This window comes from Ranitomeya imitator, chromosome 9 (genome assembly GCF_032444005.1).
Source record: "Ranitomeya imitator isolate aRanImi1 chromosome 9, aRanImi1.pri, whole genome shotgun sequence".
Classification (NCBI taxonomy): Eukaryota; Metazoa; Chordata; class Amphibia; order Anura; family Dendrobatidae; genus Ranitomeya; species Ranitomeya imitator.
This window is the reverse complement of record NC_091290.1, coordinates 29,094,948-29,239,126: the sequence shown is the minus strand read 5'-3', so window position 1 is coordinate 29,239,126 and position 144,179 is coordinate 29,094,948. Positions and strand designations below refer to the sequence as shown.

Genomic DNA, 144,179 nt, shown 5'->3' with positions numbered 1-144,179 from the left:
GAAGAAGTGTTCATCACCTACAAATGCAACTGACATATCATTGTGAAAGTGGATCTCTCATCAGAATTCACAATAGAATTATCAGACTCTTTTTGTTAAGGTATGACATAGATCTCCAAACCCGATGAGGCTGGTGTACTTACTTTGAAAGCACATTCAAGAATGGCGGCATAATCCTTTGTGAAAGTTTTATCCTATTACTTTGCTTTTGGCCATGGACCAATTTCTGTTAGATCATGGTGAGCTGACCGTGTTCCTCCGACATATTGCGCATGTATTTTTTCACATTCATCGAAGAAAGATCTGGTCATTTTTTCACTTGCTAAAATAAAGAATGTTAGATGTGATAAAATGTTCAGTAATACAGAAAAGGCGACAAGGATTCACAGTTTGGGTGGGATGGCTGGGAGACTCCTCATGCTCTTGGTATCATCACGAAGATCTTCTTGATGGCTTTGCTCACTAAGCTCTAAAGCAAAATACTCCTGCCAGTTTTCGGGTATTATCACCAACGCTGTCCCAATGCCAATAGCCGAGATCCCCATCAACTTCCCAGTAGATGGAACTTCCCACTGGTGATCCATAGCTGAGAAAACAAAGGAATAAATCCATATGTGCGTATAAATACAAATATAATGGGAGTCAAATACAACCTCCTGAATTAACAAAAAATAAGAAGGCAAAAAAGCAAAAGAAGCGAAGCAAAGATGGAAGAGGGTGGCACACCAATTTTCAACCATTTCACATTGGACAAGCTGCAAGAGGAATCTTTCATTGGTGGAGGAGGTTTAGTCCCATCATTAATAAAGGCTCCTTTCATTTAGGTAACCTAAAGGATGTCCGTTTGCATATACACGGTAATGTTTTGTACTGTATAGATTGCCATGATGATTTATGTGATGACACCTGTTTTGGGTAATGTTTTTGTGATGCTGAGTCACTTCTCATGGAGAAGCTGTGACATGGGATAGTCAAGAAGTCCGAGTTCAATAGCCATGGGGATACGATATAAACCGAGGGAAGAGACAAAGGTATAGTCAGGTAATGGCCCGAGGTCAAAATACCTGGAGGATTGCAGATCAGAGCAAAAGAATTAGACAAATGGATGGTCAAAACGAGGTCCAAGGGCAGGCAGCAATAGATCAATAAGCAAAGTACTAGGCACAAGGAAAACAATCACAGTTACAGCTGCCAGTTAACTGTGACTGCCAGCACAGTTGGGAACAGGGAGCACCTGGAGAGAACTCAGCACCTACCAGTGTCAGTTTGGACAGCCAAGCTGTCAATAAAGACACAGACAGCTCAGCACGCCACTACACCAGACTGGACGACTGAGCTGTCAATCACTGCATCCTAAGACACACCGAGGAGTGGAATCATTACAGTTTTGACTAATGTGTGTTGCCTAATTAAGCCATATGAATCTGGCAAAGTTTGGCAAATATTCCAGGTACATCTTGGTGGGGAAAGTTGCACTCTTTAACATGCACCCATAGTTATATATGGTAAGGTCCCAATACATGGGATGCACAATAGTTGGATATTTCCTACATGTAATAAAATACAGTATTATTTTGAGCAGAGCTGTCTATAGGAGAGTTAGACCAGGCAAAGCCAAATATTAACTTGATTCGGTGCCATCAGAGACAGGCCATAGCGAGGGGTAGCAGACTGTGATACAGCATTTAGTGGCTAGCATAAGTGGACACTCTAGACTGTAGGCAGTTACTTAGGAGGTTAACTTTGCGTTCTGAAATTGCCATCCGTTTCCAAAGGGCGAACTGTAACCTGCCCAATTTGCCTCGTGGTCAAAACCATATACTGTATTAGAGAGCGGCAAGTAGGCTATGGTTCACATGGTTCTGGTTTGGTGGCCAACATGGACACTGTGCCAGGGTCCCTTGTATCTTTTTGCTGAACTCTAGTGGGAAGTTTACATTAATCCTACATTAACTACGGACAGCCCAATGTTTATATTCATCGAGGACTGTTGTTCCAGTCTGGAATGTTGAAGTTCTCCGCACCGCTGAGTGCGATCTTCAACCACTAAGCGGAACAGAGCCACCTAAAATGAACTGTAACCACCAAGCCTGTGGTGCCTCTTGTGTAATCTCTAACCGTCAAGTGTGGTGTGCCGCTGTTGTGGAAAGAAAAGTCTTCTGCTGGCCAGCAACAAGAGGAACGTTCAACCATCTTGTGCCATCTAAATAGATGTTGCTGAAATCCAGCCGGGTGGTGAAACATTTTTTCTCTCAGTCTCAGAAACTTCTGAAACCAATTTGCCATGTATGAATGTACCCTTATGAAACTCTGAAGATTTAAAGAAACAAAAGGGCCATACAAAGATAAGCGAGAGGAAATGTAATAATGTATAACCGTTACAAGAAATAAACAACTTACCTGCTAGAACTGCCGCACTGAGATAGACTCCTAGAGAAACTCCAGATGTGGGGAAGACTTGACTTCCTACTTTCTGTACGAATTGAAATACTGGAGACAAGAAAATACACGAGAATTCAACATTCTCGGTTGGAAGCTTTTCGGTCAACTAAACTTTTACAAACTTATTTTGATTGGCGCTAGAGTCCTCAATAACATCAGCTTGGAGTTTATATGTTCTCCGGACACTTGTATGGGTTTCTGCCAGATATTTTAGTTTTTCCCAGAAACATTCTGATACTGCAAGTTTTTGTCTTTTGTATTTTTTTTTGTGTGCTATTAATGTATTCATATCTAACTTTCTGGCTATTTCCCCACAAATAGTATGTAATTATTTGTTTTTTAATAAGAAATTAATATGTCAAGAGAAATCGTGTAATAAAATTTATACAGTATTTGTATTGGAACTAAATAAGTGGAACGGTCATTATTAGGTTTTTTAATGTTCTATGATGAGTTTTAGCCAAGAGAGGCGGTGCAATGACGTCACACAGCATCGAGCCGCACAAGCCTACTCCATTCATCATGAGGATGGGGCTTCGCGAGTATGTTTTAGGCCCAACCTGGGTGACATTATACTGTGTGAGGGGCACTGGAGAGGCATCATACTGTGTTAGAAACATTGTGGTGGTATCATAATGTATGAGGGGCACAGTGGGGCATCATACTATGTGGATGGGCATCATGGAGGTGTTAGACTGCAAGGGAAGGCTTCATTCTGTATGGGGGTCACAAGAGGGATATCATAGTGGATGGGAGTGCCAAGGGGCTTTACTACGTCACTATTTCTGCGTTGGGTGCACAAAATGGGTTACAGGTGTGTGCCTCCTGAAGAACGGTCAGTAGTGATGAGCGCAAGTGCTCGTTACTTGAGTTTGCCCAGGGTGCTCGGGTATGCACCGAGTATCATGAGTGCTCAAGTGACATGTTCGAGTCCCGACGGTCGTATGTTTCACGGCTTTTAGAGAGTCACAAAACACGCTGGGATTGCCTGACATACACGGGCAATTCCAGCATGTTTTGTGGCTGTCTAACAGCTGCGAATCATGCGGCCGCTTGGGATTCGAACATGTCACTCAAGCATTCGTGATACTCAGTGCATACCCGAGCACCCTGGGCAAACTCGAGTAACGAGCACTTGTGTTCATCAAAAATGGTCAAGTCACACAACAAGGACACACATATTAAGACATAACATTTACGGATAGGTACTTACAAACGAACATGATTACTGTCACACACAGATATTCCACGGATGGTCCTGCTGACCCCTCAGGGACCGCCTCCACTTTTTGCTGAAGATATACTAGTAGAGGAACCCACCACAGGAAAAGACAGCTGCAAACACTACACAGCCCCAAAAACGTAGCAGCATCCTGGTAGTTCAGTCTACCAATAAGGAGGCGAAGCAGGACCTGTGACCATAAGGAGATTTCCCATTATATTTCTTTACCATCCTACCAAAGTAGGAAATAACTGTTTTTTATAGGTAATGAAGAAGTTTAATTTGATCCTACCAGGTATTTTATATAATTTACCTACTGAAGTAACAAAGGTTTGGAGTATCACTTATACTTGTGGAGGAAACAGGCTTGGACTGGCCCACAGGGGGAACAGGCAAATCCACTGGTGGGCTGCCCGAATTGGCACAATCCACTTAATTCACTATGCACAGACAAAGGCAGCATCTCATCATTCATTTAACAAACTAATCAGTTTATTATTATATAGAAGTACAGGTAAATTTGCGAATGAGGGTAATGTAATATCTTCATGTAGCTGAAGAGTGTGCCCCCGGAGTCAATATTACTGGTGGGTCATTTGCAGTCGAACACTGATAGGAAACATATGTACTATATGGTGAAAAGTAAAGGAAATATGTCTACGTAATTGAATTCCAGTTTATCATTCAATTTGATCGCACCCCGGTGTATAACCTCTAGTCCTATCTTCCTCCAATTTATAACCTCCGGCCCTAGAGCCCCCTAGTGTCTGACCTCCAGTCCCTTGCCTCCGTTGCATAACATCCGGCCCCTCGCCCCCTGTTGTGTAACCTCCAGCCCATAGTATATAACATGCGGCTTCTAACCTCTGGTGTATAACTTCCGGCCCCCCGCCATGCTGTCTGCCTTTACTACCATGTGACAGAACGGCTGGTGGCGAAGTACTCACTGATACCTGCCCGGTCCTGTAATAGGAGCCATTGGGGTAACAAGTCAGTTCATGATCATTCTTAACCCATAAGTCTTCCCCCATCACCTGTGAGTGATATTATTGAGAATTGGAAGGAACGCAGCAACTCAACCAAGAAGTCGAGACCCCGCAACATTACAGAGCGGGGGGCCAAGTGCTGGGAAGTAGAGGGCAGAAAAGTCAGCAACGCTCTGCTCGCCCCATAACTCCAGAGTCCAGACCTCTTCTAGTATTAACATCAAGAAAAACACTGCGCCCCCGCCGGGAGTTTCTTGGCCAAGCAGCCGCATGCAGCCGTACATCACCAAGCACAATGCTGAGCCTCGGATGGAGTGGTGTAAAGCTGCCACCACTGGGCTCCGGAGGAAACATGTTCAGTACAGTGACGGCTCACACTTCTCTATCTGCGTCTGATGGAGGACTCTGGATTTGGTGACTGCATTGTGCCGGGAGGGATAAAGCCCTGGGTGGAGGTGGGCTGCTATTAACTGTAGGTGTAATGTGTAGGTGCCCCACCATACTTTTGTGAATATAGTAATATATCACTGACTGCAGAGGTCACCCATCACAGACTAGCACATGATGACTCTTGTTGTAATCAGCTCTCACTTCATTTTTATGCTGATATCATGAGAATAGACTTGTCCTATCGGGCATGCAATGTAAAGTCATGTCAGTCCCTCGGTAGCATCCAGCAGACGTAGCAGTGGCGACGAGTCGATATTTTGCTGCAGAACATTTGGCTAAAGGTTAAACAATTCAAAAGTAAAGTCCGTAATAATGGCCGTTCACAGTTATATTACTTCATTTGATGCAGTCAGAGCCGCTGCAGAGATTGCCAGAATGTGACCTCTTTGTGCCTCCTCTTCGGGGCTCTCAGCGTAGGACATCATCACCACCCCGGCCATACAACAAATCATAGCGACAACCTGCGAGTGGGAACATTCAGGTAAGCGAGGGCGAAGAGAATGCAGAGATGCAAGTTAATACAGACCATTCAAAAACATAGTGCCCCACTCAGGTACGGATCAGGGCCGAAATTCAGTCCTGGCATTTGAAATCACACAGGCCCATGTTGTCCCCGTCCCCATGAACCAGATGGGATATATTACTAATATTACCCTGAATGGAGGAAAGGAAGATTTTCTACAAGACCAATATACTAATGATACCCGTGTGCTGCTGGGGTAAGTGACGGAGTCAGCAACTTTGTGTTTCATCACAACTCTTAACAGTATTGGTGTCTTGAGAACACTGATTCTGTTAACAACGTAGCAGACAAGGCAGCCCATGACCAGACAGGCCCTTCTGGCATTCTCCAGAGTTGCCAGATGGACAGTCCGGCCCTGTTTTCCACCTCACTTTAGAAATTGAAATCAATGAACAGATTGGTTAGATGTGTTGGGCAGCTATGTCTTTTTTTCCCATCGGTCCTGGGAGTCATATTGATGACTTACCCAGAGGTTAGCACTCAGGCAGCATGACGGCCCAGTGGTTAGCACTGCTGCTCTCCTGGGTTCAACTCTGACTGAGGACAATGAGATTCCTCCACTCAGGTGTATTTTAGAAATTGTAATCAGTGACTGCAAATGGGACCTGCTCTAGTTTTTTCCTGACCTTCCCATAAGTGCTGGGATTCATATTGATGATGGTGGGATTTAAACCCTTGACTCCCACGCTGCAAAGCACACGTGCTTTCCACTGAGCCACCGTGCAGCTCGGAAGATAACCTTTGGCAAAATCATTGATATGACTAGCAGCACCAATGGAAAGATCTGGAAAAACTAGAGCAGGACCATTTGCAATTTCTAAAGTACAACTGAAAGGTAGAATTACTCAGACCTCAGTCAGATTTGAACTAAGGACCCAAGCATTGAAAGGTAATCAAGCTAACCACTGAGCAACCGTGCTGCCTGAGAACTACCTGATGGCTAAGTAATCAATATGTCTATCAGTGCCCACCCACAGGTCATGAAAAACTAGAGCAGGTCCATTTGCCATTTCTAAACTGCAACTGAGAGGTAAAATTACTCCAACCTTAGCCAGAATTGAACTAAGGACCCAAGAGTTGAAAGGTAATCGAGCTAACCACTGAGCCATCATAGAATTACCTGATGGCTAGGTCATCAATATACCTATCACTATCCACCGACAGGTCATGAAAAGAAAGAGCAGGTTCCCTTGTGGTCACTGATTTCATTTTCTGAGATGTCTGAGAGGAGGAATCTCATTAATAATCTCAATAATCTCCATGACACGGTCTCCAGAGCTCAGTGCACAAGGGTCCTAGATCCATCCCATTCTTAAATGAGGCAGAGGTGTGCGGGCTTATCCTCCACTGTATTCATTATCTGTGGGACTGTCTGGAAATGACGGAGCTCTGCGTTCTCAGGTGGTCCCATAATAAATGGAGCAGAGTATGAGCAGTTCCACTTCCAAAAACATACTGATAGGATGTGAGTCCTGACGGGGCAATAATGTCTGCAAAGTGAGACTGTTCTTATGAAGAATCTAATATATAATTGCCTAGAATACTACTTCCTGCAATTTGTGCCAACTTCCTGTCCGGAGCTAATGTCTGGAGATAATGTCCGGAGCTAATGTCCGGAGCTAATGTCCGGAGCTAATGTCCGGAGCTAATGTCCGGAGATAATGTCCGGAGCTAATGTCCGGAGCTAATGTCCGGAGCTAATGTCCGGAGCTAATGTCCGGAGATAATGTCCGGAGATAAGTGACGTCAACAGTGTCCAGTGTCTGATTGGTTGCCGCCTGCTGCGAGCGACCAATCAGAAACGTGCCGTACTGTGACACACTCCGCCCGCCATTTTGGTGTGATTTTTGAATTTTTACCTCACAGCAAGTTTCTACTGCGTGGAGGCGGGCCCAGTGACGTTGCTCTTCAAGCTCCTGCCGAATTTCGTCAAAAAAATGATAATACCATTTACCAAAACTATATATATTTAGTTGTGAAGTGGTTCAGTGACATTTTCACACCAATTTTGAACTTTTGTTTGGTGTTTTCTCCATATACTGCCTATTATTTTTGTTATTTCTTACTATTATTTATTAATTGTATTATTCTTACATTTGAATAAATAAAGTATATATGGATTCTAGACTCCCGATTCTTTAGAATCGGGCTGCCATCTAGCAATAAATAATCAAATTGATTGTACAGCACTTTACAGTCATCACTGCACCCATCAGGGGTCATATCTCCTACAGGTCTGTCTTCAGAACATGGGAGGAAACCCACACAGTCACACAAAACCAGGGCTGTGGAGTCGGTAAGCCAAACCTCTGACTCCTCAATTTCTATGACTCCGACTCCACGACTCAGACTCCCTCATATATGGCTCACGTTTAAGTGATACATTTTCTGTAGTGAAATGGTAACTTCAGGCCTTTAATCATTGTTATGATACAATAATCAAGCCATTTAGATAGATCATAAAATATATTTATTGGAATACAACTTTAGAGCAAATCTGTTTTCTATGGGAGTGGAATCATTTTCCTTGTGGTAACGCTTTGCCTACTTCATGTCGTCCAAATACTTTTCAAAATCAAACTCCTCATCTGATGAGGATGAAGGAACGGCAGCAGCAGCAGCACTGGCAGGACCCGAGCCCTCTTGCTCTTGGCCGTCCCGTAGCCCACTCATCCTAACTGCTCCCTCAATCAGAGCTTCTTTTCCTTTCGTAAGCTGTTGACCATCCAGCAATATACAATGACTCGGGTCCACATAAACAGCTGCCAGAAGAATGTTATTTTCTAATAGTAGTGTCTCTCTCTGTTTAATTGAAACAGCAATGCCATCTGCAATTAAACCTCCTCGTTGGGACAGGCAAAACAACAAGTTCTTCCATTCCTTTATAAAAATGCCAGGAGATAAATCCTCAGCTTGTAACTTTTTAGTCACTGAAAATGGATGATGAAGCAATTCCTTCAATTCAGCCACCTGTGTCCATTGACCTTTATGTAGTGTTACCTGGGAGTTGGCCATGTCTACAAGGAAGGGTTTCAGCTCAAGCAATCATCAACCATTAAATAGGTGCTGCCCCACCGAGTGGCTTGAAACACAATTGCTCTTTTTCCAGCATGTCTCCTCAAGATGGAATCAATTTTAGGGGTTCTGGCAGCAATAGCCAATTTCCTCACTTTGCTAATCAGAGTTCCAGCATGTCCCTCTTGCAGACTATCTCCTATTGCCAGCTGCAGCGTGTGCACAACACAGCGCATGTGATGAACAGGAAAGAGGTGTGGAACAGCTTCTACAAGATCATCTCCATCAGTCGTGTTCATGCCCAGCGGAGCCAAGAGAAGCAAAGAGAAACTGGTATACATGTATGTGGTAGAAAGAGGGATGAAACGGCCCTGAGAGACGACAGTCAGGTCCTCAACAGCCGCACTATGCTCTGTAAGATGGATGGCTGATAGGTGTGTTGATGGGTGATGGAAGCATTATGGATAGATAGGATTGAAGCAGAGATTATTATTATATAAGAAAGCTACAGGACTTTTGATATCACAATAATTAAATTATTAAATGGGTATTCCGTCCCAGTTTACCATTTTTGCCATATTTATGTCAAGCAATCCAGTCCTGCAAATGCATTTGTATGATGCCATATACAAAGCACTATGCCCTGAGGCCACCTGTCACGATATGTAGAGACTCCACAGGGGGTAGCTCGACGGACGGCATGACACACACACAATGGGATGGAAATGGGGAGAGCAAGGCCCTACTGATAAGGAGATGTAGACTCATGCACCAATAAACAGTAGTGCATAGTAGTTGTAATATATGCAATAATAAACATTATTCCGACAGGTTAGCATTGTAGGTTTCCAGTGCTCGGGTTATTGGTTCAAATCTACCCAAGGGCAATCATTCCTCCATTAATTAGGAGGCGTTTACCCTGTTGTGCGCTACCACTAGAAATGTGTTGAAGATTTTTTTCTGGCGCGCTTGGACATATCCCTTCCTGCTCAAGCTTCACCTGCTTTTCAAAAAGTTGTCTGGCACTGATGTAAAAGCATCAGAAGTCACAAAATTTTGGATAAACATTTTACGACATTTCAATCAGTTTTATACATCCTCATAGGGGCTGTGGGGGCATCATGAAGCATGGGGGCCTCACACAGTGGGGTTCCCATACATTGTTGGGGCATCATAAAGTATGGGGGCCCTTCATATAGTAGGGAGGGGTTCCTCAAACATTCATTTTAGGGGCTACTATGGGGGTCCTCAGAGCATAGGGGTCATTATACAGCTTGGAACTAATGTGGGGGCCATCATACACTGTGAGAGCTACTGTGGGGGCCATCATACACTGTGAGAGCTAATGTGGGGGCCATTATACAGTTTGGGGACTATCGTGGGGGTAATCATAAAGTGTTGAGACTACTGTTGGAGACCATTGTTGTGGGCTCGTCATTCTGTGTAATAGAGGAACAGTGGGCCTATTATATCGCATATAGGGGCTCAGTGAGCCCATCAGACTGTGTATGGGGCAGTTGTTTTCCCACCATACTATCTATAGGGGAGCTGTTGGCCGATTATACTATGTAAAAGGAAGTTATGGGCACATTATACTGTGTATAGAGGAGCTGTGTTCCCATCATACTGTGTATAGAGGAGCTGTAGGCCCAAAATACGGTGTATAGAGGAGCTGTGGGCCCAAAATACGGTGTATAGAGGAGCTGTGCTCCCACCATACTGTTTATGGGGGAGCTGTAGGCCCAAAATACGGTGTATAGAGGAGCTGTGGGCCCAAAATACTGTGTATAGAGGAGCTCTATTCCAACCATACTGAGCATAGGGGAGCTGTTGGCCTATTATAATGTGTATAGGGAGCTGTATTCCCATCATACTGTGTATAGGGAGCTGTATTCCCATCATACTGTGTATAGGGAGCTGTGTTCCCACAATACTATGTATAGGGGAACTCTTAGCCCAAAATACTGAGTACAGGGGAGCTGTGGGGGGGCATTATATTGTGTATAGGGGAGCTGTTGGCCTATTATATTGTGCACTGAGAACTTAAGCATTATTGTTATGGGGCACTCACAGTACTGCGACCGTCACATGCACATTGTGCATTATTACTTTCTAGGGGAAAAATGTGGACACTGTTTTCTAGGGCACTTTCTTAGGGCATTTATATTTTCTAGGAGTCGATTTTACCATCTAAAGGGTACACAGGAGGCATTTTACTTGTTCCTTCTGGCTTGAATAGAATGTAAAGGTTGCAGCCAATCCAGGGGTAACTAAACATATCACTGGGACAACCTGGGGCTCAAGAGGTTTGGGGGCCCATTTCCACTAACAAGGCAGGTTCAATTGTGCCTTATGATGAGCTATTGGGCTATAAAGGCCCCAGATATTGTTCTTATACAGAGGTCCTCTCCTGCCTGTGTCTGCCATTCAGCCAATCATTGGCCACTGATTGTCTGCAGTGGTCATGTGATGTCCCCAGGAAGAGGAAGTCAGGTGACCTGCCGTAAAAGCAGGTGGCAGAACAGCAAGAGACCAGTAGGAAATTATCAGATCTTTTTTGGTTTTAATAACCCCATAGAACCATATTTATTATAAAAAGTAGTGGACAATCCCTTTAAGACATTGAAACACACTTTTTCTATTGCACTTTTGGTGGATTTGTATGACATGATTATATTGCATTACTTACTCTCGTCCCCATAAATTGGTCCCTTAGTATGGTCCAAGAGAGAAGATAACAGATAGCCGTGCTGCAGGAATAAAGAGCAGCTACTTCCGAGGTGCACAGGCTGCGTAAAGCAAGAAAGTAAAGGGAGTGGGCGAGGAGAGACAGACTACAGATGGGAAGGATTCTCTTTATCGCCAGCACAGTGGTAACAGAGTGAGGACCAAGTTTCCAGCTACGGGAATTTGGGGTTAGGGGCAAAAAAAAGGGACAGAAGAGAGAAGATAGGTAAGACAATGACTTCTGTACAGTGCACCCTTATGTACATGAGGACCCTAATAAGACGCTGTAAAGTCAGAGCTGTCAATCAAGAAGGAGGTGGGTTGAGATAGATGCAAATCAAACAGCTGGAAATGTGCTTTTTTCATCATCCTTACTCACCCTTCCCAGGTCCGCAGCTGCCCCTGGTGTCTGTTATCGTCTGCAGTGCTTATATGAGGTCAACAGCGCTGCAGCCAATCACTGCCAACCTGAGCGGCCACTGAGCTCACTGATTGGATGCCACAATGCTGATGTGATGTCAGACAACAACAGACACTGGCAGTATCGACAGACTCGTCATTGGACCTGGGATGGATGAACAAGGCGCACTTGTTAGTTTTTGGGGGTTTTTTAAGCTCGTTTAACCCCTTCATGACCCAGCCTATTTTGACCTTAAAGACCTTGCCGTTTTTTGCAATTCTGACCAGTGTCCCTTTATGAGGTAATAACTCAGGAACGCTTCAACGGATCCTAGCGGTTCTGAGATTGTTTTTTCGTGACATATTGGGCTTCATGCTAGTGGTAAATTTAGGTCAATAAATTCTGCGTTTATTTGTGATAAAAATGGAAATTTGGCGAAAATTTTGAAAATTTCGCAATTTTCACATTTTGAATTTTTATTCTGTTAAACCAGAGAGATATGTGACACAAAATAGTTAATAAATAACATTTCCCACACGTCTACTTTACATCAGCACAATTTTGGAAACAAAATTTTTTTTTGTTAGGAAGTTATAAGGGTTAAAATTTGACCAGCGATTTGTCATTTTTACAACGAAATTTACAAAACCATTTTTTTTAGGGACCACCTCACATTTGAAGTCAGTTTGAGGGGTCTATGTGGCTGAAAATACCCAAAAGTGACACCATTCTAAAAACTGCACCCCTCAAGGTACTCAAAACCACATTCAAGAAGTTTATTAACCCTTCAGGTGCTTCACAGCAGCAGAAGCAACATGGAAGGAAAAAATGAACATTTAACTTTTTAGTCACAAAAATTATCTTTTAGCAACAATTTTTTTATTTTCCCAATGGTAAAAGGAGAAACTGAACCACGAAAGTTGTTGTCCAATTTGTCCTGAGTACGCTGATACCTCATATGTGGGGGTAAACCACTGTTTGGGCGCACGGCAGGGCTTGGAAGGGAAGGAGCGCCATTTGACTTTTTGAATCAAAAATTGGCTCCACTCTTTAGCGGACACCATGTCACGTTTGGAGAGCCCCCGTGTGCCTAAAAATTGGAGCTCCCCCACAAGTGACCCCATTTTGGAAACTAGACATCCCAAGGAACTTATCTAGATGCATAGTGAGCACTTTGAACCCCCAGGTGCTTCACAAATTGATCCGTAAAAATGAAAAAGTACTTTTTTTTTCACAAAAAAATTCTTTTAGCCTCAATTTTTTCATTTTCACATGGGCAACAGGATAAAATGGATCCTAAAATGTGTTGGGCAATTTCTCCTGAGTACACCAATACCTCACATGTGGGGGAAAACCACTGTTTGGGCACATGGTAAGGCTCGGAAGGGAAGGAGCGCCATTTGACTTTTTGAATGAAAAATTATTTCCATCGTTAGCGGACACCATGTCGCGTTTGGATAGCTCCTGCGTGCCTAAACATTGGCGCTCCCCCACAAGTGACCCCATTTTGGAAACTAGACCCCCCAAGGAACTTATTTAGATGCCTAGTGAGCACTTTAAACCCTCAGGTGCTTCACAAATTGATCTGTAAAAATGAAAAAGTACTTTTTTTTCACAAAAAAATTCTTTTCGCCTCAATTTTTTCATTTTCACATGGGCAGTAGGATAAATCGGATCATAAAATTTGTTGGGCAATTTCTCCCGAGTACGTCGATACCTCATATGTGGGGGTAAACCACTGTTTGGGCACTCGGCAGGGCTCGGAAGGGAAGGCGCGCCATTTGACTTTTTGAATGGAAAATTAGCTCCAATTGTTAGCGGACACCATGTCGCGTTTGGAGAGCCCCTGTGTGCCTAAACATTGGAGCTCCCCCACAAGTGACCCCATTTTGGAAACTAGACCCCCCAAGGAACTTATCTAGATGCATATTGAGCACTTTAAACCCCCAGGTGCTTCACAGAAGTTTATAACGCAGAGCCATGAAAATAAAAAATAATTTTTCTTTCCTCAAAAATGATTTTTTAGCCTGGAATTTCCTATTTTGCCAAGGATAATAGGAGAAATTGGACCCCAAATATTGTTGTCCAGTTTGTCCTGAGTATGCTGATACCCCATATGTGGGGGTAAACCACTGTTTGGGCGCACGGCAGGGCTCGGAAGGGATGGCACGCCATTTGGCTTTTTAAATGGAAAATTAGCTCCAATCATCAGCGGACACCATGTCACGTTTGGAGAGCCCCTGTGTGCCTAAACATTGGAGATCCCCCAGAAATGACACCATTTTGTAAACTAGACCCCCAAAGGAACTAATCTAGATGTGTGGTGAGGACTTTGAACCCCCAAGTGCTTCACAGAAGTTTATAACGCAGAGCCATGAAAATAAAAAAAAAAAATTATTTTCTCAAAAATGATCTTTTAGCCTGCAATTTTTTATTTTCCCAAGGGTAACAGGAGAAATTTGACCGCAAAAGTTGTTGTCCAGTTTCTCCTGAGTACGCTGATACCCCATATGTGGGGGTAAATCACTGTTTGGGCACGTGCCGGGGCTCGGAAGTGAAGTAGTGACGTTTTGAAATGCAGACTTTGATGGAATGCTCTGTGGGCGTCACGTTGCGTTTGCAGAGCCCCTGATGTGGCTTAACAGTAGAAACCCCCCACAAGTGACCCCATTTTGGAAACTAGACCCCCAAAGGAACTTATCTAGATGTGTGGTGAGCACTTTGAACCCCCAAGTGCTTCATAGAAGTTTATAATGCAGAGCCGTGAAAATAATAAATACGTTTTCTTTTCTCAAAAATAATTATTTAGCCCAGAATTTTTTATTTTCCCAAGGGTTACAGAAGAAATTTGACCCCAAAAGTTGTTGTCCAGTTTCTCCTGAGTACGCTGATACCCTATATGTGGGGGTAAACCACTGTTTGGGCACATGCCGAGGCTCGGAAGTGAAGTAGTGACGTTTGGAAAAGCAGACTTTGATGGAATGCTCTGTGGGCGTCACGTTGCGTTTGCAGAGCCCCTGATGTGGCTTAACAGTAGAAACCCCCCATAAGTGACCCCATTTTGGAAACTAGACCCCGAAAGGAACTTATCTAGATGTGTGGTGAGCACTTTGAACCCCCAAGCGCTTCATAGAAGTTTATAATGCAGAGCCGTGAAAATAATAAATACGTTTTCTTTCCTCAAAAATAATTATTTAGCCCAGAATTTTTTAATTTTCCCAAGGGTAACAGGAGAAATTTGACCCCAATATTTGTTGTCCAGTTTCTCCTGAGTACGGTGATACCCCATATGTGGGGGTAAACTACTGTTTGGGCACATGCCGGGGTTTGGAATTGAAGTAGTGACGTTTTGAAATGCAGACTTTGATGGAATGCTCTGCGGGCGTCACGTTGCGTTTGCAGAGCCCCTGATGTGCCTAAACAGTAGAAACCCCCCACAAGTGACCCCATTTTGGAAACTAGACCCCGAAAGGAACTTATCTAGATGTGTGGTGAGCACTTTGAACCCCCAAGTGCTTCATAGAAGTTTATAATGCAGAGCCGTGAAAATAATAAATACGTTTTCTTTCTCCAAAAATAATTATTTAGCCCAGAATTTTTTATTTTCCCAAGGGTTGCAGGAGAAATTGGACCCCAAAAGTTGTTGTCCAGTTTCTCCTGAGTACGCTGATACCCCATGAGTGGGGGTAAACCACTGTTTGGGCACACGTCGGGGCTCAGAAGGGAAGTAGTGACTTTTGAAATGCAGACTTTGATGGAATGGTCTGCGGGCGTCACGTTGAGTTTGCAGAGCCCCTGGTGTGCCTAAACAGTAGAAACCCCCACAAGTGACCCCATTTTAGAAACTAGACCCCCCAAGGAACTTATCTAGATATGTGTTGAGCACTTTGAACCCCCAAGTGCTTCACAGACGTTTACAACGCAGAGCCGTGAAAATAAAAAATCATTTTTCTTTCCTCAAAAATTATGTTTTAGCAAGCATTTTTTTAGATTCACAAGGGTAACAGGAGAAATTGGACCCCAGTAATTGTTGCGCAGTTTGTCTTGAGTATGCTGGTACCCCATATGTGGGGGTAAACCACTGTTTGGGCACACGTCAGGGCTCGGAAGTGAGGGAGCACCATTTGACTTTTTGAATACGAGATTGGCTGGAATCAATGGTGGCGCCATGTTGCGTTTGGAGACCCCTGATGTGCCTAAACAGTGGTAACCCCTCAATTCTACCTCCAACACTAACCCCAACACACCCCTAACCCTAATCCCAACTGTAGCCGTAACCCTAATCCCAACTGTAGCCATAACCCTAACCACAGCCCTAACCCCAACACACCCCTAACCACAACCCTAATTCCAACCCTAACCCTAAGGCTATGTGCCCACGTTGCGGATTCGTGTGAGATATTTCCGCACCATTTTTGAAAAATCCGCGGGTAAAAGGCACTGCGTTTTACCTGCGGATTTTCAGCGGATTTCCAGTGTTTTTTGTGCGGATTTCACCTGCGGATTCCTATTGAGGAACAGGTGTAAAACGCTGCGGAATCCGCACAAAGAATTGACATGCTGCGGAAAATACAACGCAGCGTTCCCGCGCGGTATTTTCCGCACCATGGGCACAGCGGATTTGGTTTTTCATATGTTTACATGGTACTGTAAACCTGATGGAACACTGCTGCGAATCCGCAGCCAAATCTGCACCGTGTGCACATAGCCTAATTCTAAAGGTATGTGCACACGCTGCGGAAAACGCTGCGGATCCGCAGCAGTTTCCCATGAGTTTACAGTTCAATGTAAACCTATGGGAAACAAAAATCGCTGTACACATGCTGCGGAAAAACTGCACGGAAACGCAGCGGTTTACATTCCGCAGCATGTCACTTCTTTGTGCGGATTCCGCAGCGGTTTTACAACTGCTCCAATATAAAATCGCAGTTGTAAAACCGCAGTGAAATGCGCAGAAAAAAACGCGGTAGAGGACCAGAATACGTGTGCACATACCGAAACCCTAACCCTAGCCCTAACCCTAGCCCTAACCCTAACCCTAACCCTAGCCCTAACCCTAACCCTAGCCCTAACCCTAACCCTACCCCTAGCCCTAACCCTAGCCCTAACCCTAACCCTACCCCTAACCCTAACCCTAGCCCTAACCCTAACCCTAGCCCTAACCCTAGCCCTACCCCTAACCCTAGCCCTAACCCTAGCCCTAACCCTACCCCTAACCCTACCCCTAACCCTACCCCTAACCCTATTCTAACATTAGTGGAAAAAAAATTTTCTTTATTTTTTTATTGTCCCTACCTATTGGGGTGACAAAGGGGGGGGGGGGGTCATTTATTATTTTTTTTATTTTGATCACTGAGATAGATTATATCTCAGTGATCAAAATGCACTTTGGAACGAATCTGCCGGCCGGCAGATTCGGCGGGCGCACTGCGCATGCGCCCGCCATTTTGGAAGATGGCGGCGCCCAGGGAGAAGACGGACGGGACCCCGGCTGGATCGGTAAGTATGATGGGGTGGGGGGGGAGCACGGGGGGGGGGGAATCGGAGCGCGGGAGGGGTGGAACGGAGCATGGGGGGCGTGGAACGGAGCACGGGGGGCGTGGAACGGAGCACGGGGGGGTGGAAAGGAGCACCGGTGGGGGGTGGATCGGAGTGCAGGGGGGGTGATTGGAGCACGGGGGGAGCGGACAAGAGCACGGGGGGGAGCGGAGCACAGGACGGAGGGGAGCCGGAGCAGTGTACCGGCCAGATCGGGGGGCTGGGGGGGCGATCGGTGGGGTGGGGTGGGGACACATTAGTATTTCCAGCCATGGCCGATGATATTTCAGTATCGGCCATGGCTGGATTGTAATATTTCACCAGTTATAATAGGTGAAATATTACAAATCGCTCTGATTGGCAGTTTCACTTTCAACAGCCAATCAGAGCGATCGTAGCCACGAGGGGGTGAAGCCACCCCCCCTGGGCTAAACTACTACTCCCCCTGTCCCTGCAGATCGGGTGAAATGGGAGTTAACCCTTTCACCCCATCTGCAGGGACGCGATCTTTCCATGACGCCGCACAGGCATCATGGGTCGGATTGGCACCGACTTTCATGACGCCTATGTGGCGTCATGGGTCGGGAAGGGGTTAAAATCCAATCACAGGTAAATAGATTCTCTAAGATTTTGAAATGAAAAAAATAAATTACCCGTTTTTTGGCTCACCGCGTCCCCATTTAATGACGCGGCAAAGAATAGCGGCCAAAACGGAGGTCACGCTGCAAATCCAAGCCACGAACGCAGGATCCCAGCCGTGCTCCACGACAAGAGAGGCGGTGTGGCTACCGACACCCCACAACGGGGCAGAGATGAGAACTGAAAGTAGGAAGCGTCCGCAGCCTCGCCACTGAATTACTGGCTGTCCTGGAGAAAGGAGACAGGAAACAGAATATCAGAGAAACTTTACGCCTATTTTTTGTCAATCACCAAATGTTTCTTTTAAATTGCGCTTATTTGGAAGTGAATTTTCTACTTTCTGTCTGTTCACCATGGCGGGGTATCTGTAATCCAGGTGGTTTGGGCCAATTCATTATTTTCAACTTTAAAAAAAAAAATAGCAAATTTTTTTGTACTCCAGTCCTCCCATGGAGTGATATTTTGGTTTGTTAGAATTTTTGTCCAAAACTGTCAGAGGTGCGTGCAACACCTTAAAGGAACCTGCGACTTTTTTGCTCTAAAAAAGGCGAAAAACGCTAAAAGGCAAAATTACCGAGCATTTTTGATTTTGCGTAAAAATTCAATTTTGATGAATTTGGCACAGCAAACGGAAGATGAATAACACTAAAGAAAAAGGAGAAAACATCTTAACCCTTCCCTCCCAAGCAAATGATGATTCAGGCCCTAAAAGTCAACATCGGTTGGGGACTGGAGTAGCACTCCTGGTGTAAAAAACTGCGTCATTTTTGTAGAATCCGCCAGGCGGGCATAACCGCATAGCCCGTTTCGTAAAGCTGTGAAAAACACCAAAATTTGTTAATTTTTTTGTGCAAAAATGTTGGGACTTTGAAAAGTGTTTTACACCAGTTTTCTGGAATGGCCCCCAATAATATAGGGTGCAGGTCACAAAACAGTGTTGGAAAAAGAAGAAATCCTCCAGCGATGAAAAAGGTCACATTTATTCATAGTAGTTAATAATTGTTATAATAGATGGCAGGATCACATGTAAATGCACTAAACCAACGCGTTTCGCCGAAAAGCCTTACTCAAGGGCTCAAGCTGCATCATAATTCCTGAGCATTTAGCTTGATAAAGCGCCATTGTTTTATAGCTCGAATCATCTTTCATCCGACTATCAGACAGAAGTTTCGAACACGGGCGACTTAATTCAACAGATCGACTGTCTGTCACTGATTGGCTAAAATGAACATTCCCGATAAATTCCACCCAATGAACTTTGTGGTTGAAAATTTCAATTTTTAGTGTAGTGTGTACGGGTAACATAAAACATGTTCAGGGCAATTTTGTTTTTGCTTCATGTTAATAAATGGGTTTTTAGCTTCTATGTACATTACTGACTGCCGAAAGAGATCAACTGGAGCCTGTCTCATGCCGATGAGGAGCTTGTAATCCCTGTGTCTTTTACTGATTGCTTGTCAGTTGATTTATGAGCACAGCTAACATTGAAGTTGGGCTAAACTTTCATGTGATTGTAGAGAAAAGTCCAGTAAAAAGCTGATAAAAGAGTTACAAACTCCCTATCAGAATGAGCTCACTGAAGGATTCTTAGTTCACTCAAGCCAGCACGGAGGCTATGGAAGACGAACGGTGCAACATTTTTAATAAGAGCCAATTAAAAAAAAAATTTTCAGCCCAAAATACATGCTTTTAAGTGAATGCATTCTTTAAATCGGTATGTAGTATATCAATGTGTTGTATGCTGTGTATGGGGGTCTTGTGGTACCATTGTGATAATAAAATTGGTTCATAAGGCAGCCACATCTATAAAATATCTACAACCAACCGCTGTATGTAGAAAAATGTGAAATAACAGGGCAGGCGGTTCCAAGGTTGCGTGGCGGGTCTCACCCTGTGTGCGGGTATATGGAGAGACCTGCCACTCAAGGGCAGAGGGCGGGGAGAAGCTGTTAGGGACCCGCCTTTATGACTAGTCTCCCATCCGGCTCGGTTCCCCTCGATTTCTTTAGTTTTTTTTTTTTGCTGCATTTTCCTTGCAAAAAAGATTATGGAACACTCCCTAAAGTTGGTCAGCCACTCAGTCCTGGAGATTCCGTGCAGACAGTATAACGGTACGCAGAAAGCGAGATCATGAGATCGACTGCGGGGAGAAGACAACGTGACCCTGCTGCGAATGAAGCGAGAGAGAGAAGGATTCATTCTGTGATAATTCAAACTGGAAAGTCACGCGCACACCGACACCGCCACCGACAAGGAGATCATCCACATCCCTAGCCAAGAAAACACGAAAGGAAAAAATAGCGGGAAAGTAACAGGTGAATGTCTCAGCAATCCTGTGTTTACAATCTTTGGCCATTTTTCTGGAGTCATTTCCTCCTTTTTTTTTAGTGGCTTTAGCGTTTATGCCTTATTCTCTAAGGGTTTTGTGCCACTTTTTATGTTGCCTTTCTATTTTATTCTATTTTATTCTATTTTCCTCAACCGCTTTGCTTATCCAGATACTTTTACCAAATGTGTCTGACCGGAGTAAGGTTTCTGGATGAGTTTTCAATTTGGCGCATTTTTGCGACTTTTCAAAGGATTTGCAACTTTTGGTGCTGAAACAGTTAAAGATGGAACTAAAGAACATTTTTGATTTTTCGCCAAATTCCTGAACCCCGTGCGCCATTTTGAGAAATGTTGCACAAAAAATGACAGTGAATATCATGCGACAAAGAAAGGACAGTGACTGTAATAAATCATAAAGAATGCATCGGTTCCGGCAGTGTCTGTCACATAAGTAGAAAACATTTCATACAGCAGTGGCCAACTCCGAATTCTAAGCACGGGACAGGAAATCCAAGGACTGCTAATAAATGACTGTCAGACAGCGGCTGGCATAGCGCGCAGCTCACCCCTCCATGGAAACCAGCCCTGGACACATTTGTTCACATTATTATAAATATGGATTCTCTCTTACTCTCTTTCCTGCTTTCTTTCTCTCTCTCCTTTGTTCTTCCTTCCTTCCTTCCTCTTCGTTCTCTTTCCTGCTTTTTTCTCTCTTTTCTTATTTTTCTCTTTCCTGCTTTCTTTCTCTCTTTTCTTATTTTTCTCTTTCCTGCTTTCTTTCTCTCAACTTTTACCTTTCTTTCTTTCTCTTTCTTTCTCTCCTTCCTTTTTCTTTTGTTTCTTCTTTCTCTCTTTACTTCTCTCATTCCTTCTTTGTCTCTCTTCTGTCTCTTTTGTTTCTTCTGTCCCTCTTTCCTTCTGTCTCCTTTTTCCTTCTTTTCTTTCTTGCTTTCTTTCTTTTCTGCTTTCTTTTTCTTTGTTTCCCTCATTCTCTCCTTCTTTCTCTCTTTCCTGCTTTCTTTATCTCCTTTTTCCTTCTTTCTCTGCTTCTTTATTTCTCTTTCTTTCTTTTTCTCTATTTTTCCTGCTTTCTTTCTCTCACTTTCCCGCTCCAGTTTCTTTCTTTCTTTCTTTCTTTCTTTCTTTCTTTCTTTCTCTTTCTTTCTCTCTCTTTCCTTCTGTCTCCCTTTTCCTTCTTTTCTCTCTCTCTTTCTTTCTTTCTTTTTCTCTTTCTTTCTTTCTTTCTTTCTTTCTCTCTCTCTCTTTCCTTCTGTCTCCCTTTTCCTTCTTTTCTCTCTCTCTTTCCTTCTGTCTCCCTTTTCCTTTTCTTTCTTTCTTTCTTTTTCTCTTTCCTTCTTTTCTCTCTCTTTCTTTCTTTCTCTCTCTCTTTCCTTCTGTCTCCCTTTTCCTTCTTTTCTCTCTCTTTCTTTCTCTCTTTCTTAACCCACTAAAAGCACTTTCATTACTCTTCCCATTTATTTAATGGAAAATCCACTCAATATTCATACGGTGATATTTTTTTTCCCCAATGAGTGTCTGACAACCTTACTGTTGATAAAAAGAAGTGACGTCACTTCTTTGAGGTGGATCCATGCAAACCACCATGTGAAAAAATACACACAAAAAAACAAAAACTATAAAAACAAGAAAAAAATGTCGCATTTTCTGGAGTGGAATCCTTTTGAAAAACATGTCAGATTACTGTGTGAACGTAGCCTTAGATGCCTTGGTCGTGCTAGCACTCACCTGTATCTTCAGTCTCATGGATATGAGGAGATGCCGCAGTTGCTGGGGTCACTTTTGCTGTCAGTACCTTCACACTTTCTCTTGCCATATTTTATATGATAAAAATTCTCCCCTTCTTCCTCAGCTGTGCTTGTGCATCAGTGACCAAGACTTCATGACGATTCCTTTCTGTATTCCGCCGCCGCTTTCCATTAATAGCGAAGGATCAGTTACAGATCAGTGGATTAATTCAAAGATCTTCTCCACAAACAACAGGATTTTTGGTTGCTTACCGTAAAATCTGTTTCTCGGAGCCTTCATTGGGGGACACAGAAACCATGGGTGTATGCTGCTGCCACTAGGAGGCTGACACTATGCAAATAAAAAAGTTAGCTCCTCCTCTGCAGTGTACACCCCACCGACAGGAAGCAGGATATTCAGTTAGTGAGAAAGCAGTAGGAGAAGCAACGTGTAAAAGAGAAAGAATAATAATAACATAATAAACTTTATCCACATAGCGCCAACAAATTCCACGGCGCTCCATAGATTAACAGTTTCAAGCACTCAAAGAGTATTCAAAGAACTCAAACGTATACAGTAAACAGAGCTGTTCAACTTGGGAGGGAGCTGTGTCCCCCAATGAAGGCTCCGAGAAACAGATTTTACGGTAAGCAACCAAAAATCCTGTTTTCTCTATCGCCTTTCATTGGGGGACACAGAAACCATGGGACGTCCCAAAGCAGTCCCTGGGGTGGGAAAAACAGACTTCCATCAGGTCCGAGGACTCACCACTGCTGCCTGCAGGATCCTTCTGCCCAGGCTGGAGTCCGCCGTAGTCCGGCGAAACGTGTGGATGGAAGACCAGGTTGCCGCTTTGCAAAGCCGTCGGCGAAAGCCCCTGTGACGTACCACACTGGAAGCGCCGACTGCCCGGGTAGAGTGAGCCTTTATCTCAGGAGGGGCACTCTGTTCTTGACCCGGTAAGCTTCCAAAATTGCCGTTCTGATCGAGCGAACAATAGTCGCCTTGGAAGCCAGCAGGTCTCTACGCACGCCATCAAGGATGACGAAAAGAGAATCCATCTTTCGGAAAGCGGCCGTGCTAGCCAGGGAGATCCTCACTGCCCTGACGGGGTCCAGCCTGTACAACGATCGCTCCAGAGGATGAGTCGGAGCTGGACAAAAGGAAGGCAAAACGATGTCCTCGCTGAGGTGGAAAGATGAAAACTACCTCGTGAAAAGAAGGAAGGCGGAGGCCTGGGACCACCTTGTCCTGGTGGAAAAACCATAAAGGAAAACCAAATGGAAAAACCATAAAGGAGGTCGGCAAGAAATGGCCGCCAACTCAAACACGCGGCGGATCGAAGAGATGGACTTGAGAAAAGCCACCTTCCGAGATAGAACTGACAGGGAAAACTCCCCGAGAGGCTCAAAAGGGGGGAACCCCTGAGAATAACCAGCACAACCTTTAAATCCCATGAATCCACAGAGGCCCTGTACAGAGGGACAGAGTGGGCTACTCCTTGAAGGAAGGTCTTAACCTGTGGCTGAGAAGATAACGTCTTCTTAAAGGGAAGAAGAGCGCAGGAACCTGGCCCTTTATGGAACTGAGAGCGAAGCCCAAATCCAGTCCTGCCTGAAGGAAAACCAAATGGAAGGCAGGGAAAGGACATAGGTGAAAAGCGGTTGGACTCGCATCAACGAAAGTAAGCCTTTCAGGTACGATAGTAGATCCTGAAAGAAGACGAAGGCTTCCTAGCCTGGATTATAGCGTGACCCATCCGGGCCGAAAGACCGGACGCTCTTAGAACTGTGGAGTCCACAGCCACGCCGTTAAACTGAGCGATCGATAATTCGGGTGGCAGATCGGACCCTGAGACAGCAGATCGGGTCTGTTTGGAAGGCACCAGGGGTGACCGGGAGAAGATTGATGATGTCCGCAAACCAAGACCTCCTGGGCCAATCCGGGACGATCAGAATGACCGACACTCATCCCGCCTTGATCTTTTCGACAGCTTGGAAAGCAAGGGAAAGGGGTGGGAACCGATAGGGGAGCGCGAACTGCAACCAAGGAATGGCCAGAGTGTTAACACCACTGTGAGAGGATCGCGGGACCTTGGACCGACCCAAGGGACCTTCCTATTCAATCGGGACGCCATGAGGTGCACATCTGGAGTCCCCCAATCGAAGAGCAATCCGATAGGAAACCTCCTGAAGTACCAGTCCCCTGCCACAAGGCCCTCGCGGCCGAGGAAGTCGGCGGCCTAAATGTCCACGCTGGGGACATGCACTGCGGAGCTCACCAGGACCGTTACCTTTATCCAAAGGAGGATCCTGGAAACTCGGCCGAGGCCAGAGACCGCCGAGTCCACCCCTGGTGGTAGATATATGCCACTGCTGTGTCATTGTCTGTCTAGGCTGCTGAGAATCCTTACCCAGTGAAGGAAAGACAGAAAGATGATCCGGAACTCGAGGACATTGATCGGCAAGGAGGACTCCTGCACCGACCAACAACCCTGAAAAGAACAGGTGACAAAGCCCCGCGCCTCCACCGAGCGGGCTGACGTCCGTCGTCACCACCTGCCAGGGAACTGAAAGGAAAGATATGCTGTGAAGGATCTACTCTGGGATAAGAGAAGTGACCTCGGCCACCAGTCGAGGAACCGTTTGACCCGGGGGGAAAGCCGGATCGGACGATGCAGGGAGAAGACATACCTGTCCCCCTGTGATAGAATAGCCTGCTGAAGAAGTCTTGAATGAAACGGGCGAAGGGAAAATTGCTCCCGATGTTGCAACCAACCTCCTTAGGACCTTTAAGGCCCATCGGAAAGGAGGGGAGCCGAAAACCCTGGAGCAAGCAAACTTCCTGACAAAGGAGGGATATCCTGTGTTCGGGAAGGAAGACTCTGGTCCGACAAGTGTCGAAGAACATGCCCGGAGATACGAGGCGCTGAACAAGATGGAACTTCTTCCTGTTGACGAGCCACCCGCAACGGCTAGAGTGTCGGGAAGATGGATAGACTTTCGGGAGCCTGAAACCGAAATTCCTGAGCCTCCATGGAAGCGATTACTGAACGAGGGAATATCATCCTGAAGTGTCTCCGACGAAACCTCCTGTTCAGCAAATTGAGATCCGGACTGGGACGAACCTTGTCGTCCTCTGATTCGAAGAGAAGCCTGTGAACCGTTGAACCGTTCCTGTTCTGGGACGGGAACGATTACCCCGGATCTAAGGAGGGAAACAATGGCTGTAAAGAAACCCGGGACTAGAGCGGGGTCTCTTGGAGGTTGGGATTCGAAGAAAACGATCCCAGGGCCGTGAAATGAAGATTTTGTATCTAGAGGATACAAGTGCCCTGGCCCATGCATCCTCTACTGAGGAGACCCAGACGTCCCTGAGGAACAGGAGAAACGGGCTAGAGTCTAGTCGTGGGTCATGCCTAGGTGGAACTTCCAGTCCTGGACCTGGAGAATCCACCTTAGGAGTAGCGGGGACGCCAGGAAGGAGTGAGTCGAAGAATACCTTATTTTCTTAATACCGGGTGTCTGAGCGGCAGAAGACGCAACGTCCAGAGAACACATTATTCCCCGGCATGAGTAATCTGGGTGGTAACTTCCGCCAGCCAGTCTGGTGGAGCTCCGGCTAGAATGCCCCAATGGAGTTGTTTTAGCCCCTTCGGATACCGACTTCGAAACCCAAGTGCAAGCGGGCATAGGGATGATGCGGCAGGTTCGAGAGCCGAATTCACAAAGGATTCCATGATCCTATCGATGGAACCTGTCAGAGTCGCCCCACCGGACAGCGTGAGGACTGTGTTGGTGGCAAGTCTAGCGGCCGGCGGATCCACAGGGGGAGAGGTCGTTCTCCATCACCTCTCATTCCAGTTGGCGATGAGATCCGGAGGAAAGAGATATGAGACTCCAAGACGCTTTCCTCTTTGAGAACGTCTGGTCGAATTCGCTCTTTCTCTGGCCAGAAGCTCCTCGATTCAGGATGAGGAGCGAATCCCTTGGGAGGTAGTTTAGACCGTCTAAATGAAACCGCCTGATCTGCAGGTTTCGTAGAGGAATCTTTGTAGCCACAAGTCAGATTGGACGCTCCAATGAGGCTTTGAACCATATCCCTCATGATAAGATATGGTTCGACTCCGGCCCCAAATTATCCTCCGAAGGCACATCAGAGAAAGCCTCGCCTGACTCCGGGGGGGGGGGGGAGGATAAGGGGAAACTCGACCGCAGAGAAAGACCGTGGGGCGAGATGGACCGAGAAGATAACTCAGACTGGCGTTCCCGACTGAATCTTTCGCGGCCTGTATTGGAAAACTCGGACAGAGCTTCCTGCGACCCGCTGGCTACTACGGAAGGCTGCAGGGGCAACCGATCGAGCACGGACACAAGGGTCTGGGACACCCGTGTGAGATCCGCTACTGATAGAGACAGAGGGGAGGCCCAACCTGGGGTGGGGACTTCGCTCTGAGGCGGAGCAGCGGGAACAAAATGTGGGTTGCTGCAGGCCTGCCTGAAGGGAGCTTGTGGTTACAAGGCGAACCCTGAAAGTGTTTCACTAAGACACAGGAAAAGGTAGGAGGCCGGGAGCGACCTCCCTTAAAATTAGACCGAACGGGCCCATAAGGGAAATGTCAGAAGATTAGGGGTTTGAGTCAAACTGCGGTGCAGAGGTACTCACGGCAGGCGCTGCGGTGTCCAGATGGAAGGCTGCAGGGCTTGGAAGATGCTCCTCAGGAACAATAGCCCCTAGGAGAGCAGGTAGACACATCTGGGGCACTCTTGTCCGGAACTTACTGCAGGCCTGAAGAACAGCAGTGGAACAGAAAGATGGAGCTGCTGCCCTGCAGCCTCTGGTGTGATCCGCGCAGATGATGTGCTGTGCCCCCAGGAGAAAATGCGAGCACGTTGGAATCTCCTGCCCTGGCTCAGCAGCGGCGTGGGGGAAGGGGCGAAGACAGCCCACATGGCGCCGGTAGGCGGAGATTGCAGGGCACAGTTTGTCGGGCGGGAAAAAGCCCGCCCGAAGAAAGCGGAAGTGAAGGAGCGCGGTACCGGAAGTAGGCCCCGGCGGGAGCCGGGACCTAAATTAGAGGCCGGTGCCGCTGGAAAAGAGACCGCGGCCCCGGAACAGTGCACCGCAGAGCAGCGCGGCAGCCTGCCAGGACCGCAGGGACGGGACGTGGCGCCGAAGTAGGCCCCAGCTGAAGCCGGGACCTAAAGAAGAGGCCGGCGCCGCTGGAAAAGAAACCGCGGCCCCGGAACAGTGCACCGCAGAGCAGCGCGGCAGCCTGCCAGAGCCGCAGGGAGGACGGGACGCGGCGCCGAAGTAGGCCCCGGCAGAAGCTGGGACCTAAATTAGAGGCCGGCGCCGCCGGAAAGGGGATCGCGGCGCCGAAGCCCGCAGGGCGGCCGCAGGGGGGAGCGGTGCCGGCGTCGCCAGAAAAGTGACATTGCGGCCGCTGCGCAGTGTGGCCGCAGGGAGGGCACTGCGGCCCCGATGAAGGGGATAGCCCGTAGTGCAGAGCCACTGCTCGTCTTGGTGCCCCTAGGATCCCTTTTAAAATAAAATCAGCGCCGCCATAGAAGATAGTGCAGCGTATTTAGGGCCAACTACTCCCCCACACCGTGAGAGAGTAAGGGGAAGATCTGGAAATTTAGGGGAAATACTCACCTAAACATCCCACGCAGTTACTAACCTGAAGGTATCAGACGTCCACGGAGCTGTGATGGACGTCCTCGTCTCCTCCAACCGACAGGCTCTGGTGGGCGAGTGGGTGGGGGACGGAGCCAGGACCGGACTTCTGAGCACGCTTGTGTGCTAGGATCTTGGTCCTGGAGAGGGATCTATGAGGATACGGGGTGGCAGTACACGCCGTACTCATAGTCCGCATAGTGGGACTACAGGTGTGACTGTTCACCCTGTATCCCTCTGTAAAAATCTGCAAAGAAACGACGCACATTGAGGTAGATAAGGGTCTAATGAAAGACCCGTGTCCACCTCCTACTGACACTAAGCTAAACTGAATATCCTACTTCCTGTCGGTAGGGTGTACACTGCAGAGGAGGAGCTAACTTTTTTATTTGCATAGTGTCAGCCTCCTAGTGGCAGCAGCATACACCCATGGTTTCTGTGTCCCCCAATGAAAGGCGATAGAGAAAAATGGATTCTCTAAGCTGTAGGTAAGGGTGAGCAGCACGGAGCGGAGGCGATGATACAACAGAATTGGACTTGTGAGGCCCATGTAGTATTCATATGGTATGGCATTTTACCATCTGGATTGTGCCTTCACTTTTGTGACTTGCACCCCACATGTCACCACCTTCTATATGGCAGATTTACTTCAGTACATGTGTGGCGGGGTTCATCACACCATGTTGTTGATTCTGTCTCATCATCCACTGTGACCTTGTTTTTAATCTACATTTCTGCCATGCTGTGATTAATGAAGATTTATGAACCTTTTTAATATTGGTGCTTTTGACTCTATTTACAGGTGATACCTCAATACTCAGGCAGCGTAGAGATACCCGAGCCTGACTTAAAAAGGCGACCGTGGAGGATGATATCAGAAGTGTTTGCCTGGTAACTGTAGTAATCTGGTGCTGACTTGGGAGCAAAGTCTGACACTGGAGCTGGGACAGGTGAGTTACACTGGTTTTTACCAACTTATAGATTGTCTACAATAAAATAGAAGGCGAGATAACAGAATAACACCAGAATGCGACAAATAAGTGAGTGGCATTGTACTTTGAGGGTGGAGTTTTGGGGCATCATATCATGGACAGTGGCTGTGGGGACAGCACTCTGCGGGGGGCATCATACTGTATGGGAGCATCATGCTTTATGGGGGCTGTGAGGTCATCATAGTCTATGTGAAGAGCTGTGGGAGCATTATACTATGTGGGGCATTATAACGTGTGGGCATCATACTGCGAGGGTGGCTTTAGGGGCATCATACTATGTGGGGAAACTTTGGAGGCATCATATAATATGTGGGAAAACATGCGATAGGGACAATATACTGTGTTTGAGGTTGTAGAGGGATCATACTGTGTGCGGACTAGAGGTGGGTTGTGGAGGCACAGTACTGTGTGGGGGGCTATAGAAGCATTATACCATGTGAGGATCTATAGGGGCACCACATTTTATCAGAGGCATCATATCTTGTGGAAGGCTATAGGGGCATCCTACAGTGTGTGGGGGCATCATACTGTGTTGGGGGGCTGTAGAGGCATCATGCTGTTTGGGGGCTATGGGTGGATTGTGGAGGCACCATACTGTGTGTGTGGGAATTGTGGGGGAATCATACTGTATGGTGAGCTATGTTGGCATCATACTGTATGGGGGAGCTATGAGGGGCTCTCCAGCTTAAAAATTACACAACTGTCCTGTCCTGGCTCCCAGCCCTTACTGACTCCAAGAAGCTCCCCAACTACTCCCAGTTGGCCCCTCCTAACTCACTAAATCCTATTGGTCTAACCTATTCCTATCTTACTCTATTGTGCCCCCCGCCCCGGGCTAAATCTAAATCCTACACTTTCCCTATGTCTGTTTAACGCAGGAATATATATATTTATACAATACATGGAATACATGACAATATTATAAGACATATAAAATATATATCAGCTTCTCAGGAACGTAATCAAGGAGTGTGAGGCATGAACTAGCCTCTGTACCCCCTTACAGCTATATGGGTGTCATACTGTGTGGGGAGCTGTGTGAGGCATCATACTGTGTATTAGAGGGGGCTTTGCGGCCCCATACTGTGTGGGAGGACTGTGAGGAACTTCATAATGCAATGGGGAGAAATCTAGGGGCAATTATATTAGTGTGTGGGTGGCTATACGGCTGTCACAGTGTGTGTTGAGCTGTCGGGGCATCATACTGTGTGTAAGATGCTAGGAAAATTGTGTATGGGAGGTCTTGGAGGCATCATAATATGTGACTAATAAAAAAAACTAATATATACAATAACTTTATTTCAAAACCAAAAAATGGGATTAAAAACTTAGCACAACGCCCAAAATCCCTATCGTTAGGGATTGGGTAGATAAAAAATCTGGCCTAATGGTTAAAGGGCAGACGGGTGGGAGCAGGATAGAAAACCCTATATGTCCCTGATTACTCCCTGCCTGTCAGCGGAGGTTGGCACCCTCTTGGACGCAATATGGCGCCCCCGCTCCTCGACGGCTAAACCTAAAAGCCCTACAAATCCCTATAGTAATGTGGGGATGCTAAATACCTATAGATACCTCCTAACTAGCACCCAGACACACCAAACCACATATACCACCAAAAACACCAGACGGTGAATCACCAATAATAAATTAAGTTAGGAAAGCTCGATCTGACCGTATCATGCCCTACAGATATGTTGATATATGGCTATCCTACTTAGTGGCTATTGCACCCTCCAAAAACCCTACCTGGTAATACCTGCCTGACGGCGGAGGTTGGCACCCTCTTGGACGCAAATTGGCGCCCCCGCTCCTCGGCGGCTGTCCCTACTGACCCTCGGACGATCCCTATAAAACAGGAAACCTGTAAATAGGTGTCTAAGGGGCTACACTAGTGTGCCTTACCAAATTACCCCTATTGCTCGGTCAGACCAAAATCAAATACCCACTGACACAAGCACACGGTGGTCTAGAACGCTATCCTTGTTAAAGCCCACCAGAGTATTAAACCGATATTAGCACATATTAAATGGATATAACAATAACCTCCCCCAGGTAAAGTTTTATAAATCTTAGATGCTCATAGCCACAACACTAACTCAGATATGGAGATCTCATGTTACCAAGGGCACAAAACAACTGATATATAAACATTCATATGGTGCCCCAATTGTAAACGTACAAATGGTGAAATACCAAAAAGAATACCAATAAAAGACCAGATACACTTATCTGTGTTCAGGTCTCGCCTCTACGCGTTTCCCCCCCATGATATGGTTCCTCAGGAGGCGTATGGGTAAGTCAAAATCCGTGTGCTGAAGACACATCAGAGATAGGTGCTGTGCCTGGTTGTAGGCATCATGTGGGGGCATCATATTATATGTGGGTGAACATACGGCAGTGGAATTATACTGTGTTTGGGGCATCATACTTTGTAGTGGGACAGTTGGAACGTTATACTGTGTGGAGGGCTATAGTGGTATCATTCTAGGTAGGGTGGCTGTGGAGTCATCATACTTTGTGGAAGAAACTGTGGTTGCTATACTGTGAGCTGTGGGGTATTTTACTGTGTGAGGGCATCATACCATTTTGGGGTTGTGGGGAGAACTGAGCGGGGCATCATATGATGAGGGTGACTGTGAGGGCATCATACTGTTTGAGGGACTGTGGCGGCAGCAGACTGGTTGTGGGAACATCATACTGTGTGCAGACTATAGTGGCATTATACTGTGTATAGGGCTGTAGGGGCATTATTCTGTTTAGGCGTCTATAGGACCATTATACTGTGTGGAGGGCTATAAGGGCATCATACTATGCTGGGGGGCCGTGGGGGGAATCACATTATTTGGGGGGCTGTGGCGCTTTCATACTGTGTGTATGACATTAGGAGCATCCTACCTACAATGTGGGGACATTGGGGGCATCATGCTGTGGGGGAATGTACTGTGGAGGACTGTGGGGGCATCATACTGTGTGTGACTGAGGAGGACTTTGGAGTGCATTTTACTGTTTGTGTCAGGACTGTGGGGGCATCATACTTTGTGTTGGGGAGTAAACTGGAGGGGCATCATACTGTGCACGGGGGGAGGTATGATATAATATTGCAGACCTGACAGTGCCAGTTTTGTTGGTATATTACCAACGTGTCAAATTTCCCACCAAAATATCAATAAATGTTTGAAATGTCATGATTTTATATTTCTCCATATTGAAATTGTCTCTCTTCCATTTTTTAATTAAATGTGTCCCCGACCACCAGAAAGGTCTTCGTTATAGAGCGTTTTAATAAAAGTGTCTGCCCCGGTAACAGATTATTTTTTATAAATCAAGGGGTGCCATCAGGATGATGGACTGCTTCCATCTTGTGGTCCGGTGCCTAATTACAACAGAACTGAAATGGAGGAGAAAAAGGAAGCTCGTATGTAGCATGCTGTACAGTGAGGGATAAAAAAGGGCTGAATGCAATAAATATACAAATAAAGTTCAATTATATACCGGCAATAATAGGATTATAGAGCTGTTATCCATATGTGGATGGTGTAAATTGTATAGATGTTTGGTAGGGGTGGACATCCAACCGGACAGCGATGGTCCATATGTCTGGGACAAATACCCGGTAGAACTTCAGTGAAATACATCCCAGGCAGCTCCCGACCCAGGCATTTTCCTTATGGCGGACTGCATATTTGTCTAAATAGTCAGATTTTTGGGTTATATATACTGTACATATATAAAGGCTTGACATACAGGGAAATGTTAAATAGCCCATGGTCAGACCGACTTCATAGGAGGAAAGAAGCAGGAAATAGTCCTTGAAGTGGAAGAATGAAAACGACCAAAAAAATGGAGAAGAATATAGTTTTTGTTCGAGATGTTATCGAGGGAAGAGATGAAAGGACGGGATCAGACTCGAGTGATATCAGAATTAACAAATGGAATCATTTTCTTAACCGCATTGTGAGAAAGCAAATGATTCTCATGTAGATACAATAACTCTGTACGTTACTGTATGTATAAATCATCACTCTCCTTCTACAACGTGTTCCGGGCTGTGGAAGAGGCAAGAACGCTGCCTGGGTGTCAGGGTGGCGCCATGCAAAATGTGTCCACTCAGGTACCCGGTGGGCAGATTCTGTTGGTTTCCCACCATTTACCGTTTGTAGTGTACCTGGTACTCTTTGTACAACACTATGACATGTGGCAAAGGTACAGTTGTGCTCAAAAGTTTATATATGTACCAAGACAGAATTTCTTCTTTCTTTGCCTTTTTTCAGAGAATATGAATGATAACGTCAAAACTTTTTCTCCACTCGTGGTTAGTGGTTGGGTGAAGCCACTTGTTGTCAAACTACTGTGTTTTCTCTCTTTAAATCATAATGACAACCCAAAACATCCAAATGATCAAAAGTTCACATACCCCATTTCTTAATACCGTGTATTGCCCCCTCTAACATCAATGACAGCCTTTTGTGTTAGCTGTGGATGAGGTTCTTTATTTTCTCAGATGGTAAAGCTGCCCACTCTTCTTGGCAAAAAGCCTCCAGTTCCTGTAAATTCATGGGCTGCCTAGTATCAACTGCTTGCTTGAGATCTCCCCAGAGTGGCTCAATGATATCGAGGTCAGGAGACTGAGATGGCCACTCCAGAACCTTCACTTTGTTCTGCTGTAGCTGATGGCTTCCAGGGGTCTTCCCCATGCTGCTCTCCTTTGATTCAGCACTTTTCCCATCCATTAGTACAGTTCCACTGCCCCCAGACCTCCTTGAAGGGTCTGCTGGAAAAATGCTCAGCTTTCCCATTAACTCCCATTATTACTCCAAATCAGCATGCAAGCATTAGGAATTGCTCGGTTTGAGCAACGTGCGCCCGAGCATTTTAGTTCTTTCTCATCCCTAGTAATAATGATGTAATGTCACAGATGCTTCTACAACAAAACAGGAAATAAGTGAAGGACACTAATTTTGGATAATAACATTCCATACATATCGGTACATAAGCAATTTGGTGCAGCGCCCTGTCTCAAGGACAGGTTAAAAGTGGGGTAGTTTATTTATTTTTCCACACTGCTTCCCTGACTAGCCTGTTTTTATAGGCCTAATAATTCTAAATAATAATAATAATTATTATTAATAATAATACATATTTATAATAATAAATAATAATAATACACTGTGGTAGAGCGGCTCACTTGGCTGCACACGGAGGTAGTCATGGGTACACTGTGGCTTTAAGAACTTCCTTTGGTTTATTGTAGGCAGCATAAACCAATGTGTAGTAAAGAAAATACAGCCCTCTGGGCAAAACAAAACAAAATGGTGGCTGAACAAACACAGTCCTTCTGTGAGCGAGGTTGCTCCTGCTCACGGCTGGCAGAACATACATTGTTCAGGTTTACAAGTACCAGCCATACTTTCCTGGAGTGCTCCCTCTCCACGCACATACTGAACGCTGAAAGCTCTGGCCTTCAGCCATTTAAGCCCAGACCTTGTGACTCTTCCATCACGTAAATGATCATGTGATCTTGATATCACACAGGCCCTGTCAGGACTCTGAATGTATAGATACGGTGGACCCCCTCCCACCCGCTCTATGGAAAGCCACTAAAGCCAACCAATAATAGTACATAAAGATAATGATAAATAATAATGTATAATAAATAATACATAAACAATAACAATAAATAATGCTTATAATAAACAATAATACATATACAATAAATAATAACGACACAAATAAGAAATAAATAATACAAAATAATGGTAGTATATAATGTGTATAATACATAAATAATAATGATAATAATAGCAAACATATAACAAATAAATCAAATTTCTAATATTTAAGATCTTTACAAGGAGGCGTTGGCTAGAGAAAGTTTTACAGATAAGTAATGTACAAATTAATATGATTGTGTAAACTTATGTGACGTTGTCACTTTTTGAAAGTTTCTTAAAGGAGTTGGTCACTTTAATTTGGCTTGTTACTGATATAAAATTCTGTTCTCAGAATAATAATAACAATTAAAAAAATCCTTCTAACTTGCGTACTGAGCAGGGTCTTTCCAGACATAGTTGCATCAATGATGATAAATCTGCAAAATGACTGGACTCAGTGGTCATGCCAAAATAAACAGCACAAGACTACTAAGCTTAGTGATTGGTTGCAGCGGTCACGTGATGTAGTCACGGCAGCAGCCATGTGAACAAAGACTGGTGCGGAACAAGCAATGGATCTTTCGAGCAATTTTCTCCCGCTTTTGGTTTTGAAAGGAAAGCGCATGTCACTGCTGTAAAGGAGCTCTTGACGGAGAACACTCCAAACTAGACAGTATTCAATCAAAAGGCTGAAAAAAAAATGAATCAGGAAAAAAACCTATCCAAAAACTCTTGAAAACCCCTTCAAGACCGCGTCAGGACATAAAAAAAACTCCTCGAAAAGCTCCCCATAGAAAGAGAGTTTCCTGCAGCTGTTTCTACTAACATTCTCATCATTTTTGATCATCTCCATGGAATACTTGTTTTGTAACATGACGTCATTGCTTTAAAGGGTTTTTTTCATCTTTCACTTCTAATTAACGTATAGCAATTGCGAGGTATGAAAAATAAAAATTAGCACCAATTCCCTGCCGCTCCTCAGTCCTGTTGGCCAGGTCCGGGCAAACCAGGCAGGGCGAGAGGGAGAGGATACCAGTGGGGAACCCAGCCAGGAAAATGGAGAAGTGGAGGAAGATCCATGGATAAGGTTTTTGCAACTAAACTTGGGCTATACGTTAATCAAAAGAAAGGAGAGGAAAAACCCTGTACGGTATGTAAACATGGAATCCACCTGAAAAAAAGCCACTAAAGTGCCCCATAAAATGAACATAATGCACAGCAATGTCAAAATCACAATGCTGTGCACTTGTTTGGAATCCACGAAGCAGTTAACAGAAGCAAGATGACCATTCTTTGGGCGGCTTCCATTGGTAAGCTGACCACGCTTTTTACTGTGAGTATAGAGCAAAAGACGCTGCAGGAACGATGACAAAGCCGCCGCCAATGCCGCTTCTGGAAAACGACTGCCAGCATTAAAGTAGAGCCACTTTACCTGGGAAAACTCGACAGCTGCTCCAGTGTCCAAATGATGCCATGTGCACATTTTTTATGGCCTTTAGCTCAATCTTGAGCCATGGTGACTTCATGGATGAAGATCGATCTTGGGAAAGCCTAGAGTCTTCTCCGCTGATATCTTGATACTATCAAGCCATCAGGTCGCTGGTCTTCCCCTTCGCCTTGTTCCTTCTATTCTTCTGACCATGATGTCCTCATCCAGTGATTGTTCTCTTCGCATGATGCGTCCAAAGTAGACAAGTCGCAGGTTGGTGATCCTTGCTTCGGGTGACATGTCTGGCTTGATTTGTTCCAAAATTGATTCATCTGTTCTTCTTGCCATTCACGGTATTGGTGACGTCCTTCTCCAGCGCCATGTTTCAAAGGCGTCGATTCTTCTTCTGTCTTGTTTCTTTATCATCCAGGTTTTGCATCCCTATGTTATCAAAGAAAACACCAGACTAAGTTCAAGCCGTGTCTTCGTCACCAGTGAAATGTTCTTCTCATGCGCATACACCGGCGATTAGACAGAGATGCCATATTTTGCATTTATGAGCAATGAGAGAGATTTTGCATAAAACATACTTTATTATCACATCTATTTACAATACTCACATTTTGACTTTTCGATTAGTGCAAAAAGAAAAAAAAAACAAGTCTACGTTTCACTAGTAGAGCTTAAGGAAACTTTTCTCCAGTAAAAATAAAATGTACGCTATCATTGTTTCCTTGAACAACCCATAAACACTGGTTGACAATACGGCACTGTTCAGGACTATTTACATCTTGGTACATTGTTGCAGGGATCTCACTTGTGCAACTTTACAAAGTATTTTCTGCTGTGTTCCTTCCTATAGATTTGTCTTCCTGCATAAAAAGCTTTTTGAAAAGGTCCCAAGTGATGTCTGTGTTCCTCTGGGCGTGCTCTTTACCCCTTCCTCGCCGATGGGGTATTGTTTAGGGGTTATTGTTCATGATTATCATTTACAAAGCTGTCCTTGTTTTCAAACTATTTCTAGTATTAGCATAAAATTGTGCTGGGCCGTGAAACAGCTGACCCAAGTGCTTCCATGCGTCAGTGTCACCATTCAGTCTGCTGTTATGTCACCTAATTGTTTTTAAATTGTAATAATGTAATATGAATAATGAGATAATGATGTTGCGGATTGAAGGCTTGCCTGCTACTAGTGCAGAAAATATGCATGAAAAAAGCTACCTGCTAAAACACCAGCATTTATTCCACAGTGTATTGAGTGCATATTGTCAGCTCAATATTATCAAAGGATTATTAAAAAACACTTTTGTTGTGGTTAGAACATAGGCTGGTGTCCCTGTATTGTTACCCTACCTACCTGATCTGCAATAAAGGTGTGGCGCCCCTGGTGACAGAAGCAGGGTAAGAAGAAAAAAATTCAGGTATAGCTGTTTGTAGAGTAGGCTACTGTCACACCAGCGTCGGATTCGGCCCGTCGCATTGTGTCGGGCCGAGATTTCGACGCTAGCGTTTGATGCGCCGCACAATGGGTGCAGCGGATGCATTTCTCCGGCGCATCCGCTGCCCCATTGTGAGGTGCGGGGAGGTGGGGGCGGAGTTCTGGCCACGCATGTGCGGTCGGAAAAAGCGGTCCGTCGGCAGCAAAAAACGTTACATTTAACGTTTTATGCTCCCGGCGGTCCGCCACAACACGGCGCAACCGTCGCACGACAGTTGCGACGTGTGTCAATACGTCACAAAGCGTCGGTAATGTAACTCTATGGGGCAAAAACGCATCCTGCAAACAACTTTGCAGGATGCGTTTTTTTCCCCTAAACGACGCATTGCGACGTATTCAAAACAACGCTAGAGTGAAAGTAGCCGTAGCTCAAAGCAAAGCTGCAGTCACATAGGCTTTCCACTTCAGACAAATTCCATATGTCCACCCCAGTGGGGGTCTGACCACCATCAGTAAGGCTTACTGAAGAAGCTTCACAAACAAACAAAGCTTCTTTATTTGTGAATAAATACAAAGTCCACAATAATGGTTAAAAGGTCTCATAAATAGCATAGCTAACAAACAGGCAGCCGCGGTGACTCGGGCATTTTTTTTTTTCGAGCACGCGGAAAATACTCGTTTAGGACACGAGCATGCTCAGATTACACCTCATTCAAGCACGTTCGCTCATCACTAAAGTACAGTAACACTCCAATCATTCCCTATGGGACTGCCGGAGATAGCCAAGCGCAGTGCTCACTTATTTTATGCAGAGATCAAAAAATGATCTAGATGATCTACAAATATATCTAGTGGCTAGAACATAACCATACTATGGAACCAACAAATGGTTATTAATAGCACTGTCAGTGGAGAGATAATGCTTATCCGGCTCGATGAAGCAGTTATTATTAAACCACCATAGAGCAATGTTTCCCTTGGGAGCATCCACTGGGAATTGCGCTGCTGGGAAGAAAGCTCCATTTGGCGCAGCATTAATAATGGCGGTGGGGGGTCGTATTGGGGAGCATGGTAACGGCAGGATGTTTGTGCCGCAGACACACGGTGCTGCTGCTCCCCTCCTTTCTCATTGTTTCACGCTTCCTGACACTCTCAGGATGTCATTGTTGCCGGCACACGGGGGTGGGCTGCCGGTAAGAAATAGAGGAAGCCGTGGTCACTAACAGCGCAAGGCCATGCGAGAGAGACGTGCAAGTGGTGACGAGACCAGACAGAATCAGGGTCTTCAGAAAGGTACATTTGTCGACTGATGGTTTTTTTTTTTAACTTAAAATTTACGAAAAACTCAGCTTCGGTCACAGTTGCTGCCTTCTGCGTCACCGGCGTAACCAGAGGATGAGCTTGTGGCTTCCTGCTGTTCATTTCATTCCGCGGGTGAAAAATTAGCTTCCATTTGTGTCGTTTTCGAAGCGCAGATGGTCAAGCATCTTTCTCCCTGCGCGCGCGACTGCGTCATCGATGCTCAATTATCTCGGCGTCACCTTGCGAGGAGAGAGCGGCCTCTGCGCGACATCGTCTTCTTCTATTTGTCACTGTCGTTAACTGTGGAACAGAACGGAATCCAGAGGCTTTTCTTTCTTTCTTCCTTTTTTTTTTCCTGACATTGTGTAATTCTCAAAGGGAAAGCACGAGCTCACACAGCGTAGATTCTTTGTCCCATCTTGTCACACTAATGGGTAAGAGAGAGACTGATAGCTTCATCGTTAATTATTGCCAGCGGTAAATCCTGGAAGACAGGGATTCTGGACAACAGAAAAGTTTAAGGAGAGCGACAAGCCCTTAATTGTTCATCACGGTGCTTCATCTTCTCTCTGATTAGGCGATGCTTTTAGGTATCTACATACAATGTTCTTTCATAGAGGGGCTGAAGTCACAGCCAAAAGCTCAAAAAAGGGGTTGTCCACGACTAACCCCAACTCAATTACTGTAAAACAGTCTGTATTCGCGTCCGGTGCCACCACCATTCCAGCAATGTTAATGTTGGGTCTACTGGGACGTTCCTAGACTGCAGGAAGTGAGCGTGAAGCCGCCCATTAGTGGTCTCTAATTGACTGCAAGGGTCATGTGAGCCCCAGTAGACCAGGCGCTGACAACGCTGATGAGTATGGGTGTTTTTATTTCACACAAGGGAATATAATAATTGAGAAGCGGTCGTTCAAGTAGCGCGATTATTCTCATCATATTAAATTGGAAAAATTGCAAAGTCCTTGTAAAAACAAGCAAGTTTGCCATTTACTTCCGGTAGATTATTGTTCATTGCCAAGTAGAGCAGCACTTACAAGCTTTATTGGAAATAGCTTGTAAGCACTGCACTCCATGTTTAGGAAGCTGCCAGATTACAGTGGTGGATGCTTTCCAAGGCAAGGAGTGTACTGATTACTAGTAGTGATGAGCGAATATACTCGTTGCTCGGGTGGTCTCCGAGTATTTGTGACTGCTTGGAGATTTCGTTTTTGTTGACTCAACTGCATGATTTACGGCTGCTAGCCAGCCTGAGTACATGTGGGGGTTGCCTGGTTGCTAGGGAATCCCCACATGTAATCAAGCTGGCTAGTAGCCGCAAATCATGCAGTTGAGTCAACAAAAACTAAATCTCCGACCAGTCACAAATACTCGAGACCACCCGAGGGAAAACCCGAGCAACGAGTATATTCTTTCATCACTAATTACAAGCTCTTTCCAATGTAGCTTGGAAGTGCTGCTCTGACGTTAACAAGGTCTCCTATGGTTCTGGCCGCTATGCTCCTCCGATGATGGAGAGGAAAAGTTGCCTTTGCTGGCAGCACCAGTAAGTGCACAGTGTGGGCAAGCCCAACAGTGTCAAAATAAAGGTGAATATCATGCAAAGAGGCAATGCAATAAAACAATGATATAAATCAGATCCTAGTAATCAGGCAATGATCACAAACTCCCCAAGAAAAATTAGCTTGTGCAGATGAGATCAGGCTATGTGCACACGTTGCGGATTCGTGTGCGGATTTTTCCGAGCAGATTCAGAAAAATCCGCAGGTAAAACGTCCTGCGGATTTACCGCGGTTTTTGTGTGGATTTCACCTGTGTTTTTACACCTACGGATTCCTATTAAAGAATAGGTGTAAAATGCATAAACTGCCGCAATTCTACGCGGAATTTTCCGCAGCATGTGCACATCAGATTTGGTTTTCCATAGGTTTACAAGGTACTGTAAACCGCATGGAAAACTGCTGCAAATCCACAGCGTCGAATCCGCAGCCAAATCGTCAACGTGTGCACATACCCTAAAAATCCTGAACTCATGAGTGATCAGATAGTAGTAGTAAAAAAAGTTGCTCGACATATGTCGCCACACACAGTGGCTTCCTCAGAGTCCTGTAATGTGGCTGAATGTGCTGATATATATATATATATATATATATATATATATATAAATCATCAATGATAATACAAAACTATTATGGGGCTTGCAGAGATCGACTCCAGCGGCTACAGCACAGAAATGCGCATGCGTCCTCTGGTGTGTCGAACAGCTAAAACTAGCTGTGCATTGCGCATGTGCGGTGGCAACTCTATTTTGGTTGAACTTTATATGTCATGGTTGACTTTTTAAAAAACTTTTTAAGGCTAATTGTATTCAAATAATGCATTGTTTATTTTCACTGTGATCTCTGTTTCCATGGTGTTTCTTTTTCTTTATTGTCACAGTTTGGGCAAGTGGCACGACAATGCTGCTAATCCAACCTGTCAATCAATCAGGAGTGAAAGAGTAGGAAATGTTTATCATCAACGATGGAGATTATTTACTGTACGAGCAGTGAAACTAGGGATTCTTTACTGTAAGAGCAGTGTGAGGATGGCTTCTTCACAGTAAGAGAAGTGAGACTATGGATTCTTTACTGTACGAGCAGTGAGACTATGGATGTTTTACTTTACGAGCAATGAGACTATGGATATTTTAGTTTACAAGCAGAGTGACCATGGAGTCTTTACTGTAAGAGGAGTGAGACTATGGATTCTTTACTGTACAAGTAGTAAGACTTTGGATTCTTCACTGTAATAGCAGTGAGACTGTATTCTTCACAGTAAGAAAAGTGAGACTATGGATTCTTTAATATACAAGCAGTGAGACTATGGATGTCTTACTTTATGTGCAGTGAGACTCTATGGATTCTTCACTTTACGAGCACTGAGACTATAGATTATTTACTGTACAAGTAGTAAGTGTAATGTGCTGCTGCAGTGCAGTATAGAGCAACCTCCACCAGGGGGTGCTAGTTAAGGAAAAGAGGCTGTACACACAGCGCAGCAACACTGAACAACAACACAGGTGATGAAAGAGACGTCAGACAAGCCAAGGTCATCCACAGAGATAGCAGCGCGGTACAGAAGGGGCGAGCAGAGAATAGTCGGGGACAAGCAAGAAGTCAGAGCCTACCGGGAACGTGGTAACCAAAACGTGAGATGTAAGACGGAGTCGGGGTACAAGCCAGAGGTCAGAACAAGTCATAAACGGGTGCAGGCAGACAGAGGCAAAAGGAACACTAGTACAAGTATCCAAGTCAGGTGCTCAAACCGTGCAGCATGAACTATAGCTGACACTGGCCCACAGGCTGCAGAGGACTTAAATAGCTCAGCCAGCTTCAAAGTGAGGCAGAGGGGATTAACTCCCACATGACCAGTCCAGAGATAAGACAGCTGAACAAAAACTCAGAACTGGATCATGACAGTAAGACTTTGGATTCTTTATTGTAATAGCAGTGAGACTGGATTATTTACTGTAAGAGAAGTGAAACTATGAATTATTTACTGTACAAAAACTGAAACTATGAATTCTTTACTGCGTCTCCAGTGAGACTATGCATTCTTTACTTTACGAACAGTGAGACTATGGATTTTTTTTTATTATAAGAGCAGTGAGACTATAGATTATTTACTGTACAAGCAGTAAGACTTCAGATTCTTTATTCTAATAGCAATGAGAATGGACTATTTACTGTAAGAGAAGTGAAACTATGGATTCATTACTGTAGGGACATTGAACCTATAAATTCTTTACAATATGAGTAGTGAGACTATGGATTCTTTACTGTAAGAGCAGTGAGACTATGGATTCTTTACTGTAAGAGCGGTGAGACTAAGGATTCTTTACTGTATGAGCAGTGACACTAAGGACTGCTTACTCTATGATGTTGATTAAGGAAACTAGTCTGATTGCCATTTATGGAGTGGGGAAACAATTTTTACCATGGCGGTTAGTATCTGCCCCATGGGGTTTTTTCCTTGCTCTGGATCAACACGTTAAGTTTTAGGTAGAACTTGATGGACCTGTGTCTTCTTTCAACATTAAAACTACGAAACACACAATGCTTTTAAGCTGGAAACGTATGGCAGAGTTTCTGCCTGATATATGAGTCACAATTTGGCACTGAATGGGTCATAAAAGTCACTTCTGACAGTTCAAAGGACCTGACAGGGGTGTAGCTACAGAAGGTGTTGAGGTTGCAGTTAGCGAAGTTTCTCCTTAACTATTGCTCTAATACAAATCTAAATTTGAATAATAATCTCCAGAAAAAGGAAATAGTGGATGCGTACTGTGCCAGAATAGACACGTGGGGTTGGATGGGGCTCGGGTGTTTCTCTAGACCTTCTCCCTCCGTATGGCTTGTTGTAGGATGCCATGTGGGTCCTGTGTGCCCAGTGTTCTCCCATCTGCAGATCATATAATTTTATCCCCATATTGGGGCGGTAGACATTTTTTTATTGGGGCAGCTTTCAAGTAAATAACTTCTGATGAACTAGAGTTTCATTGGCATCTTCTCCTCTAAGAGATGTTTTAGGACTCTGCCATGATAATGATAGACGTCCAGTTCCGACCGATTTTCCTGCCTTCTTACAAAATACAAAAACTTTATTTTAGCCATTGCTTTGCCATATTTCACAATGTCCTTGTGCGCGCCACCAGTGTAGACTACAGTTATGATTTATATGTATCATTAGATTTCAACAATTTAATAATTATGAAGATACATGAGAATAAAGCAGGACAAATTGAGGAAGGTACATGGTGTCCTGATGATAATGTATAAAAAAAAAAAGGATAAAAGAGACACGACAGTGCTGTTAGATGATCTTTAGTATCTAAAGTGATGGGAAACGTTTTAGGCAGGTGTGGAAAATGCTTAAAAAATGCTTTATAAAATGGAAATGTTCATAGTTTATTTTTTTATCAATTAATAAAATCAAAGCGAAAGAACAAAAGTGAAATCTAAATCGCATCAATATTTGGTGATTTCCCTTTACCTTCATCTGTTCTTCTAGGTTCTTGTACTTGTCCCCAGATTTTGAAGGAATTCTGCAGAAGATTGTTCTAAACATCTTGGAGAACTGACCACAAATCTTCTGTGAATGTCGCCTGTACAGATCTTCCCATAATCCCAGACATGGATGATGTGATATCAGGGCTCTGCGGGGGCCGGATCATCACTTCCAGGACTCCTTGTTCTTCTTTACACTGAAATCGTTCTTGATAACATTGGCTGGATGTTTGGGGTCGTTGTTCTGCTGCAGAATAAATTTGAAGCTAATCAGACGCCTCCCTGATGATGATACATGGTGGATAAGTATCTGCCTGCATTTCTCAGCATTGAGGACACCATTGATCCTGAATAAATGTCCAACTCCAGTTGCCCCAAACATCAGGACCCTCCACCATGCTTCACTGTTCCTGCAGACTCTCATCATTGTGTCAATCTCCAGCTCTTCAGGAGCAAACTGGCTGAGGTTACAGCTTAATATTTATGCATATTGCCTCTTCAGTGAGAAAGAGGACTAGCATTTTAGTGCCACCTTCTGTAAATCGCAATCCTAAAAGTCAATATTGACCTTTTAACTTGTCACATGACTTAGGATAAAAGCCAAACTAGAATCTCAATTTGCAGACACTGTGTTTCGGGGTGTTGCCCCTCATCAGTGCAAAGTATGAGAACTGATATGGCTAGGTGAGAGGGTTAAGACTGGGATCTAAGGAGTTTCTCCTTGTGGGGAATGACAAGTCAAGTCTGGCATCTCAGAGTGAGGAGACTTAAATGCCGTGCATGCTCCTCTGGCTTGTTAAAGGGTCTATAGTGACTTTAAGTATTGCTACTTCCAATAGGTGGCACTAGAGTTCTAGTGCTCTTTCTTTCTGAAGAGACAATTTACATAGTTAATTTCCCAGAGGAGCATGCATGGCGTTTAAGTCTCCTCACTCTGATATTCCAGGCCTGGCTTGTCTCTCTCCACAAGGAGAAATGTTATCACTTAGATCCCAGCCAAATATTTTACATTGTGATTAATCAGTCCAGACCACCTGCTGCCATTTTTCTTCCCCCAGTTCCCATCTTTTCCTGCATAGTTGAGTCACTTGTCTTTGTTGCCATGTGGAAGGTTTGGTTTTTAGCTGCAGTTCTTCCTTGAAGACCACTTCTGACAAGACATCTCTGAACAGTAGATGGGTGTAGCTGGGTCCCACTAGTTGCTGCTAGTTCTAAGCTGATGGCACTGCTGGACATCTTCCAACTTCAATGGAATGTAAGCGTGATGTGTCATCTGCTGCACTAAGTAAGTGTGATGTGTCATTCATCTGCTGCACTAAGTAAGTGTGATGTGTCATTCATCTGCTGCACTAAGTAAGTGTGATGTGTCATTCATCTGCTGCACTAAGTGTGATGTATCATTCATCTGCTGCACTAAGTAAGTGTGATGTGTCATTCATCTGCTGCACTAAGTAAGTGTGATGTGTCATTCATCTGCTGCACTAAGTGTGATGTATCATTCATCTGCTGCACTAAGTGTGATGTGTCATTCATCTGCTGCACTAAGTGTGATGTGTCATTCATCTGCTGCACTAAGTAAGCGTGATGTGTCATTCATCTGCTGCACTAAGTGTGATGTGTCATTCATCTGCTGCACTAAGTAAGCGTGATGTGTCATTCATCTGCTGCACTAAGTAAGGGTGATGTGTCATTCATCTGCTGCACTAAGTAAGTGTGATGTGTCATTCATCTGCTGCACTAAGTGTGATGTATCATTCATCTGCTGCACTAAGTAAGTGTGATGTGTCATTCATCTGCTGCACTAAGTAAGCGTGATGTGTCATTCATCTGCTGCACTAAGTGTGATGTGTCATTCATCTGCTGCACTAAGTGTGATGTGTCATTCATCTGCTGCACTAAGTAAGCGTGATGTGTCATTCATCTGCTGCACTAAGTAAGGGTGATGTGTCATTCATCTGCTGCACTAAGTAAGTGTGATGTGTCATTCATCTGCTGCACTAAGTGTGATGTGTCATTCATCTGCTGCACTAAGTGTGATGTGTCATTCATCTGCTGCACTAAGTAAGGGTGATGTGTCATTCATCTGCTGCACTAAGTGTGATGTGTCATTCATCTGCTGCACTAAGTAAGTGTGATGTGTCATTCATCTGCTGCACTAAGTGTGATGTGTCATTCATCTGCTGCACTAAGTGTGATGTGTCATTCATCTGCTGCACTAAGTGTGATGTGTCATTCATCTGCTGCACTAAGTAAGGGTGATGTGTCATTCATCTGCTGCACTAAGTAAGGGTGGTGTCATTCATCTGCTGCACTAAGTAAGCGTGATGTGTCATTCATCTGCTGCACTAAGTAAGGGTGATGTGTAATTCATCTGCTGCACTAAGTAAGTGTGATGTGTCATTCATCTGCTGCACTAAGTGTGATGTGTCATTCATCTGCTGCACTAAGTAAGTGTGATGTGTCATTCATCTGCTGCACTAAGTGTGATGTGTCATTCATCTGCTGCACTAAGTGTGATGTGTCATTCATCTGCTGCACTAAGTAAGCGTGATGTGTCATTCATCTGCTGCACTAAGTGTGATGTGTCATTCATCTGCTGCACTAAGTAAGCGTGATGTGTCATTCATCTGCTGCACTAAGTAAGGGTGATGTGTCATTCATCTGCTGCACTAAGTAAGGGTGATGTGTCATTCATCTGCTGCACTAAGTGTGATGTGTCATTCATCTGCTGCACTAAGTAAGTGTGATGTGTCATTCATCTGCTGCACTAAGTGTGATGTGTCATTCATCTGCTGCACTAAGTAAGTGTGATGTGTCATTCATCTGCTGCACTAAGTAAGTGTGATGTGTCATTCATCTGCTGCACTAAGTAAGTGAGATGTGTCATTCATCTGCTGCACTAAGTAAGGGTGATGTGTCATTCATCTGCTGCACTAAGTGTGATGTGTCATTCATCTGCTGCACTAAGTAAGTGAGATGTGTCATTCATCTGCTGCACTAAGTAAGTGTGATGTGTCATTCATCTGCTGCACTAAGTAAGTGTGATGTGTCATTCATCTGCTGCACTAAGTAAGTGAGATGTGTCATTCATCTGCTGCACTAAGTAAGGGTGATGTGTCATTCATCTGCTGCACTAAGTGTGATGTGTCATTCATCTGCTGCACTAAGTAAGTGAGATGTGTCATTCATCTGCTGCACTAAGTAAGTGTGATGTGTCATTCATCTGCTGCACTAAGTAAGTGTGATGTGTCATTCATCTGCTGCACTAAGTAAGTGAGATGTGTCTTTCATCTGCTGCACTAAGTAAGTGAGATGTGTCATTCATCTGCTGCACTAAGTTTACTTCACCTACCAATGTGTTTATGATTCTCGACGCTGCCCATTTCTTATTGTCCTCAAGGCTGAGACAGGCAGATACTTTTCCATCATGTAATATACAATGACCCCAAACATGCAGCCAATGTGATTAAAAAATATTTCAGTGGAAAGAAGAACAAGGAGTCATGGGAGTGATGATCCGGCCCCCGCAGAGCTCTGATCTCAACATCATCCAGTCTGTCTGGGGTAACGTGAAGAAACAGAAGCGACATCCACAGAAGATCTGTGGTCAGTTCTCCAGGATGTTTGGAGCAGCCTCCTGCCGAGTTCAAACTGTGCGAGAACAAGTAATGAGAAGAAGTGATGAGAGGGCGCTCACCGAATATTGATGGGATCTAGATTTCTCTTTTGTTCCTACATTTTGAATTTTTTTCAGTTGAAAAAAATAAACTACTAACACTTCTATTTTTTAAAAGCTTTCTTACTCTGCCCAAAACTATGGCACAACACTCTATATGCAAATAGAAATGAAAGTGAATCTGACACTTTTTTTTACATATGGAAGTCATGTTTTCATATTTCAAAGTGATACCTTTCATGCAATGATTTGATGCGTCAGTCATGAGACGCCTAGTGCAGAAGGCCTATGCAAATCGAACTGGAAGTGCACAGGGGGCGTGTCAGTGCACTTAGACTGCTTGCTCCAGGTGGACACGCCCCTGTGCACTTCCAGTTTGATTTCTATAGGCGTTCTACACTAGATTTCTCTTAATTGACAAATTACATTTCTACAAAAAAGTATTTTTTTTTGGTGGTTGATGAGGGGTGGGGACAAGTGCCCATACAGACATACAGCTACATCCAGATGTCACTTTAGTGAGATTTCCTGACGATAAGCTAATCACATCATACCCAACCAAAAAAAATTGCCGTAATCTGTGGACTATATTGACTGTAAGGATTCAATTGAACTCAGTCTGTCTATGTAAAGCCTAAACATCTGGCATCCCTCAGGTTTTATATACTTGTCTATAAGTATAGAGGTAAGGGAATCGGGACGGCTAACAACAATCATGTCCTGTCTATGTTGGAGCTAGGAATAGAGTTCAGAGAGTCTCGTAAAGGGTTTGTATTACAACATATGATAGATCCGTTTTTTTCCTAATTTGGGCCATTGTCACCGAGTAATGCACAATAATACTGATTAATAGAATACCGATAAAGGAAATTTTTATACCAGTATTTAGCTACTTTTTTAAACTTTTGTTTGAAACTAAAAGCTGCCCATACACTTTCATTTTTAACCCTCCCATAAACATGGATGCTCTGTTTGATCGAGCGTGCACGTGCTGGTGATTGGAAAAGAGGAGTGAGCTTCTTGCTTAGCAGCTTGCTGTAATTTCAATACAATCAGTGTTCTATTAGCTGGAGATTATTACTGCAGGACTAGGTGTCACGTGTAAACCGGTCCCGCTAATCTGTGTAACCACACCCCCACCAATGATTGGAAGCTTGTTGAAACTGTACACAGGAAGGTGCCAATTAGGGGTGTAAGAGGGCTTATGCACAGCTCGGCATTTGAGCACTGCTACTCACTGCTGGGCTGATTACTGTAGGTTTGACACAATCACTGTTTTCTCAGCAGGAGATTATCAGTAGCGGACTAGTAAACTTGCTGCCATATAGTACAACCACACCCACACCACTGATTGGCACAGAGCACACAGAAAGCTGCCAATCAGTGATGTGGGCGGGGTTATACAGAGGTCAACATTCAGAGAACTGCTGGATCTACAACCGAGAAAACAGGAATTCTTTGAAAACTGCAGCAAGTAGCCCAGTAAGTGATACATCCCTGGAATCAGGGTCTCTGCCACTATAGCATGATGTTCTCAGTTACATAGCAAAAACCTCCACATGAACCAAGTATAATGTCCTGGAAGTGGTGGAAATGTGTATTGCTCACTGGCCTTTAGCTGTAATGCACTTTACATTTTACAAGGGAAAATGGCCACTTTCCCACAGTGTTGGAGAAGACAGTCATAGGTAAGTATTTTTTCTCATAGTTATGTGGCATACAGAGAGGACAATGGGGTCGATTTGAGTCCCGTGTGCTTTTCTGTGGATTTTGCAGGGTACTACTATATATCCTCTTACTACCTTTTGAAGATTACGACATCATAGAAAATCCACCTTGTGTGAGCAGGTTACTGAGATGCAACACAGCCGGGTTCACATTGCATTAATGGCAATCCGCTGACAGCATCCGATACATAGCGGCACTAACGCTATGTAACGGATCCGTTAGTGCACCCATTGACTGCCATTATGTAGCGCATCAAGAACGCATGTCATAATCGGCATGCGTTAGTGATGTGCCGTCATTCTGAGGGACCCTCGGACGCAGTCTGCAGCATTTTCGGGTCCGTCACCGCTAGCACAGATAGAGTATCTGCGCTAGCGCGATCGCATAAACGCGATCATTTTCGGCACTTGCGTTAACGCAGTCCGTTAATGTATAGGATCGCCGCCCCTCACTGCAATATGCCCGCCAAGCGTTTTCGATTATTATACTGGCACTAACTGAGGTCACCGATATTTCCTGCTAGGCTGCAAGTAGCGAGTCACTTAGTACTCTATGTGTGCTCCTCATACTAGTCGGCCCCGGCCCCTACTGCAGCACGGTCCCGACCCACACCCTGTACCGTACAACTATGCCGGAAGTACAGGCCTGGTTCTCCTGGTCACCGTCCGGCCACATACAATGCTCCATGTTCAGCCTTCGGTGCTTGACCTCCGGCGTTTCGATATCGGGTCTCGACTGGTGAAGTCTGGACTTTGGGTCCTGACCAACGGAGTCTGGGTACCGGGTCCCAACCGGCATAGTCTGGGCATCTATGTTTGACCCACAATATCCCACCTGTCTTGATCTCCAGCCAGGTCGTTCTGCCTCTGCCTTCCCACTCCGCTCACATGTCCTCCTAGCTTCTCTTCTCGTCGCCAACTGACTTCTGTTCTTGTCACTCCAGCCTTTTATATTTGATAACCGCGACACAGCTACCGCCTCAGCCGCTGCTCCCTTCAAACCCGTCCCTCCCGAAGCGTTTCCTCCATCTCCTGGTTCCACCTTACTCGATTCACTCAGCAAATGGCGACATTTGGTCAAAAGTGCCATAGAACAATGATCGACCACATCTTCGACTCCCCACCACCCTTACACTTTTTTTCCGGTATCGTAATAAAAAGAACAATTAAAATTTTCTTTGTCAGTTCAGTAACAAATGCCTCTGTATATTTTTCTATCATTCTACGACTTTTCCACCCTTGTACTATCGATATCGCTGCTTTGATTTGCGCTTTGTTTTAATCATATAGAAATGAAGATGTCTGCTGTTGTGCAAAGGAAAGTAATAAACAGGCCCCACAAAGGAAAAGTGATGTCCTAGAAATATAGATTCCTCCTTTCTTACTTTTTATTTTTGTTTTCTTTTCTTTTTTTTTTTACTTTTGGGTTATGTGTTTAGCTTAATTTGGACTAATGTCTTTCCCAGATAGGCATAGAATCATTACCTGATGTTGATCTTTCCACCACCCTAGCTGGATGTTTCTTTCTCGGCGCTGATGTTCTTCACCGTCTGTATATTATTCCATCCGTCAGCTTATTTAATGGTTTCACTTACATTTTTCTTCTCCTTTTTTCCCTCTAGGCTGTATATATTACATTTCTCAGGTCTTTCCTGATATACCTTAGGGGATGTTCTCTGCAGCTTTTTCAGGCACATTCCTCCTAGAACCCACCTGAAAAACAGCTAAAAAAATTGATAAAAATAATGAACTTTTGTAACTTCTTTTAACCACTTCATGCTTTGAAAGCAGTGAAGCAGCTAAAATAAAGTGGCCTGTCCATTCTGTTCCTTATAAAATAAAATTTAAAAAAATGCACAAAAATAAGAAAAAAGGCCGATAAAGAAGATGTTTCAGGAAAAAACACTGTCATTTTCAGCTTCAAAAACTATCGTCCAGACCTTTAGGCTATGTGCACACGTTCAGGATTTCTCGCAGAAAATTCCTGAGAAAAACCGGACATTTTCTGCAAGAAATCCACAAGAAAACCACATGCGTTTTTGCCGCGATTTTGCCGCGATTTTGCCACGGTTTTGACACGTTTTTGCCGCGTTTTTTTTTCGGACACTTCCCAATGCATTTTGTAGTGGGAAATCCGCAAAAATACCGCAAAATTAATGAACATGCTGTGGTTTTTACCGCAATGCGTTTTTTTCGTGTAAAAAAACGCATCATGTGCACAAAACATGCGGAATTCATTCTAAATGATGGGATGCTTATTTTATGCGTTTTTTTTGCGGTTTTATAGCGTTTTATTGGGAAAAACCACGAAAAAACCGCAACGCGTGCACACAGCCTTAACGATTTTTGTTGCACATCTTTGTTGTGAGCAAAAATAGAGAATTGAGTCATCCTGAGTGAATGTCTACCTTATTTTTTATTTATTTTTAAATAATTAGTCTGAGTCAGTCTTTTTATTGTTTCTTTGCAAAATCACTTAAAGTGTAACTGTCGCTTTAATTTTCTTCATAAATAGGAAACTATTTAATATATATTATCAGATAAATTTGCTTCTTTCTCCTCCTGGACTGATCTTTCACAAAATTCTCAATTTCCCAGGTAAAATCTGTATTCAGTGAAAATAAATTCTCCAATAATTAAGATAAGAGATGACAGTTGGTGCTCATAAAAGTCTATGCAGAAGAGCATGGGAGGAGCTAAAGTCAGAACTCCTCCCTTTTCCTTTCCCCTGCCTTCTATTTAGAATCTTATTAAAAAAAAAAACATTGTCATCTCCTTCCTCAGCAACTACTGGAGATCTGGCTATCAATCAGCATGACGTGGGCGGTCACGCCTGGTCGACAGGGCAGCCCGGAAGAAAAAGAGCTGCCATGTTGACGTGGTGCAGCTGAATCGCCGGCAGGAGCAGTCGGTGACCGCTTTGAGCTAGTAGACCAGGCAGGTAGATGCTTCTGTTAGCAACTACCTGCCTGTTAGTTTTTAGGCCAGGAGTACAAAAAAAACTAGCCCTGGACAATCCCTTTAACCCTGCTGTTGTCTTCGGTCAAAAACGACCGACCGTGAACTTCAATATCCTTTAAATTTTCAAGATGCGGCTCTGAAATCCGTGGCCGACCGACCCATCCTCATTTAAGTCAATCAACCACAAGTTTCAGAACCGCATCTTGAACACCCCAAAAATACCAAAGTTCAAAATAGGTCTCCCCAGACCGAAGACAACAGCAGGGTTAAGTACTGTGGTAGAAAAACCTTTCCTAACCACGTTCTGCATGAATTCTGTTCTTATGCAACCGGCACATGATCAAGAAGGGGGGAGTTTTAGCCTCCCGACAACATCAATGATGAAATTGTCAAGTGAAAATGTGTAATTCTGTTTTGCGGAAATTGTGGAAAAATGTTTTAAAAACCACAAACTGCACAATATAGTCAGGTTGTGCCTACAGAACTCGTTTTCCAAAATTTTGCACAATTTTTAGGAGTTCTTTAGCCATAACCTTGTTGTAACTCTTATCTTATTCTTTTATATATATATATATATATATATATATATATATATATATATATATATTTAAGGTTAATACTAACCAATTTCACGACATATACATAAATCCTTTATACAACATCTCACTTGTGTCGCTTCATTTTATTTAAATTTTCCCAAAAGAATTTTGGAAAGTTTTAAAGGTGCCGGCAAATTTGTCGTTGAGTTTCCGCAGAGCAGGGAGCTGAACGTGTGTTACGTTATCGGGAAATGATATCCTCACCTCTGCAATCTCCTGGTGCTCCCGGCTGATGATTGATTACACCGTCATCCCGAGGTGTAACTTATCTCTGGTCTCAGTGCAGATGTCCATGAGGGAGAGGCATCACTTCTGCCCCGGTAATTGGATTTCATGGCGCACCACGTAATTGCGGAGGTGGGGGAAGGTTCAGTGCGAGTAGATCGATTATTGTTATTTTTTTAGACATTTAAGCCCCGATTCTTCATTCTCTTTGGAGTAAAAGTTTGGTGTTTAAGCATTTTTATTTTTTGGGGGAAAAATTCATAACAGCTTTGCGTCATTTTTTTTTACACTCGTTCACACATCCAATTTTCAGGGCTCGTTCACAAGTCTGATTGTCCCGTATGAGCGATATCCGTAGTTTTTACAGATAGCACTAGTATCTATTACATTCTATGGGGCTATGCACATGTCCGAGTGGTCAAGTACGAGTGGTCCATGGAAAAATTGGAGACATGTTCAATTTTAGCCTTAGTTCACATCTACGTGTAAATCGGACGAGTGCAATCCAATAAAAAATCGGAGTGCCCTTGTACCAGTGTTATTCAATGAGACAGCGCTGATCTTGATTTTTCTCACATCTGGAATCTGGATGAGAAAAAAATTGCATTATACTACGATATGTCAATGGGTGTGAGAAAAAACAAACGGCACTCGGATCATGTATACGTAATGGGTTTTTTTCTCGCACAACTTTCAAAGGAACCAGGAAATTTCATCAGCCAAGTATAGTAAAGATAGATAGATAATAGATAGATAGATAGATAGATAGATAGATGATAGATAGATAATAGATAGACAGATAGATGATAGATAGATGATAGATAGATAGATAGATAGATAGATAGATAGATAGATAGATAGATAGATAGATAGATAATAGATAGATAGATAGATGATAGATAGATAATAGATAGCTAGATAGATAGATGATAGATAGATAGATAATAGATAGACAGATAGATAGTTGATAGAAAGATAATAGATAGATAGATAGATAGATAGATAGATAGATAGATAGATAGATAGATAGATAGATAGATAGATAGATATGGGATAGATAATAGATAGATGAGGTGGATAGAATAGATAAATAGACACAGAGATAGATGATAGATAGATTTCCTGTAGAAATATGTCACAAGCCCCCTACATATAATAAACTAGCACTCTTTAGTACCCTTCATGTGGCACCAAAGAATGCTTAGCTTTATTTAACCTATTAAATAAATAATTAATTTGAAAAAAAAAAATGACGTGGAAATCCCCCTATTTTTGAAAACCAGTCAAGGTAAAGCAGACAGCTGGTGGCTGATATTATCAGGCTGGGAAGGTCTATAGTTATTTGGCCCTTTCCAGCCTAAAAATACCAGCCCACAAGATTTTGCACATCACATTAGATTGGCCAATTCTGGCACTTTGCCCGCTTTTTCCCGATTGCCCTGGTGCGGTGGCAATCGGGGTAATGGTTTGTGGGGTTGATGTCAGCTGTGTAAACTCCACTGCCATCAACCCCTGGGGTTAGTAATGAAGAGGTGTCTACCAGACACCTCCATTAATAACCCACTAAGTTAAAAGTAAACACACACACACATATTTTAATTTCAAATAACATCCCCTAACCGTAGCTATTTTTCACCAATGTATTAAAAAAAAAATAATAATAATAACGAAAAACCCATGAAGATCCAAAGTAGTCCTGGGAATCCGAAATAGTCCACAAATGGGAACCCGAGAGACACAAAAAGAGAGAATGAAATAAATAAAGACAAGAGACAGTCCTTCGTTCACCATTTCATTTTATTAAAAAATAATCCCAGCAGGTGTGACATAATCTACGGTGTTCCCACGACGTCCACCGGATCTGTACTGCAACCTATGGAGCACCGTCATGGGCATGATGCCTCATCGGTCACTCCCGGTCATGTCTCACGCTGAACCATGTCAGTAGCATTCGCCATTTTTAATCAATTTGCCAACAGTGTAAAGCAGAAAGACATACCTTTTTTTTTTGTTTGTTTTTTTTTAATTCTAAGATTTTTCACTTTTTATTTAAAAATTGCTAAAAAAAAAAATACAAAAGAAAAGCAAATGGTGAACCAGGACGGTTGTGTATCTAATTATTTTGCCGAGTGGATTTGGCCAAACTGCAATACTAGAAATAACCCAAAGACAAGAGTGGCGCTGTTTTGGGAAAATAAAGCCGACTAAAATCACACATCCCTGAGATTGGCGTGGCGGTCTGCGCTCCCTATGTTGCCCTCATCGGCACAACTTAGGGTCCAATTTATCATTTGCATTTTTTTTTTTAAGTAACTTTTCTTTTTTGACTTGTGGTTTTCGCTGCCATTTTTCGCGCCAAATTCATCCACATGGTGTACGCGATTCATACATTTTGTGCAAAGCCCAAAATTGCCTTTAACTGGTCTTGCGACTTTTTTAGCTCAAATTTTGTAAAATGATGCAAATAATTCAACAAAATAACTGATTTACATAAAATCACTCCAGGAGAGGTAGTAGAGTTGCGCCAAATTTAGCAACTTTGCAGCAGATTTTTCTGCACCAAAAAAACATAATGTTGGCAGGAAAAACGCTATTTTTTTAATGCGTTTTATTTGGATTTTCGCTGAATTTTTCCTTGTTTCTATCTCTATTTTTATGGGTGAAAAATGCTGGAAAAATTTAAAAAAAAAAACACGTTAATGATTCAAATCTGCAGGGGAAAAAATAATAAGCAGCCGATTTCAGAAATATCATTCACTTTGCTGGTACTGTTAAATACTTCTCCCTCGAAAAAAAAAGATAGCAAAAAAAAGCAGCGTGTGAACAAGCTCTTAGCCTTCAGCTACATTTTATATTTTTGGACTTGAGAGTTAACATAAAATAAAGCGCTGCGGAATATGTTGGCGCTATATAAATAAAGATTATTATTATTATTATAAAATAGCGAATAAATTGCTAAAACAAGCCTTCGTGACACGTGGGTGTTTATTCTTTCACTTTTTTTTCTTTTGCGACGTGTTGTATTTTGTGATCCGTGACGACTTGTTTGTTTTGTCACAATCGGTTGTCACGATTTTTTTGTTACGTTTTGTCACATCTGTGAGAAGCAAATGACTTTTATTTACCCGTTCAGGGTCTTTTGTCCTGCAGCTGGCATTGTGCAGACAGAAAATGGCTTTATCGGATCGAGAAGGTTTATTGGTCTTCAATTGACTCCAAAATGGTCTACGGCACCATCTGCACTGGCTCGGATTCTGAAAAAAAAAAAAGGGGATAAAAAAAAAAGAGTGATGTGTCCCTCTCAGCAGCCGATGTGAGGAAGGAGAGGTTCATGGCTCCCTATTCACTGTGACACCCATCAGGCAGGGGAGGATGGGTGAAAGGGAGCGAGGAAGTGGAAGGGGGGTGGAGGAAGAGAGAGGTCAGAGGAGGAGATGCTGATGGGAGGAAACTGACAGAGTGGAGCAGCAGCAGCCTGCAGCTGTTTGAGAGAAAGAAGGGATTGGGGGGAGTGGAGAGAAAGAAAGCAGAGGCACAGATCAGAGAGGAAAGCAGATAAAGGAGGTAGGTGACAGTGAGCGCACACAGTCATGTCTGACATATATGTCTGAGTGCATGCATGTAATGAGTGCTGGACATGTGTGTGCATGGTGGACGACCATCACATCTGCCCACAATCTGTCATGACGCTTGTCCACGCAGGCCCCGGAAGATGCGGAGAGTGAGCAGTGACAGGAGTTGTTGTTTTTTTTTTTTGGTTTGTTTGACCTTTTTTTTGCACATCGTCACATCTGCGTTATTACACATGCGATACGTAACCTTTCCCGGCAGCGATTGTATCATCCATACGTGATGAATCTTTTTCCACAATCCACGTGTTACATTACATTACTCCGAAGAGCAGTTCGCCAGTCTCGTAATCTTCCGGACATAAATTCATTAAGTGTTTGTTGCGGTCGTGATGTAGTTTTGTTTTTTTTTGTCTTTTTTTACCATTTATAAAAGTCTTTTTTGTTGTTTTTGTCTCTCTGATTTCCGTTCCGATGACAGAGAGAAAAAAAGGGCATGTGGAGCAGAAACAGACAGAGGAAGTGACAGACATAGACAGGGGGGTGGAAGGATGTGGGGAGAGAGAGAGAGCGAGAAAGAGAAAGAAAGAGGAGGGACGGACGTGTGCGATACATGAATGGGAGCTGTCATTTATAGGGGACGTTATTGCACTAGAATCCGTTACGTTGCATCATGTCCATTCAATGACCCGTTTGGGGGTTTGCAATGCATTGTGGCCTTTGTAGTCCCGAAACCTAATCTGGACCCTGGAGTCCCTAAATAAATCTTCCATAGCAGCTCGTGTATTTTCATGGCGGTGATTTCTTGGAATGGCTTCGCGTTAGTATTCCGTTTTCTGCCCTTACCCAGGAAGGTATCCGGGCAATGCGGCGTGGTGTACATTGCATCGTGGCGGTGGTGTAAACATGTCCTACGTGAGCCCGCACTCGGGCGTTTATTGCTTTTCGGTGTTATTTATATGTGGCTATTTCAATATACAGTACAGGCTGGTTTCCAGGGCCGGATAGTATAGCCCGGTATGTCATGCTAGGAGGCGGTTTCAGGCTACAGAGGGGCCTCTGTTCACTGCTCAATACCAATCATTGTTAACACTTATCTCCCCCCAGTGTATTCCTCTGCTCGCTCTCCTCCATTTCTCTTTCTTCCGTCCTGTAGTATAATCATTTATTCATAAGGTGTACATATGTTCTTGCTCACAATGAACTGGAGACAATGGAATAGCTCAGCGTGGCCACTTGCCCGACTGGGGACGGTGTGGAAACAGAACTGTGAAGGAGACCATGTTCCTTACATTATTCATTTTGTCTCAGGGCCACCTCCAGTCGGTGCGCTCATGCCGCGAAGCTTTCTCATTTTTATCCTTGAAAAAAAACAATAATAACGCCTTATGCTGTAGTGTGCCGTTGGGGACGAGATGACTTGGTGGGTGGTGCTGTCCAAAAGATCGATGTGTCCACAGATGTTATCAGAAAGAAATAAACTCAGCATAAAGGTTTGCATCAAAAAGAATAAAAATGGGGGCTTTGGTTCTGGGTTCCACCAACATCCCGAATTCTACAGTCTGCTCAGTGCCAGCACCAGATAATAGTGGCCCTTGGGTGATGAAGTCCGAATGGGCACCTCTTTACTTTGGATTTTTCCTCCTCGCCTACAAGGAGCTATAACTTTTTTTTATTTTTTTGTAGATAGCATTGTATCAGGGCTTGTTGTTTGCAGAAGATTGTAGGGAGAGGTTCATGGCTCCCTATTCACTGTGACACCATTTTTTTTAATAGCGATTTTGGGGTCTTTACGACTTTTGGATCTTTTTTTATTCCATTTTTCATGTGAGGCAAAGTGACCAAAAAACAGCAATTCTGTCTTTTAGATTAATGTTTTTTGGTCTCGGCGTTCATTGAATAGTATAAATATTTAATTAGTCTGAACTGTTACATTGCAGAAAAGGCCCAATTCTTAGCAATACCTGGTCACAATACCAATATACTGCAGGGTGTAAACATGCCCCCATGATAAAAGGCAGAGGGGGCTGTTTGCATCCGGTTGTATACTAGTACCGTCACTAGGTATTGGTAACTCTGGCAGACAGAGACAGAAGATGGTCCCGGTGCAAGAACAATATATGAGCCCTTTGTAACCCGGTAGGCCATAAATTACACTTTTTTGGAGGTGGTATGAGCCCTTTGTAACCCGGAAGGTATGGCTTCCTTACCTCTTGGACCCCTGATTGCACAAGTGATATTTCGGCCTATGATTATTATATATGGCCTTTTATTCTGGGATGTTTTTTGGATTTGATGTCCTTTTTGGTGAATTATAGTTACACATTCACTGATACCAAACGTGGTAATTATTTACATTTTTTAGAATTTATTTACTCTCCAGGAAAAAGGGGGATGATTGAGCTTTAATGTTATTTTTTTAAACACTATTCATAGCATTTTACATTCTCTATTGGTCCCCCCAGGGGACTTGGAACTGCGATCGCTCGTACAGAACACTGCAATACTGACGCACAGAAGCATTCACAATGACAAGTCATCCTCATACAGGAAAGTTACACTACCACATAATGTAATTTGTTACATGTGATCTCCATTTTGTTCCTGCAAGGATAAAAATGAGACAAGTGACATGATCATGGTCTGGAGGTGTAACATATGACCCCAAGTTAATGTGTAATGTAAGGAACAAGGTACAGTGGGGCAAAAAAGTATTTAGTCAGTCAGCAATAGTGCAAGTTCCACCACTTAAAAAGATGAGAGGCGTCTGTAATTTACATCATAGGTAGACCTCAACTATGGGAGACAAACTGAGAAAAAAAAATCCAGAAAATCACATTGTCTGTTTTTTTAACATTTTATTTGCATATTATGGTGGAAAATAAGTATTTGGTCAGAAACAAACAATCAAGATTTCTGGCTCTCACAGACCTGTAACTTCTTCTTTAAGCGTCTCCTCTTTCCTCCACTCATTACCTGTAGTAATGGCACCTGTTTAAACTTGTTATCAGTATAAAAAGACACCTGTGCACACCCTCAAACAGTCTGACTCCAAACTCCACTATGGTGAAGACCAAAGAGCTGTCAAAGGACACCAGAAACAAAATTGTAGCCCTGCACCAGGCTGGGAAGACTGAACCTGCAATAGCCAACCAGCTTGGAGTGAAGAAATCAACAGTGCGAGCAATAATTAGAAAATGGAAGACATACAAGATCACTGATAATCTCCCTCGATCTGGGGCTCCACGCAAAATCCCACCTCGTGGGGTCAGAATGATCACAAGAACGGTGAGCAAAAATCCCAGAACCATGCGGGGGGACCTAGTGCATGAACTGCAGAGAGCTGGGACCAATGTAACAAGGCCTACCATAAGTAACACACTACGCCACCATGGACTCAGATCCTGCAGTGCCAGACGTGTCCCACTGCTTAAGCCAGTACATGTCCGGGCCCGTCTGAAGTTTGCTAGAGAGCATTTGGATGATCCAGAGGAGTTTTGGGAGAATGTCCTATGGTCTGATGAAACCAAACTGGAACTGTTTGGTAGAAACACAACTTGTCGTGTTTGGAGGAAAAAGAATACTGAGTTGCATCCATCAAACACCATACCTACTGTAAAGCATGGTGGTGGAAACATCATGCTTTGGGGCTGTTTCTCTGCAAAGGGGCCAGGACGACTGATCCGGGTACATGAAAGAATGAATGGGGCCATGTATCGTGAGATTTTGAGTGCAAACCTCCTTCCATCAGCAAGGGCATTGAAGATGAAACGTGGCTGTGTCTTTCAACATGACAATGATCCAAAGCACACCGCCAGGGCAACGAAGGAGTGGCTTCGTAAGAAGCATTTCAAGGTCCTGGAGTGGCCTAGCCAGTCTCCAGATCTCAACCCTATAGAAAACCTTTGGAGGGAGTTGAAAGTCCGTGTTGCCAAGCGAAAAGCCAAAAACATCACTGCTCTAGAGGAGATCTGCATGGAGGAATGGGCCAACATACCAACAACAGTGTGTGGCAACCTTGTGAAGACTTACAGAAAACGTTTGACCTCTGTCATTGCCAACAAAGGATATATTACAAAGTATTGAGATGAAATTTTGTTTCTGACCAAATACTTATTTTCCACCATAATATGCAAATAAAATGATAAAAAAACAGACAATGTGATTTTCTGGATTTTTTTTTCTCAGTTTGTCTCCCATAGTTGAGGTCTACCTATGATGTAAATTACAGACGCCTCTCATCTTTTTAAGTGGTGGAACTTGCACTATTGCTGACTGACTAAATACTTTTTTGCCCCACTGTATCCTTTACAGTTCTGCCTCCACACCTCCCCAGTCGGGCAGGTGTCCACGCTGAGCTTTTCCATTGTCTCCAGTTCATATTGGAATTTTATTGTCAAATTACCAGTCTCCTATGAAGCCCAGTCAAAGGCCGAGCTTCACGTATGCAAACATGGCAAAATCGGTGGCCTTTTTTAGGTCCCTGGCTGCCATAACTGTGCCATCGACAATCTTGCAATTGATTTCCACCCAGTTAAATTCTGCAGAACGCAACTAATCACAGCAGTAAGACTCAGGTACTGGCAGAAAAACACAGCTGGCACTTGCACTATAGCCTGTGCCTATTTCATAGGAGTGCCCAAATACACCGTAAATGTATAGCAGATGTCACCAATGGAAATCTGGGCCCCCCAGGAGCAATGAGCTCCATCACTTGCTTGAGTTTGGCAGGTGATGATACCGACACTGAGCCTGGTGCTTCTTTACTCATCTACACCATGTACCAGTAAAACTTGGATGCTGGCAGTATAACACAGCTGGCACCTGCTTGAAACCAGAAATCCGCCATAAATGTACAGCACGTCACCAATAGAAATCTGCCACCCCCAAGGAACATTGAGCCCCGACACTTGCTTGGATTTTCCAGACACTGATGCCAGCCCTGAGCCTTGTGCTTCTTCAATCCTCATCTAAACTGTGTACCAGTAAAACTCAGAGGTTGGCAGTATAACACGGCTGGCACCTGCCCGAATTCGGGGCCGCTCTAGACATACAATGCACAAATCTGCCATAAATGTACGGCAGATATCACCAATGAAATCTGGGGGCCCCAGGAACATTGTGACCCGACTCTTCCTTGGGTTTTCCAGATTCTGATACCAAACATGATCACCGGTGCTTCTTTGCTCCTCGCCTACTCCATGTACAAATGAAGGATGTCACTCCTGTTGTCTTTTTGTTGTAAACGTTGTGCTTTGGGTACTAATGGGGCCAAGCCGAGCTGGACCGTTTCTTTCTCAGCCCAACGTCATGGTGGTTTTTGTGGGTGCAGAGTAAACAGGAAGACGTCTGAATATTTGTAGATTATAGAGAAATATAGGTAAAATGTTTTGATTGTGTGACAGCCGGATGTCACGGCACAGATGCGAGAAAAAGGCCAATTTGGGCCAGAGTGGCACTTGACCATTGGGAGGTTTCACATTTAGGGCACTCATTACCATTCCTTATTTCAGGCATAGAAGTATTAGTAGATGATGCTCCCATGGCCGGAATGCTGAGCTACACGTAGTATATACATTCCTTATAGAGATTACATATATATAGTATTAGTAGAATTACTCAGCTTCGTAGGGGTCTATTTTGTTTAACTGTTTGCTGTTTGTGTGGTTATAAACTTTGTTTGCTTGTGATATGAAGCCACATATCTCATCATTGAAATTGCATGTACTGAGTTGTTATGTTCAGAAATTTGACGTCTCGTTGGTGGTGTTCCGAAAATATTTTTTTGCAAATATGTTAAGAACAGTAGACCCTATGGAGCTAAGACCTGGTGTAAAAACGTCAAAATCGCCTGGTTTACCTATGTGTCAAATTTGGAGTAAATTAATATTTGCTTTTGTGTTACATCTTTTTGCAAATATCTTGAGAACATAGATCTAATAGAGCTGAATATTTGCCAAATTTGGGGTACATTGGTCCAGGCGTTGGTCTGTGAATTAATATTTGCTTTTGTATTTCCATTTTTGCAAATATTTGGAGAACGACAGGTCCTAGAGAGCTGAAATCTACTGTAAACACTTCCGAAGCATCTGATTTACTTATGTGCCAAATTTGGAGCAAATTAATATTTGCTTTGTGTTCCATCTTGTGCGAATATCTTGAGAACATAGATCTTATAGAACTAATTATTATTATTAACGGCATTGAGCTCCAACTTTAGCCATGGTGACTTGATGGGTGAACGCTCTGTAGGAAGATCGATCTTGTGTGAGCCTAGACAGGTCCACCAGGGTCTTCTCCACCATTATCTTGATAGCATTAAGCCACCAGATTGCTGGTCTTCCTTTTCGCCTTGCTCATTCTATTCTTTCGACCATGATGTCCTTCTCCAGTAATCGCTCTCTCCGTATGATGTGTCCAAAGTAAGAAAGTCATAGCTTGGTGATCCTTGATTCGAGTGACAGGTCTGGCTTGATTTGTTCCTAAATTGATTTGTTTGTCCTTCTTGCTCTCCAAAGTTCTGATAGCATCCTTCTCCAGCATCACATTTTGAAAGCCTTAATTCTTCTGGCAATCTACTTCCGTATTAAGCCAAGAAAACTTGGTGGAGAGTACAACTAATGGAATTCAATATAGAGCTGAAACCTGGTGTAAAACCTTCTGAAATGCCTGATTTATCCATGTGACAAATTTGGGTCAAATTAATATTTGTTTTGTTTTGTGAATATGTGGCGAATTGAAGTGCTGAAAACCAATGTGCCACTTTCGGAAGTGCCTGATCTATCTACCTGACAATTTTTGGTGCGGACTGGTTTAGTCGATTGGCCGTGCCTAAAGAAGAGACTTCGGAAAATAATTTTTTTGTAGATATACATTTACAGGGATAGTCTTACTCTTTCAATGACAATACTCACATACCGAGTCTTTATATTATTATTTAAGCTAAAACTTGCATTTCTTCAGTAGCGAACACTAAATATCAAATTTAAAGGTTTTTTTTTAACCTCCAAAATATATTTACATTGGCCATAAAAAGTGTTTAAGACATTTCGCAGCTACTTAACGGTCTGCACCTTGGTGTGAACAAGCCCTCGCTATCTGAGGCTCCATTATAGTGAGCAAATACCTGCACTGAATGGCCTCTTTGCTATGGAGGAAGTAAGAACAAAAATATAAACTAAGGTCAATTTAGAGCCACAATCGACTATGTAAGTCAGTCGGAGCTCGTTTCCAGGACTGTCCACAATGGCTAATGTAGTGTCAGTGCCGCTGTAATATCCAGCGTTGTTGTGTCACCTGACCGCTGCAGCCAATCACTGGCTTCATTTAGTCTTTACTATTTCATCAGTGTGGACTTCTGCTCTGATAGAATATTGATGAGCTGCAGCCAATCAGCTGGTTGGTTGCTGATTGGATGCAGTGGTAACAATGTCATGTAACCCTCCAGGGACAGCAAGAACGGCGCCACTTTTGGAAGTGAGTACACACTATTTTTATTTTCCATGGGCATTGAATTGATAAATTGTAGATAACCCATTTTAATGTCCTATTGTTTATACATTTCTTCTAAACCAAAGACGATATGGTGACATAAAGTCCTTCATAAGACAAGACCTCACCTTACAGTATTCCATACAATATTCTCCCCGACGGGCAATTAACGGTCTATGAAGTTCTACCAAAAGACCAAAAGTGAAGAAGTCCCATTTTTTTTAGTCAGCTGACTGCAGAGGCCTGATTGGATATTGGATGCAGCTGTCAGGTGACCACATCTGATGTCATCCCGATCCAGTCACCTGACCTCTGCAGCCAATCACATGCCTTAGCGGTCAGGTGAACGAAGAACCTGATGATCCCACAGGCTGTCACGTCGTAAATATATTCAACATATAATAAAATCACCTAATCATTAAAAAAAAATGGTGCAAAGACAGAACAAAAGAAAGTGAAATAACTGGTCGATAACTAATGTTCACATCCAGGCTGATAATAATGGACGCTGACATTCGGGAATGCTCAGAGACTGCGGGCTGTGAACTCGAGCTTACACCAGATCTCTTATTACAAGGGCTCCTTCTGTCGCACACATTCCTGGCACAGTTTAAGATTGGGAAACATAAAGCTTCCCGGCGCCGAGCGAGGGCTATTTCACTTGAAATAAAACAAATATAATTCTTTTATCTGGCATTTTTTCTCTTTACGAAGCAGGAAAAGGCGTCATATTCACCTCTAGTGAAGCTCCTCTTACATACTAGATCAGTAATCATTAATGGTCAGATTATGCAAAAAAAAATCCATTCCCTATAACTGAATGATATGGAATGAATAATATTAAATATATTCATTAATAACTGAATGATTGTCTTTGCACAAAGATTCGTAAAAACCTTGCACCGTGCCTGGTGATATGGGAGTGACCTGTCAATCACCTGCAGTCATGTTGGGAGTAGCCCGCCAATTCTAGGTTCGTCTCCACCTCCGGTACCCGGCTGGATCTTTCAACTTATCTTCTCAGAAATGCTGGACCATAAGACAGATATATCTGTCTGCAATCGTGCAACCGGTCACTGATTACTGATTGTGGTTTCGCCAGCATGAGTGAAGTGACAGGTTCCCTTTAATGTCGATTTCTGGTCCTAAACCGGTGACGATCAACTATGTGCCAATCGAACAACGCTCGTTTAATGGCTCATTCACGAGCCATCCATGTTGATAGATCCATGTTGATAGATCCATGTTTATACTTTGATGTTCTACCCAAGATGATGACTTAATGGCCCACAGGAATGGACCAAACAGTAGAAAAACAAACGCCTTGCTTGATTATCAGCAAGTTTACAAGAGCCGATGAGTATGAACGGGAATTCTCGTGAACGCAAGTTTGTCGATTGTCAGCCGTTGTAAATGGGTCTTTTATATTTCATTGTAACACTCAAGGTCATTAGTCCAGCATATTAAAAAATAATCCACTTTTCATTTGGAAAAAAAAAAATTAAAAAAAATATTTTTTCATCTGTATGACATTCGTGTTAAGCTGGAGCTATACGGCAACCTTGGCCTCGGCACAGGTCGCGCGGTCAAACATTACTCTGTGTAGTTGATACAGTGCAGCGTAATTCAGTGAATGGTGCCAAATTGCAAACCTTAGCTCTCATACACATGACCGTATAAAGCAGACAGGAGATATCCGTCATTTTGACTTTTAGAGATGGAGGTTCCATGACAAGCAAGATGCAAAAAATTGGAACCAGAAAAAAAATGGAAAAAAGAGTAAAAACATCAGAATGATGCCATTGACTTTCACTGGTTTGGCACACGGACAACAGACGGAAAATACTCTCATCTGCACGAGCCCTTACACACAGGCGTTTTCTAAGGGTATGTTTTATTCTACGTGGCTCTTGGCGTGGAATTTAACCAAAATCAACGTAAAAACGGACTCAAATCTCCTTTCAACAAGCTTCCCATTCATTAAAATGCGCCTACAGTGCACGTCGAGGTTTTTTTTTAGCACATGTTAAAAGAAAAAAAAAAGAAAAAGATCAATTTTTTTAATCCCATTTTTTTTTCATGAGGATTTTGCAGTGGAAATGCTGAATACTCTTCACCATTTTGATACTCTCTGTATTTTAATTAAAAATGCATAAAAAAACACATAAAAGCTGTGCCAAGAACCTCGTCTTCTTACAAAACTGCACCATAGGCCAGATGTCTTTTACGCGCTGTTTTTAGATGTGGATTTTTCAGCCAAAAAAATCCACTTAAAGGGAACCTGTCACCCCCAATATCGATGGTGAGGTAAGCCCACCGGCATCAGGGGCTTATCTACAGCATTCTGTAATGCATTCTGTAATGCTGTAGATAAGCCGCCGATGTTACCTGAAAGAGGAGAAAAAGAGGTTAGATTACACTCACCCAGGGGCGGTCCCGCTGCGGTCTGGTCAAATGGGCGTCTCAGGTCCGCTCCGGCGCCTCCCATCTTCATTCCATGACGTCCTCTTCTGGTCTTCACGTCGCGGCTCCGGCGCAGGCGTACTTTGTCTGCCCTGTTGAGGGCAGAGGAAAGTACTGCATTGCGCAGGTGCCTGAAAGGTCAGAGAGGCCCGGCACCTGCGCACTGCAGTACTTTGCTCTGCCCTCAACAGGGCAGACAAAGTACGCCTGCGCTGGAGCCGCGGCGTGAAGACCAGAAGAGGACATCATGGAATGAAGATGGGAGGCGCCGGAGCGGACCTGAGACACCCATCGGAGCAGGACCGCCCCTGGGTGAGTATAATCTAACCTCTTTTTCTCATCTTTCAGGTAACATCGGGGGCTTATCTACAACATTACAGAATGCATTACAGAATGCTGTAGATAAGCTCCTGATGCCGGTGGGCTTAGTTCATCTTCGATTTTGGGGGTGACAGGTTCCCTTTAAAAATAAAAATTTCTATGTGAACATATCCTAATAATAGTATGAGGGAGCCGTGTCGGACTGGGAAGCCAAAGGCCCACCAGTAACCAATTCCAGGGCCCCACTTTCAGCTACACGCAAATGTGACATTATCCTCAATCACCAATTTATATAACAATGAACTGGAGAGATTGCTAAATGAGTAAGATGCCGCCATTGTCTGTACAAAGTGACACAAGTATATAGTGCCAAGTACTGCTCCTATGCGAGGGTGGTGGCCCACCGGAGGATTCTCCTGTTGGCCAGTCCAAGCTTGCTTGGTAGCTCACAATGGATGGCGAATGGCGCTGTTGTGGTTGCTTAGATGGATACAGGAATTGTTAGCCCATTAAGTAAATGCTTAATCTGCCGGCTGAAAAATCTAATAAATGCCATCCCTAGTAAAACATATATGAGTGATAAAACTCTAGCCCAAGTATGAGAAGCGCAGTCCTCCTTCCTGGCAGCTGTTGTGTAGCCCTATTACCAGTTCTTCTCTCTCTATATAACGTCCTGCAGGGACATAACCGTTTATTCTTAGCGTTTTTCTTTCTTTTTTATGTTCTGTATCTCTGAAGTGCTCTGCAAACAAAGCAGTCACGCATTTCGGTCCGTGCACTAGTGGAGAAGGCACGCTCATCTCCACATCAAAAGTTCAGATCTACTACCAATTACACCAGAACCACTTAACCTTTCCAGTAAGTTTTTTATTTTTTTTTATTGGGGAAGGGGGGGAGAAACCTAGAACATGGAGGAACCATCTAAAAAATAAGGGAACAGGATTATTTATTGTGCACTAAAGCAAAAGAGAATTATTAATGCTGAACGTCCTAATACCATGACAGAACATTTTACTGGCAGGGGGGTGAAGCTGGCTTCTGCGGTATAATATGGCGACCATAACACGCACACTTCCCCTGCAGCAGCCATGAGATCTAAGGGTGGGCACATCACGTCTTTTTGATGAGTTTTTGGAGCGGAAACTGAATGCAAACTCTCCAAATCCTCCTCGAAAATTTGGAGTTGCGCTGATTGGTTTTGTGCACGTAGCATCTTTAATCCGAAGGCGGATGCACCGGAGTTTTCATTCGCAAATCCGCTTCTGGAAAATGTGGACAGACCCTTTTATGATCGTACCATTCCCAGCACCTAATATCCTGTACATAGTTGATTATCTTAAAAGCAATTGTCCAGGAAGGCGGTTCAATTCTGCGGTTACTGTATGTGACTGCAGTCTTGTGAATGCGCACAGTGCGTGCTGTCAGGATTTTCCAGTGTCGGGTATGCGCATGACATCCAAGTATGCGATTTGCACACATGCGGTCACCTGCCGACTAAACGTGCATGACCTCGCTCAATATAAGTGATTTGATGAGGTCGGACATGTCTAGTTGGAATGTGGCCGGAAGCATGCAAATTACATAATTGCGGTCACATGAGCGCCTGATCCTGGCACTGGAGAATCCTGACAGCGCGTAGAGTGCGCAATGTGAGGATTCTCAAGTCTGTAGTCACAGGGAAGGACTGCAGACTTGTACCCCAAGACTGGACAGCCCCTTTAAAGCCATTCTGCTTAGAAATAAACATTTGTAGTAGTTTCCGGGAGATAGCTATCTTGGGTGGCAGTTCTATGCAGCAATATGTAGCACCACATTAAGGAAGAAGCAGGTGTGCAATCTAGGATTGAGACATTGTGGTTCGTACTCAAACAGTGAATTTTGTACCCGTAATGCTGAGATCAGCTGTGGGTCTCCTGACACAAACTTATATATCGTATATATTATATATAGGGGCTCATGTTGCACTTAGTCTTTCCTACACTCTGCGTGACAGGTACATTGCATTTTCAGCCATTATGCATGAAGGCTGTGACAAGTAGGGTCCAATATTGTTTGTAGTAACGAGCTATATTGGACCCTATATGGCATCTGTACTTAGCCTCCGCACCGTATATATTGAACCCTATATTGGACCACAGCTGTATTGGACCCTATGTGGCCTCCGCACAGTAGACTTTCATGTTTGGAGGTATTTTACCCCTATAAGCCATTCTTCAGTTGCAGAGTACATACATCCTCCAATGGAGCTCGTAGCTATTTTTTTTCTTTCTGGTCTTGACATCATTTAGGAGAAAAAAAAACTCGCTATATAATCAGAGGCATTCAGAACTACTGTAAAGGCCCCTTACACTTTTATGGATGTCCTATTTTGGCTGCATAGAAAACAAAGCAGTGATACAGCTGTGTGCATGATTGCAGCTCTTTCATATATTTTAATTATATGCATTTTTTTTTTCCTATTGAATCCAAAAGAGAAAAAAAAGCAAAAAAAAAAAAGACAGGATAAGGATAGCAAACTTATCCTTCGAATACCCAAGCAAACCTTCATTTACTGTGAAATTGTAGGATGAAAAGTTAAAAATGTCATATATAAATGTCTGGCTGCCGTGGTTTTCTCGTCATTGAAAGTTTCTAGTAAGAAATACCGGATAATCAATTGTACAAGTTCTGAGAACATTTGCTACCTTCTGTGTTTTTTGCCTTTTGAGTCGCCGGTTATGTACCAGGAAATTCATTGCATGTTTTTCTCTTTTGAGCAACTTCTGAGAAACTTCCTGATTGGAGGTTATTGTCTCCGGTTTGTATTTTTGTAGGAAAAGTACAATACTTGCTATGTCTAACTTTTATTAATGTAGGTAAAACGATGCAGCATATTGCACACATTGGATTACACTCAAAATTCAGCGGCATTGGCCACTCAACTCATTTTCATGAGGGCTTCCCGACTCTCTACGGATGGCATCTTTCTTTTTATTTTTTTACACTGACTGGTTGTTTGGAGAAGTTTGGAAATATCAGAATATCACTGGTTCTCATAGACTTGGCTGGAGAGCCAGCAGTAACCAAGTGAATATCACGAGCCTGAGCAAGACGCTGGGACCAACGTCTGTGCTGAGCAGGACCAACGTCTGTGCTGAGCAGGACCAACGTCCGTGCTGAGCACGACCAACGTCCGTGCTGAGCACGACCAACGTCCGCGCTGAGCAGGACCAACGTCCGGGCTGAGCAGGACCAACGTCCGGGCTGAGCAGGACCAACGTCCGGGCTGAGCAGGACCAACGTCCGCGCTGAGCAGGACCAACGTCCGCGCTGAGCAGGACAAACGTCCGCGCTGAGCAGGACCAACGTCCGCGCTGAGCAGGACCAACGTCCGGGCTGAGCAGGACCAACGTCCGGGCTGAGCAGGACCAACGTCTGGGCTGAGCAGGACCAACGTCTGCGCTGAGCAGGACCAACGTCTGGGCTGAGCAGGACCAACGTCTGCGCTGAGCAGGACCAACGTCTGCGCTGAGCAGGACCAACGTCTGCGCTGAGCAGGACCAACGTCTGCGCTGAGCAGGACCAACGTCCGCGCTGAGCAGGACCAACGTCAGCGCTGAGCAGGACCAACGTCCGCGCTGAGCAGGACCAACGTCCGCGCTGAGCAGGACCAACGTCCGCGCTGAGCAGGACCAACGTCCGCGCTGAGCAGGACCAACGTCCGCGCTGAGCAGGACCAACGTCCGCGCTGAGCAGGACCAACGTCTGCGCTGAGCAGGACCAACGTCTGCGCTGAGCAGGACCAACGTCTGTGCTGAGCAGCACCCACCTTGGCCAGACTTGAATGGGAGACCACAGCATCAGGCAATGCTTGGGATCTATCCCGCACAGCCGGAGAATCCCAACACCTAACACAGGCACTGTGAGCTGTGAGGTCTTATATAGACAGGTGTGCGCCTTTCCAAATCAAGTCCTATCAGTTTAATTAAACACAGCTGGTCTCCAATGAAGGAGTAGAACCATCTCAAGGAGGATCACAAGGAAATGGACAGCATGTGACTTACATATGAGTGTCTGGGCAAAGGGTCTGAATACTTATGACCATGTGAGATTTCTGTTTTATTAAATTTGCAAAATTTTCTACATTTTTGTTTTTTTCACTCAAGATGGGGTGCAGAGTGTACATTAATGTGACAAAATGAACTTTTTTGAATTTACCAAATGGCTGCAATAATACAGAGTGAAAAATGTAAAGGGGTCTGAATACTTTCCGTACCCACTGTACATCTTAACAAGTCATTTATATATTAAGAAAAATGTGGATTTCTCTGGAATAAGACATTGAATCTCAGATATCAAGGTATCATTTTATTCAGCTTCCTATGACCTGCATGTCCAAATAGTCGGCTTAGGAGGCTTGATCCTACTGTCAGATTCCCTTTAATGAAAGATATTATAATAGATCTATAGGTTAAAAATGAAATGTTCAATCATTTAGGTTAGAAAACACTTTTGGCTGGTTTTGTTATTTGATGAAGTGGAAAGAGGAATCACGGTAGTCACACTTAATGCTTGTTCCATCTACTCTCGGCAGACGCTAAATGAAATTATTCAGACGTTCATCATATTAGCACCCAGAAGAACTGTATTGTAAACCTCTTGCTTGCTACCCTTTACAATTGATTTATCTATTTTAATAAACGTGTTTTAGCACAATTTCTTTTCCAGATTTCCTTACTGTGAAGGATTAGTATATGGGGCATAGTAGGTACTATCCAACCTCTTGTTGCTTCATCTTCGTAACGATAATATTCTGGCCAGTTTATAGTAAGCTGGCACCTTGGGGGTCTTCATCATTCATCACCTCTCTGTAGTGCACAATCATATACCCAACTATCTAACTAGCACATACGGTCAGACACAAAAGGAGACAAAATCAATACTTGAGTACAAAATGGTTGTGAAAACATTAAAACATTCCATGGTCAGGGATACTAGTATGTCTTGGTTAGAATAGTAGAGGAAGGACTTTGACATGTCTCAGATGGTCATCATGTAGCCATAAATGTTGGTTATTTTGCCTTCAAATGTGGTGGTAAGTGTAAGTGGGACTGTAAAGCCCTCTAAACAATTTATACAGCTAGGCGGCAGCTATCTCTCTTGACTCTTTCATACACAGGGGAGGGAGCTCATTTTGCCGAATGCTCTCCTGTATTCTCTACGAGAGAGCCACTGACTGACTTGACAGGCGGCAGCTTATCTCTTATCGATCAAAAGTATCGGCATTCTTAAATTAGACATGCCAGATTCTTATCACCCTCAACCTCATACATCGAGGAACAGTCGGAACTTGGGAGGCCCCCACAGACATTAAACTATGTCACCATTCAGCCACATTCTTAAGGTCCTCGTAAAGATTAGGCTAAAATCGGTGATATTGACTGGTTTGGCTGATGTTAGTCTTCTCTTTATGAGGACCTTAAGAATATGGCTGAATGGTGGCATAGGGTCAGAAAGGTGCAAGAAAGTGAAGTTTACACCAAGCATGTATGTAACAAGTTGACGGGTGCAACAAGTGGAATATACTTTCGATAGTTTCTACAGTAATATCACAGTACATCAACTATCTTGGCAATAATGACTAGCAAAAGTCTTTCTGTGTAATAGTAACAGTACTTGGTCTCCAATTCAACCTATCACAATGGTGAAAGGACTTAATGGGTTTAAGCAATATTCACAAAGCGGTCTCTTGTGCAGGACACCAGGTGCACTTGTTCTTGCTATTGGCAGGTGCTGCAGTGTTCTTCACATGGTTTCGGATTCTGAACATCCCATACCATACAAACAATAATGACGACCCTCTATCCTGTGCCTCTTGGTGCTGCGACCATATCAATGTTGCTGAACCTGGTCAATCTTGGCCTCTGACATTAGCAGGGAATCTACCATGATCACTTTTTTTCCAGCTCGCACTTTTAACATTTCTCTTGACATTCTGTGAGCATCTTGCTCAAGTCACTTGCAAAGACACACTGCCTGACCAGTTCCTGTCCTACTTTGACCCATATTCCAAACTTCTTCTGGACAATGATTCCATCCCTCTGGATCAAGATATGTCTCCTGTTCAAGTGGAACAATATCTCTGCATAGCATGGACAGTTCTGGTATTCAACACTTGTATCAGGATCTCCATGCAGTGTAGATGCAACGCATCAAGGAGAGGAGTATTGTGGTCTCATGAATGGACCCAAATGCTTGTAGACCCTGCTGTTAAATTAAGAAGATCATCCAGCAAAACTGTCAATGTTGCTCGTTTGGCAATTATAAAATGTACACATCTGGTAGAGCCATACTTGTTGTTTTTCCCAAGGGTTATTGGTATTGCATGAATAGATAAGTCATTGGTTGGGAAGCTTAAAACCCACATACAAAAAAGAACAAAAATTGTCCGAATCCACCGATTTTGGTTGGACAAGCAATCTATCCGATACAGATAATGGTGGCGAGGGAGAAGTTGAAATTTCAGCACCTGATAATTCTGTTTTCAGGGGAGATATGGGTATGACACTTCTGGCAATAGCCATCTCCCTACTGAAAACATATGAATGCTTGGCTAAGCCGAATGCTTATGTGTATGGGGAAGTTCGGAAAAATAGTTGACTGCTGTATGACAGCTATCTCGTGTATAATGAAAAAGTCAACTTTTTTCATTAGACTTAGTAATGTTCTGTAGTGAGTCTGGATGACTTCTTTACTTTCTAGATCACTCTCTGTTCAGGCCCCCTACTCCCTGAGGTGTGCTCATTTGAGGTATTGAATGATGAACAATAATAACATTATGATCATTTTCTCGAGAGAGAAATTCAATTCTTGGCGAGGAAGAAAACAATTTTAGGATTGGATGAGGACAATCTCATTCCAAGAGCAGATGTACTACATTGTGTCATATGAAACAATTGTACACAGAACTCGCGGGAGTCATGAAAATGGCTGTGAGCACCGGTGTACTTTGCTTTGATAGGACCAGAGAAGAGTTATGGAAGAGTTACGTCATTGCATCTGATGATGGCCGACTACATATCCATTAGCCCTGTTAAAGAGATTTTAGCTGAGGTGGTGTAAACCAATGTGATTGTCATGATGAATATATTGATCTATTGAGAAGAGTTGACTTGGAGCATTATGCTCTTGCATTCATAACATAGCTTCCAATGGTAATTTATCAAAATGAACACAAACATTTGAATAGTAGAGACATGGCATGTAGCCTAAAGACTCGGAAGGCAGGCATTTTCCTGGTATGAAATATTTATGAATTTGCATTATCTTTTTACCAAGTGAATTCATAGACCTTGTTATCTTTAATATTGGCTTAGCCCACAAATAGCCGCTTTCACTAAAATGTAATGAAATATCAATAGCAAGGTAAAAACACAACATACAGAGCTCTGCTCACATTTCCGCTAGGATCCTTCATCATTTATTGCAGGAAGAAAAGCTCCACATGCAAAGCCATTAGTCAAATGAGAGAGACAACACTACGTCTACGCGGGAACCCAACGGACCCGATGAAAAGTCAGTGGGATCGATCGGGCAGCATCATGATCCATCAATGACAAATCCGGCACTCTGTTATTTATTCCTATGATAAAACAGAAAAACTAAAAGCTTGACAAAAGTGTGAACAGATCACACGTCTGTGACTCTTCTTCTGCATCGCGGAATATATGTAGCGAATGCGTCAGGGCTGTGTATACAAGTCATTGGTGATAGCAGCTTGTGGTTAAAACTTGCCAAGTACGAAAAGTAAATTATTATACTTTGTTTACTGTAAATTACTCAATGTTGAAACCTATCTCTTCGCACTATTGAAAGATTTTCCAGGCATAGTTTCTGCCTCCCCTTTGTTTTTTGTCGTAATTCCCGCTGTTTTTTTGGGGGCGGAGGGGGGGGCATGGCAATGCTCCATCCCTCCTGATCTCTGCCCATTTTTAAAAAAGTTTTCAGATCTGGCCAGGATAAGCATAAAAATTCTAAAAGTTGCAAAAAATGTTCAACGTTTCAACCAGTCTCATGCCCTTTTGTCTCTAATTTTCAGTTGTCTCTGAGCTAGTAGGTAGAGACCAACTGTAATGATGACACTGAGACATTAGGGATTCTGGCTCTTTAGTCTCCAGTACTTATCACATGTTAAGAAGTTCCAGTGAGGTAGCGAGCAGTGTAATTGTAAATCCAGCACATTTGGGAGAGATAAAACACTTACTAGAATGCAACATTATAGTGTCTGCTTCTCTTTTTTTCATTGCACTCCTCCCCTCTTCATACACTCCAACAGACAGCTGTAATCTGATTTGATAAGTTGCCAGTTGGTCTTATTTTAAGCACGGATTTTAGCAGTAAGTAGCCAGTTTGTCTTGTTATAAGCATGGATTTTAGCAGTAAGTCACCAGTTTGTCTTATTATAAGCATGGATTTTAGCAGTAAATTGCCAGTTTGTTTTATTTTAGGCACGGATTTTAGCAGTAAGTTGCCAGTTTGTCTTATTAAAAGCACAGATTTTAGCAGTAAGCAGCCAGTTTGTCTTATTTTAAGGACAGATTTTAGCAGTAAGTCACCAGTTTGTCTTATTATAAGCATGGATTATAGCAGTAAGTCACCAGTTTGTCTTATTATAAGGACAGATTTTAGCAGTAAGTCACCAATTTGTCTTATTATAAGCATGGATTATAGCAGTAAGTCACCAGTTTGTCTTATAATAAGCATGGATTTTAGCAGTAAGTCACCAATTTGTCTTATTATAAGCATGGATTATAGCAGTAAGTCGCCAGTTTGTCTTATTTTAAGCACGGATTTTAGCAGTAAGTCACCAGTTTGTCTTATTATAAGCACAGATTTTAGCAGTAAGTTACGAGTTTGTCATATTATAAGCATGGATTTTAGCAGTAAATCACCAGTTTGTCTTATTATATGCATGGATTTTAGCAGTAAGCTGCCAGTTTGTTTTATTTTAGGCACGGATTTTAGCAGTAAGTTGCCAGTTTGTCTTATTATAAGCACAGATTTTAGCAGTAAGTCACCAATTTGTCTTATTATAAGCATGGATTATAGCAGTAAGTCACCAGTTTGTCTTATAATAAGCATGGATTTTAGCAGTATGTCGCCAGTTTTTCTTATTTTAGGCATGGATTTTAGTAGTTAGTCGCCAGTTTGTCTTATTTTAAGCACGGATTTTAGCAGTAAGTCGCCAGTTTGTCTTATTATAAGCACAGATTTTAGCAGTAAGTTACGAGTTTGTCTTATTATAAGCATGGATTTTAGCAGTAAGTCACCAGTTTGTCTTATTATATGCATGGATTTTAGCAGTAAGCTGCCAGTTTGTTTTATTTTAGGCACGGATTTTAGCAGTAAGTTGCCAGTTTGTCTAATTTTAAGGACAGATTTTAGCAGTAAGTCACCAGTTTGTCTTATTATAAGCATGTGGAGCGCCCCTAGACACAGGGCCACAGGTTCTCGGTACCGGTCCGAAGGCACATCCAGAGTTCCCTTTGCAGGTGGAAATCAGTGCCTACCACTAGCGCCTGTGTGTTGTAGTTCTTCCCTGCTGAGCATTCGGGATAGTCCTCACAACTTCTGTTCTCGTTCTTTCTCTCTCTCTCTTTGTCCCTCAAGTTATCTGGATAGGATGCACCCGTTTGACGGGAAGCTATTCTGGGACCCTAGAGACGCCCCTCTCCACGCTTGCCCCCTATGTCTGCTTAGGTGATGTATGGTAGACAGCCAACCTATAATTAACCGTCCTGCGGTATTTGAAATAAGGCATAGAGTCAGTTACTTCCTCGGTGTTCCGGTCACCGGCTACGCGCCTCAGTAGGAAGTTGCCGTTCTCGAGGCACGACTCCTACTGGCTCTCCTTTGTGCTTGATCTCGTTTCTCACTTTCCACAATATCTTTCTCTTCTTGTCCTTTCTTAGGATACCGCCGCAAGGTAGTGCAGGCGCTGTTCCGTTGCTTTCTATTCGTTCTGCTAGGCCCCTGTCAGGAACCCACCCCTGACAGGTCCTCCCTGGACTCTCCCAGGCTGCGTTCTGTTCTAACTTCCTATCCGACCCCTAGTTTTACCAGTGTGAGGAGTGGCCTAATACATAGTGCCTTTTGCTCCCCCTAGTGGCCGTAGTGTGAAGTGTAATGTGTGCTGTGATACCTGGTCAGGTGAACTCCTTTAGTGCAATCAGACATAACATCACTCCCCTTAGCGGCAGAGCGACATTACTGCAATGACCAGGACTCTGGGGCGCTGCACATGGATTTTAGCAGTAAGTCACCAATTTGTCTTATTATAAGCATGGATTATAGCAGTAAGTCACCAGTTTGTCTTATTATAAGCATGGATTTTAGCAGTATGTCGCCAGTTTTTCTAATTTTAGGCATGGATTTTAGTAGTTAGTCGCCAGTTTGCCTTATTTTGAGCACAGATTTTAACTGTGCCTTGAAATGGTAAGTTCAGGAGGCAGGGTGAAGTGGCTCCTAAGTGGAGAAAAAAAATCACATTTATTTGCTAAAATATACAATAAAGTTTCTTACATTTGCTTCTATTATTAATTTACGTGAAGATTCTTCAAACCACAGAGACCATTTAAGATAGAAATAAAAGCTTATTAAAAAGTCTGCAGATCACATACAGCATTGTGTATGTGCACAGAATTCCAGACAGAAATATTTTTCCTTTTGTTCTTCACAATGAAAGGGAAGGATCAGGACAAAGGAATAATGTGGAGGTCATGAAAGATTTATGCCGGAGAGGACCTTATTTGATGATGGACTTGCAATTTCTATTATGTAAAGGCTAATAAAGTTTTAGCACTTTTCTATGGTGCTCCTTAAGATTTCTTTTAATGTATTCTCAGATCTTGCCTAATCATCAAAAGCAAGATGTTGCATGTTGGGTACGCGAAACACATGTTGTCGTAAAATATGATGTATTTCAGCAATTTCAGCACTGCACACAGAAAATAAATGGCGCATTGTCCTTACTCTGCCTTTTTGCTAATCAAGCTTTCTCTGGTGTTATCTTCAGCATTGGTTGCACTTTACTTTTAAGACTTTTTTTGTTCATTCTATAGCCCGGAGCCCTACAATTAACGGTTAGTTGACTAATTGTGGTATAATTTGTTCTTCTGTATGTTCCAGCGTTTAACAGTGGTTTGCCTATATAACGTTGTATACAGAGCTTCCGCTTTAGCATGTATATGAATCATGGTGTAATTTAGCCGAAAGAGGAAAAGGAAGTAAAAGAGGTAACAGAATGCAGGTTTTATCTCGGTGTTGACGTTGCTGTAAATAATTCACACTGGATAAATGAAGTACAGCATGGGAACGAGAGCCTAAGAAAAGATTTAGGCCTCACTCAGAATTCGATAATTTATCTTTCACGGACTTGTATGGGTAATTTTGATCCATGACTCTGATGAAAAACTAACACGTCTCCATGTGATTTTTTGCCATGCTCAGACTGGCCCACAGGAGAACAGGTAAATCCCCCGGTAGGCCCCACTGCACTGCATAAAAGCAATAGTTGTTACAATTAACCTGATTTACTATGTACAGACAATGACAGCATATAATCATTAATTTAATATTCTGTACAATTTATTGTTATATAGAAGCAAAGGCAAATTTGTGAATGAGGGTAAGGTAGTATTTGCATGTAGCAGAACAGCAGGACTCCAGAGTTACTGTTATTGGTGGGCCCTTGGCACCCCAGTCCGACACTGCACATGTTCACAAACATACATGGACGTTGTCACGATACGTATTGCGACGCAAAGGGTGGTCGGTCAGTGGAAAGTGCAACACACACACAATGGCATAGTATTGGGTAGAGGAAGGCCCTACAGATAATAGGGAAATGGGGGATGATCACCACCTGAGCTTGTCCCTGAACTCCCCTTATGCCCTAAGCAGGTCCTTCTCCCCGCCACCGTCACAAACCTAATTCCCTCGTTGTAACCTAATACTGCCCTGGCTAGTGCACTGGCCGGCAAGGAGCACTAGCCTCACCACTGCAGATAATAAAACACAGGGGACAGTGACAAACACCAAAGGGACAAGGTGAAAATACAGCACTTAGCTTCCAGACACCTCTGCCAAGCGCCACACCGCAGATAGCACAGCAACAGGACTCCAAACACCAGAAGTGGCGGACACCAGAGAGCTGCTCCTGCTAGGCTGGTCTCCAAAGATAAACTCTTATCACCAACAGTCAGCTCATGCATAAGGTGACCATTTAAAGGATGGTGGGAGTGGTCACCACCACATCAGCTGACCCAGCAACGCTGGAGTTACCCCCAGTAATGCACATACACAACATATTCCACAGGTCCTAACAGCTAAGTAGCAAGTGCAAGACTGACTAGAACTAACGGTGCTCAAACACCTCCCTTTTATGGAGCATATCTGTCACTCTGGTTGATGTGGACCCACTGTGCCACAGACCTGGCCTACCATGGAGGGTGTAACTAAATGACGGGCACAAGGGGGCATTCTTTGCGTCTGGAGGAGAGAAGGTTTTTCCACCAACATAGAAGAGGATTCTTTACTGTTAGGGCAGTGAGAATCTGGAATTGCTTGCCTGAGGAGGTGGTGATGGTGAACTCAGTCGAGGGGTTCAAGAGAGGCCTGGATGTCTTCCTGGAGCAGAACAATATTGTATCATACAATTATTAGGCTCTGTAGAAGGACGTAGATCTGGGGATTTATTATGATGGAATATAGGCTGAACTGGATGGATAAATGTCTTTTTTCGGCCTTACTTACTATGTTACTATGTTACTATGTTAAATGGCTACCTGGTAGTCACTAAAGCCTCTGATGGACTGGTTACGCTGAGCTGTAGGTAGCCACCAGATATCACTCCAGGGTGGTTTCCAGTAGTGCAGCAGCTTACCCCAAGGGTCACGGATGCAGGTATGGACTCAGAGTCCAAGGAAGAATGGGATTGGAGTCCCAGTACAGACTCTTGGTACAGGGACGTAGATACAGACTTTTGAATCCAAAGCGGGACTGGAACAGAATAACTAATGGCATAGACACTGGTACTGGTTCAGACTGTACAGATTCAGGTTAAGGCGGATTCAGGTTCAGACATGGACAGGATGGAAACAGGAACAGGGACTTAACAACTAAGTAGCAAGTGCAAGACTGACGAGACACTAAAGTTGCTCAGGCAACCCTCAGGGGAGGGTGCCTTAAATACATGATGTTTCCCAGCTAAAGGCAGCAAACACATTATGGAGTGCATGCACTGCACCGTTAAGAAGCGTGGAGCACCCACGTCCTAAGCGCCTTGCAGGTTGAGGACTCTGGGCATGGGAGCTGCCGTGGGAGTCAGATTAGGAGGCACAGCCGTGCGGCTGTGGCAGGAAACATATTACCGTCCCTTCTGGGGTAGCAGGAGGCACCATGCAGGGACACCGGCATTACAATATGGTTCTGGAGGAGTCAAGCTGGGCAGAACCTAAGGTGACCCATATCTGGAATATTGCCATGAGGCACAACGTTAATTTTCAGCTTAGTTTTATGACTCTACTTATGCAAGCTTCATTATTTTGGTTCCTTTTTTCATTTGTCTCTAAAATTTCAGTTCCGCTATACCGCTCATAAACCACAAGCTTTTGGTGTTTTCTTCCATCACACGCACTCACACTTTAGAGTGTCTCTGTCTCACATACAAGACTGAACTTCTATTTCAAGGTACTTTAGTATTTTTCCTTTTTGCTTTTCTATCCTGATACGACATCTTTCCTTACCTTCTGATGAATATTATCAGATTCTTTAGCGCATTGAGGGAAAATACTATTTTTGTTATACTATGTTTTTTTTCTCCTTTTTTGCCATTTTTGTCATTTGTATGCATGTCACATCTCATGTCAGGTTATATGTTAGTTTTATGTGCATTATTTTTTAATGGGTGTATGAGGTGTATGTAACTCCAATACTGCAAATACTTATGGCAACTTTTTTTTTCTCGGTTTGCAAATATAACTTTCAAATCATAAGAAATTACTGGCAAAGATCAAATTAACAATTTTGGGGTTCAAATCTAAAAGTTGCAGATTGATTGATAAACTGATAAACTTAGCTAATTGAATCTTTCTTAAAGATAAGCTTTCATTACAAATTTATAGGAAAGATATATTTTTAGTGTTTTCAGTTTGTTTTGTCCCTTTAAACATTAGGCTTTGTTCACATGTCTAGTAGTAGTTCCAGATTTTTTTTATCGGTTTTTGTATCATAAAACAGGAAATAAAACGTTCCATTACAAGAACCCGTTCACTCCATTTTGCAATGGATCCGTTGTTTTAATGCCGAATCCTTAACAAATGGATGACAACTGAACATGTGAATAGAGCCTAACAGTTCCCAGACATACATTGGTTGTTTTCATACAGCATATGTAATTAAAGCAGAACCTAATATTGTGCTCTAACAGAAAACGGAAGGAAATATGTCATCACACTGTTTATCACAATGGAGATGAAAATGTTCCAGAAATGGAACTTTGTATTCATCTTTATTTGAGATGCCAACCTAGACTATGCCGACATTATTTCTCTTTGTTATAGTGTTCTGGAGAAAGAATCAACTAAAAACATAAAATTTATGATCGGGGGAGATCCAATTGCTTATATAATCATTAATAGATTTTATCTTACATATAAAGAGCTGTTAGGGGAAAGCCAAAGATAGCGGGGCGACAACACACATACACACTGAATAAAGAAATCTTATATGGACAAGACTGTCTCTAATTTATTAATGGTGGATTTAAAGTACGGTAGTTGTCTATGTCTAACCCCATGACTTAAAAAAAAAGTTTTACAATAATAAAAAATAGGAAAAGGTGTCATACCTTATCAATCCATGTAAATTCCGCCCCAAAGTGGGTCTTCCAGGTTGAGTGGGAGATGCCTATACTAGGTGGGGGTTAGGGCTTGGCTTAAACATCATCAGAAATGTTGATAACTATTGACAAGCAATGCCGAAAGGGTGTTCGTTCTGTGGCACTCAGCTAAAAAAAAAAAGAATTGTCTAAGCAAAGGTGACTATGATAAATTTTGAGGATTGTTGTGTAGTCAGACTGATCATCATTATAGGACAGAAGAGCAAGAATTGCTAGTGCCACTAGCACTTGTGCTCCTGCACTCTTATAATGGTGTAATAAAAAGTCTGAAAAGTTCAGAAAGTCTTCATTACTACACCTGCCTTACTAAACGTATACCTATATACACATTTCTTTAAGAAGGCAATCACACAATTGAATGACAACTCCTGAGACCTCCAGCGATCATGAGAACAGGAGGCACAATGTCGTAGTGAGCATGTGCGACCACCACTTCTATGGACAGTGAATGGACCAGTGGTCGCACATGTGCACTACTATACTCACACAGGAGGTTTTGGACTCCCTATTATTGGGATTGGTGGGGTTCTTAGCAGATGGACCACCAGTGATCATACATTTATCACCAATTCTGGGAATAAATAATAATAATAATAATAATTTTTATTTATATAGCGCCAACATATTCCGCAGCGCTTTACAAGTTATAGAGGGGACTTGTACAGACAATAGACATTACAGCATAACAGAAATACAGTTCAAAACAGATACCAGGAGGAGTGAGGGCCCTGCTCGCAAGCTTACAAACTATGGGGAAAAGGGGAGACACGAGAGGTGGATGGTAACAATTGCTTTAGTTATTCGGACCAGCTATAGTGTAAGGCTCAGGTGTTCATGTAAAGCTGCATGAACCAGTATGTAGCAGTACAGACACAGAGGGCTAATACTGCATAAAGTGTATGAGAACATGATGCGAGGAACCTTTTTTTTTTATTTTTTTTTTTATTTATTATAAATAGGCCACACAGGGATCGTTAGGTTAATGCATTGAGGCGGTAGGCCAGTCTGAACAAATGAGTTTTTAGGGCACGCTTAAAACTGTGGGGATTGGGGATTAATCGTATTAACCTAGGTAGTGCATTCCAAAAAATCGGCGCAGCACGTGTAAAGTCTTGGAGACGGGAGTGGGAGGTTCTGATTATTGAGGATGCTAGCCTGAGGTCATTAGCGGAGCGGAGGGCACGGGTAGGGTGGTAGACTGAGACCAGGGAGGAGATGTAGGGTGGTGCTGAGCCATGGAGTGTTTTGTGGATGAGGGTAGTAGTTTTGTAAATGTTATATAATGTTTATGTGACCACACACTTTTAAGTTTCTCTATCATTTACTACATAAAATTTCTGTAAAAGGTAATGTTATCAATATAAACTTTAAAAGAACTCTTCCACTCACTGCAGTTTAATGTTCTCTATTTTCTTCCTTTAGGCCTGAACTGCTTTTTTGGACTTTTAACCTAGATTAAATATAAAAAGCACATGGGGAGGAAATGTTTAATAAAGCAACAAAACAAAGAGGATGAAAGAAGAAAGCAGTACGAGAAACCAAGAGGAACAAAGTAGAGTAAATGCAGGTAGAACAGTATGTGAAAATAGACGAGAAGGAACTAGGACCAAGACAAAAGAAACAAGTACATAAAGTTTGACTTTCTACAGAAACATAATGAGAAACAACAATCAAACTGTTACATACAAGAAAAGTAAAATAATGAAAGAGACAAGTTAAAAATAAATAAGAAAATACAGCACATACAAATCTAAGTAAAAAGCACACAAAAAATATATAAATATATATATATAGAGAGGAACGGGTTATTATAGTTTATGAAGTTCTTCTAAATAGTTGAAGACCTGGAACCTTTTAAAATTCATAAATGAGTTTCTTATGAGATGCAGTCCGATGACCTCTTTGTGCGTAAGCTCCGCCAACCTCCATCTCGATCTTCCCCTCACAAGAGTCCTCGCGAGTCTAAGTCCTTGATAGCCCCAGGTATCAGCAAGCACAACGGCGGAGCACGCTCTCTTTCAGAGTCAGAGTTCGATCCTCGTGATAAAGGTTCTGGAAGCCCTTCCGCCCCACGATTTAAAGATCCATTCATACTGCTTGGGCTGGCTGGAAACAGCCAAGGGCCATCGGCCCATGAGATAAAGGAAAAACCTCCTGAAGGGGATCCTGTAGCCCCAAGACCAAAAAGTTTTGCTCACCATGACATCCAGAGTATACTATTTGACCCTTTCCGAAGAAGGGAATCAGAAGTTAGAAAAAATGTGAGAAGTGGGGCATCTGCTGCCTCTCAGATAAGGACTAATTCTTCACCAAGAAGATCTTTGTCATCCCCAGAAGATCCAGGTGACCCTGGAGATGGAAAAGACAATGAACTCTTGCTCAGCTGTCCATATTTTCGCAATGAGGTAGGAGGAGAAGAAGCAGAAGGCCAAAAAGATCAAGGATGGGATTTTTGTTCTGTTTCGTTTCTCCATACACCACTTATCAGTTTTCCAGTTCGGGGACCAAATGCTTCTGTGTCAGTATTAGAGGAAGCTAGAGAGAGGATCAGAGACAGCAGCTATTTTGTGGAATATCAAGACCTGGGTGCACTATATTACCGAAAGTATTTTTATGGAAAAGGTCAGTAACTTAGTTTATTTATTATTCACTTTAGTTTTTTATTAACAAGTTACATAATTTTGTATGTTTTTTTTTCCAGAACATCAGAATTTTTTTGGAGTTGATGAAAGACTGGGACCTGTGGCAATAAGCTTACGGAGGGATGAGAGAGAAGGTGCCAATGGTGTCCAGTATAATTATAGATTAATATTCCGAACAACTGAGGTAAAAGATTACCTCTGTTATACAAGTCCTATACTTCAGCCATCATTACCTTCCTTTATATCTGATATACAAAAATTCTTCTCCCTTGGGTCATGTCATGTCAACCTCATCCCCTTTGGAATTGAATGACTTTATGTTCTCTGGAGAGCATCACTATCTCAGTCACCAGAACAACCTGCATGAAAAAGTTACATGTACCACTGAGGGGCAGAAACTCCTATCACAGTTACTGATTATAACTAGACAGTTCCTGTCACACAGTTGTTATGTAGATGATGAAAGCTCATCCTCCCTGACAGTATACTAATAATATGTTATCTCATAAGACAATATAAATCTACATAAAATATATAAAAAATTATTTTATTTTCCTAAGCCATAGTAATACAGTCTATACATAAATGGGGTAATTCCAGGTAAGGAATCTGTTATTAGTTTCATGGTGCCCAAACTACAGGCAGAAACACATGGGCTACTTGCACAATGAACAAGTCTGTAGGAACCACCAAGAAACTTGAAGACACAAAAGAGCACAGTGAGGTCAAAAATACTCTGTTGTAAAAAAAAATCACAGTAATAAGCAAGTGCTAGTCAAAAGATGAAAAAAACAGGGTATTTAGTTGATACTTTTTTTGCAAAAAAATGTATACTAAGCTGCTCCACCAATCGTCAAGGTATACCCATATAGAGCAGTCCTACCTAATGTATATATTCCCGATCTGATGTACCGTATTTAAAAACCTGATCATCTGTATAGTACCTGTATAAGCAGGGTTCAGAGAGGGAATTTTCATGTGGACATGCTGGATGGAACAGCTTTGATGCAAATGACCCATAAGGAGTGGTGGACTCCCCAGTCTTGTAGAAACAAGAGAACAATTACAGAACCAGAAACACATGGGCTACTTGCACAATGAACAAGTCTGTAGGAACCTGTTCACACACCACCAAGAAACTTGAAGACACAAAAGAGCACAGTGAGGTCAAAAATGCTGTTGTAAAAAAAAATCACAGTAATAAGCAAGTGCTAGTCAAAAGATGGAAAAAACAGGGTATTTAGTAGATACGTTTTCACTGCTCTATATGGGTATACCTTGACGATTGGTGGAGCAGCTTAGTATACATTTTTTTGCAAAAAAACTTGTATCAACTAAATACCCTGTTTTTTCCATCTTTTGATTATTACTGTGATTTTTTTACAACAGAGTATTTTTGACCTCACTGTGCTCTTTTGTGTCTCCAAACTCCAGGCAGTATGAATCAGACTCTGGCTGTGCGATTGTAGCCAGGTATGATTTACTCTGAAACACTGTCGCATTTCACAGAAAACATAGTTTGAAAAGCTGGTTGTGGGTGATAGGGGTTACCAATTGTAGTTGTTCAGCTCATCATATGAACACTCATTCATCAATTATTGGCTGGTGTAAAGAAGTTATGTAACCATGTGCTAAATTTTCTGTTTAAAGTTAAAGACTCTTCGAGGGTCCATCCTAGAAGAAGCCTTTCCGTCATCTATAAGATCCAATTCTTCCAGAGCCATTTCACCTAAAAAGCTTCTTGAATACATTGTACCAGAAGTTAATCTGCAGTGTCTACGGCTTGCATCTAACTCTCCGAAAGTACCGGAGACTCTCCTCAAGTTGGATGAGCAGGGGGTGAGTGTACATTACACTTTTCATTAAATTACTTATAAGTCATGAACTGTTTCTCTTATTAAATATTACGTAGGGTATCTTCTATTGTGTTGGCAAAAAAATAGAGAGCAGATTGATTATCCTTGCACTTTCTATTCCTCTATATATACAGTGCCAAAATACTCAACAGAGTTATTCAGCCTGATCTTTATTCAAGCACATCTGTTCCTAACACAGTGAAGCTTACAGGAAGCTCATTAACCTGCCCGAGAGGAAGCCAGATCATCCAGCGGAAATTCACATAGACTGAAGTGGAAATACAAAATATACAGAACTTGCATTTTAGCAAGAACCAAGCCAAGTGCTTCATATTTTGAAGATGGCTAGCCATGTCTCCGTATGGCTTTGATTTACAGAGGCACATATTCTGTATTATTATTATTATTTATTGTTACAGCGCCATTTATTCCATGGCGCTTTACATGTAAGAAGGGGTATACATTATAAAAACAAGTACAATAATCTTAAACAATACAAGTCATAACTGGTACAGGAGGAGAGAGGACCCTGCCCGCGAAGGTTCACAATCTACAAGGGATGGGTGCGAATACAGTAGGTGAGGATAGAGCTGGTCATGCAGCGGCTTGGTTGATCGGTGGTTACTGCAGGTTGTAGGCTTGTCGGAAGAGGTAGGTCTTCAGGTTCTTTTTGAAGGTTTCGATGGTAGGTGAGAGTCTGATATGTTGTGGTAGAGAGTTCCAGAGTAGGGGTGATGTGCGAGAGAAATCTTGTATACGATTGTGAGAAGAGGAGATAAGAGGGGAGTAGAGAAGGAGATGTTGTGAGGATCGGAGGTTGCGTGCAGAAAAATACCGGGAGACGAGGTCACAGATGTATGGAGGGGACATGTTGTGGATGGCTTTGTATGTCATGGTTAGGGTTTTGTACTGGAGTCTCTGGGCAATGGGGAGCCAGTGAAGGGATTGACAGAGGGGAGAAGCTGGGGAATAGCGGGGGGACAGGTGGATTAGTCGGGCAGCAGAGTTTAGAATAGATTGGAGGGGTGCAAGAGTGTTCGAGGGGAGGCCACAGAGCAGGAGGTTGCAGTAGTCAAGGCGAGAGATTATGAGGGCATGGACTAGGGTTTTTGCAGATTCTTGGTTGAGGAATGAACGGATTTGTGAAATATTTTTGAGTTGAAGTCTGCAGGAAGTGGAAAGGGCTTGGATATGTGGTTTGAAGGAGAGATCAGTGTCAAGGATTACCCCGAGGCAGTGAGCTTGTGGGACTGGGGATAGTGGGCAGCCATTTACTGTATGACTTTAATAGAAAATGAATTGTGTGTGCCACTGTACGGGCTCTTTGCAACAACCTTAAAGGGGTGTTCCCATCTGAATCTATCTGTGGCATATTGATACAATGTATGGCAAATGTGTGATAGATGTCGGTCACACCACTGGGACCTACATCTGCCTCGTAGAGAGCTGCTGCCAAAGTAGTATAGCAGCAGTGCACCAAAAGAAAACAAAGGAGTGTCCTCCTGGAGAACAAAAGGCACGGCTACTGAAAATCCAACAGGCAAGACCTTCTTCTGGAAGAGTTGGAAGGTCTCTGTGCTCATTAGACTGTCAGGATCATCCGACTTTTGTTTAATGTCTATGGGGCATTTAACCATTTTGCTTGAATTATAACTTTGCTGTTAACAGCAGTTTAGAGATACGATTTACAGCAGCCACATGGATATAAGAAACTGTAGATCTTTCATTGGAATAGATTGATGAAACGGTCTAAATCTGGAAATACAGAGCAATTTCAGCCATGCCAAAGATCTATATATCTATATATCCCTGACGAAGGCGGTTTTGCCAAAACGTGCGTTGGGGCGGAGGCGGCTTGCGGGAAGCTCCATCTATACTGCGGTGGGTACATGCTGACATTTGCCGTTTTCTGTGTGTCTCCCATTTTGGGAGGATTACCTCTTAGCATTATAGCAACTACACATAGTAAGGAGTATTCATAACGATAGCCCTCGTTGGCGGTAATTTACTATCTGTTGGTTTACCCCTGACTTATTGGGAATTTCCTTTGGAGACTTGTTTTGTCCGTATTATCTTTATGGTCTCAAACTAGTGCAGTATCATCATTGCAAAGTTCCTATGCATTTCTAATTAATCTTTAATGATTGACCTCCTGCGGACCTGCCTCCTGCTATGTATTTTCAGCACTGTTTTAGTCACGTTCTGTGTTACACCTCCATATACCTATGGTCATTGTTTTAATAATAAAGTATTGAAATTTTTATACCATATATTCTCACCCAGGATCATCTTTTTCTTGTGGGCATATGTTTGGCATATGATGATGGGTTGTATTATAGTCTCTATCATGAGTACTGATTTGTGACTGTTATTTATGTACCATGTGGACAAATACCATAAGTGGCCATTCAAAGATCTATATTGCAGCATAATGCAAGGGAATTGGGTCTCCTTACAGTATGTTGACGTGAGAAGCAAATCACAGTCAGAACCAGTTGGATTTTTGGCAACTCGCTTGTCACTGTCGCAGTACCTTGCGAGTCGCAATGCAAACCCCATTTAACCGCAACATATAGAGATGTCATGGCAAAACATATGGCTGCTCATGTAATCAGAAAAATGATAACAGTTGCACCATGATTTACCAGGAATGATTACTCTAGAACATTGAAGATGCATTACTGCCATAGAAAATGGGGAAAAAAGCGCTATATAATGTGTAATATATGAAATATTAATCTGTAAAAATTGGTATGAAAAATACAGTGGAAAAGAAGATACTTAGCGCATAAATTGGCCAATATATGTGTGCCCAACTGCCATGTCAAGGCGTCCTTCGAAAGTTGGGTCCTTGTCCTGTTTTGTCACCTCTCCTTGGCAAAAAAGCCTACAATTTATGGGTCAGGAGTGGACCAGCTAGCTACTTAAAATCACCTGTGGCTGATGGGAGTGCACTTATAAACCAATTACAAAGCAGACTCAATTTCTAATTCTGCTTTTGATAAACATGCCAAAATGGGCAACAAAGACTCTTTTTTCACAATTTGCATAAACCCACCCCAATAACTTCCATTGGAGAGTTTAGCAGGCATGCTCTGTGATCTGTGCAGAGGTCATTGTGCAGGGAAATAGTGGCGCAAGCTGAAGGCATGCTCTGTGATCTGTACAGAGGTAATTATGCAGGGAAAGAGATGAGCAAAGCTGAATGCATGCTCTGTGATCTGTACAGAGGTAATTATGCAGGGAAAGAGATGAGCAAAGCTGCAGGCATGCTCTGTGATCTGTACAGAGGTAATTGTGCAGGGAAATAGTGGCGCAAGCTGAAGGCATGCTCTGTGATCTGTACAGAGGTAATTGTGCAGGGAAAGAGAGTAGCAAAGCTGAAAGCATGCTCTGTGATCTGTACAGAGGTAATTGTGCAGGGAAAGAGATGAGCAAAGCTGCAGGCATGCTTTGTGATCTGTACAGAGGTAATTGTGCAGGGAAGAAAGAGAGTAGCAAAGCTGCAGGCATGCTCTGTGATCTGTGCAGAAGTCATTGTGCAGAGAGGGGCAGGAGTTAGGCTGCAGGTATCCTTTGTAATCAGTGCAGGAGTCAGGAGGTGGAGGTGAGCTGTGTCATCACCTATTGTAAATGGTGGATCCTAGGTTATTTATATATAGGTGTTATCTATCATGTGTATGGGGGAGTTGGAAAGAATATCTTCCCAAATAAGCTTACATCTTACATCTTAGGTTTACTGCGCAGACTGCAACAATTACCACTCTCTACTAGTAATGGGTCCTCCAGTTTGGGTATAGGTGGCCCCCTCATTCAGCCACAACTTTTTTTTCAACAATGGATTTTTATTGAAAAATTATTCAAATAACAAACAGCTATGGTGCACTGATAAAAAAAAATACATTTAAATGGGTGGAGTACAAGGGGAGGGAGGGGCTACTGTCACTGATGGGAAGGAAGAAAGGGTAAAGGAGGGGGGAAAAAGAGCCTGAGGGGGGGTTAGTCGAAACTAAATTTAATATATCGAATTAGGATAAGTCTGGGGAGTCAGGAGCATGTAAACGAAGTGAGGGTGTGGCAAAGGGAGTGTGGTCTGTGTATTCCAACCAGGAAAGCAACATTTTCTTAAATTTACAGACTTTATCCATAAGTATGGCAGATAATTTTTCATTGATCATATACCAAGAAAAGCGTGTCTTGACTTCTGACAGATCTAGACCTGATTTTCTCCAGGCCAAGGCTATAGCTTATATATAATAAATTAGATTATTATTATTATTATACATTTTTATAGCGCCATTTATTCCATGCCGCTTTACATGTGAACGGGGCAAATATAGACAAGTACAATAAACATGAGTAAAACAAGGCACACACAGGTACAGGATGAGAGAGGACCCTGTCCGCGAGGGCTCACAGTCTACAGGGGATGGGTGAGGATACACTAGGAGAGGGTAGAGATGAGAATTTGGTGTCTTTAGGGATTGTAGGGATGTTTGTTAAGTAAGGTTTACCAAGGATTTTTTTTAAGTTTAGTATTTGTGACGGAGAGAGTAAAGTGATATACCCTAGTCCAAAATCTGCGCACCACGGGGCCCAACCACAGATATGGTACATATCCCCGTCAGAATCACAACCTCTAAAACACTTGAGAGAGTAGCCGGGAACTGCCTTGGCAACTCTAGTTGGGGTTAAATACCATCTAGTCAACACCTTATAGTTTGTCTATACCATTAAGGAATTTAGAATTCCGCCGGTTGATGAGGACCAAATCTGAGACCATTCTGAGTCAGTAAGGGCAGAGCCGATATCAGACTCCTGCGTGAGATGTCTTTGATATGTGATTCAGCCACAATTTTTAACACGTAAAATATATTACTATGTCTCTTCTTCCAGCTCAGTTTTCAGCGAAAGATTGGTATTCTGTATTGCCGTAGTGGACAGTCATCGGAGGAGGAGATGTATAATAATGAGACAGCAGGACCGGCTTTCAAGGAGTTCCTGAGCTTACTGGGAGACGAAGTCAAACTAAAAGGGTTTGACAAGTACAGAGCGCAGTTGGACAACAAAAGTGAGCTATTTTAGACATTTTGCACCAGCACAGTTTATCTTCTCCCACTATAAATCCATTTGTCTTCTTCGCAGCTGACAGTACAGGCACGCACTCGCTCTACACCCGCTACCAGGACTACGAGATCATGTTCCACGTTTCAACAATGCTTCCATTCACAGCAAGCAACAGTCAGCAGGTAGTCGGAAATAATTGACAGCTTTTCTTGAAAACTTTGTCTTAGAATTCATCATTTTCTTTACTCATAATAATAGAAGGAATTTAGCTACCATTTTTGGGTAATATTCTTTAATCTAAAGGGATTGTCCACTTTAATTTTAAAAATGTTGTCATGTACATGCCTTTGGGGAACTTACCAATATATAAGTATCACACAGGTTCTCCCTCTTCTTCCTCCCAGATTGCACAGTTCTCCTCTTCTCACAATGGCTGCTGATGGAGGAACATGTGACCAGATCTGTCCACCAGCCTCCTCCAACAGAAAAGCAGCATTCCCGTGGGTGGCGTTCTTTTATGGGCAGGGTCTGATGGACAGGTCGGGTCACTTGTCCCTCCATCAACAACAATAATGAGAACAAGAAACTCCAGTGCACACTTCATCAAGACTGGCATGCAAAATAATAAATCAGAGTCATATTTTACAAGTCTGGAGTTTTCACTTCTTTGCAGTGTCTGATAGGCTGCTGTGTATTACACCAATCTTATATTGATGGCCTATCCTAGTATATAAGCCCTAATAAACCCCTTTAATTTAGTTATTCCATTGAGTAAAATATGAATATTAAATGGAAAAATAAAGGAATTTTGCCATATTCTTTTTTTTAATTATCCTATTTTTTTTTGCAGTTACTTCGTAAAAGACATATTGGCAATGACATTGTGACGATTGTCTTCCAAGAACCGGGTGCTCTCCCCTTTACTCCACAGACTATTCGTTCCCATTTCCAACATGTATTCATTGTGGTTCGTGTTCACAATCCATGCACCAATCACACCAATTACAGTGTTGCCGTTACCCGCACAGCCGACACTCCGCCCTTTGGGCCCACTCTGCCCACTACTTTATTCCGACGCTCTCCTGAACTTAGAGACTTTTTGCTTTCCAAAGCTGTAAATGGTGAGAATGCAGCTGAACGTGGAGGCAAATTTCTAGCCATGGCTACCAGAACCAGGGAAGAGTACTTAAGGGATTTGGCTAGAGATCATGTTACTACCACCACTCTGGATTCATGCTCCTCTAAACTAGCCATATTGGGTCTTTCCAAGAAAAGGGATCGAGCAGGAAGCACAGGAACTGGGGACAAAGGGGGAAAAGGAACCCGCTGGGCGTACAGTGTTCCTCCAGAATTCCATAGTTCTGGTTCCTTAGCCTGGACGGTTAAGGCTGTCAACGTCTCCATTCCAGAAAGTATTTACATGCTGGGGATATCATCTGAAATGTTGGTATTAGTTGACCCGAAAAAAGAGCGTGAAGGAGCAGTCAGCTTTCACTGTTCATGTAGGGATGTACTTGGCTGGACTTATTCTTCTAAAGGAGGATTGGATCTTTACTATGGCCGGGCCGGAAGATTAGCTTTGTGCCCAATTGCAAGCAATGAGACAGAAGTGGAAAACGAAATAAACCACATTGTCAAAAGGCTGCAGGTAAGCACAGATGGCTTTAATAGTTCTATGGAACCATATTGTACATCCGAGTGCAACTGATTTTATATTTAGACACACGATTATCTTGACAAGTGTAAGAAATTGATACACAAAGTATATGATAAAATTGCATAACTTGTCATTATATAGTGTGAGCAGCCTCTTCTTACCTTAGCACCTCTGGTATTCTCCAGTATTAGTTTGGATAGACAGGGTGGACAGCAGTGTGAGCAGCCTCTTCTTGCCTCAGTACTCCTGGTATCTCCAGTACTAGAACAGATAGACATAGTGGACAGCAGTGTGAGTGTCCTTTTCTTGCCTCAGCACCTTCAGTATTAGATCAAATAGGCAGGGTAGACAGCAGTGTGATCAGTCTCTTCTTACCTCAGCACTCCTGGTATCTCCAGTATTATATCAGATAGACAGGGTGGACAGCAGTGTGAGCAGCCTTTTCTTATCTCAGTACTTCTGGTATCTCCAGTACTAGATCAGATAGACATAGTGGACAGCAGTGTGTGTCCTTTTCTTGCCTCAGCACCTCTAGCATCTACAGTATTAGATCAAATAGACCGGGTGGACAGCAGTGTGAGCAGCCTCTTCTTACCTCAGCACATCTAGTATCTCCAGTATTAGGTCAGATAGACAGGATGGACAGCAGTGTAAGCAGCCTCTTCTTACCTCAGCACCCCTGGTATCTCCAGTATTAGATCAGATAGACAAGGTGGACAGCAGTGTAAGCAGTCTCTTCTTACCTCAGCACCCCTGGTGCCTCCAGTATTAGATCAGATAGACATGGGAGACAGCAGTGTGAGCGGTCTCTTCTTACCTCAGCACCCCTGGTGCCTCCAGTATTAGATCAGATAGACAAGGTGGACAGCAGTGTAAGCAGTTTCTTCTTAGCTCAGCACCCCTCGGTGCCTCCAGTATTAGATCAGATAGACATGGCAGACAGCAGTGTGAGCAGTCTCTTCTTACCTCAGCACCCCTGGTGTCTCCAGTATTAGATCAGATAGACAAGGTGGACAGCAGTGTAAGCAGTGTCTTCTTACCTCAGCACCCCTGGTGTCTCCAGTATTAGATCAGATAGACAAGGTGGACAGCAGTGTAAGCAGTCTCTTCTTACCTCAGAACCCCTGGTGTCTCCAGTATTAGATCAGATAGACAAGTTGGACAGCAGTGTAAGCAGTCTCTTCTTACCTCAGCACGCCTGGTGTCTCCAGTATTAGATCAGATAGACATGGTATGGTGGACAGTAGTGTGAGCAGTCTCTTCTTACCTTAGCATCCCTGGTGCCTCCAGTATTAGATCAGATAGACAAGGTGGACAGCAGTGTAAGCAGCCTCTTCTTACCTCAGCACCCCTGGTATCTCCAATATTAGATCAGATAGACAAGGTGGACAGCAGTGTGAGCAGCCTCTTCTTACCTCAGCACCCCTGGTGTCTCCAGTATTAGATCAGATAGACAAGATGGACAGCAGTATAAGCAGTCTCTTCTTACCTCAGCACCCCTGGTGTCTCCAGTATTAGATCAGATAGACATGGTGGACAGCAGTGTAAGCAGCCTCGCCTCCAATATTAGATCAGATAGACAAGGTGGACAGCAGTGTGAGCAGCCTCTTCTTACCTCAGCATCCCTGGTATCCCCAGTAATAGGTCAGATATAATGGGTGGACAGCAGTGTGAGCAGCCTCTTCTTAGCAAAATGGTGAAAATTTATTAATGAATCACAATTGTAAAAATAATTTTTAGCACTAAATACATGTTTATAAGTTAAAAAAAAAAAAATTCCTGAAGGGTGGACAACTCATGTGGAATACCTCAAATGCAAAATTTGTATTTTTAAAAAAAACATTCAGTCACAATTTCAGGATTACATTTCCTATTTCTTTGTTACTTTGATTTGGATTCCCGCAAACTGAAATCCTCTCTGCGGCATCTACATTGCATTTCCACACTATTGTGTTTTCATTATGGGAAAGGATCAGCTATTTTTTATTTCTAGGAAACAACTCCTTTACGAATGTAGAAATCAGGAAATTTGTATGATAAAAAACAGGAAATAAGATTTCAGGAAGCGAGCTTATTATAATGCAGGATAGTCATTGTTAAAGGGACGTATTGTTAAATCAGATCAGTTGTAAAAAGTGCAGCGGTAATCAATCCTGACATTCTGCTGTAGCGCAAGCACTTATGCCGTCGGTTATATCAGAAATGTGTCAACATGGCTTCCTCTTCGTTAATAGACTTTATTGCAGGGACAGCATTTATAAGGTCATAGTGTAGTCATATCTGCAAGAATTGATGGCACCAAGGACACGAAAGGATTCAGGATGCAGGCGACAGCACAATACGTTTATTATTCTAAGCGGACCAAAATGGCTAAGTCCGGTATTTCCGTGCATCAAGTACAAGATTAATCTGCAGCCTTGATTATATGACCAATCAGAATAGAAACGCCATACCCAACCAGTTATAAATCACATGCACTTGCAAGGAGAGGATCAGTCAGGGTCAAAACACGATTGAAAGGGGTTGTCCAATACTTTAATAATGATGGCCTATCCTTAGGATAGGCGATCAATATCAGATAAGTGTCGGTGCAACACCCAGCATCCATTAGCTGTTCCCGCTGCCAGCCATATGTGCTTTGTACAGTGTGGAAAAAGCACAGCTCCATCAACTGCATAGTGGTCACAGGGAGGTACTGCAGATTCACACCTATTCATTTCAATAGAGGCGGACTTGCAGTACCAGTCCATGACCACTATGCAGGTGATGGAGCTGTTCTGTTCAGCTCTGCAAAACTAAGCGGGGTATAGCACTCCCACCGATCTGGTATTGATGACCTATCCTAAGGATAAGCCATTAATAATAAAGTACTGGACAGCTCCTTTAAGCACAGTTCTGAGAATCAAAATTCTATACTGGTTATTTCATAAAAAAAATTTTATGCTTTTTTTTTTTTTTTAATGAACAATCATTTAGATTGATATAAATTAAAAGATATGATTTTAGCCACCACTAGAGGGAGATAAACAGCTCACTTTATACCGTGCTAATATTGAATTTAACCTATTCAATACTGGGCCATTTACCCCCATATCTGACAAGGGACATTTTCGTTTTTTTTTTTCGTGTGTTGCTATTTAAACAAGTGTAAAAAAAATGTTCTCATTCGGATATTCAAATAATGGTGTCATTTTTTTTTCATAATCCGTGCAACCTAATTTTTATGTTATTTTCATTCTCTCTTTTCTTATTTTTTTGCCAATATCAGTCGATATTTGTGGGAAAGCAAAGTAAATGTTTTTTCAGATTTTTTTTTTATAATGAAAAAGAACCGCTGAAATACATTTTAAAAATTGTTCTGCTTTTAATTAACATTTTTTTTTAAATATCGGACACATTTTTTTTACGGATGCGGGGATTTTAATGATATTTATTGGCATTGTCTTTTTTTAATTAGTTTTTTTTTAAACATTTTATTTATGTATTCATTTTTCATATATTTCACATATTGTGCACGCCCATAAGCTCATAAAATACCTTTAGGAGGTCATTTCAACATTAAAATGTTTTGTTTTGTTTTTTAATCTGATTTCAGCTGTAACTGGGTAGGTGTATTAGGCCGGGGTCACACTAGACCGTAATACGGCCGAGTGCAATGCGATAAAAAAATCGCATTGCACTCGGACCAATGTTACCATATGGGGCAGCTCCCAGCAGCCGACTTTTTGTCGGCAGTTTTCCTCGGTCCGAGACAATCGCAGGAAATCGCAGGAAAACTCTCGGCTCACTCGCACCCATATAAGCCTATGGGTGTGAGTGAGACAGCGCACACCACTGGGATATCATCCGAGTGATGTACGCTATAAGCGGACCCCAGCAATGGAGGAGATGGAGAAATTCATTTCTCCGCCTCCTCCGCAGCTGTGCTCCGATCCTCCCTGTGCGAGAGAATCGGAGCACAGACGCATCACACTCAGCTCCTGCTCTGCTGCGAGCAGGAGCTGAGTGTCATTAGCATATCGCATCCGATGATCTCGCATCGGATGCAATACGCCAGTGTGACCCCGGCCTTAGACCCAGTTACAGAGGAAATTTAGCAGAGTTCCATCCCTTTGCCCAGGGATCACATGACCACTGGGTCAGGAGGAGGAAGCACTGTAAGTGCTTCATATATACTTTGTTCACAGCACTTGTTCAGCTGTGTATACAACGATCAAGAAGGCAGATACGGTAACAAACCAACCATCATTGCCTTCTCATTGGTCAGCTCGGCAATGTCCGACAGCCAGCTCCCAGCTACCACAGCTGCTCGATCAGGTTCAGCTGCTCTACTATGTAGTTATTGCCTGGCTGTTTATCGTGTATGTGCAGTTCGGAAATAGTTAAAGGTGGGGAGGTAATTTTTTTTTTCTTAAATGCATTTGTTTTTGGCTACAAATAATTGTTGTAGTTGTGGTTTTTAAAAAATGTTGCACCTTTTGCCTTCTATAGCCTCTGTGTTGCATTGTCTATTACTGGCTGTACAATGGGTTAACTGATAATCTATCAGTGAGCTCATTCTGAAGGATCAATGAGATAATTTTTTTATTATTATTATTATGAGAGTTTCTGACTCATTTATCTGTCTTTTTCGGAGCTCCACTCAGTTGATATATGACCTCAGACCACATCAAAATTGAATGTAACGGGAAAAGACCCTGTAAAAAGCAAAGTGGTGCAAAATTTTTAAAGACAATGAATTGCAAAAATTATTTTTAAACCCAAACATATGCATTTAAGCAATAAACAATATTATCCCTAGAGGTGGACAATCTTGACTTCTATCTTCATAGGAGGCTGTTTTTTCCTAAAACTAGGGCAGGTCCTGGGTATAATGAAAAACTGAACAATAATAATAATCAGTAATGGTCTTTTGTGTCCTTTTTGGACCATATTATATAACAAATATAAATATGTATAAAAAAAAACCTGTAACAAAAATATATAAGAAATGTAAAATGAGTATAAAATAAATAAATTATTTGGTGAAACCACAATTTTTTTTTACATAAAAATAAAAGTACTATATGTCCTAAGCATTCACACGACCATAATAACCTGACGAGTTAAATCAACAAATTTTTTTGCGTGAGTGACGTAAAAAACTATAAAACACAAAAGACAACAATGTCAAACAAAACGAAACTCTGTTTTCTATGTTCTTATCAAAATAGAAAATTCTACAAACTACACAGCAATTTATATGATCAAAAAGCGTTGAAAATAGTAAAACATTTATATGAACAGCAATTTATATGAACAAAAAGCGTTGAAAATAGTAAAACATTTTCTGAATAAAACAAGGTCTTATACAGCTACCAGGATGAGAAAAGACGAAAAAAAATAGTTCCAACAGTTGAAATGCAGAAGATGCAATAATGCCGGTGGCCAGTAGATAAGAGCCGTGAGAATATTCTTTTACTTGATGGCATGTGATGCTGTTTAGATCAGATGACCTGGCGAGACATCACGTGTTTCACGCCACAACGATAAGGTCGGGCTGGCTAATCAAAATAATAGCTGCGTATGTCGACAGATAAGAGGCTGTTCTCATGGCTCCCGGCCAGTGACCACAGATCGCGGATATGGCCGATGGACTGGATTATATGAATCCATTCACACCAACTCTAGTATTGTTGGATAGTCCTTGTACATATAAACAATTTTGCAATTTACTGCTTACTAAAATTTGTAGCCGTTCTTGAGATATTAACACTTTTCTTTCCATTTGTTTACAACACGTTGCCTTGGAGACCGACCACTGTAAACAAAGAAAAGTGTTGATATTTTAAGAACGGCTGAGAATTTTAATAAGCAGCAAATTACAAAAGTGCTTCTTTTTGCAATCCTTATAAGATAATGTCTATTTACAATAATGGGGATAATCCTTTAAGTCCTGATTTTTAAGGGATTAAAATCAGTTTTTCTGCAGATCTGGGATTATAAATGAATTTTATAGTTTCCCTCTTCCAGTTCTCAATATTATTTTACTTTTTTTTCCCCCAGTTCAAAATGTTTGTTAGATTTAATATTATTTGGGAGATTTTTTTACAATATCAAATTAGGAAAAAGAAGGTGAATTATACGGTCAGAATGTGAAAAGACAAAAAGTGTTTCAAAAGTAATAGACAGAATCACATAAAAAAAACAATATCTCTATCTCATAAATTGTTTTATGCACGGTTTGTGTCCCCGTTGTCTCTGTAGGTCGTCTCCGGTGGCTGTGAGACCCGTGAGATCCCTCTACTGAGGAACGGTCTTGGGCAGCTCGGCTTTAATGCCGATTCTGGTGGCTTTGTGATAGACGTGGAAAGATTCAGCATGGCAGAGACTGTAGGGTTGTGTCCTGGGGCCAGGCTTGTCGCCATCTGTGGTCAACCTTTCTGTTCGTTGACCCCTGACGATGTTCGCAGCCTTTTCCTTCGTGCCAAAAAAGTAACGGTAACCACTCTGCCTCCTGATGAAGCCGGGAAGCCCCGCAGGTAAGAAAAGTACAAGTATAGATGGAGGCGCCAAGTCGTGTTTACACGTGTCGTGTGAGTCCTAACCTTTGCTGTACATGGTCCATAGGAGCTTCTCCGAGCTATATGTAAAGTCATTGCAAGAACAGAGAATTATGAGACGCTCAGAAGGAGACATAGAGAAGGAGGACGTGATTGCGAGAAAAGCCGAAACCGCTCCAGAGACTAAGAGCATCCTGCGCACCTTATCTGTTCAGGAGGAGAGGACGGAGTTCAGGTAGCATAATATCATAAATAAAGAATAAAAGAAATGAAATCCACTCATTGGCAATGCTACAATATACTAATAAGAACTTTGTAAAGGCTACTTCAAGTTTTTAAACTGGTCAAATGGACTAGATAAGGCTACGTTCACATTTGCGTTGTTGGGCGCAGCGTCGTCGACACATACCGACGCATGCGTCATGTGCCCCTATCTTTAACATGGGGGGCGCATGGACATGCGCCGGTATGCGTTGTACTGCATTTTACGACGCATGCGTCATATAGAAGCACAGACAGGGCGCAGAGGACGCTACTTGTAGCGTTTTCCCTGCGCCGAAATTCCTGCTCTGTGTGATCTTATGACAACGCATGCGTCGCAAAACGCAGCGTTGTGCACATGCATTGTTGTTTGCTTCGCGTCGCCGACGCAGCGCCCAACAAGCAAATGTGAACGTAGCCTAACAGGCAGCCAAACGTTCCTTCGACAGACAGCTATCTCTCTCGGTTCCCCCACATACGATAGCTCAGCTTGGCCAAGCGTTCATATGTCTCCATGGGTAGAGAGGAGAAAGCTTCTGCCACAATCAGGAGTCAGAAATTCAGAGTGTCAGATCCTTTTCTTTGGGGAGAGGCCTCCAAAAACATCGGATGGTCCACCATCCACCAGAAATCTGCAGCCTCAGAGGACTTTAAAATAAGCCTTTTTCCAAGATGGAAAGTTATAAAACTTTGCAAATCACTTTACTGGGGGATTTGTCTTAACCTCTTGCATGTAAGTGACCTCCAAACCCCGGCTTTACCCCAGTCGAATCACCTGCGTTCAGCTGCAATGAACATAGCCATTTGGAGTACCATTTTTGATCCGATTTGCAGCTCAAACTCGGCAATAAATAGGTCAGTGAAAAAAAAAAAAAGGTCAGTATTGAAGAGAAATACCAGAACACCACAAGACAGTTATCCCTTTATAATCAAGTGGTGCTCAGCAAGTATATAGACGGTCCAGCTATACAGACAGTGTAGAGAAAATAAACTGCGCACTCAACCGATTAAAAATGTAAATAGATTTTATTCCAAATTTTCCTACGTGTACAGTAGCCAGTGGAATACTAAAAGGTACAAACAACAGCCGTTTCGCTCTTTGGTACCAGGAAGAAGCGCTTGTTGTGAGCGAAACTTCTCTACATTCCATATAGTGAAAAAAAACATGTTGGAAATGTTTGGGGTTTGTTTTGCCTATGAGAAAAACAAATAAAACACTGACGGTAAAAATTGACACATGGTCTAAAAATGGATGAAAATTGGATCCAGCACAGAACGGTTAGTTTTCTCTTATGTGCTAAAAAAAGACACTTTAAAGTGTAAAGTAACTCTACTGATTTGACAATTCTAATACTGGTACAGTAAGGAAATGACTGAAATGTCAAGTTATTAAAAAGTAATCAGATTTGCCATAGGATCCTAACAGCCAATTGTAACCCGTCTGGTTCAGTGACTGTGTACTGACATCATGTTGAGATATAATGATCAAAATGTAGATTTTTTTTTATAAAGTGGGTGATTTTTATTATTTTCTTTTTTTTTTTAAGGTTCAACAAAGCGGATTTGGCTCCACCCGACATTATTCCTCAACCAGATCCATCAAGAGATGAAGTGGTGAGATTCATTTCATGCAAGAATTTACTCTATAAAGAATTTTTTTTTTTTTAAATTGATTATGTGAAAATGTGTGTAAATGGGTTAGTAACTGGCTTAGTGATAGAAAGCAGAGGGTGGTTATAAATGGTATAGTCTCTAACTGGGTCGCTGTGACCAGTGGGGTACCGCAGGGGTCAGTATTGGGACCTGTTCTCTTCAACATATTCATTAATGATCTGGTAGAAGGTTTACACAGTAAAATATCGATATTTGCAGATGATACAAAACTATGTAAAGCAGTTAATACAAGAGAAGATAGTATTCTGCTACAGATGGATCTGGATAAGTTGGAAACTTGGGCTGAAAGGTGGCAGATGAGGTTTAACAATGATAAATGTAAGGTTATACACATGGGAAGAGGGAATCAATATCACCATTACACACTGAACGGGAAACCACTGGGTAAATCTGACAGGGAGAAGGACTTGGGGATCCTAGTTAATGATAAACTTACCTGGAGCAGCCAGTGCCAGGCAGCAGCTGCCAAGGCAAACAGGATCATGGGGTGCATTAAAAGAGGTCTGGATACACATGATGAGCGCATTATACTGCCTCTGTACAAATCCCTAGTTAGACCGCACATGGAGTACTGTGTCCAGTTTTGGGCACCGGTGCTCAGGAAGGATATAATGGAACTAGAGAGAGTACAAAGGAGGGCAACAAAATTAATAAAGGGGATGGGAGAACTACAATACCCAGATAGATTAGCGAAATTAGGATTATTTAGTCTAGAAAAAAGACGACTGAGGGGCGATCTAATAACCATGTATAAGTATATAAGGGGACAATACAAATATCTCGCTGAGGATCTGTTTATACCAAGGAAGATGACGGGCACAAGGGGGCATTCTTTGCGTCTGGAGGAGAGAAGGTTTTTCCACCAACATAGAAGAGGATTCTTTACTGTTAGGGCAGTGAGAATCTGGAATTGCTTGCCTGAGGAGGTGGTGATGGCGAACTCAGTCGAGGGGTTCAAGAGAGGCCTGGATGTCTTCCTGGAGCAGAACAATATTGTATCATACAATTATTAGGTTCTGTAGAAGGACGTAGATCTGGGTATTTATTATGATGGAATATAGGCTGAACTGGATGGACAAATGTCTTTTTTCAGCCTTACTAACTATGTTACTATGTTACTATGATTAGATATCCTTAGGAAAGGCTAGCAGTATTAGATTTCTGGGGGTCTGACTGTTAAAGGGTTATTCATATCATCATAAAAAGTAAAAATGGCAAAGGGCTTGTACAAAGCAGCAACTTTGCAATTTATTTGTTATTAAAATCCTCTCAGTTCTCAAGAATAAAGGCTTTTTTTATTCTATTGTTTACGATTTGTTGCCTAGGCTACATCACCTCTTTTCTGATTGAGCTTGTAAGCACTGCTCTGAACATGGCCAGTGGAGTGCACTGCCAGGATCTTTGGAGTGCACTGTTAGCGCCTGATCCTAACCAACTTCTGTTCCAGTCCATTCCTCATATAGTAGCATCAGAGAGCACACAGTTTGGGTCTGAACTGTCAATCGGAGCTGTCAATTAAACTGAAAAGAACTGCCTACCAAAAGGCAAAAATCCAAGTGTCAGGGGAGCAGTGCGCTCCTGCAGAAGATGATACAATCCCTCTAAGTGATTGGAAAAAAAAACCTGCAATATCAAGACCAGCTATTACTAAGGTTAAATAGAACCTGTCACGAGGCTTTTGCTACATCATCTAAAAACAGTATAACTTAGCAAAAGAGACCCCGATTCCAACAATGTGTCACTTAGTTTACTGGGTGCAGCAGTTGTGACACAATAAGAGTTCTTAGATATAGCAGAGCTAAGAAAACCAGGCTCTGTATGTACATTGTCTATGGACAATGAGCTGCTTATCAGATGAGGGGGTGTGGTTGGACCGCTTGGCACGAGGCAGCCAGTCTGGGCAGTGATAATGTCCTAGTGATAAAGCCTTCATTGTAAGTAAACAACAGCTCACAGCCTGATAAGTGACACATCACTGAAATCAGTGTTTCAGCCCCTATCTTCTGCTCTCTTCAGATTACGTAGCAAAAACCTGAAGACAGATTCCCTTTAAATTCCCACTATGAGTTTTTGACACTGTTTGACACTGGGTATTTTCGCTACACAAAAAAACGCAGCGTCTTACTGTTCCAGCAAAGTGGATGTGATTTATAGAACTCTCATACCCGCTGTGCTTTTCTTATTTGTATGAGGCATGAAGTGTCCCGCGGTGCATTTTTGAAATCCACAACATGTCAATTTTTCTTTGCCGCACGCTTAGGGTTAGGTGCAGATTTTTCCCCTGAAATCGCATTAGATGCAGAAAATCTGGGGGTAAAAAACACATGCTGCAGAAACGCGTTATAAAAGCATGTAATCCGCACATGACTGTATCAAGAAGGTTTTGTCAATCCAAATACCAGGAAATATGAAAAACAAAGCAGCATGACATTCCAACAAGAGCCAATACCCTCGTGATCAAAAAATCTAATTTTAAATAATAAAATCTAAGATAGAAACAAAATGAGCCAGTACCCTGCTGTAATTCAAAAGTAATAGCTCGTACTGTATAAATAACATACGAGTACATAGTAAACACTGTTTTTGATTGAAAAAAAAGCATAAAAGTCATCCCACTATGAGGTGTATCGACTTTTTTTTGTTTCTTTTAATTTACATAATAAGTGCAGAAAATTTGCAACGTCAAAAACTTACCAATTACTCAGAGTGGGAACGTAGCCGAAAAATACTTTGTGGTGCAATGAGGATCGGTGTTGGCAATAAAGGGGCCGCATAGCCCCTTCAGACAGTTGAATGGTAGGGCTGCCATGAGTTGGGTCGTGTAAATCATGCACCAAGGGTGTTGTTCCAGATACAGACGGGAAAAGAACCAATTTCACACAGTCCGCTTTCTGTAACTATTTTACTTAGAGATGAAGTTATTCCCACTCGGTTTTGATCACCACACCAAGAGAACGCATCAAACAAATATTTCGCCAGAAGGCTATATCCTCTGTGCTGAACAGCTCGGCACCCAAGATAACTGTTTCTGTTATATTCTCTGTGTAAATTTACCTGTTGGCATGCCCGTCTGAACCGGCCGCCGTTACCTTATTACGCCCTGAGAGAAGCTGGTTTAATTAAATGAGTGCACAGCACGGGCTCACCTGCGGTTCAGCACAGTGGTTCACAATCCTAAGAATATATACTTCTATATCTATTTCCCAATCAAATATTTCCCACCCGTTCCGGTTTACTCTCAAGAAAACGAGAGGAAAAGTCCATCCTCGAATATATTAAGAATATTAAGAATATTCCAAAATTAACCATATTTACATACATGTCAGCAAAGGTGTCGTAGGCAAAGTCTGTTGGAGCTGAACCATTGCTCCATTTTAGATTGTTCCACAGAGACTCCTCTTCCAACAGACAAATAGGAAGCACAAGTCTTGTCTGGCGTTCGCTGCATGCTAGGGCAGCACCAAAGAGTAGCATAGAATATTCAGTCACTGAACCGCAAAATAATGTGGTCCGTGAAGTCAATATACCTAACTATAGGCCTTGTATCTCTTGGCGCTAAAAAGATATTGTTATGCGTGCACGTTCACTTACTGCCGTGTCGCAGTGGGCTTTAGAGTCCTTTCGTCGGGTCTGCTCCGAACAAAATAATCAGCACGCGCCGGCAGAGCTCCTCCAGCCGGTAAGCAATACCGAGGATGCTTGTGACGTGACTCTCTCACGGGGCGTAGCACCTCTCTCTCCAGGTCCCAAACCCTTGTTCCTTAACAGCTTGTACGACAGGAATTCCCTCGCATCAGGACAGGTTCTGATCCCGGACCAGCTCAGCTCCAATCCGCTGCCGCTTCTAACTCAGAGGGGTGCTGTCACGAGAGGATATAATTGGATCCTTCTCCAGCACAGCTTCACTCACCCCTCATTCCTGCAGACCCTGCACAACATGGCCACGCTTCCTTTCATTTTATATAACCCTCCTAAAAGTCCCTTAACCATGTTCAACAAAAGCGACATCTTGCGGCCAGTGAACAAAATTAACTATAAAGAAACAAATACAGCTCTGAAAAAAATTAAGAGACCTCCACCTCAAAACCCTGTCATGGGCAGCCCAATCTCCAGACCTGAACCCTGTTGAAAACCTCTGGAATGTAATCAAGAGGATGATGGATGGTCACAAGCCATCAAACAAAGAAGAACTGCTTAATTTTTGGGGCCAGAAGCAGTGTGAAAGACTGGTGGAAAGCATGCCAAGACTCATGAAAGCTGTGATTAAAAATCATGGTTATTCCACAAAATATTGATTTCTGAACTCTTCCTGAGTTAAAACATTAGTATTGTTGTTTCTAAATTATTAAGAACTTATTTTCTTTGCATTATTTGAGGTCTGAAAGCATTGGGTTTTTTTTTTTTTTTTTTGACCATTTTTCTTTGTCAGAAAAAAAAATACAAAATTTTTTGCTTGGAACTTCGGAGACATGTTGTCAGAGGTTTATAGACTAAAAGAACAATTTACATTTTACTTAAAAATATACCTATAAAGAGAGAAATCAGACAAACTGAACATTTTGCAGTGGTCTCTTAATTTTTTCCAGAGCTGTATCTTTACAGCAAGTACAGGGATTATTCAGGCGTGTGTACTATTCGTTACATAAAATCCCCAATGTCATTGTATTAAGCAGAGAAGCTATTTCTATTTCTTAGATGATGGATGACACTTTTGAGGAGCCTCAGGCGGAAATGACTGATTCCGATGTCGTTGCCCAGGAAGAGACCTTGTCTCCTGCACCCTCTGCTCAGGAACGTTCCAAAAACAGTAAGCACAATTCCCATTACACAGTCTTCATCATTTCATATGTATCAGCAAAGAATCTTACTATTACATGTTATATCTTATCATTTAGTCACTATTTTCTCTTTTTTTTCTGAAATACATACAAAATTATAGTATACAGGAATAAAAAAAAAATGCTCACATTAGTATAAAACCTGGATTTTAATAACGGTCATAGTGTATTGTCTATTATTGCATTTGTGCCCTTTTTTTCAGTCTAGTTTTTGGTGTTTTTCATTTGCACCCTATTCTTTTAAGAGTCTATTTTCTACGTTTCTACTTTTTTTTTTTTTTTTTTACATTCACTGTTGTGGACAGGGTTTTGGGCTTCCAGATGTTTTTGGCTTATTCATCAATTGAATTTTTGTGCAAATGTAGCTTCCCCCCTCCTGCACCCTGGAGTGATTTTATGTAAAGCAGATATTTTCATTTTTTGTGCTAAGAAGATGCAAAACAGAATAAAGACTAAAAGAACATTTTTGGTTTTGCTCAGAATTTATGAACCCCGCTTGAGGAGACATTTTGGAGAATGTGGAGCAAAAAAAAATGTCATTGAATGCCACAAGAAAAAAAAAAGGAAAAAGAGCAAAGTAACTCAAAGAAAGCCTAAAAATTAATAACTTGGGCTGATAACGGGATAGTCAGGTTACTGAGCGTAAGGGCACAGACGGACGGGCACAATTCTCGTGCGAGGAGGGCATCGCAATCCTCGGACTGACCGTCGGCTCTCCTGACCTTCTCATTTGAGGGGCCAGTCCGGGCACTGCGATGCGACCCTCGCAGGAGGAATACTGCCGTCTGTCTGCGCCCTAGGGGAAACTAACCAAGTGCGAACAGAGCCATTACAATAGGGTTATACAATATAACACATGTGCCACATTAAGGGAGTTGTTCAGAACTTTGAAGTTGGACTATCCTTAGGGCTTGTACAGATGACCGTATTTTTGATCCGAGTGCGAGTCAGCAAAACATAAGATTGCGCTGGATCCAATGTTTTTCTATGGGGCCAATTTTTTTTACTTGGACTGAGTCTGTTTGAAGCAAAAATGGCAGTATGCACGATGTGCATCTGTAAATCGGATCGCACTTGGCCATGCAAGTCAATGGGTCCACCAAAAAAAAACGGATCGCACTCTGATGATATCTGAGTGCGGTTCGATTTTCACAGACTTGCACAGAATGGAGAAGATGGAAACATTTTTTTTTCATCTTCTGTTCCGAGAAAATCTGATCACACTATGTTCAAACTCTTATCAAACTCTGATCTACTAATTTAAAAGGGAATCTGAAAAGTTGTTTCTTCAAATAGTACAATTTCAGTAAACTACATAAAATACTAGATCAGATTTTTAAAAAATCTGTACCGAAACAGCTGTTGAGGATGATTACGAGACCTGCCCGATCCCCTTTAGGGCAGAGGTCCCCAACTCCAGTCCTCAAGGCCCACCAACAGGTCATGTTTTCAGGATTTCCTTTGCATTGCACAGGTGATGCAATTATTACCTGGGCAAGACTAAGGAAATCCTGAAAACATGACATGTTGGTGGGCCTTGAGGACTGGAGTTGGGGACCTCTGCTTTAGGGTATGTGCACACGATGCGGATTTTGCTGCGGATCCGCACCGTTTCCGCATCTGCGGATCCGCAGCATTTTCCCATGAGTACAATGTAAACCTATGGGAAACGAAATCCGCAGTGCACATGTACGGAAACGCAGTGTTTTATTTTCCGCAGCATGTCAATTCTTTGTGCAGAATCCGCAGCGTTTTTACACCTGCTCCAATAGAAAACTGCAGATGTAAAACCGCAGCGGAATCCGCAATAGAAACCGTGATAAATCTGCAGGAAAAACCGCAGCTGTTTTGCTTTGCGGATTTATCAAATCCGCAGCTGAAAAATCCGCAGAGGAGCTTTCTACGTGTGCACATACCTTTAAAGTCCTATCTAACTTTAATAAAAATAAATCTTTTTAAACCCTAGGGGCCAAATTCATCATTTGCTTTTTTTTTTCCAAGTCACTTTTCTTTTATTTTGTCTTGAGGTTTTCAGTGTCATTTTTTGCACCAATTCCTTCAACAGGGTGCATGCTGGTTGGCGAATCTTGCACAAAAAGGAAAATTCTTTTAATTTTACCTTTTTTTTGCGCTATTTTATAATAAAAAGTAGCACAAAATGCAATTGATGAATCAGGCTGAAATATCTGGAAAAGAAAAAAACACAACCACGATGACAAACATTAAAAAAACCATATGATCACCTATAACACGGACTTAAAATAGACGCAAATTAAAAGAAGAATTAGGCGCAAATGAAGAACAGGAGAAAAACACCAAAAATTAGACAATGAGAAAACGCAAGTGTAACAATGAATTGAGCCCTTCATCTCAGGAACCTTGTCCTAATTGCATATAAAGGTATCAGTATAATATTGTTAGGGAGAATGCGCATAGCCTGACCTGGCGGCATCATTCTTATCTCCAGAAAACAAAGACGTTTCAATGCTTCTTTTGTCTTCCCTGAATTGGTCGTGAATGCTTCTATTTGGAGGGATAGATAACTTTTGGTTGAGCAAATTAATTTATTTTGTGACTGTATCAAGAAATACTTATGATGCAGTTTCCTACCCTGAAAGAAAGGTCACGAATTTTGCCCTTTCGTGTACCTGGAATGAATTTTTGGCAAAAACAGGAAAAATGTCAGGCCAACCAGAGGTCCGTTGCACACAAAATTCAAAAGTAAATTGTAGTACAATAAGCAAAAGGATCCTCTGTTAAAATCACTTTTATTCGCCAACACAAATGCGTTTCAGACTTAGTCCTTAATCATGGTACAAATATTAAGGACTCAGTCAGAAATGAGATTTTCCATTAGATGGTGATAGCTATTGTGCATTTTTTTATTTTTGTACAACAATTAAGGACTCAGTCTGAAACGCGTTAGTGCTTTATAATTGGTGATGGCTACTATGCATTTTTACATTTTTGGAAAATGATTAAGGCAGGCTTCACTAGACGGCAGTAGAGATGAAGCAGGTCTGCACCTAACAGAGCTTACCTGCAGTGCAGCAGTGAGGCTACCACAGGTGGTAGCAGAATAGTCAAAATAAGCAGGGTCAAATCCTAGACTGTAGCACAGTACCAAAAGGTATAAGCAAACTTGTGGTCAAAGACAAGCCAGGGGGTCAGTAACAGTGAGGAGCGGATAAGCCAAAAGACAAAAACAGGTCAGGATACACGCCAAGTCAAACCGGGCAGTCTGCACACTGAAGGGGAACACTGAGTCAAGACCGGAACAGGGAAAAACAGAAACACGGGTTCAGACAGCAAACACAGCAGGACAAAAAGAGAGCAATCAGAATCAGCTTACAGCAGCACTAAGCAGAAACTAACTGACATAATCTGCAGGACTCAGCGGGGATAAATAGCAAACCTGAGGCCAGACTGAGGCTGAGAAAAGTTAACCCCTGACTTGATTAGACCGGGGAAAGGGAAGACAGGACTCAAAACCCGGTCCGGATCATGACATAAGGACTCAGTCTGTAGTGCGTTAGTGCTTTATAACTAGTGATGGCTACCATGTATTTTTACATTTTTGGATAATGATTAAGGACTCAGTCTGAAATGCGTTAGTGCTTTATGATTGTTGATGGCTACCTTGTGATTTTTAGATTTTTGTACGATTAAGTATCGTATATACTCGAGTATAAGCCGAGAATTTCTGCCCATTTTTTTTAGGCTGAAAGTGCCCCTCTCGGCTTATACTCGAGTCATTGTCCCAGGGGGTCGGTGGCGGAGGGGGAAGCGGCAGCTGTCAAATCATACTCACCTGCTCCCGGCGCGTTTCTGCATGTCCCTGATTTTCCAGCGCCCGCAGCTCTTCCTGTACTCAGCGGTCACGTGGTACCGTTCATTAAAGTAATGAATATGGACGCAACTCCACTCCCATAGGGGTGGAGCCGCATATTCATTACTTTAATGAGCGGTACCAGTGACTGCTGAATACAGGCACAAGCTGCCGGCTCAGGATGATGGAGAAGCAGGGACTGCGTCGGGAGGGTGAGTATAATAGGGGAGGGTGAGCCATGCGATATTCACCTGTCCCCGTTCCACCACGGTGCTCTGTCTTCCGCGTCCTCTGGCTGTGAGGTTCAGGTCAGAGGGTGCGATGACGTGCTTAGTGCACTCTCTCTGCCTGAACAGTCAGAGAGCCGGAAGACGTAGCGGCGCACTACGGTGGAACGGGGACAGGTGAATATCGCAAGTGCCGGGGCCTGAGGTCATTTTTTTTTCTTCATCGTAGCAGCAACAGCATATGGGGCATAATCTGTGGAGCATTTTATGGGGCCATCATCCTTTGTGCAGCAGAATATGGGCATAATCTATAGAGCATCTTATGGGGCCATCAACCTTTGTACAGCATTATATGGGGTATAATATTCTATAGAGCATCTTAAGGGGCAATCAATAACCTTTGTGCAGAATTATATGGGGCATATTTTAATATGGAGCATATAATGGGGCCCATCATGAACTGTATGGAGCATTATATGGGGCGTATTTTGTATGGAGCATCTTATGGGACCCATCATGAACTGTATGGAGCATTATATGGGGCTCCTGGTTCAATATGGATATTCAAAAACACTTAACCTACTGATGTCTCAATTCATTTTACTTTTATTGGTATCTATTTTTACTTTTGACATTTACCGGTATCTGCTGCATTTCCCACCCTAGGCTTATACTCGAGTCAATAAGTTTTCCCATTTTTTGTGGCAAAATTAGAGGTCTCGGTTTATACTCGGGTCGGCTTATACTCGAGTATATACGGTACTTAGTCTGAAATTGATTTGTGCTTTTTATCTGATATTGACTACCACGTATTTTTTACATTTTCTTATACAAAAGTGATTTTAGCAGAGGATCTGATTCCTGGATACATTTGCTTTTCTGAAATGTATTTTATTATAGTAGAGATAGCATTTAATATGCCATGTGGAAAAATAGATCTCCTGGTTGTAGACACAGAAATAACTGGCAGAAAGAGTGACTATAAAATAAAATGATTACTAATTTGTAAATTGAGAGAAGAAGACAGTTGTTATCAAAACTGCAGCAAGCATCCCATTAAGTGATACATTGCTGGAAACAGGGTCTTTTCCACTACATCATCCTGGTCTCAGATGGGGTAGCAGAACCTGCTGACAGATTCCCTTTAATCTCTGAAATCCTGGCCTCCTTTTTCCAGCCCATTCATTTCTACAGAGCAGTTATTTACTCACCTCCTCTTTGGCCCCTGTGCTGTTATCAGTCCTGCAAAATTACAAGTCTCCTATCTGTTATTGCTTTCAGGGCAATTATCCTAATCACTGCTCTCACTTTCCTGAACTGTGTGCTTGTTCAAAGGCCCTGTTATCTCCATATGTAAATATACTGATAACAGTGTAGGAATGAGAACAATGATGGCCATAATGCATCACACTAGCATAAGTTCAACAGTAGGAGGAAGTTACTGAACCAGAACTGTCACCCAAGGAGGAGTGTCCACCCCCCAGCAACAATGAAGTGAAAGGCTGTACAAGAGTGTGCTGCTGAACATACAATTTGAGAATAACACTTTATGTATTGGTTGGGAGTGTTGCATGGTTAAATAAGGATGGGAAGAGGACAGTGGTCGGTTAGACAGATGGGTTAGGGCTGGTATGAAGACATGGGTAAGGGTAAGGGTAAGGGTGGGTAGGGTTTGGATTAGGTGTACAAGTGGTTAGGTGAGGTTTAGAGACAGACATAATGGTGAAGTTAATTACGTGAAACAGCAATGAGTCATTATGTAGAGGGGGTTACATGAGCTCAGGGTTGAAGCTTTCTCTAATGTCGTTGACCTTGTGATTGAAATTTATGGCAAAGTCTTGAGTTGAGATAAGAGATATGGTGGTTGAGGGCACCAGGAAAAAAAATCAATACAAATGGAGATTCGAAAAAAATGTAGATTTATCAATTGGTTGTTAGTTCCAGATTTTCATAAGAAAAACGAATAGGTCATAATCATAAATGTTTGTGTTACCTTTTCGTCTGTCTTCGACAATTGGTATAGGGATAGAAAACACTGGTAAAACAGAGTTATCAGCCTTGATCCATTTAGCGTCTCGCTTATTTCGTTTCTGCAGCACTCTCACCACCTCCGCAGTCACTTGAAGATGAATGGCAAAGTATCTCTGACCTGACCCTCGCCTGTAACAGCATACTGGAAGCCATGTCTAAAGAGGGTAAGCTGCCATTTTAAATAAAAGCAAAGGGTCTTTTCTTAAAGGTTTACGACTTAGCGGCCGTGCAGAGGAATCAGCAAATTGCAGAGAGAGAGAGAGAGAGATACCTTATAGGTAATGCTTACCTGCTTCTATAAGAAACCTAAGAAATTACTATGCAATCAAGAAAAGAAAGATTTCAGATAGAGCCAGTGTTTCTGCAGAAATGAAATCATGGGGAAAAAAAATGGAATGGGGCTCTACTCCGCCATAAAATGAATGTTATCTTCTTTATTTGCTCTCTTTCTTCATGTTACAGTATTCACTGCTTCTCCAGTCTTTCACTTTTTTTGCTTTCTGATTTTTATGTGCAAGTTGCATTAACACTTAGATATCTGCCTACCCCTCACCTCCTTTAACAGTGAAGGTGGGTCCTCCGGCTGCTGGGTTCCATAACATCTGCTTTGCTTGCTACCCTTGTAGTTATGCTTTCACTATGTGAATTCCACCATATGAATTAAGCAGTAGACTAGAAGTATTACTATCATCGTATAAAGTATAGCATTTACACATTTATACATGTTTTTATACATAGTTTTTCATATACACTGCTGTGAAAAAGTATTTACTCCCTCCGCATGACGCCTATTGATGCCAAAAAAACTGATGCACTAAAGAAATTATAAGTTGTATCTCAATTAAAGAGGACCTATCAACTCCTGGAATACATTGAAGGGAAAAGAGACCAAAACACAAAATATATATAATTAGAAATTAAAGCTTTTGCCCTTGAAGAAAGAAAGAGGGCTATAACTCTAGCGCCACCTATTGGAATTAGCAATCCTACAAGTCAATATTGACACTTTAACGAGCCTTGACATATGACTTAGGATGAAAGCCAAACCAGAATCTCAATTTGTAAAAAACGGTGTTTTGAGGTATTGCCTCTCTTCAGTGCAAAGTATGAGATCTGATTTGGTTTTACGTCAGAGATGATTTGCATATTTAATGTCCCAGAGGAGCATGCATGGCGTATAAGTCTCCTTAACTCTGACACGCAAGGCCTGGCTTTGTCAGTCTCCACAAGGAGAAACATCACCCCTTAGACCACAGTCCAGAGCCTCTCACCTAGCCAACTCAGATCTCATACTTTGCACTGACGAGTGGCAATGCCCAGAAACACCATGTTTGCAAATTTAGATTCTGGTTTGGCTTTTATAGTAAGTCATATTTTCCAAGGCTCGTTCGCTGATCACTACATACAGTATAATCACACTGCCACTCTACAGGGCATTTCATATGTATATATGTCTGCTCCATACCAGTGTGATGCTACATAATAAGATACTTCCAGCAATGCTGATGCCTGTGTTAGTGTGTGACAAGGAGATTATTACTTTTTCTTACACTTTGTGTGTTCTTACAGAACAGGTACAAGCTTTTAAAAATGATTTGGGAGCTCAAAGCTCTCTCCCAGCAGCATCAGGGTAAGCGGCAAACACCTTAATTGTCAGGTCCACGCATTTCACACCATAGGATGTCGAAGTGACATTTACTGTATTAATAAAATGTCATCTCTTTACTAGAAATCTTAATGACAAAGTTACAGAGCTGGAAATGAAGCTGAAGAAACTTCAGGAAGACCTTAAAAGGGTAAGAAAAAAAAATCTAATTATTGGTGGTAAAATATTTTCTTAACATAGGACATATATAAAAACGTACATAGAAGATCAGCAGCACAGCCAGCAATGTATCCATTAATTAGGCAAAGGATGCACGGTGCTGCCTGTCTCAGGTCCATATACAGCGGCATATAAAAAATTGGGCACCCCTGGTCAAAATTTGGTATTGTGAACAGTTAAGCAAGTTGAAGATGAAATGATCTCTAAAAGGGCTGAAGTTAAAGATGACACATTTCCTTTGCATTTTAGGCAGAAAAAAAAAAGTCATTTTTTTACATTTTAAAAATTACAAAAATGAAAACGGGCTGATGCAAAGGTTTGGGCACCCTTGGAGATTTGTGTGCTCAGATAACTTTGACCAAGTTTGCAGACCTTAGTTAGCCTGTTCGGGTTATGGCTTATTCACTATCATCAATAGGAAAGGCCAGGTACATTGAAAATTTCCAGCTTTATAAAAACCCAGCCTCCTCTAACCTTGTGCCAAAAACCAGCAGCCACGGGTTCTTCTAAGCAGCTACCTAGTACTCTGAAAATGGTGCAGGCCCACAAAGCAGGAGAAGGCTGTAAGAAGATAGCAAAGCGTTATCAAGTTGCTCTTTCCTCAGTTTGAAACATCAATTTACCATAAGCCCAACGGACGTCCGGGGTATCTTAGGTGGAAAAGCTTTCATCCAAGACACAAAAAAGTCCATCATCTACAGTCCAAGCTCGGAGGTGCATCCGTATCTATTCAGACAGTAAAGACAGAAACCTACAGCTGTGATCACTGAGGAACACATTCCTACAACAAGGATACCATCCACTGGTAATAACATTTTTCTAATTTTGGTTATAGACATTACCACAATGAATTTTAAACAAAACAATTCAGATGCAGTTGAAGTTCAGACTTTCAGCTTTCATTTGAGGGTATACACATTAAAATTGGATGAAGGGTTTAGGAGTTTCAGCTCCCTAACATGTGCCACCCTGTTTTTAAAGGGACCAAAAGTAATTGGACAGATTAAATAAAATGTTCATTTCTAGTACTTGGCTGAAAACCCTTTGTTGGCAATGACTGCCTGAAGTCTTGAACTCATGGACATCACCAGACGCTGTGTTTCCTCCATTTTGATGCTCTGCCAGGCCTTCACTGCGGTGGTTTTCAGTTGCTGTCTGTTTGTGGGCCTTTCTGTCTGAAGTTTAGTCTTTAACAAGTGAAATGCTGCTCAATTGGTTTGAGATCAGGTGACTGACTTGGCCATTCAAGAATATTCCATTTCTTTGCTTTAATAAACTCCTGGGTTGCTTTGGCTTTATGTTTTGGGTCATTGTCCATCTGTAGTATGAAACGACGACCAATCAGTTTGGCTGCATGTTGCTGGATCTGAGCTTCCACCCCATGCTCTGGTTCCGGGCTGCTGGACATGGCGTCCTCCACATGGCTCTCTGCATCCAGGTCTCTTTCCTGCTCTCTCCTTGGGGGCGGTTCCTTCTTCTCCCTACACCATCCCAGACTAGGAGGCGGATCTCTTTTGTTGATGGGCATATCTTCCTGACATAGTAGTATCTGTGAGGGGCAGCTTCCATTTTCATGCCGTTTTTCCAGGCTAAGCCCACGACGACACGCCCCACTCCTCCTGCACGCCACATGGTGCTGTAATGGCCGTTTGGCAGCAATTTTGGCGGTCTTTTTGCAATACACAGTCTCACAATAAAACACGGTTCAGGCACAGTCTCTAGGCGCACATGACCCAATTCACGGGGTTTAGTAGATCCTGTTCATGACGCCAAGTTGGATCGCCCCCCAAGGGCCGTGGGGTACTGGGTCCGATGTTCACTGGGGGATGTCACGGTGGCTGACCCGGTCTGTGGCCCTGGGATGTCCATGTAAAAGGGAAAGGTCTTTAAAGGTATAAAGTTTACGTTTGTGACGCCACCTGTGGTATTCGATCAGGATGACCGACGCTGCTTTAAGGAGTCCGCTGGCGTGATGTTATGGCAGCTAGATGGTATACTTTCTCACAGGTGAAGTATGTCCCCAGGGCTTCCCAGTGTGTAAATGGTGGTATGGTGAAAGGCGCAGAGAAGAACGAGGACACAAGGTTGCAGTCTCTTAACCTTTACTGAAGACTTCAGCATCCACAGTCCAGAGCACCAGATCACAGGGCAGGCAGAGTCCAGTCGGTTTGGAGGCAAGTCCAGAGTCCCCTTTTCCAGGTGGAAATCAGTAGCCTTCCCTTGCGCTGCAGTGGTTTAGTCCATTACTGCCTATGGCTTCACATAAGGGTCTCACTGATGCGATGTTTCACTCTCTCTGTCCCCCATATAGTATAGGACAAAACTCGTATGACTGGTGACTTGAGCCTGTTTATAGGGTCTCTTAGATAACCCGGCTCTGTAGGTGTCACCGTGCCTCCTGGGTGTAGGTGCAGACAGGTAACCTGCAATTAGCTGTCCTGCCGGTCTCTGAAATAAGGCGTAGAGGTCCTTACTCCCTCGGTGTTCCGGCTACCGGGATTTTGCGCCTCAGAAGGAGGCAGCCTGAGCGGGGCTGGTCCCCTGCTGGTATCCTCTCCTTCGCTTCAACTTCCTTCACTCCTGTCTGGAGCTCTGTCAGGAACTAACTTCTGTCTGGAACTAACTAACTTTCCCTCCAGAGTACCAGTTATATATATATATATATATATATATATATATATATATATATATATATATATATATATATATTACAAACATAGGAGAACCACAGGAGTATATAGGAAAGTATAAATTTTATTATAAGGAAAAAACATTAAAAGCTACACACTAAAAGACACCAATAGAAAACACCGGGAAAACCCAGACACAGATAACATCAATTCATGTAATATATATATAGCGTTAGGTATAACAATTGTGCCTTGTTGTAATAAATTGATGCAAACAAGAGAAGGTCCGTGGCACCCACACCACCTCACAATAGGACTGTAATGTCAGATCCACCCGTATTAATAATCAGCTATATTGCTCCAGATCAGACTGTCATAAGCCATAGTGAGGCTAAGATGTGGGAGATGTCACAGGGGAAAATAGAGGTAAATTGCCGGCCGGCGTGAAAAATCCCCCTCCAGACATAGACCATACCCGGATCTTACCATGTAATTGGGGTCCCTGGATTGGGCGCAACCCATATATATATATATAGTGACCTAATAAATAGGAGCAGAAGCTCTCCCTGGTGGTCTGGAGAAAAGCGTTGCATGTTTGTGATACCTGGGTGCAGTTATCCTTTCTTGCCTCCAAACGTAACATCACTCCCCCCTAGAGGAAAGCAATACCACTGCGACGACCAGGGGCGCCGCAGTTTCATCTGTCCAAAGAATGTTGTTCCAGAACTGTGCGGCTTTTCTAGATGTTTTTTAGCCTTTTTATTCTTGATGCTTATGAGTGGCTTGCACCGTGCAATGAACCCTCTGTATTTACTTTCATGCAGTCTTCTCTTTATGGTAGATTTGGATATTGATACGCCGACCTCCTGGAGAGTGTTGGTCACTTGGTTGGCTGTTGTGAAGGAGTTTCTCTTCACCATGGAGATTATTCTGCGATCATCCACCACTGTTATCTTCCATGGGCGCCCAGGTCTTTTTGCATTGATGAGTTCACCAGTGCTTTTTTTCTTTCTCAGGATGTACCAAACTGTAGATTTTGCCACTTCTAATATTGTAGCAATTTCTCGGATGGGTTTTTTCTGTTTTCGCAGCTTAAGGATGGCTTGTTTCACCTTCATGGAGAGCTCCTTTGACCGCATGTTTACTTCACAGCAAAACCTTCCAAATGCAAGCACCACACCTCAAATCAACTCCAGGCCTTTTATCTGCTTAATTGAGAATGACATAACGAAGGGATTGCCCACACGTGTCCATGAAATAGCCTTGGAGTCAATTGTCCAATTACTTTCGGTCCCTTTAAAAACAGGGTGGCACATGCTAAGGAGCTGAAACTCCTAAACCCTTCATCCAATTTTAATGTGGATACCCTCAAATGAAAGCTGAAAGTCTGAACTTCAACTGCATCTGAAATGTTTGGTTTAAAATTCATTGTGGTAATGTCTATAACCAAAATTAGGAAAATGTTGTCTCTGTCCAAATATATATGGTCTTAACTGTACAAAGGAAATGTGTCATATTTAACTTTAGGCCTTTTTGAGATCAGGTTATCTTCAACTTGGTAACTGTTCACAATAACAGTAATTTTGATCAAGGGTGCCCAGACTTTTACATGTCATTGTAGAGCCTCACAGTAAAGAAAAGAGACTGCAGCACTCCGAAACCATAAACCATGGCGACAGTTAATTTTCCAAATGACCTGATTCAAAGTTTCGACCCTGAATGGGTCTTTTTCAAGCTTGAGAAAGACCCATTAATTGTTTAATCGTTGCCAATGATGTCAACCATCTCTATAGAGCACTGTAATCTTTATTTTCTATGAATAAAAATATATTCATTAAGAGTCGAAACGTTGCACCCTTTCATTGGGGAAGTAAACCATCATCACAGTTAAATTTCCAGAGAGAAATGTTGTGCTCCCATGTACAACTTTTAATAAAACTGTAAAGCCTTCAGGTCTGTACGATGGGTGCTGTGATACTCAGGCTCAGACGGCCATATTTTATGGTCCGTATCTGGACTGCAATACCTGTACTGAACCCAGTGTCCTGATCTGAACTTAAAGGGAATCTGTCAGCAGGGTTTTGCTATGTAATCTGAGGACAACATGAAATAAGGGCTGAGACACAGATTTCACGGATGTGCCACTTATTAGGCTGTGTGCTATTGTTTCAATACCATGAATGTTTTATCACTAGGATAATATCACTGCCTTGACTACAGCTGGCACGAGTCCTGGTCCAACCACACCCCCTCCTGTGTTAAGCAGCTTACTGTCAATAGACAATGTACACAGAAAGCTGCAGTGTGGGCGGGGGCAGCTTTATGAGCTATGCCTCATGCTACATCTAAAAACTCTGATTGTTTCACAACTGCTGCACCCAGGACACTAAGTGATACATCATAGGAATCAGGGTTTCTTTTCCTACATCATGCTGCTCTAAGAAGAGGTAACAGACACCTGGTGTCCGATTCCCTTGAAAGCCTCTCATATGCCTATGAGGCTTTAATAAGTTAGTGTAAGCCAGGAGGAGACTAGAGGTCAATCAAGGCACTATGGTCTGTATATCAATCATGAAATACGGCCATTTGAACCTGTCTTTACATAGTATATTCTGTGGAAGCAATTAGAAATGGAGAATTAACGTAGGGTCATATGGCGTGCCTAAGGCTCTATGGTCAAAATTCACAGTTTGCGTATATATATATATATATATATATATATATACAGTATATATATATGTGACGCCCAGGAGACCGGGATACCCAGCACCGGACCAATGGAGTCTGTCTCTTGAGGGGGATGTCACGGGTGGCTTGACCCGGTGCTGTGGCCTCAGGCAATGCACAGTGTAAGGGGTATCATGAGGGGACAGGCACTTACTTGATCAGCAGCAGGTTCTCCCAGCGGTGACGATCTCGATCCTGGATAGATGGCTATTGTCCAAATGAAAGACTGAGGCACTGAAACGTTTAACCAGTTTACTTTAACATAAAAGGATTTACAACCAGTCCTGTCACCGGAGTCTGTATGGGAACTCTGAGTTACTTTGACCCTGCCGGGGTCTTCGCCTCTTATTGTGCGCAATTTCTGTGTGGCCCTGCTGCTGTATGTGAACTGGCTGCCGGCCCAATCTGTCCCCTCCGGGTCCTGGTTCGACGGGCAACCCGAGTCCTTTTATCGGTTTACCCCCTCTGGGAGTACCACTGAACTCTGTGTCTGTTGCTGCATCCGGCCCTAGTGAAGCTGATATCACCTCACGTTTTTCCGGTTGCTGTATTATATATAATGAATACAGCCACGGATCCGGTATCCGTCTTTGCGCCTGTTCTGGGTAATGATTAATGCTACCCGGTTCTCACAATGTCCTTTTTCTCTATCCCTCTTCTCCTCAGGCCGGTGATTTAGGCCTGGTAACAGTCACAGGGCTGTTAGAGATTCAGCTGTATGACCTCTCACTATCAGCTCCTTGGCCCAACTGCCATTTCTTCTCTCAGACCAGAATGGATCAAGGGGAGTCTCTGAAGCTCCCCCTTCTGGCCGGAGGTGGTAGTGCAGTCTTGCTATTTTAGTATTTGTACTTACTGTCAGTAACTATTTTTGTGGCAAATACCCCTAGGGGTGCCACATTCCCCCTTAGTTAAGAACAGTACTCCGGGACTGTGGGACAATAACATTTTGAAATAACAATTAATATGTACAGAGTCTTAAAAATGAAAAGTTACAAAAACCACTCAAGGAAACAAAAATAGAGTTCTGTAAAAAGTCACTTCAAATAGCGTCCATTAATACAGTTCTATCCTTGAAGGTATTGGGAACGGCACTGTACTTAGTGTCCAGGAATTTAGTTCCATTTTTCCAACGGAGTTATCAATATAAAGTCTAAAGAAAGTTCAAAAAGAGCAAAAAGCAAAGTTCAAAAAGCAGTCTTTCCGGAGCTTTGATTTAGTGCCTCCGGGCTGATAACAAGTTCAAGAATATGCAATAAGTTCATACAGACAAGTCTCTGTAGGCACTGGGCTTAAACGTTGCAGACTGATAGCAATGACTATACTACATTTTCTGTTTAACTATATACGGCATAACATATATACAATTCACATTATGAGCTTTATAGTTGGTAATCTGCATACCTGGCCGGTAATTGACCCTGGGTACTACGCTGTGATCTCCGTAATAGCGGTGTCTCTTCATGTGGTGTACTACTGTCTACTGCGGATGTAGTATCTGCCCGCTCTGCTAAAGATAATTCCACGACTATGGAGTTGGCAAGTCCACTGTGAATGGGATTACTCTGACCAGGAATCTGTTCTTCCTGGCCTGGAACCTCCTGTAGTACGGGGTCAGCCTCTTCCTGTCTTGGGACTTCTGGTATTGGGTTCGGTGTTGGGTAAAAGGCCACCATGGGAACCACTACTGCACCATGGTATGTTAGTAGGGTTTTGGGAAAGTCTCCTATACAGGTGTGATACACTTCCTCTTCTTTTTCCTTTACTGGTTGAACCTGTATGGGTTGAATAACTTCTGGTTCTGGCTGGACAACGTCTGGCTCTTTCAATGCTTCCGGACATAATTTAAGATTGTCTCTTGACACTAGTACAGATGTTAAGCCTCCGTTTTTGCTAATGAGACACATTTTAGGATTATCCACTCTTGTTGGTAAAACTGTGTAGGGTACGGCTTCCCACTGATTGTCCAGTTTATTGGTTCGACGATTTCTCTTGAGCACTTGGTCACCCGGTCTTAATGGGGTCGCTAGAGCATTCTGGTTGAAAGTTCGCTCTTGTCTTTCTCTAGTTTGCTGAAGGCTTCTTTCCACACTCTCTTGCACTTGGCGATACTGCTTTTGCCGTATGATATCCCAATTGGAGTCTTGAACTTCTGCGTCTGGTTTCAGAATTCCCATTTCTAGATCGATTGGTAATTGGCCGGGTCTTGCACGCATAAGGTAAGCTGGGGTGCAGTTGGTGGAGCTCACCGGGACATGATTATACAGATCCACCAAGTCAGGCAATTTCTCTGGCCATTGATTCCTTTCTGTCTCAGGTAAAGTCTTTAGTAGGTCTATTACAATATGGTTCATCTTCTCGCATAAGCCGTTTGTTTGTGGATGATAGGCCGTCGTCCGGATCTTTTTGCAACCATACATATTACAGAATTCTCTGAAGATCTCTGATTCAAAGGCTGTACCTTGGTCGGTGAGAACCTGTTCCGGATATCCATGGGGTCTACAAAAGTACGTTTGGAACGCTTTGGCTGCTGTTTTTGCTGTCAGATCTTTTACGGGTACTACTACCAAGAAACGTGAATAATGGTCCACGATGGTCAAGGCATAGACATAGCCGGACCGGCTTGGTGTCAACTTCACGTGGTCCATGGCTACAAGTTCAAGTGGTTGTTTGGTGATTATGGGCTGCAGTGGTGCTCTTTGGTTCTTTTGATCGTTTCTTCTGAGGTTGCACGGGCCACAATTTCTGCACCACTGTTCGATTGATTTTCTCATCCCGACCCAATAAAATCTTTCTCTTAGAAGTACTTCTAACTTTTTCCAACCGAAGTGACCAGCACCATTATGGTAAGCTTCGAGGACCATCTTCACATCTTGTTTAGGCACAATAATCTGCCAAACCAATTCATGTGTTTTCGGATTGGTGTATCTTCTACAGAGCTTCCCTTGATACAGGAACATTTTGCCTCTCTCTTTCCAGAGTTGATGCGTCTCTTCTGGGGCATCCTCATAGGGATATGCACTTTGCTCAGTCAACAGTTCCTTCACCAACTTCACAGCCGGATTGCTGTCTTGGGTGTCAGCCCATCTATGGTGTGCTAACGGATTAAAATTCACCTCTTGTTGTTTCTGATAGGTACTTGACTGATGATGTTTTGCCTTGGGACGATGGAAGGCTGGTAGTTCAATTTCTTCAAGCTCCCCCGTTTCCTCTTCTACATCTCTCAAGTGTGGCATCCGGGATAGGGCATCGGCATTTCCATTCTTGCGACCTGCTCGATACTTGATTATGAAGTTGTAATTAGATAACCGGGCTATCCATCGCTGTTCTAACGCACCTAATTTGGCTGTGTCCAGGTGGGTCAACGGATTGTTGTCAGTATAGACAATAAATTCTGCAGCGGCCAGATAGTGTTTGAAACGCTCCGTCACAGCCCAAACTACTGCCAGTAGTTCCAATTTGAAGGAGCTGTAATTTTCTGAATTTCTTTCAGTAGGCCGGAGCTTTCTACTTGCAAAGGCGATGACTTTCTCCCGACCTTCTTGCTTTTGTGACAGCACCGCTCCTAGTCCCACATTACTGGCATCGGTGTAGAGGATGAAAGGTTTATGGTAATCTGGGTATGCCAGAACCTCTTCTCCGGTTAGTGCCTTCTTTAGTTGTTCAAAGGAGTCTTCCCTTTCGTCGTTCCACTGAAAAGGAGGGTTTCGGTTTGAAGGTTTCTTCGTCTGCCCTACCAAGGTGTCTTGCAAGGGTGCTGCCAACTTGGTAAATCCTTTTATAAATCTGCGATAGTAACCCACCAATCCCAGGAATTGTCTCACTTCTTTTGCGCTGGTAGGTCTTGGCCAATCCCTTATGGCGCTTATTTTCTCGGGATCTGGTGCTACTCCCTCCGAACTCAAGATGTGTCCCAGGTACTGTACCTTTGGCTTGAGAAGGTGACATTTGGATGGCTTGACTTTCATGCCATACCTGGATAAGGCTTCGAACACTTCTGCCAGGTCTATTAAGTGTTGTTCGTAAGTCTTTGAGTAGATGATCACATCATCCAGGTACAGGAGGACGGTCTCGAAGTTCTTGTGTCCGAGGCAGCATTCCATCAGCCGCTGGAAGGTACCGGATGCGTTGCAGAGTCCGAACGGCATTCGATTAAATTCACATAGACCCATTGGTGTGGTGAATGCCGTCTTTTCCTTATCTCTCTCAGCCACAGGGACTTGCCAATACCCGCTTGTTAAGTCTAAGGTGGAAAAATAATTAGCAGATTTCAAAGCAGTTAAGGACTCTTCTATCCTAGGCAAGGGGTAGGCGTCTTTATGGGTGATGTTATTAACCCCTTCCCGACCTTTGACGCATACGCTGCGTCATGAAAGTCGGTGCCATTCCGACCCATGACGCAGCATATGCGTCATGGAAAGATCGCGTCCCTGCAGGCCGGGTGAAAGGGTTAACTCCCATTTCACCCGATCTGCAGGGACAGGGGGAGTGGTAGTTTAGCCCAGGGGGGGTGGCTTCACCCCCTCGTGGCTACGATCGCTCTGATTGGCTGTTGAAAGTGAAACTGCCAATCAGAGCGATTTGTAATATTTCACCTAAAAAACTGGTGAAATATTACAATCCAGCCATGGCCGATGCTGCAATATCATCGGCCATGGCTGGAAACACTTATGTGCACCCACCCCACCCCTCCGATCGCCCCCCCAGCCCCCCGATCTGTGGTCCGCTCCCCTCCGTCCTGTGCTCCGCTCCCCCGTCCTCCTGTCCGCTTCCCCGTGCACCAATCACACCCCCTGTGCTGCAATCAAACCCCCCCGCACTCCGATCCCCCCCCCGCACACAGCGACCCCCCCCGTGCTCCGATCCACCCCCCCCGCACAGCGATCCCTCACCCCGTGCTCCAATCCTTCCCCGTGCTCCAATCCTCCCTCCCGTGTTCCGATCCACCCCCCCCATGATCCGATCCACCCCCCCGTGCTCCGACGCCCCCCCCGTGCCCTGATCTCCCCCCCCTTATACTTACCTGGCCGCCCGAGGTCCGTCCGTCTTCTTTCCTGGGCGCCGCCATCTTCCAAAATGGCGGGCGCATGTGCAGTGCGCCCGCCGAATCTGCCGGCCGGCAGATTCGTTCCAGAGTGAATTTTGATCACTGAGATATATCCTATCTCAGTGATCAAAATAAAAAAAATAGTAAATGACCCCCCCCTTTGTCACCCCCATAGATAGGGACAATAAAAAAAATAAAGAATTTTTTTTTTTTTCACTAAGGTTGGGGTAAGAACTAGGGTTAGGGTTAGGGGTAGGGTTAGGGTTAGGGGTAGGGTTAGGGTTAGGGGTAGGGTTAGGGGTAGGGTTAGGGGTAGGGTTAGGGCTAGGGTTAGGGGTAGGGTTAGGGGTAGGGTTAGGGCTAGGGTTAGGGTTTCGGTATGTGCACACGTATTCTGGTCCTATGCGGATTTTTCCGCAGCGGATTTGAAAAATCCACAGTGCTAAACCGCTGCCGATTTATCGTGGATTTACCGCGGTTTTTCTGCGCATTTCACTGCGGTTTTACAACTGCGATTTTCTATTGGAGCAGTTCTAAAACCGCTGCGGAATCCGCAGAAAGAAGTGACATGCTGCGGAATGTAAACCGCTGCGTTTCCGTGCAGTTTTTCCGCAGCATGTGTACAGCGATTTTTGGTTCCCATAGGTTCACATTGAACTGTAAACTCATGGGAAACTGCTGCGGATCCGCAGCGTTTTCCGCAGCGTGTGCACATACCTTTAGAATTAGGCTATGTGCACACGGTGCGGATTGGCCGCTGCGGATCCGCAGCAGTGTTCCATCAGGTTTATAGTACCATGTAAACATATGGAAAACCAAATCCGCTGTGCCCATGGTGCAGAAAATACCGCGCGGGAACGCTGCGTTGTATTTTCCGCAGCATGCCAATTCTTTGTGCGGATTCCGCAGCGTTTTACACCTGTTCCTCAATAGGAATCCACAGGTGAAATCCGCACAAAAAACACTGGAAATCCACGGTAAATCCACAGGTAAAACGCAGTGCCTTTTACCCGCGGATTTTTCAAAAATGATGCTGAAAAATCTCATACGAATCCGCAACGTTGGCACATAGCCTTAGAGTTGGGTTGGAATTAGGGTTGTGGTTAGGGTTAGGGGTGTGTTGGGGTTAGGGTTGTGGTTAGGGGTGTGTTGGGGTTAGGGTTGTGATTAGGGTTACGGCTACAGTTGGGATAAGGGTTAGGGGTGTGTTGGAGGTAGAATTGAGGGGTTTCCACTGTTTAGGCACTTCAGGGGGTCTCCAAACGCAACATGGCGCCACCATTGATTCCAGCCAATCTTGTATTCAAAAATTCAAATGGTGCTTCCTCACTTCCGAACCCCGACGTGTGCCCAAACAGTGGTTTACCCCCACATATGGGGTACCAGCATACTCAGGACAAACTGCGCAACAATTACTGGGGTCCAATTTCTCCTGTTACCCTTGAGAAAATAAAAAATTGCTTGCTAAAACATCATTTTTGAGGAAAGAAAAATGATTTTTTATTTTCACGGCTCTGCGTTGTAAACGTCTGTGAAGCACTTGGGGGTTCAAAGTGCTCACCACATATCTAGATAAGTTCCTTGGGGGGTCTAGTTTCCAAAATGGGGTCACTTGTGGGGGGTTTCTACTGTTTAGGCACACCAGGGGCTCTGCAAACGCAACGTGACGCCCGCAGACCATTCCATCAAAGTCTGCATTTCAAAAGTCACTACTTCCCTTCTGAGCCCCCACGTGTGCCCAAACAGTGGTTTACCCCCACACATGGGGCATCAGCGTACTCAGGAGAAACTGGACAACAACTTTTGTGGTCCAATTTCTCCTGTAACCCTTGGGAAAATAAAAAATTCTGGGCTAAAATATTATTTTTGAGGAAAGAAAACTTATTTATTATTTTCACGGCTCTGCGTTATAAACTTCTGTAAAGCACTTGGGGGTTGAAAGTGCTCACCACACATCTAGATAAGTTCCTTTGGGGGTCTAGTTTCCAAAATGGGGTCACTTGTGGGGGGTTTCTACTGTTTAGGCACACCAGGGGCTCTGCAAACGCAATGTGACGCCCGCAGACCATTCCATCAAAGTCTGCATTTCAAAAGTCACTACTTCCCTTCTGAGCCCCCACGTGTGCCCAAACAGTGGTTTACCCCCACACATGGGGTATCAGCGTACTCAGGAGAAACTGGACAACAACTTTTGGGGTCAAATTTCTCCTGTTACCCTTGGGAAAATAAAAAATTGCGGGCTAAAATTCATTTTTGAGAAAATAATTTTTTTTTTTATTTTCATGGCTCTGCGTTATAAACTTCTGTGAAGCACTTGAGGGTTCAAAGTGCTCACTACACATCTAGATTAGTTCCTTTGGGGGTCTAGTTTCCAAAATGGGGTAATTTGTGGGGGATCTCCAATGTTTAGGCACACAGGGGCTCTCCAAACGCGACATGGTGTCCGCTATCGATGGAGATAATTTTTCATTCAAAAAGTCAAATGGCGCTCCTTCCCTTCCGAGCCTTACCATGTGCCCAAACAGTGGTTTACCCCCACATGTGAAGTATCGGTGTACTCAGGAGAAATTGCCAAACAAATTTTAGGATCCATTTTATCCTGTTGTCCATGTGAAAATGAAAAAATTGAGGCTAAAAGAATTTTTTTGTGAAAAAAAAGTACTTTTTCATTTTTACGGATCAATTTGTGAAGCACCTGGGGGTTTAAAGGGCTCACTATGCATCTAGATAAGTTCCTTGGGGCGTCTAGTTTCCAAAATGGGGTCACTTGTGGGGGAGCTCCAATTTTTAGGCACACGGGGGCTCTCCAAATGTGACATGGTGTCCGCTAAAGAGTGCAGCCAATTTTTCATTCAAAAAGTCAAATGGCACTCCTTCCCTTCCAAGCCCTGCCGTGCGCCCAAACAGTGGTTTACCCCCACATATGAGGTATCAGCGTACTCAGGACAAATTGGACAACAACGTACGTGGTTCAGTTTCTCCTTTTACCATTGGGAAAATAAAAAAATTGTTGCTGAAAAATCATTTTTGTGACTAAAAAGTTAAATGTTCATTTTTTCCTTCCATGTTGCTTCTGCTGCTGTGAAGCACCTGAAGGGTTAATAAACTTCTTGAATGTGGTTTTGTGCACCTTGAGGGGTGCAGTTTTTAGAATGGTGTCACTTTTGGGTATTTTCAGCCATATAGACCCCTCAAACTGACTTCAAATGTGAGGTGGTCCCTAAAAAAAATGGTTTTGTAAATTTCGTTGTAAAAATGAGAAATCGCTGGTCAAATTTTAACCCTTATAACTTCCTAGCAAAAAAAAATTTTGTTTCCAAAATTGTGCTGATGTAAAGTAGACGTGTGGGAAATGTTATTTATTAACTATTTTGTGTCACATAACTCTCTGGTTTAACAGAATAAAAATTCAAAATGTGAAAATTGCGAAATTTTCAAAATTTTCGCCAAATTTCCGTTTTTATCACAAATAAACACAGAATTTATTGACCTAAATTTACCACTAACATGAAGCCCAATATGTCACGAAAAAACAATCTCAGAACCGCTAGGATCCATTGAAGCGTTCCTGAGTTATTACCTCATGAAGGGACACTGGTCAGAATTGCAAAAAACGGCAAGGTCTTTAAGGTCAAAATAGGCTGGGTCATGAAGGGGTTAATCTTCCGGTAGTCTACGCACATTCTCATGGTTCCGTCCTTTTTTTTGACAATCACTAGAGGGGCCGCCCAGGGGCTATAGCTGTCTCTTATTACCCCGGCCTGTTTCATTTCCCTCAGCATATCTTTTGCACATTGATAGTGAGCGGGCGGTATGGGTCTATATCTTTCTTTTATTGGGGGATGGTCACCTGTGGGGATTGTGTGTTCTACCCCTTCTATCCGTCCGAAGTCCAATGGGTGTTTACTGAAGACTTGTTCATATTCCGTCACTAGCCTATACACCCCTTGTTTTTGATGGGTAGGTGTTGAATTTATGCCCACGTGTAGCTGTTGGCACCAATCCTCCATTTCTCCATCTGAGCCATTGCCTTCCACCTGACAGGTTGGTTCTAAGGGCTCAATGGTTGTGATGGCATTGTTGTCAACAGTATATAGCTTTGCCATTGTAGCATACCTTGGCAAAGTGACCTCTTCCTCTCCACAGTTCAAAAGTCGTACCGGCACTCGTCCCCGGTGTACCTCGACTATCCCTCGTGCTGTGAGTATAGTGGGCCTGCTGTCGGTGTACACTGGTTCTATTAAGGCTTGATAATCTCGTCCCTTAGTACCAATGGCTGCTCTACACCATACCAGCATTTCTGTTTTTGGTGGGATTACAATAGACGTTGGATCACTTACCCTCACACTGCCGATTTTTCCACCTGCAACTTCTACCTGTTGCCTTAACATCAATACTTTTATTTCCCTCCGGAGAACTCTCTGCTGGCAGGATTGGGCAGTTTCAGCAATTTGCTGTAAGACAGAAATGACTTCGGAAAAGCAGTTCTCTAACACATTCATTCCTATCAATACAGTTGGTTCACAGTTCCGCCGGTCAACATCAACAACAATTATACCCTGTTTCTTCAGTTCTACTTTACCAATCTTTATGGTCATCTCCCTGAATCCTAGTTTCGGTACCAACTTACCATTACTGGCCCATATATCTAGTTCAACATCAGAGGGCCCTTTATCAATATCTGCATCAGCCCAGTAACTCTTATAAAGGATATACGGTATAGATGAAATCTGGGAACCTGTGTCCAGCAAAGCATTGAGGGGAATTCCGTCCAGCACGATAGGGATAATGGGTCGTCCTCCGATGTACCTGTCGTGCCAGGGTGTTGGGCCTTGAAAGTTCATTCCTGCGAAGCGGCCCGCATTCCCAGGGGATTCCCGTTTAAATCACAATCTCGTGCAAAGTGGCCTGGCTGCTGGCAACGGCGGCAAATGGGCTGTCCATCCGGTTGGTAGCGGTCGCGGGGTCGTCCTCTCCATGTCGGGTATCTCCGGGGTCTCATCCATGGAACACCTTCTCTACAGTTTGCCAACTCCATCTTGTGTCCTCTCATCTCCTGCATGGTTTTAGCCATTGAAGCAACAACATCAGCTAAAGAGTCAAGCTTTTGTTGAAAAGCCTCATTAGTACTGGGCCCCAGGGGCTTAGCAATGGCCCTGGACATAGCTGATGTCACTGGTACTCCATGTTGTTGAGGAGCCTCTGCCATGAGTTGCGCAGGCTCCTGATCCCGAGGTGCCTCTGCCAGCTGGAGACGTATAACGCTCTCCTTTAATTGGGCAAATGTCAATTCAGGGTTCTTAAAAACAAGCATGCTCACATGCCCCCGGTGAGAAGGGGTGTAGAGTCCCTCAATAAATTGATCTCTTAGCAGTTTATCCGCTCCGGTGTTAAAAATGGGTTCAGCCAATGTAAGCGATTTAAGGGCTTCCTGCAGGTTTAAGGCAAAGTCTCTCACGCCCTCATTAGCTTTTTGTTTGCAACTAAAGAATCGTATTTTAGCTTTGCTGCTGGCCGTGGTTTCAAATGTAGCTTTTAATCCAGCAAATATGCGTTCAACAGTGCCTTTTAGATCAGCTGCCCATGCTGTGACTTCTCGCTTAGCATGGCCACTTAACTGCATCATCAGGAGACTAACACGCTGAACTTCACCCACGGGGAACATGTCAAAATGGGCCAGCATCTTTTCTCTGAAATCGTCAAGGGTATTAGGCTCACCTTCATACATTGGAAGCCATGGGCCACCCGGGGTATATGGCATCAGCACCGGCATGATGGGCGCCACTCCTTGCACCGCTGCACTGCCGGACTCTCTATTGACACTCTGTCTTTCAGCTGCATTAGCGTCGCCGGGTGCTGCGGCGTCTCCGTGCTGCGACATACTGTGCCCCCTTAGTTAATCCGGACCCTTCCGGTCCTCCGCTTCCGTCGGGATAGTGTAGATTCGTTCCGCTGTGCAGCAGGATCGATTTTCCCCTTGCTCTGATGTCAGAGCGCTCAGCTTGGTGCCGCCCACAATGACACGCCCCCTGCTGCTCCCACCCACCGCGCTCTGTAATGGCGGATTCTGAAGTTTTTCAGTTAGACTGGGGCTCAGGTGATGGCGTAGCTCAATTAACAGTCTCGTGCCTAACGGTTATGAAGTGATTACCTCAGGGGATGGCGGCCATCTTTACTCCATTATAACCAATGGGGAAAAGTCACTTTCAATAGTTTTCAATGGGGAATGGATTTTTCTTTAATAAAGTCAATTTTCAAGATTTTTCATCCCAGTTTTCACAGTTTTGGGCTCCAATCACGGCACACAATACCCGGTATACGGGCTGGCTAGATCCTGTTCGTGACGCCAATTGTGACGCCCAGGAGACTTGGATACCCAGCACCGGACCAATGGAGTCTGTCTCTTGAGGGGGATGTCACGGGTGGCTTGACCCGGTGCTGTGGCCTCAGGCAATGCACAGTGTAAGGGGTATCATGAGGGGACAGGCACTTACTTGATCAGCAGCAGGTTCTCCCAGCGGTGACGATCTCGATCCTGGATAGATGGCTATTGTCCAAATGAAAGACTGAGGCACTGAAACGTTTAACCAGTTTACTTTAACATAAAAGGATTTACAACCAGTCCTGTCACCGGAGTCTGTATGGGAACTCTGAGTTACTTTGACCCTGCCGGGGTCTTCGCCTCTTATTGTGCGCAATTTCTGTGTGGCCCTGCTGCTGTATGTGAACTGGCTGCCGGCCCAATCTGTCCCCTCCGGGTCCTAGTTCGACGGGCAACCCGAGTCCTTTTATCGGTTTACCCCCTCTGGGAGTACCGCTGAACTCTGTGTCTGTTGCTGCATCCGGCCCTAGTGAAGCTGATATCACCTCACGTTTTTCCGGTTGCTGTATTATATATAATGAATACAGCCACGGATCCGGTATCCGTCTTTGCGCCTGTTCTGGGTAATGATTAATGCTACCCGGTTCTCACAATGTCCTTTTTCTCTATCCCTCTTCTCCTCAGGCCGGTGATTTAGGCCTGGTAACAGTCACAGGGCTGTTAGAGATTCAGCTGTATGACCTCTCACTATCAGCTCCTTGGCCCAACTGCCATTTCTTCTCTCAGACCAGAATGGATCAAGGGGAGTCTCTGGAGCTCCCCCTTCTGGCCGGAGGTGGTAGTGCAGTCTTGCTATTTTAGTATTTGTACTTACTGTCAGTAACTATTTTTGTGGCAAATACCCCTAGGGGTGCCACATTTATATATATATATATATATATATATATATATATATATATATATATATATATATATATATATATATATATACAGGTCCTTCTCAAAAAATTAGCATATAGTGTTAAATTTCATTATTTACCATAATGTAATGATTACAATTAAACTTTCATATATTATAGATTCATTATCCACCAACTGAAATTTGTCAGGTCTTTTATTGTTTTAATACTGATGATTTTGGCATACAACTCCTGATAACCCAAAAAACCTGTCTCAATAAATTAGCATATCAAGAAAAGGTTCTCTAAACGACCTATTACCCTAATCTTCTGAATCAACTAATTAACTCTAAACACATGCAAAAGACACCTGAGGCTTTTATAAACTCCCTGCCTGGTTCATTACTCAAAACCCCCATCATGGGTAAGACTAGCGACCTGACAGATGTCAAGAAGGCCATCATTGACACCCTCAAGCAAGAGGGTAAGACCCAGAAAGAAATTTCTCAACAAATAGGCTGTTCCCAGAGTGCTGTATCAAGGCACCTCAATGGTAAGTCTGTTGGAAGGAAACAATGTGGCAGAAAACGCTGTACAACGAGAAGAGGAGACCGGACCCTGAGGAAGATTGTGGAGAAGGACCGATTCCAGACCTTGGGGAACCTGAGGAAGCAGTGGACTGAGTCTGGTGTGGAAACATCCAGAGCCACCGTGCACAGGCGTGTGCAGGAAATGGGCTACAGGTGCCGCATTCCCCAGGTAAAGCCACTTTTGAGCTACAGAGAAGCAGCACTGGACTGTTGCTAAGTGGTCCCAAGTACTTTTTTCTGATGAAAGCAAATTTTGCATGTCATTCGGAAATCAAGGTGCCAGAGTCTGGAGGAAGACTGGGGAGAAGGAAATGCCAAAATGCCTGAAGTCCAGTGTCAAGTACCCACAGTCAGTGATGGTGTGGGGTGCCATGTCAGCTGCTGGTGTTGGTCCACTGTGTTTCATCAAGGGCAGGGTCAATGCAGCTAGCTATCAGGAGATTTTGGAGCACTTCATGCTTCCATCGGCTGAAATGCTTTATGGAGATGAAGATTTCATTTTTCAGCACGACCTGGCACCTGCTCACAGTGCCAAAACCACTGGTAAATGGTTTACTGACCATGGTATTACTGTGCTCAATTGGCCTGCCAACTCTCCTGACCTGAACCCCATAGAGAATCTGTGGGATATTGTGAAGAGAAAGTTGAGAGACGCAAGACCCAACACTCTGGATGAGCTTAAGGCCGCTATTGAAGCATCCTGGGCCTCCATAACATCTCAGCAGTGTCACAGGCTGATTGCCTCCATGCCACGCCGCATTGAAGCAGTAATTTCTGCCAAAGGATTCCCGACCAAGTATTGAGTGCATAACTGAACATTATTATTTGTTGGTTTTTTTGTTTGTTATTAAAAAACACTTTTATTTGATTGGATGGGTGAAATATGCTAATTTATTGAGACAGGTTTTTTGGGTTATCAGGAGTTGTATGCCAAAATCATCAGTATTAAAACAATAAAAGACCTGACAAATTTCAGTTGGTGGATAATGAATCTATAATATATGAAAGTTTAATTGTAATCATTACATTATGGTAAATAATGAAATTTAACACTATATGCTAATTTTTTGAGAAGGACCTGTATATATATATATATATATATATATATACTGTATATATATATATATATATATATATATATTTTTTTTTTTAATTTTGCAAAAAAACAGTGTCAATTGGACATATGCATTCTATAAGAAAAATTGAGTACACCACATAAAAATGCAGTATAAATGCCTCCTATGACAAATTACCACAGTGGCCTAGGGCATCCAAAGTCCATATTTGTGAATATACCTAGATCTTTACATACTGAATCATGTACTTTTCTCGCACTCAAATACAGTTAAACCTATGTGAAGTCCAATCAAAATCAGTTGTACAAAATTCTCGTCATCTTTCCTTGTTTCACATAAGAACAAACGCAATTTTAAAAAATCATTGACAGTACCAATAAATACCAATAAAATCTTAACTATATTTTGCTTAGGAGCAAGAAGGAAGAGCACAACTTCAAGCTGAGGTTCTGAGTCTGAAAAGGACCCAAGAAGAAGCGTTCACTGGAACTTTGCCCCGAGAAAGCGGTGCCAAGATCCTCAGGGGTGGAGCCAGCAACTGTGAAGGAACGGCTAATGACTAAATTAGGAAGAAGTATTCATTAAGAACTTTTGTAGAAAAAGTTTGGGATCAGGGAATCATTTCATGATAAATCAATGATATGATCAAATTGAAAGACAATGCAAGGTAATACCGGTCGATAATTTAATAAGAGTTCTGTGGAACTGTCGGGAGAGATGGTTGCTGGAGCATAAAATGAGTCAAACACTGAATTATTAGGTGTTCGGGTATAATTATTTCAGACAACCACTAACGAATATTCCAGGGGATTGAATCAACGAAGAAAATAAAAACCATACAGATCAGACAAAAAACAAACTGAGGGAAGATAATCCTTTCGGTAGTGGCCGGAAGATCTGGATCCACTGTTACTTCAGGTATGGCTTACAAATACTGTGAATGCTGATGGGACAGTGAGAGCGTTACTAGGATGCATACCGATGGAACATTGCGAAGGAAGGATGGCCTGTATCGAGCATCTTTGTACATAGAGTATTGATGTCTTCCAGTGATTATCTTTAAAGTTCCTGCCATAATGAATGTACATTTGGGACAATAAAGGGTAATATTATCTGAATTCTTCCTTCCGAGTGATTAATTTTATCCACCAAAGGTATTTATTTCTGAAGTAACAGGACACGCTAAGCAAGAAGGACGTTACATACATCTTCAGTAGGGTTGAGAGAACGTGCTCGCCACTTGAGTGAGCCTTGAGGTTCTTGGGTGCTCATCAAGTGCCAAGCTCGAGTCCCCGCCCCACATGTTTCGCAGCTGTTCGACAGTCAAAAAACATGCAGGCATTGCCTGCTATACACAGGCAATCCCTTTGTGTTTAATGGCTGTCCAAGAGCCGCAAAACATTTGAGGTGGGGACTCGAGGTTGGCGCTTGATGAGCACCCAAGAACCTCAAGGCTCACTCCAGTGGCGAGCACGTTCCCTCAACACTAATCTTCAGGAATAAGGTTAGAGCAAATGTCGACTTTGGAATATTATTTTGTTTATTTATATAAATAGATCAAACATTCTTCACTGTTTATTTATCTTACCTTTATATCAGTGGAAGGTCCACTCTCCTGTTAGCTCTAAATTCACGGCATAACCATCATAATCCACTGAATTTACAGCCATCATCATCACTGTTCACATTCTAAATTCCCTATCAGTATGTTTTTGGAATGTGGGAGGAAACCTAAAGAACCCGGAGGAAACCCACGCAAAAATGGGGAGAACATACAAACTCCTTGCAGATGTTGTCCTTGGTGGGATTTAGACCCTGGACCCCAGCGCTGCAAAGCACCAGTGCCAACCACTGAGCCACCATACAGTGCCAACCACTGATACCATCATCAATTAGTTGGCACAAATTCTTAAACCTAAAAATATACATTGTGATAAAATGTACTAAAATAAGATTTTTTTATTTTTTAAGATTTGTCCACCGATGAAAACCATTCGAAAGATATCGAATGACTTAATCTGCAGTCTTGGCTAAACATTTTGAGACTGACATAAATTTTGGTTTACACAAACGTTGCTGCTTCAGTGTTTTTTGATGTTCTAGTCGGATGTTTCTCTGGTTACTGCAGTACAATTATCAGCATTTCATACGTTTTTAATCTTTTATTGACAAATACATAAAGTTTATGTAAAGACTCGATATTTACATTGTTGTCTCTAACTTTTCAAGACTTCTGTCCTTCTCCCGGCAGCTGGATATCGACTTCTTGGCCAAATCCTAACTGATCACAATCTATTCTTGTCTTAAAAGTGCTTGGAGTTTTACCACCATTTCTGTGTTTTTTTGTTTGTTCTCCTGCTTTTCGAGGATTGACCACAGGTTTTCACTGAGATTGAGATCTGGGGAGTTTCCTGACCATGGACCAAAAAATGTCAAAGATCTGTTCACCAGGCCGCTTTGTTAGAACTTTTAAAAAAATTCTACCATTTTGCTGTTGCGGAATTCCTCTAAGCAGGGATGGGATTCAGCCGATTCTGACCAGCTACCCAGCACCAGTTGGTAATATGACAGCCAGTTTGGCATACTGGCATAATTCTCGATGCCAATCCAGTTCCCAGCTTTCTACATTCAATTGTTATTGCATCATTAAAGGAAATCTATAAACAGTTTTTTGCTATACAATCTGAGATCAGCATAATATAGGGCAAGAAAGTCTGATTCCAGCGATGTGTCGCTTACTGGGCTGCTTGGTGCAGTTTTGATAGAATCCCTGTTTTGCCGATGTCGCTACAGCAGAGCTAAGACTTATGAGCTGTTTATAACCCCGCCCACACCCCTGATTGGCAGATTCGTGTGTACAATGTGAGCAAGCTGCCAATCAGTTGTGGGGGCTGGGTTACACAGATTAGCTTGACTGCCATAAATGTGACACATAGTCCTGCAGTGATAATCTCCTGCTGATAAATCACTGATTATACTGAAACTACAATACACAGCCTAGTAAGTGATACATCACTGGGATCAGTGTCTCTTATACTATATTATGCTGCTCTCAGATTAAATAGCACAAACCTGCAGACAGATTCTCTTTAAGAAATGAGCATGCCGACACTGCGGAGGCAGAGGAGCAGTAATCAGCTCCCTACAGCTACAGGTCCTTCTCAAAAAATTAGCATATAGTGTTAAATTTCATTATTTACCATAATGTAATGATTACAATTAAACTTTCATATATTATAGATTCATTATCCACCAACTGAAATTTGTCAGGTCTTTTATTGTTTTAATACTGATGATTTTGGCATACAACTCCTGATAACCCAAAAAACCTGTCTCAATAAATTAGCATATCAAGAAAAGGTTCTCTAAACGACCTATTACCCTAATCTTCTGAATCAACTAATTAACTCTAAACACATGCAAAAGATACCTGAGGCTTTTATAAACTCCCTGCCTGGTTCATTACTCAAAACCCCCATCATGGGTAAGACTAGCGACCTGACAGATGTCAAGAAGGCCATCATTGACACCCTCAAGCAAGAGGGTAAGACCCAGAAAGAAATTTCTCAACAAATAGGTTGTTCGCAGAGTGCTGTATCAAGGCACCTCAATGGTAAGTCTGTTGGAAGGAAACAATGTGGCAGAAAACGCTGTACAACGAGAAGAGGAGACCGGACCCTGAGGAAGATTGTGGAGAAGGACCGATTCCAGACCTTGGGGAACCTGAGGAAGCAGTGGACTGAGTCTGGTGTGGAAACATCCAGAGCCACCGTGCACAGGCGTGTGCAGGAAATGGGCTACAGGTGCCGCATTCCCCAGGTAAAGCCACTTTTGAACCATAAACAGCGGCAGAGGCGCCTGACCTGGGCTACAGAGAAGCAGCACTGGACTGTTGCTAAGTGGTCCCAAGTACTTTTTTCTGATGAAAGCAAATTTTGCATGTCATTCGGAAATCAAGGTGCCAGAGTCTGGAGGAAGACTGGGGAGAAGGAAATGCCAAAATGCCTGAAGTCCAGTGTCAAGTACCCACAGTCAGTGATGGTGTGGGGTGCCATGTCAGCTGCTGGTGTTGGTCCACTGTGTTTCATCAAGGGCAGGGTCAATGCAGCTAGCTATCAGGAGATTTTGGAGCACTTCATGCTTCCATCGGCTGAAATGCTTTATGGAGATGAAGATTTCATTTTTCAGCACGACCTGGCACCTGCTCACAGTGCCAAAACCACTGGTAAATGGTTTACTGACCATGGTATTACTGTGCTCAATTGGCCTGCCAACTCTCCTGACCTGAACCCCATAGAGAATCTGTGGGATATTGTGAAGAGAAAGTTGAGAGACGCAAGACCCAACACTCTGGATGAGCTTAAGGCCGCTATTGAAGCATCCTGGGCCTCCATAACATCTCAGCAGTGTCACAGGCTGATTGCCTCCATGCCACGCCGCATTGAAGCAGTCATTTCTGCCAAAGGATTCCCGACCAAGTATTGAGTGCATAACTGAACATTATTATTTGATGGTTTTTTTGTTTGTTATTAAAAAACACTTTTATTTGATTGGATGGGTGAAATATGCTAATTTATTGAGACAGGTTTTTTGGGTTATCAGGAGTTGTATGCCAAAATCATCAGTATTAAAACAATAAAAGACCTGACAAATTTCAGTTGGTGGATAATGAATCTATAATATATGAAAGTTTAATTGTAATTATTACATTATGGTAAATAATGAAATTTAACACTATATGCTAATTTTTTGAGAAGGACCTGTATGTGCAGCAGCGAGATGAGGTTCCCTACATACATACATGAAAAGTACCATAAAATGTTTTCAATTCAGATGAAAACGGAGGCTCTTTTTAATTTTAAAAAATACTTTTAAAACTCCTGTGCAAAGACCCCCAGACGTGATTCACCGAAAAACTACATTATATCAATATTATTCAATAAATTCTTATTGGATTTTAAAGCAGATTGAAAAAAAAAATATGGAGACAGAAGTGGTATGATAGTCATGATGATGAGTGCCAGGTTCTTTCTTTCAATGCCAGAACTCAAACACACTTTGATCTTGAGCCAGCATTAAAAGGATTGTTCCCCAAAATGCAAGTTATTCCTTATCTATTGGATCACTGAGACGCTCAATAATCTTTATGACATTCTGGAACTCCGAGAACAGGGCCGTTTTCTGAACGCAGTGGAGGTGTGTACGTTCGGCCTCCGCTCCATTCATTGTCTACAGGACTGCCAAGCCCAGCGTTTGGCACTTTTCCGTCAGTCCTGTAGACAATGAATAGAGCGGAGATTGAGGATGCACATCTACGCTCCAGATCTCCATACTGGAGTTCCAAGTGTTGGTTCCCTGAGTGATCAGAAAGTTATCCCCTGGATGGATAGAAGATAACTTGATTTTTTTGTGAATAACCATTTCAGTAGTCATTAAGCAGCAAGGTGGTAAAGATCCAATCTGTCCACCATGTAGACCACGGAATTCTACTATATAAAAACATCACAATATATGATGGACTTACCATCTCTTAAAGCTGAACCAATGCTGTCAGCGCACATACAGCTTGGGGCTTATTATATACTGTATCTCTGACTCTTGGGCCAACAACTTGTTCAGTTGAGAGGTCACTGGATGACAGAAGTCATAGCATTATGCAAGTGTCAAATTCCTGCAGAGGAAGAGGAGTAGAGCACTGTCTCCTCACCAAATGTGTTACATGAGCACATTAATGGCGTCCAGTACAGAAGCAGCAGCCGAAACAGCAACAGCAGCAAAATGCAAGGATGATGATGACGATGATGAGGATGAAGCATCATCCATTGACCAGGTAACCCGAACTGAACTGTTGATATCCATGTGGAACAAGGAGATGGCTGGTAGATATTGGGTTACTAATAGTGATGAGCGAACGTGCTCGAATAAAGTGTTATCCAACCATGCTCGTGTAGTAAACCATGCTCGATAAATATGGTCGAGTCCCCACACCTGCACGTCTCGTGACTCTTCAACAGCCGTAACACATGCAGGGATTTCCTGGTTGTTAGGCAATCTCTGCATGTGTTACGGCTGTCGGACGGCCGCGAGACATGCAGGTGCGGGGACTCGAACATATTTTATTAAGCACACCGAAGACATTCGCTTAGCACTTGGGCATGCTCAGCTAACACCTAATTCGACCATGTTCACACATCACTAGTTACTAATTGTTATCATTGCTTCACTCATAACTCCTCTTTCTTATCAAAGCTCTCAAGACCCGTCCATCACCATCGCCGTCATATTGCAACCCACCTCTGACTCAAATAAGTAAATAGGCCAACCTTTATTTGGGTGAAATGACTTGGACTGCACTCAGCTCCCATCCCCTGAAATGGATCAAAACTAGGTGTCTATGTGACAAAATTGAGAAAATGGGGAGTTTGTCCTTGTGGGGTGTACTTACATAGGTGCTGGACATCTGCTTGATCTAGTAATATGGACATGACCAACAAGACAGGCGTTTATTTTGTTCTTGTAATGCTATTAATTTACGTACAAGAAAAAAAGAGATGAAAATCGACTGTTAGAACGTTGGACAATTCAATGCCGTCCCGTACCCATCATAGAGACTGAGGTGGAATTTCCCAGCACCCAACAGGTTGTAGATACGAGTAGCCATCATGTTTGACATGATCAAACATGGCCACGGCCGATATTTTATCGGATAGCACTCGGCCCAGTGTTACACTATGGGGCAGTGCAGATCTGCTGTTTCGGGATCACACGCATCCATATAATTCCATGGGTGCGTGTGAAACATCGGACATCTGTGGAATCAGACAATGGAGAAGATGGAGAAATTAAGTTCTCCATCTTCTCCGCACTTGTGCTCCGATTCTCTCAAGCAAGAGAATCAGATAACACTAAAGTGACACTTAGATCAAACTTCGACAGAGTTTGATCTGAGTGCCATCAGCATAGTCGTGCCAATATTTGCACGTGAGAAGATCACCCCCTCACATGACCCCCAGCCTATAAATCTTTCCCCTCCGTAAAAGTGACAGTAGAAATGTTTGATATTTGCATTTATACTAATGGGTTTTGCAATATTAATATTGTATGTTCTGGACATGCTAGCGATCAGTATCTGAATATGTAGATAATCGGCCTGATAGTACACGTTTTATGGTGACCTGTATGGTGGGCAGCACGGTGGCTCAGTGGTTAGCACTGCAGCCTTGCAGCGCTGGGATCCTGGGTTCAAATCCCACCAAGGACAACATCAGCAAGGAGTTTATATGTTCTCCCTGGGCTTGCGTGGGTTTCCTCCGGGTTCTCCGGTTTCCTCCCACACTCCAAAGATAGGGAATTTAGATTGTGAGCCCCATCAGGGGACAGTGCCAATAATGTCTGTAAAGCGCTGTGGAATTAATGGCGCTATATAAATGAGCAAAATAAATAAATAAATAAAAAATGTCTTACCGGCTGAGAACCCTACCATGTTATCGCCTGTGTTTCCTGTTGATTACTCTCTGCGCTCTTCCTCTTGCAGGCAGATTCAGCGCCCGTTTCCCATGTCTTCCCACACCACCTGAGGTTCAGTCACATCACACCTCCATACCTTGCAATTCTGTAGAGAAAAACAAAAATAAAATGAATTTCAACCAGAACGATGAGAGGAGAATGGAGCAAGATTTAATTCTATTGTGTACTGCTTGTGGTCCAGGTTATCGGCCACTGGTGCAATCTCAGAGATGGCCGGATTCCTATTCAACGAACAGGTGCTTGCACGTTCTATGCTTTAGAGCCCGTAAGTGCTGCTCTGCAGATGGCTGGATCGCTGGATCCCCGTCATAGTCCTAAAGCAGTGTTCCCCAACTCCGGTCCTCAAGAGCCACCAACAGGTCATGTATTCAGGATTTCCTTAGTATTGCCCAGGTGATGGAATTCTTGCCTTTCCAGGTAAGGCAATGATCACCTGGGCAATTCTAAAGAAATCCTAAAAACATGACCTGTTGGTGGCTCTTGAGGACTGGAGTTGGGGAACACTGTCCTAAAGTGTAGAGGAAAATCTGCCTCACATAGTAACATTGAGGAACACAAAGTTTGGACCAGCAACATGATCAGTGGTCCAGAAAAGTCACTCCGTCACTCCTCAGGAGCACACCATCTCGGCAAGCAGGAAGAAGCTCCTGAAGAGAGAAGATGATGCAACTCCTTAAAGGGAATCTGTTATCAGGTTTTTCCCATAGGGCCCCTTTTACAGCATACAAGAATGGTGTAAAAAAAAAGTCCCCAATCCCCTATACAGATCCCCCAAAACCTCTTTTATTATAATCACATACGGACGGCACTGTCTGGTCCAATGGGCTCCTCTGGTCTTGATCCAGCGCCTCCTTTCCCTTTACAATCGCCATTCTTCTCCCCTGCGTAATGTGGATTTAGTGTCCTACGTCATCCAGTGTCCCCATCGCACTCCTGCGCAGACATAACTCTCTCTGTCCTGCCGAAGGCAGAACAAAGCAGTGTAATGTGCATGTGTCGGGGAAAGGCCAAAAGAGCCAATAATCTGGAAGTAAAACTGGCGCATGTGCACTACAGGGCGGAGAGAAGTGCGCCAGCGTAGGAGTGTGATGGGAGACACTGTATGGCTTACGTACAGTGGCTTGCGGAAGTATTCCCCTCCTTGGCAATTTTCGTGTTTTTGATTTCTCACAATCTGGAATTTCACTAGATTTTTGGAGGGTATGCATCAGTTCATGTAAAGAACATGCCTACAACTGTGAACATATGGTTTTCTTTGCTTTTCTTTTTATTGTGAAGAAAACAACAAATAGGACAAAATATCTGAAAACTTCAGTGTGCATCACTATTCACCGCCCATAAGACTAAGAGCCTGATTTTTTTTTTGTGGCAATTACAGCTGAAAATCCCTTTGGATAAGTCTCTGAGTTTTCCATATCTTGCCACTGGGATTTTTGCCCATTCCTCAAGGCAAAACTTCTTCAAGTTAGATGGTTTCCTCTGGTGACCCTCAATCTTCAAGTCTGACCACAGATTCTCAATTGGATTAAGGTCTACGATTTGACTAGGCCACTCCAAAACACTTGCATGTTTCTCTTTAAACCACTCGAGTGTTGCTTTAGTAGTGTGCTTTGGGTCATTGTCTTGTTGGAAGGTGAACCTCCGTCCCAGTCCCAAATCACCGACAAACAGGTTTTGCTCTAGAATTTCCCTGCATTTTGCACCATCCATCTTACCCTCGATTTGGACCATTTTCCCTGTCCTTGCTGCCGGAAAACATCCCCACAGCATTATGCTGTCACCACCAGGTTTTACTGTGGGGATGGTGTTCATGGGGTGATGAGCTCTGTTAGTTTGGACACCAGATATAGTGATTATCTTGGTGGGCAAAACGTTCAATTTTGGTCTCATCCAACCACACCTCCATACATTTTGGGAGTCTCCCACATGTCTTTTGGCAAACTCAAATTTACAATTTTTGTGTGTAAGTAAAGACTTTTCTGCCCATTCTTCCATAAAGGCCACCTCCTTGCCCGGGCTGAGAGTTTTGGTGGGCGGCCCTCTCTTGCTAGGTTTGTTGTGGTACCATGTTCTTTCTATTTGATGATAATGAATTTTATGGTGCTGAGGGGAATCATCAGAGATTGGGATACTTTTTATAACCCACCCCTGACTTGTTTGAAGATCTCCTTGGTCTTCATGGTGGTATTTTGGAGATCTTTTTAGTCTTCATGGTGTTTGGTTAGTTGTGCCTCTTGTTAATGGTGTTGCAGCCTCTGTGGCCTTTCAGAAAAGGTAAAATGTAGATACTGACAGACATGTGACACTTAGATTGTACACAGGTGGACGTCCTGTCACTAAGCATGTGACTTATGAAGGGAATTGCTTGCACCAGAAATTTTTAGGGGCTTCGTAGCAAAAGGCGCGAATACACATGCCAATTTTTATTTACGGTATTTTATCTCGTAAATTAAACTTTCTCCTATATTTTTCTCGCTTCACCAATTTAGACTATTTAGTGCTGACACATCACACACAAATCGGATTACAAAAATATTTAAACGCAGGTTGTCATGTAACAGAATAGGTGAAAAGCCAAGGGGGAGAGAACTTTTGCAAGCCACTGTAGGACGCGTCATCAACATGAAGCAGGGAAGGGGGACAGTGATCGCAGGAAGAGAGGAGGCGCCGGATCAAGACCAGAGTCACCCATGAGACCGGACCGGTTATAATAAAAGGTCTTTTTTGGCATCTGCAGAGGGGACTGAGGACTTTTTTTTACAACATTATAGAATGATGTAAAAGAGGCTGTAAAGATGGTGGTCGTACTTTATATGTGAAAAACCTGATGACATATTTCTTTTTATTTAAAGCCAGTTAAAAAAACGTGTAGCTGTCCAGAATGAAAATCCACTTGATATAAAAGACAACTAAAATGAATGTCTAATATACTTTTGTTATGACTTCAGTCCTGGTGTCCAGATTTCCCCACAGATCCTATTGTACTAAAGTGTGTGTTCCTTTACAGAAAGGAATCTAAACACCTTAAGGTACCGTTACACTAAACGATTTACCAACGATCACGACCAGCTATACGACCTGGCCGTGATCGTTGGTAAGTCGATGTGTGGTCGCTTGGGAGCTGTCACACAGACAGCTCTCTCCAGCGACCAACGATCAGGGGAAAGACTTCAGCATCGTTGAAACTGTCTTCAACGATGCCGAAGTCCCCGGGTAACCAGGGTAAACATCGGGTTACTAAGTGCAGGGCCGCGCTTAGTAACCCGATATTTACCCTGGTTACCATTGTAAAAGTAAAAAAAAAAAACAGTACATACTCACATTCCGTTGTCTGTCATGTCCCCCGCCGTCAGCTTCCCACACTGACTGTCAGCGCCGGCCGTAAAG

General features: G+C 43.1%; 2 protein-coding genes across 12 annotated transcripts in view; one reads left to right on the top strand and one right to left on the bottom strand.

The window, feature by feature from the left end:
- The window catches only part of LOC138648959 (solute carrier family 35 member F3-like), a 23,895-nt gene extending 1,497 nt beyond the window's left edge, over positions 1-22,398 (bottom strand). Inside the window, exons 1-7 of one of the 7 annotated variants that reach the window (XM_069738961.1) lie at positions 22,289-22,343; positions 22,017-22,200; positions 17,957-18,170; positions 5,436-5,561; positions 3,656-3,854; positions 2,401-2,490; positions 1-586 (exon numbers count right to left, since the gene is read on the bottom strand). The exon at positions 1-586 is cut by the window's left edge and continues 1,497 nt beyond it. In XM_069738961.1, the coding sequence (XP_069595062.1) occupies positions 384-586; positions 2,401-2,490; positions 3,656-3,854; positions 5,436-5,552 (609 nt within the window). In that variant the 5' untranslated portion in view covers positions 5,553-5,561; positions 17,957-18,170; positions 22,017-22,200; positions 22,289-22,343 and the 3' untranslated portion in view covers positions 1-383. Of the gene's footprint in view, positions 587-2,400; positions 2,491-3,655; positions 3,855-5,435; positions 5,562-17,956; positions 18,171-22,016 lie in introns of all 7 variants that reach the window. The other 6 variants (XM_069738962.1, XM_069738960.1, XM_069738965.1 and 3 more) reach the window with 6 other exon arrangements.
- A 15,778-nt stretch (positions 22,399-38,176) lies between these two features.
- On the top strand, positions 38,177-134,383 carry SIPA1 (signal-induced proliferation-associated 1). 5 transcript variants are annotated; one of them, XM_069739863.1, is made up of 15 exons: positions 38,177-38,498; positions 82,948-84,147; positions 84,227-84,351; positions 85,818-86,006; positions 90,920-91,094; positions 91,169-91,272; positions 91,941-92,738; positions 98,994-99,268; positions 99,357-99,524; positions 101,098-101,164; positions 105,920-106,031; positions 112,215-112,313; positions 113,719-113,779; positions 113,879-113,945; positions 133,679-134,383. In XM_069739863.1, exons 2-15 carry the CDS (start codon positions 83,409-83,411, stop codon positions 133,826-133,828), a joined length of 3,129 nt encoding a protein of 1,042 aa, XP_069595964.1. In that variant the 5' UTR covers positions 38,177-38,498; positions 82,948-83,408; the 3' UTR covers positions 133,829-134,383. The 5 variants fall into 5 exon arrangements, with proteins under 5 accessions (XP_069595964.1, XP_069595968.1, XP_069595967.1 ...); XM_069739862.1 differs by lacking the exon at positions 38,177-38,498 and adding an exon at positions 56,132-56,307; XM_069739864.1 differs by lacking the exon at positions 38,177-38,498 and adding an exon at positions 80,260-80,315.
- The last annotated feature ends 9,796 nt before the right edge of the window (positions 134,384-144,179 follow it).

What these genes read in the sequence shown, in the direction of transcription:
- SIPA1 (XM_069739863.1), top strand. Translation starts at nt 83,409, where the DNA reads ATGCAGTCCGATGACCTCTTTGTGCGTAAGCTCCGCCAACCTCCATCT. An exon ending in TCAAGTTGGATGAGCAGGGG is followed by an intron (nt 86,007 to 90,919) that starts GTGAGTGTACAT and finishes CTCTTCTTCCAG; the next exon opens with CTCAGTTTTCAGCGAAAGAT. An exon ending in GAGGAGAGGACGGAGTTCAG is followed by an intron (nt 99,525 to 101,097) that starts GTAGCATAATAT and finishes TTTTTTTTTAAG; the next exon opens with GTTCAACAAAGCGGATTTGG.